The sequence below is a fragment of the Loxodonta africana genome, chromosome 3 (assembly GCF_030014295.1).
Source record: "Loxodonta africana isolate mLoxAfr1 chromosome 3, mLoxAfr1.hap2, whole genome shotgun sequence".
Classification (NCBI taxonomy): Eukaryota; Metazoa; Chordata; class Mammalia; order Proboscidea; family Elephantidae; genus Loxodonta; species Loxodonta africana.
In genome coordinates this window covers 189,171,630-189,287,788 of record NC_087344.1, presented here as the reverse complement: position 1 = coordinate 189,287,788, position 116,159 = coordinate 189,171,630, and the positions used below count along the sequence as shown (strand labels likewise).

The 116,159-nt window shown below is 51.2% G+C and overlaps 5 protein-coding genes across 7 annotated transcripts in view; 3 read left to right on the top strand and 2 right to left on the bottom strand.

Moving 5' to 3' along the window:
* Positions 1-16,113: 16,113 nt before the first annotated feature.
* CRABP2 (cellular retinoic acid binding protein 2) lies at positions 16,114-21,631 on the top strand. The gene is made up of 4 exons (XM_003415159.3): positions 16,114-16,318; positions 19,990-20,168; positions 20,383-20,499; positions 21,246-21,631. The coding sequence occupies exons 1-4, from the start codon at positions 16,249-16,251 to the stop codon at positions 21,294-21,296; spliced, it is 417 nt and encodes a 138-aa protein (XP_003415207.1). The 5' UTR covers positions 16,114-16,248; the 3' UTR covers positions 21,297-21,631.
* Positions 21,632-41,613: 19,982 nt separating this feature from the next.
* NES (nestin) lies at positions 41,614-49,628 on the top strand. The gene is made up of 4 exons (XM_003415158.4): positions 41,614-42,544; positions 43,567-43,691; positions 45,416-45,489; positions 45,748-49,628. Exons 1-4 carry the CDS (start codon positions 41,753-41,755, stop codon positions 49,626-49,628), a joined length of 4,872 nt encoding a protein of 1,623 aa, XP_003415206.3. The 5' UTR covers positions 41,614-41,752.
* Positions 49,629-50,157: 529 nt separating this feature from the next.
* Positions 50,158-72,558, bottom strand: BCAN (brevican). The gene is made up of 13 exons (XM_003415157.4): positions 71,682-72,558; positions 70,679-71,050; positions 70,013-70,187; positions 69,575-69,702; positions 68,776-69,069; positions 66,529-66,750; positions 65,347-65,997; positions 61,849-61,956; positions 61,114-61,272; positions 60,452-60,534; positions 59,956-60,100; positions 59,533-59,723; positions 50,158-59,197 (listed from the first exon to the last, which is right to left on the bottom strand). The coding sequence occupies exons 1-13, from the start codon at positions 71,842-71,844 to the stop codon at positions 59,075-59,077; spliced, it is 2,814 nt and encodes a 937-aa protein (XP_003415205.3). The 5' UTR covers positions 71,845-72,558; the 3' UTR covers positions 50,158-59,074.
* Positions 72,559-87,097: 14,539 nt separating this feature from the next.
* On the bottom strand, positions 87,098-89,859 carry HAPLN2 (hyaluronan and proteoglycan link protein 2). The gene is made up of 5 exons (XM_023554089.2): positions 89,072-89,859; positions 88,482-88,835; positions 88,201-88,317; positions 87,880-88,062; positions 87,098-87,493 (listed from the first exon to the last, which is right to left on the bottom strand). Exons 1-5 carry the CDS (start codon positions 89,157-89,159, stop codon positions 87,210-87,212), a joined length of 1,026 nt encoding a protein of 341 aa, XP_023409857.1. The 5' UTR covers positions 89,160-89,859; the 3' UTR covers positions 87,098-87,209.
* A 21,444-nt stretch (positions 89,860-111,303) lies between these two features.
* LOC100671580 (G patch domain-containing protein 4) overlaps positions 111,304-116,159 on the top strand; it is a 7,982-nt gene continuing 3,126 nt past the window's right edge. The window contains exons 1-6 of one of the 3 annotated variants that reach the window (XM_064282723.1): positions 111,307-111,629; positions 112,658-112,713; positions 114,590-114,721; positions 115,199-115,272; positions 115,365-115,457; positions 115,558-115,644. In XM_064282723.1, coding sequence (XP_064138793.1) covers positions 114,643-114,721; positions 115,199-115,272; positions 115,365-115,457; positions 115,558-115,644 — 333 coding nt within the window. In that variant the 5' untranslated portion in view covers positions 111,307-111,629; positions 112,658-112,713; positions 114,590-114,642. Of the gene's footprint in view, positions 111,630-112,657; positions 112,714-114,589; positions 114,722-115,198; positions 115,273-115,364; positions 115,458-115,557; positions 115,645-116,159 lie in introns of all 3 variants that reach the window. The other 2 variants (XM_064282724.1, XM_064282722.1) reach the window with 2 other exon arrangements.

Genomic DNA, 116,159 nt, shown 5'->3' with positions numbered 1-116,159 from the left:
AGAGCTTCGAAGACCAAGGGAACCTTGCGGAGGTATCCTTTCCCCTTATCGCACTTTCTGGTCAGAGCCCAGCACACTTTGCAAGGGTGCCTGAAAGTCCCCTGTACTTGAGTCTCCTTCCTTTTCCGTCCCCAGGGTCCTGGCTTCCTCCAGATGCTTTCCGAAAAGCACTATCCATGGTATATTCCTGCCTGAATCTGAACCAAGTCTTGTTTTGTCTTAAATCTAAGGTCCTTCTGATTGGAACATGTATGTGACAAAACAAAATTTCTTGCTGATAATATTATTGTCATAGCATAATGATGTTTTCTAATGCTGATAGACTCCCTGCTGCAGGTTAGAATGGGAAGACACAAAGGGTGTGAGAACCACCGTAGCCTCCCAAACTTGTGGTAGCCTAAAACTTCATTTAACATAGTCCATTGCTATCATTTCTGTGAGTCAATTCTGACTCATGGGGACCCTATAGGACAGAGTACAACTGCCCCGTAGGATTTCTAAGGTGAATTTGAACTGCAAACCTTCTGGTTAGCCGCCAAGCTCTGTGCCACCACAGCTCCATAAAGGGTCGCAAAAGGGGAGACGGGCATGTGATTTGAAATTTCAGGTGGTAGTGCTGCCACTCCCTCCACCCTTAAGAATCACCGATCCAGCGAAGGCTTCACTAAGGTATCATTTGATTCTTAGTTCTAACACATGAGCACAGCTGACGATAGGAAAGCTCAACCGTACGGTAATTGCAAACCTGCCCCCCAGAGCATATTAGTCCGTGTTTAGAGAGGCAAACACTCATGTATGCAGTAGGCCAGGTGCATCTGTGACCTCCTACATCTATCTACAGCCTGGGTGTTGTGGTTCACAAAGCACTTTGACTTTATTCTGTAGAGCAACTCCACTGAACAGCTGACAGCTTAACAGCAAGTTACATTGTACTGGTCCTGGTTTCCAAGTTTGATTTTTGCCACTGACTAAATTTGTGAGTAGGAGCAAGTCACTTTGCCTCCTGGAGCTTCAGTAGTTGTAGCATCAGCATCCTGGGATTCTTTCTAATCTTGACGTTTAACTGCTGGTTGTTATAATTAATAATAGCAACCACTTACTGAGTGCTCCTCTGTGCTAGGAGTCCCTGCGTGGTGCAAATGGTTAAGCGCTTGGCTGCAGGTTGAATCCACCCAGAGGTTCCTTAGAAGAAAGGCCTGGCAATCTACTTCCAAAAACTCAGCTGTTGAAAACCCAGTGGAGCACAGTTCTATTCTGACACACGTGAGGTCACCATGAGTTGGGATCAACTTGGTGGCAACTGGTTTGGTGGTTCTGTTTTCTCTGTGTTAACCCCTTTATGTGCATTTTCTCATTCTGTATAAGGTAGGTGGTATCCTAATTTTACAGTTGCGGAAGTTGAGGCTAACTAGCTGGAAGTTGGCAGTGCTGGCATTCAAACCTGCCAGGTCTGCCTGTCTTAACCACTGCCCTACTCTGCTGTTAACACATCCGAGTGCCATCTGGAGAAACTTGGAATCCTTCCAATCAAATATTTATCGAGCACCTTCTCTGTGCCAGGCATTGTGCTAGGCATTAGAGAAACAGACCGTTGTCTCTGTACCCTAGTTGCTTACAGCAACCTGAAGAAGAGAAACCAGTAAGATAGTCTCAGCGTGCTATGGCAAGTGCTGTCCAGAGTCACTGAACGATTTAAAGCAGGAGAGTGATGTGATCAGATTTGTGTTGTAGGAAGATGAAGCTGGCAGCCACATGGAAGCTGGATTGGAGAAGACCCAGGAGATGAGTTAGTCTGCTGGAATAAATGGGAGGAGCTGTGAGGGAGGCCTGCTCAGTGAAGTGGGAGGATGCATATGAACATAATGGAGAGGTAGAATCAACAGGACCTAGAGCAAGAGGCATAAAAGGTTGATTTGATGTTTCTGCATCAGGGTGAATAGGCAGTAGTAGTACCAGTTGCCAAAATGGTAAAGGGGAGGGGGGTGAAAAGGACCTGGATTTTGATCAGGCTGACTTTGAGCTGCCTGCAGACTCCCAAAGGGAGACAGCCAGTCAGCAGCTGGGTAAACCAGAATGGAGCTTAGCGCAGCAAAGAGATCTGGGCGTGGAAACAGGCTTGGGGTCAGCAGCGTAGTAATGGGATGGAAGCCTTGGATTGGGATGGGGTCTTCCAGGGAGGGTAGATAGAGAAGGTCAAGGTCAGAATCTTGAGAAATACCAGCACTTACAAGCTGCTGGAGGAAAAAAAGCCACTCTCTGACCTCTAACTTCATGAAGGGGAGAGAATCAGCATCAGCCCAAAGCTGATTCCTATGAGGCAGAGGTCAGACATGCGTCCACCCTCCAACCTTTTCACCAATTCTGATGCCATCTGTCCCTCCTACTACACTATCTACTGCTGGGTTTGATAATTCATTGCAGTGGCCACACAGAACTCACAGACCATACTCAACGATTGTAGGATTTATTAGGGAAGTACAGGTTACAGTTCAGGTTCAGGAACACTCCAGATACAGTTCTTCCATCAGGACAGCCTCTTCTCAGCTATGTCCACAGGTAGGCCTTTCTCTGTGTTTTGGCCCCTAGGTCCAGCCTCTGCCCTGATGGGGCACGTGTTACAAAGCTCTTTAGCTCTGCCACAAAGTGTCAGGGGGTACCCCACTCCACCAGTAAGCCTTGACCCAAAGGCGCTCAGCTCTCTTTGTCGGTGAACTGGTAAGCCTAGCTCTGCCAAGAAGTGCCCAGAGGCACCCCATTCCGACAGCACCCTCCTGCCTGAAGGTACTCAGTTCTCTTGCTGTGTGGGCCAGGGAGCTCACTGGTTCTCCTGCTGCCATTTCTTTGCTGTGGCTTCTCACCATCTCTGGTATTATAAATCTCTCTCTCTGTCCCCTGGATCTAGGAAATTTGCAGTGCAGGGCTTCCGGGTCTAAAGGACACGCTCCACTCCTAGCTCTTCTTGGTGGTAGTATAAGTCCTCCTCTGCTCTGGGACTGGCTCTCTTTTAAACCTGGCAGGATAGGAAAACTGAACAATCCCTTCATTAGGGTTCCATACACCTTATTGGTGTGGTCTCACCCCCACAAGGGTGCCATGCACCTTATGTACATTATTAGCAAGCTATCTAATCCCCTGGGTGGCCACAAGCACCTCATTTACATAGTCTCACCCCATTATTTGGTGGAAGTTACAAAGACTATGGCTAGAACGGCCATATTAAGTAATTCACTCCATCTCAAAGCCTAAGAGAGGGCTACCAGACAGGTAAGGGGAAAACTAAGGAAACTCCAGGAGGGAGAGGAGCAAGTAACACCAAGGAGAGACCTATTTGTTGTAGCAATTTGGTGCCCCTCATCTGTGTGTGGTGGTGGAGTGGGGGAGTGTCACAGAAGAAACAGGTTGAAGAATAAATTGGAGGTGAGGAATCAGAGAAGGTGGGCATGGATGGCTCTTGGCTCTGAAGGGAAGCAGATGAGCGAAGCAACAAGGGTGAGAGGTCTAAAGATGCTGAGTGTAAAAATGGCACGGGGGAGGTGTCTGACCTCCATCCCCTTGGGAGAACCAAGATCAACAGCCCAAGGCTGATTCCTATGGTGTGAAGGTCAGGCATGCCTCCTCTTTCTGCCATCTTTACCAATTCTGACACGAACTGTCCCTCCCACAGCACTGTCTACTTCTCTGCTGGGTTTGATAATTCACAGACCATACTCATGATTGTAGGGTTTATGAGGGAAGTAACAGTTAAGATTCAGGCTCAAGAACACTCAGGATACAGTTTTTCCATCAGGACAGCCTCTTCCCATCTGTGCTTGAAGGCACGCCTCTCCCTGGCTCTAGGCTTCTCCCCCAAGGCACTCAGCTTTCTCTCCCTGTGGGCCAGGAAGCCCACCACGCCGTCTCCTGCTGCAGAGTATCTCCTGCCACCGCTTCTCACTGTCTTCAGGGTTGTAGCTTGTTCTCTCTCTCAATCTCCTGCTTCCAGTAGCTTCTCAGCACAGGGATCCTGGGTCCAAAGGACTCACTCTCTATTCCTGGCCATTCTTCCTTGTTGGTAGTAGGACCCTCTTCTCTGGAATTGGCTCACTTTTAAGGCAAAACTGACCAATCCCCTTGGTGGGCCACAATTACCCTATCACACAGTCCTGCCCGGTCCCCTGCGTGGGAGTTAAAAGACCATGGCTAGAAAGGCCACAAACAAAAGTAATGAATCATACCGCACTGAGGGATGGCGTCAGTAGAGGACAAGGTGGCCGGGGAAGGGCAGGTGAATGCTATAGTGAATCCCAAAAGAGTAGGGGAGATGGGATCCCCAGCTTAGCTTTGGTCAGCAATAGGGATGCGTTGACTTCTAAGACAGAAAGGAAAGAGAAAAGAGGGAGGGTAGATGGATATGTTCCGGAATGGTGGTGGAATAAAGTGATTATCACCTGGTGACCCTGATTGCTCATTAAGTTAGAGGCAATGTGGTCTGCTGAGTATAAGGAAGAATTCAGTGGGTCAGAAACTTGGAAAGAATAAAGATGGTTTGGAGAAGCCACTGGGAAGAATGGAAGAGTGAGCTGGCCAAGAACCCAAGGCAGGGCTGCTGAGCAATATTGAAGTTCCCAGTTGAAGATCCCAATCCCATTTGGGATCAGAAACTGAATTTGCAGGGGGTGCTGCAAGCTGGTTGTGAGGTTTCTTTCCCTACTATAATTCCGCAGCACAAATACAGAAGTAGTTTAGATGGTCGGGGCTGTGCAGACTGTAATGGGGGATATGGTGTGGTCTGAAACGCAAAGAGATGAAGTTATTGGAGTCCAGGGAGTCAGGAACTGAGAGGTGAAGCTGCTGAGTAAGCAATGGAGACCCCCAGGTTGCTGCAGGACGAGAAGCAGAGAAGACTGGAAGCCTGAGCTAGGTCTACAGTGGCAGGTAGATGCAGCAGATGAGGAGGAGAAGGTGGACTAGGTATATGGCATGACCCTCAAAATGGGGCGAGGAGTTGTATGAAAGGGTGGTGGAGGCACAGGACGCAGCAAGGAGGAGCATGGAGCTCAGAGCATGTCCCGCAAGTGTCTGTGGCCTCGGCCGCAGCTGTGTCACTCTAGTTTTCAGACCTGGTTTTTTCAAAGCACCTCTTTCATGCAAGAAAGCTCCTAACAAGGACAATGAAATAAATGATTAAATCAAGAACAAATGAAAAAATTATGGTATATTCACACAATGGAATACTACGCATCGATAAAAAACAGTGAGGAATCTGTGAAACATTTCATAACATGGAGGAACCTGGAAGGCATTATGCTGAGTGAAATTAGTTGCAAAAGGACAAATATTGTATAAGACCACTATTATAAGAGCTTGAGAAATAGTTTAAACTGAGAAGAAAACATTCTTTCATGGTTGTGGAGGGGGGGAGGGAGGGAGGGGGGGAGGGGGCATTCACTAATTAGATAGTAGATAAGAACTAGTTTTGGTGAAGGGAAAGACAGCACACAGTACAGGGGAGGTCAGCACAATTGGACTAAACCAAAAGCAAAGAAGTTTCCTGAATAAACTGCTTCGAAGGCCAGTGAAGCAGGGGCAGGGGTCTTGGGGCCATGGTTTCAGGGGACATCTAAGTCAATTGGCATAATAAAATCTATTAAGAAAACATTCTGCATCCCACTTTGAAGAGGGGCCTCTGGGGTCTTAAATGCTAGCAAGGGGCCATCTAAGATGCATCAATTGGTCTCAACCCACCTGGATCAAAGGAGAATGAAGAACACCAAGGACACAAGGTGATTACGAGCCCAAGAGACAGAAAGGGCCACATGAACCAGCGACTACATCATCCTGAGACCTGAAGAACTAGATGGTGCCTGGCTACAGCTGATGACTGCCCTGACAGGGAACACAACAGAGAACCCCTGAGGGAGCAGGAGAGCAGTGGGATGCAGACCCCAAATTCTCATAAGACCAGACTTAATGGTCTGACTGAGACTAGAAGGACCGCAGTGGTCATGGCCCCCAGACCTTCTGTTGGCCCAGGATAGGCACCATTCCTGAAGCCAGCTCTCCACACAGGGATTGGACTGGACAGTGGGTTGGAGAGGGATGCTGGTGAGGTGGACACTTGAGACTATGTTGGCATCTCCTGCCTAGAGGGGAGATGAGAGGGTGGAGGATGTTAGAAGCTGGCAAAATGGACACAAAAAGAGAGAGTGGAGGGAGAGAGCAGACTGTCTCGTTAGGGGGAGAGTAATTGGGAGTGTGTAGCGGGGCGTATATGGGTTTTTGTGTAAGAGACTGACTTGATTTGCAAACTTTCACTTAAAGCACAATAAAAATTATTTTAAAAAATACATAAAAAAAAGGACAAATGAAAGGCAGAATCAAAATTACCTCTGAGTGATTGCTAACATTGGGTGATGGCTGAACTTCTGCCAAAAATTTATTCGCTTACATTTCATCCATTTGTTCAACAAATACTTATTGAGCCCCAACCACGTGCCACATACTGTTGCAGGCAAGTGAAGCCTATCTGTGGACTTACTCTCTAGTCAGGGAGTGATAAGTGATAGGGAGAAATGTAAAAAGATAGAACAGGTATATACATACTTAAGATTTTAGATGGACTGTTTCGGGAAGACCTGAGGAGGTGACACTTTAGAGACCTGAAAGAAGTGAGGAGGCCCGGCATGTAGATATCTGGGGGAAGAACATTTCAGACAAACGAAGTGGTAGGCACAGAGGCCCCGAGGCAGGAGTGTGCTAGGTGTATTTAAGGAACAGCAAGGAGACCGACTAGGCTGGAGCATGGTAAGAGGGAGAGAGAAGTAGATGAGGTCAGAGAGGAGCGGGGTAATGAAGAACCTTATAAACCATTGTAAGGGCTTAGACTTTTCCTCTGCCTGAAACAGGGAGCCATTGCAGGGTTTTGAGCAGGAGAATGGCATAAACAGACATAGTTTAAAGGGCTCCTTTGGCTGGTGCGAGGCGAGAGATCAGGAAGAGAGAACTAGCGTGGAGGCTCTTGCTGTAATCTAGACAGGAGATGATGGGACCAGTGGAGGTGGGGAGAAGTGGGCTGAGCTGGGACAGATTACATACACATGGATGATCTTCGGTGTGGTTGAAGCTGAGCAGAGGTTGAACTCAAGGCCCACATCCTTGGGGCTATAGTCCTGGCCCACCAAAGAATGCTCAGGGAGTGTGCGTGCCCTCAGAAGTGGCAGACCCAAGAAGGCCAGGGAGGAAGACGAGCTGCAGACACACTGGGCACACCAGCAGGGCACAGCATCTCATTTAGGCAGTGGGTAAATGGGTAAGTGATATCTAATCATGCCACTGAAGATAGGGGCCATGGTGAGCCAGGCCTCCATTCCTAACCCCCTCACCACCCCAGCCCCTGGCCTTTGTGAACTGCTGCAAAGGTCTTCGTTCCACCTGCCTTTGCACTCCCGTCACTTAGCTGTGATGACTTGCTGGTTTTGCTTCATTTCTTTTTTTAAAAAAAATACATATGGCTCTTGCCTTCTTAAGGACAATAAACACTTCAGAATGGAATTTGGCTGAGCCTGGAAGAGGATTATGGTGCTTGTCTTTCCATGCTAGATTCTTACAGATCCCTTCCCTCTCTCTCTCTCTCTCCCAAAATCCTGTGTTTTACCTACAGTATACCCTTTCAAAGAGTGCATAGGGTTGAAGGTGGTTAAAAGCATAGCTTTGGAAACAGACAGACCCAGGACAGGACATGTAAAGCTCCTGCACAGTGGAAGGCCCAGAGTCAGTGCCATCCTCTCCCAGAGGAGGCCAGGGGCCACACCCATGACCCTGACGCCTCTGACAAAGTGGAGAGCAGCACCAGAAATGTACTTTGTCTGGCACCCCTGGGCCAGGGGCAGCTTCCCCAAAGGTTGGACACTTCACTCTGTGGAATCCTGCTCAGTCGCTTCTTTGGAAAGATTCCATGAGAGGGATCCAGACCCAGAGGAGGAAGCAGTCAGGCTGCCCCTGTGCTGGGTTGGGGGGGGGGGTAGGTGGGCGGGGAGGGCGATGGAGCCCACACCCAGGAGGCAGAGGCAGCTAATCCAGCCTGGCAGCTCACAACCTAAGGGCTAGGGTTGGGTCCAGGACTGGCTGAGTGGATAGATCTCCGGAGGTTTTCTGAAGGAGGGAAGGGTGGAGCTAGGGTGGGAGCAAAGGGGCCAGGACTGGGGAAACCCAGAGTGTTCCCGTAGCTTCCTGCTAGGATAGAGCTGTCCCCCCACCTTGCTCCACTCCAAGGCAGGGCTGTCTCCTCTTAGTCTTGGAATCAATTCCCTAGGGCACCTAGAGCTGGGAGCTTATAAGAGGAGTCTTGGCCCAAAGAAAGGAGCCCTGGTGGCACAGTGGTTAAGCTCTAGGCTGCTAAGCAAAAAAGGTTGGTGGTTCAAACCCACCAGCCATTCCGCAGGAGGAAGATGCAACAGTCTGCTTCCATAAAGATTACAGCCTTGGGAACCCGATAGGGCAGTCTTACTCTGCCCTGTAGCGTCACTATGAGTCAGAATCGACTTGACAGCCATGGATTTGGCTTTTTGGTTTTGTCCCAAAGAGACCACAAGTGCCACAAACAGCCTGAATGGAGCGTAGGGTGAGTGGCCTGGACTCAGGGTTGCTCTCTAGGCCAGTTGCCATGGGCTCGTGGGAATACTGACTAGCCCAAAGTCCAGATCATCCGGAAACCTGACTGTCCCAGAGCTCAGGAATTTAGGAGGCGTGAGACCGTGGCAGGGAGGTTGGCAGCTGTGAAATCTGGGAGCTGATGGTTCCTTTGCTCCCCGCCACCCCCCTGCCCCCCGCCCCCGCCAGACATGTCCCTGCGGATCCCCAAGCTCCACAGCCCAGCCCAGACACCCTGCCCCCCGGCTGGTAGAAGTCACAGCCAGGGGCTGTTGGGGACTTCGTCAGGGCAGGGTGCGTCCCCAGCCTGGCTAACTCTGAAATTCACAGGAGTAGCTCAGTGCCCTCTGGGAAACGGAATCGGGCAGGCTAGGGGGCCCCAGTGGGTGGGGTGGTGCAGGGATGCTGGGGTGAGGGGACTGTTCAGTCTCTTTCTTTGACAGCTGACATTTTCCAGAGCTGGCGCCCGTAGGGGAAAGGAAATCAGAGCTTCCCACCTCACACATCTTTTTCCCATTTTGTTCTTGCTGCCCAGAGAAAGCCATTAGGGCTAGGTCAGTTTGGGGCCTCCCCCGCCTACCCATCTCTCTAGCTGGCTATCAGGAGGGGTGGGGGTGGGGGGGTCATTGGAAGGACAAGGCCCCAGCCTAAGGGGCCAGACTCTGAACTTCTGCATCCCGTCTTAATTCCCTGCCTGCTCCGGATGAGAGGCTGGGGGCAGGGACCAGGAATCTGGGCTCCAGGGGCCCTCCCTTACCCTGCTCAAATCCCCTTGCACCTCTGACTGTCTCCAAAGAGTCTGGCCCGTTGGCCCCAAGGGCCTTCAGGGGCACCTGGACCTGAGTCTGATCTGCAGCAGGAAGCACCCTGGGGTAGGGGGAAAAAAAAAGAAAAAGGGGGAAGCTGGTCCTTATTATCTAATTCCTGGAGCTTTAGCCTCACTGGAGCCCCTAGGGCAGCTGGTTATAGACCCCTGGGAGCCAGGCTGCTGGCTAGATTACTGGGTCCCATTGTCTGGAGGGAGTAACTGTACCGGGGGCTAGAGAGGGAGGAAACGGGAGCCTTAGCAGCCTCAGAGAGGAGGTCTAGCCAAGCCTCCTCCCTGAGGTTGTCCCATCAGCCCCTCTTACCTGTCCCCCAGAGACAGAGTCCAGTACCCTCTTCTGTTTCCACCCAGAACCTCAAAGCCCCTCACCTCCTCTTCTCTGGGATGTTGCCCTTCTCCCCTCTCTCCTGCCTCTTTTAGATCCCAGAATCTGGTTTTCTGGCTCAGCGCCTACCCTCTGCAGTCGAGACTGGGGCTGGGGGTGGGGGGAGACACACACATAGCATCCCTACAGTCTGCAGCGCGGTCCCCCATTTCTTCTCCCTCCCTCCAGAAACTCCCCATCATCTTAAAGTAGGAGCTGGAAGGAGTCCTTCCAACCCCTGGCTCTCCAGGAGGCATCTGGGAAATGGCTTGGGTTCCCCAGCACCCTGAGCAGCCGTGGAAGGGGTGGAGGCTAGACTGCAGGCTGTTTATCTTTTCCCAGGTGCCTCGCAAACCCAGGTGTTCAGTCTGCTGAACTTGCCACAGCTACACCCTTCTGCCTGCTACTCTGGGCTGCCAGGGGTTAAGGTACAGGGCAGGGGGTGGGAGTAGGAGAGGGGTCTGGCCCTAGTAACTGGATCATAAAAGCCAAGAGGGGTTTAACTGCAGGTCATGGTGCTGAATGAATTCTCCATCTGGCACTGCTGCCCTGGGGGCATTCCTTTAGGAGGGGAAGAAAAGGACTGCAGCTGGCCAGGCTCAGGCCCAGGCTGGTCAACCTTTAGATGTTGGCAGCTTCCACCAACAGACCGGGCCACGTCCCCTCAACCTGAGGTTCTTCATGAAGCAGGGTGGGTCCAGAGGAAGGGGCATCTAACCTTGGTCTCTCATATAAGGAGAAAAAACTCCCTATATGAGAAAGAGATTGGCCCTTGTCATGGATTGAACTATGCCCCCCACCCCCCCCTCAAATATGTGTCAACTTGGCTAGGCCATGATTCCTAGTATTGTGTGATTGTCCACCATTTCATTATCTGGTGTGATTTTCCTATTTATTGTAAATCCTGCCTCTGTGATGTTAATGAGGCAGGATTAGAGGCAGTTATGTTAATGAGGCAGGACTCAATCTACAAGATAAGGTTGTATCTTGAGTCAATTTCTTCTGAGATATAAAAGAGAGACAGAGGGACTTCCTACCACCAAGAATGAGAAGCCGGAATGGGGGCACGTCCTTTGGACCTGGGGTCCCAGTGCTAAGAGGCTCCTAGAGCAGAGGAGGATTGATGACAAGAACCTTCTCTCAGAGCTGATAGAGAAAGAAAGCCTTCCCCTGGAGCTGGCACCCTGAATTCGGACTTCTAAACTGTGAGAGAATAAATTTCTTTGTTAAAGCCATCCACATGCAGCATTTCTGTTATAGTCCCAAACTCAGTGCCCTCGAATCGATTCCGACTCATAGCGACCCTACAGGACGGAGTAGAACTGCCCCATAGAGTTTTCAAGGAGCGCCTGGCGGATTTAAACTGCCGACCCTTTGGTTAGCAGCCGTAGCACTTAACCACTACGTCACCAGGGTTTCCTCTGTTATACTAGCACTAGGTAATTAAGTGGAAACCCTGGTGGTGTAGTGGTTAAGTGCTAGGGCTGCTAACCAAAAGGTCGGCAGTTCAAATCCACCAGGCACTCCTTGGAAGCTCTATGGGGCAATTCTACTCTGTCCTGTAGGGTCGCTATGAGTCAGAATCAACCCGACGGCAATGGGTTTGGTTTTTTTTTTTTTTTAGGTAACTAAGTCAGCCCCTATGTCACGTTGTCAAGAAGCACCAGTCTGGGTGACTAAGCCAGGGCAGAAGGACAAGAGGCAAAGACCCCAGGGTCCAAGGACAAGACCAGTGAAGGCAGCTGCCTGCCCCCTCTGCAGGGTCTTCAGGCTCTTCAATGGCTGCCTACACCTCTGTGACATCCTCTGAGAAGGCCAAGCACAGCCAAGGACCTCTCCTGGAGACCAAGACACAATCCAAGTAAATCCTCAATCCGTGCATCCTCACCTCTTCCGTCTCTTCTCCCTCAGCGCAACCCAGCCCAGCCCTGAGGAGAGCGTTGGCAGCTGAAGCCGGGAACAAGGTGTAGAGCCAAGAACAACAGAGGTGCCGCCTGGATGCCTCGGCGCTGGGCAGGTCCACTCCCGGTCTAACTGCAATCCCTCCTATTAGTCAGCCCCCTCCTCCTACCCTGCAGTCTGAACCTATCAGGCCACACCTGCTTCCCTTTGCCAGACCTGGTGCTGGCTCCGGAGGTCACTGTCATCCCCTGCCTTTGGTCCGGGTCATTCAGGATTCTCTGCCCAGTCTCTCCCTAGTTCCTAGGGTCTCTGCTCTAAACACAAATGTTTCTGGGGAAAGAGTTGCCTTCTTTCTAGATCTCAGACCCTGTCTCCCAGCTAACACTTCAGTTTTCTGGAAACTCTTTGGCCTAACTCCCACCATCCTGCTACAATGGAAATTTCATCTGGGCAGAGTCAGATCCTGACCCTACCAGGTTTGAAAAGGACTGGATCCCTGAACCCAGGGAGACAGACAAGAATAGATCACTTCCATCTGTACTGAGGATAAGATAGACTGAAAGGCAGGGTGTTTGGGCCTCCACTCTGTGCTGAGTGGAATACTGTGGGGCTCAAAGAGGGCAGAGGGCACAATTGCCCTGCCGCAGCCACCACCAACCCCTCTCTTCTAGCTCAGAGTTTCCCACCTTCTGGAGAAGCCCTGCCTGCTTCCCTGCCTCTGTACTGGGCAGCAGAGACCCAGGTGTCCAGTCCCACCTGGGTTTAATTTCTACATGACTCCCAGCCAACAAACCCTCTGACCCAGCAGATGCAGTAACAACGCTCAGGGTGAGGCTCTTCTACAAGTGCTGAATTTGGCCAGAGAATCTCCTCGCTCACCGTTGGTGGTAAGGTTGAGGGATTCATGACTCTCCCACTCTCTTCATCCCGTCAGCCCTTCCCTCCCCAGGGAGTGGCTGGGCCAGGCATTCTCGCCTCCCCACTCAGCCTGGGCGTGATAAAGAAGGGTGGGGGTGTCTCCTCTTCCCAAGCCCCCGGACCTCTCGATTGTACATAAATTCACACTCACACATCCCTCCACCTTTTAGAAACCCATCTCCATTCCTTCTGGTGCAAAACTACTTTCCTCTTAGCCAGGCTGCAGTGGGAACAAAGCCCCAGAATGTTCCTTTCCTCAAACTCTCAAGCCTCACTCAGTTTCCACCCCACCCCACCCCCAATCCTGCCTCAGCTCCCCCAGCTTCTCTCAACAACTTTGCACCCTGCCCCCACCTGAGTTTCCAAATTCCCGGGAGAGCCCCAGAGAGGTGTGACCAAGGCTCCTAGGGAGGGGGCAGGGGTCACCCTGGGCAGATCTGCCCCACATTTGGTCATAATTAAAAGGCCAGCGACACTGGGAAATTCCTTCTCCTTATTGATCCCAGCGGGAAATTAAAGCCAGTTGTTGTTTGAGACTGAGTGGCTGGGGCTGGCTGAAACTCCTCCCCATCACCTGGTTTCAGGGCCCCAGCCCTTGCCCCTTGCCCCTAGGCTCCCCCATCCTCCTCAGCTCCCCTTCCCTCCTCCACCCCCCCAGCCCTCTCATCTTTCAGCCCCCAGTTTTGTACCCCAACTCCCTTTCCAAGCCTTCCCCCCATGCCTGCCTGCTCCCATGGGTTAACAGGGCTGCTGGAGACTGAGCCGTCCTGCCCCAGCTGTTCAGCACCCTGCTCAGGGCTCTATCCACCTCCCTCAGCTGGCGTTGGAGTGCCGGGCCGGCTCAAGCTGAGGCTCAGAGCTGCCAAACCACAAACACTCGTATCTGGAAAGAATTTGCCTCCCAGCCTGACTTCCCTTTGTCTTACTTCTGTCTCTCTGGAAATCCTGGCCTGCTGGCCAGCGGGAAATATGGGGAACTGAAGGGAGGGTAGTGGACCCAGTCCTCCCTGTCCCCACCCCAGGAAACCCACCCCTCCCTCGCTCCAGCCTCCCCAGTGAGTGTCCTCAGATCCATCCAGTTCCGCCTCCCCCTGTTCTAGTGTCGAGGGGTCTCCACATCCCTCCTACAGGCTTCTGGAGGTTTAGCTGCCTCATCCTGGTGACCATCTTTTGGGTGAGGTTTTAATATCTTCAGTCACAAGGCTGTCAGGGAGCCTGCCTGCAGGGACCCTTTTCTTTTGCAATAAGAGGGATGCCTATTGAGTAGGATACTGGACTTTTTTGGCTGGAGGCTCAAGAAGGCTGCAGTGAAGTGGAGATGGACATAATGCCCTGGGTGGGAGTAGTCGGAGGCAGTGAGCGGGAAAGGGGGGCAGCAGGAGTCTGGTTTCCGCCACATTCCCTTCCCCAGCCTCTCCTCATCCCCTTGGCTAGGAGCCTGACTTCACTGTCAAAACCTAATCCCCCTCCCTTTACCTACAGCATTGCAGAGCTGGCAGGGTGGGTGGGGGAGGAGACCGGCAATGCTTGCAACCCCAGGCCCTAAGCACCCCCCAGGGGCCTCCCTTCCTTCCCCCACTTCTGCCTTTGTCTGTCCTTCCTCAAAGAGCTCCTCGACCTGCAGCCCTCTTACCTCCAGGAGCCCAGGCTGTCCACACGCCCAGATAACTGGACCCCCAAATCTGGCTGAAGCATTCAACTCCCTTCTTCAAACTTGACAGTTTATTGGCTATTCTAGGGTGGGGCCCTATCAAGAAGTTCTTTCTACAGTCTAACCCTCCATCCCTTCTGCTGCAGTCAGCCTAGCTGCTTTATTTTTTTCTGCACACTCCCTTATTCAGAGACTTCCCCCTTTACAGCCCAAAGGCATGACTGACGACCTCTCCAGACTTCAGTTCTCAACACTGAGGTCAGATCCTCCATCCCCTCTACTTTGGCTTCTTTCCTCCGGGCTCCTCCTCAACTCCTGCCAAGGTCCCCAACCCTAGACTGTTGCCAGGCTCTAAAGGTAAGGACTCGGAGATTTCGGAGAGCCTGTCTTCTGCTCCACCCCTGGCCACGCTGGCAGGGAGGCGCCAGGGCGGAGACCCAAGGCTAGGACCAGATGTGCTTTCTGTCCCCACTGCGGAAGGAGCTGGGAAGGGGAACCCAGGGTGGTGTTTTGTAAAGTGGTGCCACGTGAACCCATTCGTCGAGGCCAACGGGGCGGCGACGACCCTCAGAGCTGGACAGGCCAGGGAGGCTGTACCCGCTCGGGGCACCGCATCCCTCCCGGTCTTCTGTTCCTTTGCAGTTCAATTCTTGAGTGTCCCGGCCTGTCTCCAAGGCTCCCGCCTAACCTTCATTTCTGTTTCTGTCTCCGGGTCCTCGCCACCGGGGTCTCTCCCGCTCCCACCTGGGGCTCCGCGAGGAGCCGTACCCTCCCCCCTCCTTTGATCTCCCACTTCAAAGCCGCTCCCAGAGCTGCTTATTCCGCCCATTTTACGGCTCAGGACACCTGAGACCCTGCCCCGCCCCCTCTCTGGGCACTAGGTGGTAGCGCGGCGCGCCGGGCTCCTCGCCTTTGTCTCCACCTCCAGTCGCCGTCGCCTACCGCGACTCCCTCGGGGGTCTGGCAAGCGAAGCCACGCGGAAAGCGCCTTAATAAAGAGCTCGTGTCAAGTGATTGGCTGTGACCTCTGCCCTCCTCAGCCTTGCGCCCCGGGCTCCTGCTTAACCCTTCGATGTCCGGTCAGCGCGTTAAGAGGAATGAGTCACCCTGCTTGGATTTCCAGAGTCCGCAGGCGCAACCCCAGGCCGAAACCGTGTGCGGTTAGGGGAGGAAAGGGGTGAGAGAAAGCGTGCAGCCCCCTCGCAGCCCTTCGAGCCGTTCCAGCAGGGGGCGCCGTTGCCTCACCGGGTGCCTAACCCCGGAGCCCCAACGCTCCCCAGTCGGTCTCCGAATTAGGAGCTGACCCTTCGGACCCAGTTCAGGCTTCGGTGGAGCCGAAGTTCGACTGCTCATTCCCTTCCCCAGAGCCGGCATGAGGACCAGGGTTTTGCCCGCTCCCCGGCTGGTGGGGTCACTGGGTGCTCGGCGCCAACAAGTCGAGTGCACCGAGTCAGATTGGGGAAGGGTAGGGAACAGGCAAGACATGTCCCTGTGGCCTGGGCTGCTGGACTTGGGACCCGGGAGCAAATGCCCCGATCCCGGCGCCTCCTCCACTCGGGCAATCGAAGTGCTCCCCCTGCCTCCACTTCCCTCCCTATTCACCCATTAGCGATGGAGCAAGCTATCTCGGCCCTTAGCGTGCCCTGGGTCCATCCAGGGGGCTAGATCCAGAAGGCAGGAGACTGATGGTAATGCAGGGCCCGGGCTGAGGGCCCCCCAGGGGGGGTGGGGTCGGGATGGGAGGCGGGGCCACCTCATTCCTGGGCAGGGGCGGGCCCCGTGCGGGGTATAAAAGCTGCCCGCGCGGGCGCCCGGGTCGGCTTTGGAGTTGTCCTGGGTCGTATCCAACTTGAGAGTCTCGCCATCCTGCGAAGGCGGCAACATCTATCTCTACTAGAGGACTGAGCATTCAGGGCTCCAGCCGAAGGACCTCGAGGGACCACCATTCGCCCCACCACCATGCCCAACTTCTCCGGCAACTGGAAGATCATTCGGTCGGAAAATTTCGAGGATTTACTCAAAGCGCTGGGTAAGGTTTCCGAACGCCGGGGAGGAGCAAGAGAGGCTCCAGAGTCCTCAGAGGTGGGATGAGAAAGAAAGAGGGATCAGATCAGGAGAGAGTGGGAGGCTGGGCGCCTGCATCCCCAAGAAAAGGGGCTGGACTCCTGGGTTCGGGGACACTGGGCCCCGATGCCTAAATCCTGCTTTTACCGGCGGGGAGTCCACCCGTGCCAGCTCCTGCGGTGACTCAGAGCTTGTGAATCAAGCAGAAACCAGAAGCACGAAGTCGGTTTCCCTGTAAGGTGAGGGGGCTAGCCTCTGGCGCCTTGGCCGGGCTGACCAGGAACACCTGGCTCTCAGAAGTTCAGAAGCTGCCACTGGGAGAGCCGCAAACCCTGCATCCAGGCTGAGAGCCTGGGTCTCTACCTACCTGAGCCCCTCAGAGACATTCTAGCCTGCTTCCCGGCATCCCGCTCCCCTCCTCCTACCCCAGTCCCAGCCAGGCACAGGTTCATTACCTCTCTGCACCCACCAAGTGATCCTGGCCCTAGCCCTAGATCCCCCTACATCCTTCCGCTCTTTCCACTTTGCCTACTCTCCCCACCTCCCACCCCCTACTCTGTGAGACAAATATTTTCTTGCAGGAGCAACCCCAGAGTCCCGAAGTCTCTCTGGATAATTATCACTTTCTTGGGTTTCAGCAAATGGCTTCGTGTAAAACCCCAACCCCCCGATTTCTGAAAATCCCAGTTTCCTCCTTTCTTTATCCCCAGAAACTAAGCTCCTGCCCAGCTGGGTACATTAGTCTGAGGGTAATAGAAGCTGAACCAGGGCTTCGAACCAGTTCCTTCTGGTTCAACTCCCTGCTGAGAATTTGAATTTCTACCCAGAGATTCTGATTCAGCACATCTGTGTGGGAAATTGAGCTGAACCATCCTAGACTGCCCTTCCAGCCTTCCAGACTTCTGGGGGTGGCAGGCTGGCTGAAGGATCTGGGGAGAGGGAGAAAGAACCAGGGTTCCATGACTGGAGAGATTGGTCTGGGAGGAGATGAAGGTTGAACTATATTCAAGACACCCAGCAACTGGGAGGAGGGCCTGGGAGCCCTGGAACCTAAGGGTCACCCAGGGACCTTCCCATGGCTTTAATTTCTGGACTGGACAGAGAGACCCTGGTTGGGCCGGAGGGGCACCCTACGTGGGGCAGGGAGCTGGAGAAGCTTGTCTGGATGGAGGAAGGGTCTGGAAATGCTGTGGGTAGAGCTGTGATTTCCATTGTTCCTTGACACTGAGTTCTCCCTGCCATCAAACCATAATACATATTGCAGTCACGTCAGCCCTTGCTCTGCCTATTCTGAAATTAAAGACAAAAGGATAGAAATTTTCCCTTCAGAAAACCTAGATGCCACTCCCTCGTCCCCCATCTTCTCTGGATTCTGGCCCCTGTCCGCAGTGAATGAGGGTGTGGCCTGGCACACCCCCAGACCCCAGCTGGAGAGTAAGATTCAAAGCCTAACCCTGTTGTCTGTCTTCAGTCTGTTCGCCTCCCTGCAGGGTCCCTCGGAGCCACGTGCCCTCCTCAGGCCCTGCTCAGGGAGCAGATTGAAAACAGCCCTGTTAGACAAACACAGTCCTGAGTCACCCAAGGCCAGCCGAGCCAGCCCCCCCGCCCCCCCGCCACTCTACAGGCACCAGGGGCTGGCTGGAGGGATGTCCCCTCTGACTGCAGCCTCGCCTTCACAGGAATCTCAGTCTCCTCATTCCCATTTGTCCCATTGGAGGACCCCTCTCCTGACGAGGGATGCTCAGATATTTGGGGGATACCTGTCTCATCCAGTGTGGTGCTCATGGCACACACTGCTACTATAATAGGGAAGATGGATGTTAGATAGGAGGATGGACTTCACAGGCAGCAGAGAGTGAAGCAGTTCCTTTGCCCAAGAAGATGGAGTGGGGTATGTCTCCTTTACCAAGTCAGTGGGGCCTGGGCACCTGAGCAAGTTCTCCCTGGCCCCAAGAGATCAGTAGCCAAGAAGTGGAGTTCCTAGGTCTCCTGAGAGTCGGGGCTCCCCGTCCCTCTCCCTTGTGTCTGAAATATTTTTCACCCTGGGAGGACCAGGTGGGGGCCTAGCCAGGGCCAGGGGATCTCAGCCAGATCAGGAGCAGAGGAACCCCACTTGCCTGGCCCAGCCCAGCTTGGCCCTTTTCTCCCCACCTGTTGCTTCCCTGGAGGGTTCTGCTCTAGTTCAGGGCAGGAGGCCAGGCAAGGCGGGGGTGTGGAGCTTGGGCCTGGGCCTGGGCCAGAAGTGCTTCCCTACCTTCTGGTCTTCCAGCCACAGGGGCTGTCTCCTGTCTCCCACACCCATCCTAATAACTAGGGAACAGAGAAAAGGGGTCCAATCTGGGGGAGGGCATAGGGGGCACAGGGGCTCGGAGCCCACAGAGGCTGAATGAGAAGGCCTGGCCCACCTGAGGTGTAAGGTGGGAGGCAGTGTCCCTTTCTGTCCTTTCTTTGGGGCAGGAGGGGGTTCCCTTAAGAAGAGAAAGGCATGGGAGCCCTCCAGGAGCGCAGGTGAGCAGGAGTCTGATGCAGGGAGCTTTGAGCCCTAGCTTTGGCTTTCTCTTTGCCTTCCGTTTTGTCAGTAAAAATGATAGCAACAATAACAAGAAAGAGCCACTGTTCCTCAAGATCCTAAAGGTGTGCCTGGCACATATGTGCTAGGTCCTAAACACACACCATCTCATTTGATAGGCATTTGAAAAAGGCTATTGTTTCATTTTTCAGTTGAAGAAACTAAGGCTCAGAGAGGTTAAACCATTTGCCCAGGGAGACCCAGCTGGTAAGGGGGCTGAGCCAGGAGGAAATCACAGTATAATGGCTCTGACTCCAGAGCGTCTGGCTTCCCAGGCTGCTGGCCAGTCTATAGAGGCAAACAACTGCTCCATATCTTCACGTGTTGAGAATTTCTGCTCAACTACTAATCTAAAGATTGGCGGTTTGAATCCACCCAGTGATGCTGTAGAAGAAAGAAAGCTCTGGCAATCTGCTTCCATAAAGATTACAGCCAAGAAAACTAAGGAGCAGTTCTGCTCTGTGACACATGCGGTCACCATGAGTTGGGATTGACTCTGTGGCAACGGGTTTGGTTTTAGTTTTTTCTCATTTTTAGGAGGGGCAGAGATTGAGCAAATAAAGGCCTTCCTAGCCCCAGACGGGGGTGGGTAGAACAGAGGGAAGTGGCCCCTACCTTCCGGGACATGATCAGTTGGGGACTCACTGGGGAGGGTCCGCCCTGGACTTGGGCAGGGGTAAAGACACAGTGATCCAGATATGCCCACCCCGGGAGAGGGTCTCAAGTCAGGGTGGACAAAGGGCTGAAAGTGAGGTAAACAGCAAAGGTGAGGCCCGCAGCAGGTTGCTTGCTGGGTGAGGGGCACAGAGAACTGTGGGTACAGAGCTGAGACTTGGGGAGCCCCATCCAGGCCAGCTGACTTAACAAGGTGGGGCCACAGCAGGAGTAGGACCCCCGAAGGCAGGGCCCTGGGATGCACCACCTGCTGTCTCTGCCCAGGTACCTTCCAGGACACCCAGACAGACTCCCTCCACCAGCTACTCACAGCACAGCCAGTCCCCATAGGGGAGGTTAGGTAGGGGCAGATGCCTGAAGCACCCCGAAAAGTGAACCTTTGCCCTCTGCAGGGGTGAACATGATGCTGAGGAAGATCGCTGTGGCCGCAGCCTCTAAGCCAGCGGTGGAGATCAAACAGGAGGGGGACACTTTCTACATCAAAACCTCTACTACTGTTCGTACCACCGAGATTAACTTCAAGGTCGGGGAGGAGTTTGAGGAGCAGACTGTGGACGGGAGACCCTGTAAGGTGAATGCCAGGAAGGGGCCCTTGGGATCACGGCATGCATTGTCGTCCTCAACTCGCCAGTTCCCAGTCTTTCCTTGAGTCTTTTTTCCACTCCTAGTGGAGGAAATCCCTAGGTGTTGGTGGAGTCTGGGGAAGGTAGGGGGCCCTGCTTCTATTTCTCCCACTGCGTTTCCTTGCTGCGGAGGCAGCTTACTTGGCCACCTCTTCCTTGCAGAGCCTGGTGAAATGGGAGAGTGAGAACAAACTAGTCTGTGAGCAGAAGCTTCTGAAGGGAGAGGGCCCCAAGACCTCCTGGACCAGAGAACTGACCAATGACGGAGAGCTGATCCTGGTGAGCCGGTCCTCCTCCTGGCTAAGAGCAAACCCAGTCTTAACCTTGAGTGATTATCTGGGAGACTCCGGGGCGCAGGATGTTCAAGGACAACCATGGTTGGTCTCCTTACCCTCCTGTTGGGGCCGCTGGAACTGGATTAAGTTGTCCCTATCCCCTATAGCGGAAACCCTGGCACATAGTGGTTAAGTGCTATAGCTGCTAACCAAAAGGTTGGCAGTTCAAAACCACAAGGCACTCCTTGGAAACTCTATGGGGCAATTCTACTCTGTCCTATAGGGTCACTATGAGTCAGAATCGACTCGACAGCAATGATTTTGTTTTCTTGGTTTATCCCCTATGGTGCCCTGTGGGAATTAGAAATGGTGCCCCTTCTGTGTGGAGCAAAGGCTCCCAACATATAAGATGGCACCCTATTGTCAGAGAATCAGGATTTGAGAATGGAGTGCTCTGTGCCTCCCATCCTGAACAGGGGTCTGCCTCACATGTCAGCAGGGACAAGCACTGAGGGGCCCCAGCAGTTCTCCGGGGAATCTACCAGGCTTGGGGAGGAGGAGGTGCGGAGGGGTCCCTGGGACTCTATTGCTATCATCCCTCTAATGATGCCGGGGCATTCTGAGACCAGCTCCTGCCTATTGGTCCTAAGCCAAGAAGCAGGTTTTCACCTGGAGACCATTCAACTCTCCTTTTGCAATGCCATAGAACCCCAGGGGCCTCCCAGCTAACAGTTACTTCTGTCTTTCCAGACCATGACAGCAGACGACGTTGTGTGCACCAGGGTCTACGTCCAAGAGTGAGTGGCCATGGGTCCGAGCTGCCTGGGTCCACCACCAGCCCATGCTCACCACCCTGCTCTCATTCCCTCCCACTCCCTCCTTCTAGGCTAGCTCTCCCCTCACCCTGCTCACTTCTGGGAGTCACTGGGTCTCTGCTTTCTTTTTGATCCCTTCTCCCATCCCCATTCCACCAAAGAGGGATGGATTGCAAGAGCCCAGATCACCCACTCCCCCTCCCCAAGTCAGCATCCCAGCCCCAAACCGGCCCAAAGCAGGGTCTCTCTGTGAGGGGACCTAAGGGCCAGAGTGGCCAAGACTGGCCCTCTGGCTTCTGTTCTTTGTCCCTGTAGCCTATACAGTTTAGAATATTTATTTTGTTAATTTTATTAAAATGTTAAAAAAAAAAAAAAAACTGGTTTCTGGTTCAGTGGGAAAGGGGTGGATAAGTTGCCTGAGGTCAGCTTTGCCTTTAAAATACAGTGTGGGGAAGAGGGGATGTTTCAGCAAGATGGATTTGAGTTATATAACGGGGAGAAAGCAATCCTTCCCTTCCTCCATTTCCTCTCCTCCAACCTCCGTGGTCCCCTACTCTGGCTTCCAAGGTCACCAGGGCCTCCTCCTCCCGACCTCCTGCACTTACCTGCAGGCACACGGCCATCTCCTCCCATGCTTTCCCTGAGAGCGACACAGCTTTCTCCTCCATTTGTTCCTTCTCTCTCCTCCAACCCCAGTCTTTGGGCAGCCCCAGGCCTGGCCTCAGTCTCCCACATGGTTCCTCAGATGAGCTCATACACACCCATGAGCTGGCCCTCGCTTCTGCCCAGGTCTCTTGGCAAGAGGTCTCATCCTGCCTGTTTGCCCTCTGTGTCTGAGATGGGCCATCCCTGCTACTGTCCTTCCTCTGTGCCTTCAAATCTCCCATACACTCCTGCCCTGGCTCCTGGATCCTCCAGGCCCTCAGCCTCCTGACGAAAGTTCTGATGATCTATTTCCACACCCACATCTTCTCAAATTCCTTCATGATCTCTCGCAAACACTTCGTCCTCTCCCTCCCAGGCCACTGTCCTAGATCAGGACCTTCTCATTGCTCACCTGGTTTTATACAGCAGTGGCTTCTAACTGGTTTGCCTGTCTTGCATGAATGACAGAGTAAAACGGGCACAGGTGCTGGAATTAAAAAGAGAAGTTCAAATCTTGCTTCTGCCATTTACTAGTTGTGTGACTTTGGGCAAGTTACTTCGTTTCTGTGAGCCTCAGTTTTGGGCTTTTTTTTTTTTAAACAAAATAATGTAATTGAATGGCTTATGTACTGGGAAGTTCCAGATGGGTCTAACTTCAGGTTTGGCTAGATCCAGGGTCTCAGACAAGGTCATCGACTTGTCTCTCTTTATTCATCCTGTTCATTTCTGTTTCTTTTGTGCTTTGACCACATTCAAACTTGTCACAGTTTCCTCCAAGTCATGGAAAATCGACTTCTGACATTTTAAGCTTACACAGTTATAGCTGGAGATCCAAAAAAGAGGAAGTCTCTCCCAGGATCATATCTTCAACCTTTGGTCCTGCTTGGATCACACAGCCATCCCTTAGACTAATTGGCAGGGAAAGGGACCAATGATTGGCCAGGCCCGGGCCTCATGCCACACCTATGGCCAAAGAACAGGTGGAACGCTGTGATTGACGGTCCCACCATAGTTCCATGGGATGGGAAGGAGCAGTTTTCCAATGAAAAGGGGCACTACGAGTCATAATTTTCTAATCTATATAGAATGACTCTTAGCTGCCATTGAGTCAGCCCCTGACTCAATGAACAAAACACTGCCCAGTCCAGCACCATCCTCATGACCCGTTGCTATCAGACCATTGTGATCCACAGGGTTTTCATTTGGTGATTTTCAGAAGTAGGTTGCCAGGCTTAATCTGGAAGCTCTGCTGATACCTCTTCAGCACCATAGCTACATGCAAGCCTCCTCTGAAAGACGGGTGGTAGCTGTGCCCGAGGTGCATTGGCCAGGAGTCAAACCTGGTCTCCTGCATGGAAGGTGAGAATTCTACACTGAACCACCAATGTCTTCTTGAGCACAGTAAGCTCTCAAATAATGACAGTCTCCACAATGCTGCCAGAACAGTCCTTCTAAAACATAAATGTTACTGTGTCATTGCTGTTTAAAAAACCAAACAAAAGCTCACCTTACCAGCATCCCCTCTTTTTGTCTGGAATAAAGTCTGAACTGGTATCAGAGGCCTTTCAAGACATGGCTCCCAGCCATCCCTCACTGTGCACCCTCCTCCAGGCAGGCCTCTGCCCAAACCCCTCCTGGATGGCTTGCCGCCCTCGCCACCCACTGGCACCAGCTCTTCTCAAAGCCTAGCTCCTCACAGCCCAAGGCAGACTCTCCCTCCATCAGGGCTGACAGCCAGTGGTCACACTTCACAGCCTCCTCTCCCTGCAAGACCAGGTGCCCCGGGGCCAGGCTTCGGCCTCGCTCCTGCCCCATGGAAGGCCATGGGCTGCATCCAGTATTAGTGTAGGGCGTATTTTAATCTCCTTTGAGATATAACACAAGCAAGTGAGCAAGCAGAGATGGGGAGAGAGATGCCAACCCATATTAAGATGGCCCAGGAGCAGAAGCTCAGAGACAAGGACCTTCTTCCAGAGCCGACAGAAAGAGTCTGTAATTTTGTTGTTGTTGTTGAAAATATGCACAGCAGAACACACCAATTCAACAGTTTCTGCAGGTACAATTCAGTGACACTGATTACATTTGAGTTGTGCAACCATTCTCACCCTCCTTTTCTGAGTTGTTCTTCCTCCATTAACATAAACTCACTACCCCCTAAGGTTCCTATCTAATCTTTAAACTTGCTATTGTCAATTTGATCCCATGCAGGTAGTTCTTAAAAGAGCATAATGCTCAAGGCAGATATTTTTTTTCTAGCTAAACTATTGTTTGGTTTTAAGAAAACTTTAGGGGATATTTTTGGTTTCAGGTTTAAAGACTATCTCAGGGGATAGCTTCAAGGTTCATCCAGCCTCCATGGCTCCAGAAAGTCTGCAGTCCATGAGAATTTGAAATTCTGTTCTGAATTTTCCCCCTTTTGATCAAGATTCTTCTACAGAATCTTTAATCAAAACATTCACTAATGGTAGCTGGGCACCATCCAGTTCTTCTGGTCTCATGGCAAAGGAGGCAGTTGGTCTTGGAGGCAACTATCCACACATTCTATGTCCTCCTTCTATTCCTGACTCTCCTTCTTCCACTGTTGCTCCAGGTGAATAGAGACCATTGCGGTGCCTTGGATGGCTCCTTGCAAGCTTTAAGACCCCAGGCACCATGCAGTGAACTAAAGAAGTGTTAAACATACTAGACCAATTAACTGGGATGTCCCATGAAAACAGGACCTTAAACCTCTGAAAAAAGGAACCAAATTCCATGAGGTGTTTCGTTGTACATAAGCAGCCTCAGCAGCTACTCTTTTTTTTTCCTGTTGTTGTAATTATGACTGTCTTAGTCATCTAGTGCTGCTATAACAGAAATACCACAAGTGGATGGCTTAACAAAGAGAAATTTATTTCTTCACGGTAAAGTAGGTTAAAAGTTCAAATTCAGGGCGTTGGCTCCAGGGGAAGTTTTTCTCTCTCTGTTGGCTCTGGAGGAAGGTCCTTGTCCTCAATCTTCTCCTGGTCCGGAAGCTTCTCAGGCACGGGGATCCTGGGTCCAAAGGACACGCTCTGCTCTTGGTGCTGCTTTCTTGGTGGTACGAGGTCCCCCATCTCTCTGCTCACTTCTCTCTTTTATATCTCAAGAGATTGCCTCAAGACACATTCCAATCTTGTAGATTGAGTCCTGCCTCACTAACACAACTGTTGCGGAGCCTCCCTCATTAACATCATAGAGACAGGATTTACAACATGCAGGAAAATCACGCAATACTGGGAATCATGGCCCAGCCAAATTGATACACACATTTTTGGGGGGACAAATTCAATCCATGACAATGACTATCACACAACTTTTGCCCATTCAACTTTTTAACAGTTGTACAACTTATTGACAGCACTTAACGATAATCAGCTGTCAACCCTACCCTTAATCAATTACATTTTTCTATCACTGTAAACGGAAAACCTAAACCGGTGCACCATCAGGGCTCCTTAGAACTACCATATAACCCAGCCATCCCAATCCTATGTATATACCTAGAAGAAGTGAAGACAAGGAGGCAACAGAAACCCGCACACCAGTGTTCACTGCAGCACAATGAATGGATAAACAAAACGTGGCCTATACACACAATGGAGTACTACTCAGCCATAAAGAGAAATGAAGTCCTGGTACGTGCCCTCACATGGACGAGCCTTGAAAAAATCACGCATAGCGAAATAAGTGAGTCACAAAAGGACCAATACTGTATGATCTCACTTACATGAAACAAGCATATATATAGAAACCGAAGATGATTAGTGGTTACTAGTGGTAGAGGAGCCCTGGTTGCACAGTGGTTAAGAGCTCGGGTGCTAACCAAAAGGTCAGCAGTTTGAATCCACCAGCCGCTCCTTGGAAACCCTATGGGGCAGTTCTACTCTTTCGTATAGGGTCGCTGTGAGTCGGAATCAACTCAATGCAACGGGTTGGTAGTGGTAGAAGGGAGGGGGGAAGGAGGGTGCCTTAGTTATCTAGTGCTGCTATAACAGAAATACGACAAATAGGTGACTTTACCAAACAAAAATTTATTTTCTCACAGGGAGGCAGCTAGAAGTCCAAATTCAGGGTGCTGGCTCTAGGTGATGGCTTTCTCTGTTGGCAATGGAAGAAGGTCCTTGTCTCTTTTGAGCTTCTGCTCCTGGGCAATCTTCATGTGGCTTGGGATGTCTCTTCCGTCTCTGGTCTCTGCTTGCTCACTTGCTTGTGTGATACCTCAAAGGAGATTAAAACATGCCCTACACTAATACTGCTATTAACACTACAAAGAAAACCCATTTCCAAATGGGATTACAACCACAGGTATAGAGTTAGGATTTACAACACATGGTTTTGGAGGACACAATTCAACCCACCACAGGGAGTTTATGCTTGTTGTTTCTTGTTAGGTGCCATCAAGTCGATTTCAACTCATTGTGACCCCATGTGATGGAGTAGAACTGCCCCATAGGGTTTTCTTGGCTGTAATCTTTATGGAAGTAGATCACCAAGTCTTTCTCTCTTGGACCCGCTGAGTTGCTGGGTAAGTTGGAACCGCCAACCTTTCACTTAGCAGCTGAGCACTTAATCATTGCACACCAGGGCTTGGGGGCATTAAGTTTACGTTAATGGTGACGGAATGATTTGGAAAAGGATAGCGAGAATGGTAGCACAACTTGAAGAATGTAATCAATGTCACTGAATTGTACATGTAGAAAATTATTGAGACGGTCTATGTTTTTTTAATGCATTTTTTCACCACAATTGAAAAAAAAAACAGTGGCCCTCAGCTTCTGGCTTCAGTCACTGGGCTGGCTACCCAAGAGGGTCTTTCTGGATGTCTGTTTTGTTTTTTGTTTGTTTGCTTGCTTTAATCCAGGAGGACTCTAACTCCTTAGCCCTGTCTCTTCTCCTTTCTGTATCACTTCCTCCCATCTCACCCCATCCTTGACTCCCAGCTCTATCTGGTCCCCATCCAGGTTGTCCGGCTGGCTCCCCAGTCCACCTCTTCCCATCTTAACTTGACTCCCCACTCTCACTCCTGGAGAAACCTTTTTCCAAGCCCTCCCTGACCCTTTCCCAGGCCCTGGTGGCTAGAACTCTGTCAGTCTGTCCAGAGCTTCTGCTCTTGTTTCTCTGACTAATTTCAGTCTTTTTCTGGAACAAAGTTTCCAAGAAGGGGAGAGAGGGGAGGCCTATTCTTTTTTCTCAGAGAATCTCTGAGGGCAGGGTATGGGTCTCCCACATCAGATTGTGGGCTCCCTAAAGGCAGTGGTCATGTCTCCCCCTCAGACTGGGGCTTCCCAAAGGGCAAGGGCTGGGCCCTTTCCTCTGCTCTGCTTCTCCAGGACTTTCCTGCCTGCCAGCGAGAGATGACAGGGAAGTTATAGTCATGGACAAGAGATTGGATTAGGGAGGGGCCCTCACCTTGTTGGCCCAGCCTGGCCCAGCCTGTCCCAGCCCGTGAGAAAATTCCTCCAGCTTCCCTTCCCGTTCTGAGGGCCCTTCTGGGCTCCTCTTCCGTTACCTGGGCCTTCACCACTTGACAATGCATTATCATTTGGGAGGAAATTCACAGAAGCTCCCAACCACCTCCTGCACCTAGAAAATTCTGTGACATCTCTTTGGGCAGAGTCTTCTCTGAAGTCCAAGCTTCTCAGGGCTCCACCAAAGAGCCCAAAACATCTTGGGCAGCAAAAGTGTCTGGGCCACAGAGCCACAGTCCTTCAGGGGGCAAAACAAGGAGGGCTGGAGGTCTTAGAAGGACAAAATGCATGAACAGAATGACTCTTCCCTGGGGCTAGGGGGCTGACAGACACACACGGCACTGGGAGAGTCTGCACCTGTGTCTTAGGGAAACTGAGGTGGAGATAAACCCAGGAGTGTGGAGCCGAGAGAAAAGCTCAGTGATGTCCAAACCCATAGATTCAGAGCATGGCTGAGGTCAAAGAGGATAAAGTCCAGGGGGAGACTCTGGGACCCCCAGCAGTGGGGGCCACTCCATGCATATGTGTGGTAGAAAGCCAAGTTACAGGAATCCAGAAGGGAGGGACTAGCGAAAGTGGAACCAGAGTTGGAAGGCCCCCAAAGGCAGAGAGAGCACGGGATAGAGAAGGGCAAGGGGAGACTGGAGGAGGAGGCTTAGGAGAAAGGGGGCGATCCTGACAGGATGGGGCTGAAAGACCCCAGGGGGCGGGGAGAAAAGGGAAGAAAGGGCCTGAGGGGTGAAGTCAGAGGAGAGGGTGCATGCCCTCTGACCCCAGTTTCCTGACAAAGGTTTGCCAATGGACCGCCACTGGCTACAAGATGGATGGACTTGGGGCCGCTGGGCCCTTTGTGGCGGCGGATGAAAGGGAGAGGGCTCTAAAGAGAGTCCCTAGAGTCCCCACCTCTTACTGGCTTCTCTGCCCCTCCCCGCCCGGCCCCCAGTGACTGATCTCAGGAGCTTTCAAGTGTTGGGGGGGGGGACAGGGGTAGAGGAAGAAGGTGGGGGGGGGGGGGTGCTGAGCCCAACCAGGTGTTTCTCCTGCCTGGGCCAGTCCTACCTGTGAAAGAAGGGGACAGGGTAAAGTGGGGTGGGGGGTGGGGGGACGGGGGTGTCCTTCAGTCTATATGAAAAGTGAAGCAACCATGCAAACAAGATGCAAACACAATGCCAATAGAGGCCCCAGCGGAGGTGAGCTGAGACTGTTGTTCTAGTGAGGGTCCACTGGGGTCTCCAGGTTGAGTCCTCCACCTCTCCCTTGGGCCTGGCACTTGCCCTCCTGACCTCTCGGCGGCTTCTTCCTGTCCCTCTCCCCCTTGGCTCTGCCAGTCGAGAAACCAGTTCTGTTCCTGCCCTGGATAAGGATCTCTGGGCTGGGCTCTTCCCAGGCAGCGGCAGAAACCTGGCAGACAAACAGCAACCCCACCCCCAGCCAGGCCCGCCAAGGTCTCCCCCTCCAGACATGGCCCCTCCCTCACCATCTCCCACTAGAGAAGCCTGGCTCCGTGGTCCAAGATCTCTTCCTTCAGCCACTAGGAGACCTCCTCCCTGTCTGCTCTTAGTCTCCCTGCTTCAGGGTAAGCGATTTTGCTCTTCTAGAAAGAGGGTACCTAGAGAAGCCCTTTCTCTTGTTTGAGTGCCAGCCCCTAGAAAGTGGCTCTCATGTCTAATCTTCTCTTCCAATGACATTTGGACCTGTAAGGTCCAAGGAGCTGTACTGAGGCCCTGCCTTGCCCATCCCCATTTCCACTCACAGAAGGTCCTCCTCAGAAGACCCTTGCATGTGGCAGGTCCCCCCTTGACTCTTTCTTTGGAGGTCTCAGAGGTCGGGTCCCTCTTCTCCCACCCCCTCTCTCATTTCCCATCAGTGTTTGCCTGAACCACCCCTGCCACCTACCCCCCAGACTCCCCACAGCTGCTGTGATCAATCGAGTCCCCACAGCAGGGTCAGCCCCTTGCCGAGTCACTGGCACTGAAGGGGGTGGGTTGAGATTGGGTTGACCCCACTTAACCCTAGCCCATGGACCATCATTCATGCCTCATGACATTCTGGTCCCTTTCTCATCCCTTGAAGCTGCAGCCCTCCACTCCCCAACTGGAAAGGACTTTAAAAGGTCATCACCTCCATTCTTCTACCCCCTCAACACATGTCTGTCTGGCCTCTGCCCCTGGCCAGCACCCCAGAAACCTCAGACCTCTCCTTGTTCCTGTCCCAGCCCATCACAGTTGGACCAGCCTCTCCGAACTTCCACCAGGGATGGACGCTCAGAGAGAAGAGCAATTCTGGAAGCCATCAGGGGAGATCTGGGGGCTGCTGGGGGAGTCTGGCCTCTGGCCTCAGCTCCCACCCCTGCACCTTGAGGTGAGCAGGTGTGTCAGGCTGGGCTGGGACTCACGGTGGTGAGTCAACCTGGGGCATCCCAACAGCTGCGCAGTCTTTGGCAACGAGCCTTCTATTCTGGCAGCCTGAAGCGGAATCTTAAACCAAAAAAAAAAAACCAAACCCAGCACTGACAAGTTGATTCCGACTCATAGCAACCCTACAGGACAGAGTAGAACTGCCCCACAGAGTTTCCAAGGAGCACCTGGCGGATTTGAACTGCCGACCCTTTGGTTAGCAGCCGTAGCACTTAACCACTACACCACCAGGGTTTCCAAGGCAGGATCTTAGAAGCTGGGAATTCTAAAGTCAGAGAACAGAGTCCCAGAAGGAAGGGACCTCGGGGATCATCCCTCTCCTTTGTACAGGAGGAAACTGAGGACCAGAAGGGGTGTGGCCAGTAAGTTGGGGGTCATTCAGGTGTCAGGGAAATCATTGGTCATACACATACACGAGAGGCCGCTCGGGTTCAGTATGAACAAGCTCGGTCCCAACGGGCGTCAGTTAGACCCCTGCACACGCTCTTTCTGTCCAGCAAGGGGAGTGGGCTCTACAGTGTGGAGAGGAAGGTTAGGCTTTCCATAGTATAACTCCCAACCCCCACCTTGGAGTGAGGGAAAGCTCCTGCCCCTGCCCTGGGCCTCCCCTTCTCTTCTTCTTGGCTGCAGATTATGAGGCCAGGACAGGTGTGAGGCCCTTCAAGCTCAGGTGGGGGGTTATGGGCTAAAGTTTCAGCAGGAGCCTGAGGGCAGGTGAGTCCTGGGCTCAGTCCAGAGCTGCCTGGGAAGGAAGGGCCTCCCTCCCCTGAGCCAGCCTAGAGGAGGGGTACAGGAGCTCCTCAGAGGCCCAGTTCAACCTCCAACACCCCCAGGGAGGTGGCTGAGTATAAGGAGACCCAAGAGGAACCAGATTGTTTCACACTTGGGTCACACATGGGCACAGGTATCATTACTGTTTTCAGGACTCTCGTGTTCATTTGGGGTGCCTACAAAGACAGGGCCCCCACGCAGGCCCAGCCTTGGCAGATGGCAGCATTCATTCTCTCAGCATTTAGCATTTACTAAGCATTAACTGTGTGCCAGACACTGGTGAGCCACGCCTGTGCAACCCCTGACTCAAGAGCTTGCATCTGCCCTTCCATCCACCTCTCAGGAAACATTTACTGAGCTCCTACCCTGTACCAAGCTCATCAGCTCCAGAGCCGACTCGGGAGACCACCACAGCAAGCTCTGTGGGATAGGATGTCAAGGAGGGCTCTCTCTAGCCACCACCGGCCATCCCCTCCTCTGCCATCCTCAGGCAGCCTGGGCCTCAGCTCCAGCCCCCTTCCTCACAGCTGCAAGTAGGGGCTAAATGTTTCAACCAAACTTTCCTGTAATTGTCCTTCTGTCATCACAGCCCCAACTCAGAAATCAACCAGTGAACTGTGGGAATACCAAGTCAGAAAGGTGAGGTCACCCCATCCAGGGCAGAACATGTTCTACAGCCCAGCTGAGTCCCAGGACCTACTAATCCTCTCTGGATCACCCTTTCCCAAGGTTTGACTGCATTCCTCCAGGGAAGTACCTCCTGAAGACTATCCTAGGTGTTTTCTGCTATAGCTTCAGCTCCTCATGGGAATGGAACCCAGGGGACAGGTTCCTTTCCTCAGGAGGCTATGGGGACTTGAAGGGGAATAGTGTGGGCACCCAGGTGGAAAACCTCTCTCCATCTTTCTGTCTTGCTTTTCTCTTTCTCTCCTCCTCCCCTCAATTCTCTCCCCTTCCCTCCTCTCTCCTTAGTCCTCCACACTCTAGCTCCTGGCTGAAGGCCAGCATTGTTCCTGTCTGGCCCCCCTCTTCCCTCCTCCTTCCTTCCCTGCCTCCTTCCAGACAGCCCATGGGGCACCAGCCTGCCCAGTCCCTGGCATACAGCGGCCCCAGGCTGGGGGGCGGGGTAAGATAGGGGATTTCTCTTGCCCATCTACTCTTTCCCCATCACTGTGTGTCTCCACTCCCTACTGGCGGCCCCTACCCCGGCATAAAAGGCTGGGGATCTTGGGTTACTGAGGGCCCCTGGTTATTTTTAATGTCATCAGCTCAGCAGATAAATATACCTCCCCCTTCCCCCAGTCGTGGGGACAGACTCCCTCCTCCTACCTCTCACCCAGTCTCCTCAGACCTGACTAACCCCTAATGCCTTCTCCTCACATTCTCTCCTAGGGGGCCCCTCTCTGTACTCGCAGCAAGAGGACAACTTGACCCTCAAATCCCATAAATGGGGCGGGAGGGAGACCCTTAGGTGTTCTGGCTCCACCTAGTGGTATATTAGGACATCACACCCAGCAAATGGCTCGGGTGAGAGCTTCACCCTCTGTGATCGCACAGGGGTGGGTAGGACTTCGGAATGCCCTAGGAAGTATTGGACAGAAGCCACTCCTGTGGGTTGGTCTGCCTACTCGACCCCAGCTTGAGCTCTGGGTCACCTTTCCTACTTGGCCAGGACAGGAGTTGCTGGTCCCCTGCCTCTTCCTCCTTCCTATCCCGCTTACCTCTGTTTGCTTCCACAGTGAAGAGAAGTTCCTCCTGGAACTAACTTTCAGGCCTCTTGGTATGACTCGAAGAACTCTCTGGGAATAGTTCAGGGCAGAGATTGAGGCTCTCCGGGGAGGCCAGAAGAGGATCAAGATAGATTGTTGTTTATTCCTAGATTGTTGGAGTCCCTGGGATTGAAGAAGCCACCAAGATTGTCTAGGACAGATCTCAAAATGAATCACCAGTATTTACCTGATTGGTCCTTGAACACCGCCAATAACATGCGCTCAATCCCTCTGGTGTCAGCCTGCTCCAATACAGAAACAAGTATGGTCACGGTCTTTAGTCTGGGCTGAAATCCAGTCCCTATAACTTCCACCCATCAGACCTGGTTCTGCCTGCTGGAACCCCATAGGAAAAAGTTTGAGCTCTTTTCCCTAAGAGCTCTCATTTCAGATGAACTCTGAAACTCCAAACAAGTTGCTGTTGTTGACTCCTACTATCGACGATCCCATGTATGTCAGAGGAGAACTCTGCTCCATAGGATTTTCAGGGGATGACTTTTCAGAATTAGATTGCCAGATCGTTCTTCTGCGGTGCCTCTGGGTGGACCTTGACCTCCAAACTTTTGGTTACCAGTTGAGCATGTTAACCATTTGCACCACCCAAAGAGTCCAAGATGACCCCACCCTATGTATTTATTTATTTTGAAATATTTCATATGGTGGTGAAATGAGTTCCTTTATGTGGTCTTTTGCCTTGATTCTTTGGAAAAACATCTTGAAAAATTGTACCCCTAAGCCCTGAGGAGTTACCTTTGCCCTTGTTTTCTACCCCAGAGGGTTTGTTACTTTTGTTCTGGTTGATTGACATTGCCTGGGTAAGCTATAAACAACTTGGTTTGATACTTTTTGTTTGGTCCTGGGCTGCAGCCTGCCCTGTGATTGGCATGCACCTTCCAGGGATTGGTCAATAGACTATCCAAATGAGGTGAGCTGTAGCCTACTATGCAAATGAAGTGTCTGTGGCCTAACTGAGAGGGAATTGGTCAGTTTGTGCCCCCCTTCTGCTGGGAGGGGCCGTGCCTTGAAATTTACAAGGAGTTATGTATATAGAGGACAACCCCACAGAGATTTTGCGGTCAGAAAGAAGAGAAACGAGGCAGAGAGAGAGAGAGAGCAGAGGCAAGGAACCTCCTAAAAGAGGTGTAACAGTTAAGGGCTGTAACATTGAAGACAGTGAAAGGCCTGGAAAAGGCCCAGCTGTAGAGCTGTTGCTGACAGACAGTAGGGCCAAGAGAAGCCTGTCCTCAGGGGAGACCTGCAAGGTCGAGAGGAGCTGGGAGAGCTGTCCTGCATTGAAGAAGGGAGACTTTGCTTACATGCTTCTTGATCCTGAGTTGTAGCCTCTTGGTCCTGATCCCGAGTTGTACCCTGTTCCTTAATAAACAACTTAACTGTAAGTATGGTTTGTGAGTTCTGTGTGGCCACTGCAATGGATCATCAAACCCGGAAGAGAAGTAGAGAGTGCCGTGGGAGGAAGGGCTGGTGTCAGAATTGGTAAAAAAAAAGGTCGGAGAATGGAGGTGATGCCTGAGCTCTGCCTTATGGGAATCAGCTTTGGGCTGATCCTGGTCATTATTCCTCCTGCGGTTAGATAGGCTCTGACGACACTATTATTACTGCCTCCTCAACCGTTTTACACATATAAACTAATTAATAAAGAATTATATTCCAGAGAGTGGTGTACCGCTCAATCCCCTTAGGGTTCCTGAGCATTTTCCCCACTAGTACCCTCTTTCTCCTCCCCAGGGGGAACCACTATCTTCACCTTTATTTTTATTATTATTCTGTGTTTTAAAAACGTTACTGCAGGTGCAAGTATCTCTAAACTGTATTGTTCAGTGTTGCGGTGTTTTGAACTTTTATATGAATGGCATCCTGCTGTGTGTATATGACTGCAGCTTGCCTTTCTGCTCAGCATGAGGTTTGTGAGGTTCATCCCCATTGACATGTTGTCAGTGCTGTATAGTATCTTACTGAATGAACATACCTCCCTGTTATCAAAAATTAAAAAGCCAGCGTACCAAGTGTTGGAGACCATGTGGAGCCACGTGGGACAGCAGACTGGTATTGCTACTTTAAAAAACAATGTGGCATTAGCCAGTGATGTTGAAGGTGTGCATTCTCTGTGACCTGCAATCCCACTCCCAGATTGCACCCAAGAGGACCACAGGCACACGCCCACCCCCCAGGAGACACAGGCAAGTGGTCACAGCAGCATGCTTGGTAACAACCCAAACGCCCCCACCTTATTCACTCGCTTATTCATTCCACCAGCGTACATTGAGCACCTGTTGAGGGCCAGGGATTGGAAATCTGAACAAGACAGACCAAACCCTTGTGCTCAGATGAGGTGGGTATTATTGTCCCCATTTTACAGATAAGGAAGCTGAGACTCAAAGGTTACCTGTCTCACCAGGACTCAAACTCAGGTCTGCTTCCAGAGCCTGTGCTCTTAACAGCCTGGCCATACTGCCTCTAGGGAGTGCATCCTTCACTCATGGGCACACTGTGGTGTGTTGGTGCTTGTGCCCTCTGTCAGTGGGGCACTCAGAGCCAAACTCAGTCTCGGGGTTGGACATTCAGTCAGCAAACACCTAACGAGAGCTAAGTGTGGACAGGATCCAGGTAATGCCCAACACAGACCTCATCTTCTACCTCTTCCATGGTATCCCAGTCCAGCATAGACTCAGCGCAGCCTCAGCTCAGCCTTCAGCCCAGCCCACCTTCAGCCCAGTCCCGCTTCATCCCAGCTCAGTCCATCTTAGCCCAGCCTCAGCCCATACTCCAGCCTCAGCCCAGCCTCAGCCTCAGCCTCAGCCTCAGCCCACACTCCAGCCTCAGCCTCAGCCCAGCCTCTCCCCATACTCCAGCCTCAGCCCAGCCTCAGCCTCAGCCCACATTCCAGCTTTAGCCTCAGCCCAGCCTCTCCCCGTACTCCAGCATCAGCCCAGCCTCAGCGCAGCCTCTCCCCATACTCCAGCCTCAGCCCAGCCTCAGCCTCAGCCCACATTCCAGCTTCAGCCTCAGCCCAGCCTCTCCCCGTACTCCAGCATCAGCCCAGCCTCAGCCTCAGCCTCAGCCCACACTCCAGCCTCAGCCCCAGCCCAGCCTTTCCCCATACTCCAGCTTCAGCCCAGCCTCAGCCTCAGCCTCAGCCCACACTCCAGCCTCAGCCTCTGCCTCAGCGCAGCCTCTCCCCATACTCCAGCCTCAGCCCAGCCTCAGCCTCAGCCCAGGCCAGCCCAGCCTCCAGCCTCAGCCCAGCCTCAGCCTCAGCCCAGCCCAGCCCAGCCTCCAGCTTCAGCCCAGCCTCAGCCTCAGCCCAGCCCAGCCTCCAGCCTCAGCCCAGCCTAAGCTCATACTCCAGACGCAGCCCGGCCTCAGCCTCAGCCCAGCCCAGCCCAGCCTCCAGCCTCAGCCCAGCCTCAGCCATACTTCAGCCTCAGCCCAGCCTCAGCCACAGCTTTCAGCCCAGCCCAGCCCAACCCCCCTAATCCCAGTTCCAGCTCAACCCAAACTCAACCCTAGCCCCCTAATTCCAGTTCCAGGACAGCTCCAGCTGGCTTGCAGTTCTCTTTCCATTTCTCCCCAAAATTGGGGAGGTGGATGTGGATGTGGGCAGGAGGAATACACTAGATTTGAACCAGGGAAAAGTGTTCTGAGTCCAGAGTTGGTCATCTTCTGGTTCCATGTGGCCTAAGGTGGCCCTGAGTGAGATGGTAGGAGAAGCACGAGGGCTGGTGAAGAGATTAAAGACTTTCCTACCAGTTCATCTCTGTCTGATCTTCTGACCCCAACCATTACCTTCTTTCCCCAGGTCAGGGACGGACAGGCTGAGTCAGAACTCCGACTTAAAGTTTTAGCTGTGGCCTTGGATAGATTACTTAACCTCTCTGAATTATTTCCTCAGGTAGAAAACCACGCTGATAATGACAATAGTATTACTTGCCTCACTGTGTAAATTTTATGGTTTTTAGAACATCAATTTCCCTGGCAGTGTAGATTTTCTTGCAGCAATAACGGCCCCTAGTGGCTGTGTGCTTTGTACTTTCTGTAGGTTGGAGACCCAAGCTGAGTGAAGGGGGGGCAGGTTGCTTCTCCGCAAGCTGTTCATCAAAAACATACTCTGAGGAGCAGAGCTAGAAGAAAAGCTCAACATGCTGTGTCCTTACCGTCTCTCCCTGAACGACCATGTTCATAGGTCCCGCCTCACCCATCCCACCCATGCACTACCTGGATAAACCTGAATTCCAGCCCTGAGCCCCAGACCTGCTTTGCACCTCCCCGTGGGGGAGCCTAGGTGCCCAACATATCAACATGGCCACCACTGGGCTTGTTACTCCACTCTAGTAGCTCATCTCAGGACAGCAGTGTCACCATCCCTCCCCCTCCCCAAGGCACCCAAGTCACTTCCATGGAAGTCTTCCCTGTCCCCTCCCTCCATCCCCACATCTAACCAGTTGGTCATCCTGGAACTGATACATCCTAAACACGTTCACGTCTCTTCCCTTCTCTCCACTCCTGGGTTCAGGTCTCATCGCCTCCAACCTTTATGGCAGCAACTACCTCCTGACTGGCTTCCTGCCTGTGTCCCCTATCCCAGCCCAGTTCTCCACCGCTATCTTTCTAAGAGGCAAATCTGACCAGGCTGCTCCTTTATTGAGGGTTAAAGCCCTTTGATGGATCCTCACTACCTTAAAGACAAAGGCCCAATCTCCTTCCTTAGCCTTACGGGCTGCCTCCTTTGTCCCCCCTCCCCCTTGTTGGTGCTTCTATAACACGGATCACACTCTGTGTTTCCCACGTCTGTCATCCCACAAGCCCATAGGCTGCTTGGGGACAGGACTCTTTTTGTCACCTTTGATTCCTTTGCAACATTAATTAGGTGCTACTGTGCAACTGGCTTTCAATAGGTGCTCAAAAAATATTATTTGAATAAATTAATGAGGAAACCAAGACCCAGGGAGATGAACTGAGTTGTCCAAGGTCTCATAGTCAGACAGGGCTCCTCGTACAATGCTTTTTCCATCCCACTGCACCATCCTTCAGCCCCTACTCCCAGGATGGAAAACAGGGGAGGGAATCTTTCCTGCTGTGGACATGAGGGAGAAGAGAAGGCAAGAAAGCTAGTCTCACTGTCCCTTCCGTTAGGAGAGGAGAAAAGTGGAGAGAGAAGGAGCATTTCTGCCTCCCAGAGCCAGCCCCAGATCCAGCGTCTTCCCTCATGTGGCTGGGGAAGAGCAGGAGGCAAAGGCAGGGTCCAGCCAGTTCCCAAAGCTCTCAGGCCAAACCAGACTTCCCAGGAGGGGTCTCTGAACCCTCTCTCTGCTCAGCCCATTGCTTCCTCAGCTCCAGCTTTCTCCCTCCCTACTACCCAGATCACTACCCAGATCACTTGGTCCAGACCTCCTCAAAGGTACCACCTTCCTACCATCTGATCTTCATCCACTCTCTTCCTTCATTCCCATCTCTTGTTGTTTAAAGACAAGGAGTCATTACTGACCTTACCCCTGGACATACGCATCTGGTAGGACCCATCTGGCTAGGAAGTGGAGGAGAAGGGAGAACAGGGGAGAGGAGAGGGACAGGGAGATAAAAAGAGGAACAAAGGTAGGGATGGGGGCAATAGTGACTTCCTGGCTCCTGCCCTAGTCCTTGAATTGTGGGGAAGCAAAGAAGGGGCGTAGAGAGGGGAGGTAACAAAAATGAAATGGTTTTAGATTTCTCTAACTACTGCCTGTGATAATGTTCCATTGTATCTCCCTCTTCTGATCCTTAACAGCATTTTGGCAGACTCCAGGGCTTTCTGGGCACTTCAGGGTTATAAAAAAGCCCTATATAATTCAATTCACTAAAACATAATAAGGGGAGTCCTTGGGCGGTGCTATGAGTTGGAATCAACGCAACGGCACTGGGTTTGGTTTGGTTTTGGGTGGCGTAGATGGTTTTAAGTGCTGGCTGGGCTACTGACTGTAAGGTTGGCAGTTCGAACCCAACCAGAGGTGCCTCATAAGAAAGGCCTGGCAACCTGCTTCCAAAAAATCACAGCCTTGAAAACTCTATGGAGCAGTTCTACTCTGCACACACTGCATCGCCATAAGTTAGAGCTGACTTGATGGCAACTGGTTATAGTTCAACTTCATCAGTTTAAAACTTCAATCTTCAATCCCATTAAAAAGCTCTTCCTTACTCCCTACCCATGGCTTGGTCCCAGGTCCAAAGATGGGCAGTGGGTATAGAAGTGTTCTGCTCTTCATGCACCCTCCCCCTCACCTCTCTTCTCTGATGGTCTAAGGCATTCACAGGGAGTGAGTGCCATTAGCCGGTGTTAAAGGTAGCCTCCCCTAGATGTGGACCTCCCTTGGGGGTGGTGATGCTTAAAGCTGGCTGCCCCAGGGGGACTCCCCTCATGAAGTCCTCTTGACCCTCAGAACCTCATGGGTCCCTCACTGTGGTCCTCTCTGTTCCCGGGCCATCTCTCCAGGGTCTGTGCCCCTTGCTCAGTGAGGTCCAGATGGTAGATGAGCAAGCTCTCTGCCCTAAAAGATAGCTGCCCAGGGGTGGGATTCCAATGAGTCCTTGAGGCAGACCCCCAACCTTGAGAAGTCATCCCCTTGGAAGTCCTCACTGACTCCACTTGGAGGGGTATCACACTTCGCCTCCGAGGACAGGAGGAGAAGCCACAGTCTGCCCTCCCGGGCTGTACACTCTCCACTCCAGCGATGCTGCGCAATGCCTCTTCACACCCCGCTTACCTTCTCTCATTGAGCCTGGGGCAGGGGCTAGGCCTTCAGGGTATGTATGGTAACTTTAAGAGTGTGTAGTACTCAGAGCCTATTATTATTAGTTTGGAAGCTTAGCTTCAATCCTGAGACATGAGTTTATTCAGAAAGTCCCTGTCAAATGTGATTCCAAGATGCCTTACCATCTAGTCATCTTCCTCTGGGATGAACTTCAACCTCTCAAGGTCCGTCATAAAATAGTGTCCAGAACAATACCCCAGGTGTGGAGGGCAATAGGAATGTCCTCAGTCCTGATCTGGACATGTTTTATCTATCACTTATACTTTTAATTTGTTTTTAGATAGTCACCTTACAGTGTTGGCTCATACCAAGCTTGTGGTCTGCTAAAACCCCCAGGTCTTCTTCACTAGACATGCTCTTCAGCTGGTCTTCCACTCTCCTGTTCTTATGCAGTTGATTTTTTAAAACCATTTTTAAAAATGGTTTTAAAAAATTTTTTTAAAATGCAGAATTTTACATTTGTTCCTACTGAATATTATCTGGCTCATTTTTTCCCATTCTGTTAAAATCTAACTCTCAGTTCTTGCATAATCTGTAGATTTGATAAGCATGGCCTCTATGTTTTCATGCAAGTCTTTAGCAGAAACTTCTAGTAGTCAGGACCAATGACAGAAACCCGTGGGCAGCCCACAGCGCCTTCCTTGGGTTGTTCATGGACATCTCTGGGGATGACAGCTGAACTGACTTTGTGTCCACCCACTGTGGTATTATGCACCTAAATCGCCCTCCTGGCACCAGGGACATGATAAAAGGTGCTGACAAGGCCTCACAGAAATGCTGGTAACCCTCCTTGGGGCAAGAAAGGAGCCCACCTCATCCACTTTAGCCCACTGAGTGCCTGGTGGCTCCCAGGGAGGCCTTTTTTTTTTTTTTTTTTTTTAAATAATTGCTTCAAATCACCTGTCATCTGTTTAGAATCTGCTAAACATTGATCTCAGCTCCGTCAGGCTGTTGTTGCTGGAATCCACCCTCTCCTACCTTCAGAAAATCAACACCACACTCTTTCCCAGCATTCTAGACCATCTCTGCTCCCCACACTCCCCAAGCTCACTGAGAGTGGTTCATGGGGAAGGCTCTCTCCAGCTTAATGGCTTTCATAGTGATGGTTCTCAAAAAGGCTTTGTACCAAACCTCCCTCTACGTTGTCTCCTTTGATCCTCTGAACAAACAGAAGGGAATAACTAAATATTAATCCCCTTCCAATTAGGTGGGAGCCCTGATGGCACAGTGGTTAAAGCGATTGGCTGCTAACCGAAGATCACTGGTTCAAACCCACTAGCTGCTCCAAGGGAGAGGGATGTGGTAGTCTGCTTCCATAAAGATTACAGCCTTGGAAACCATATGGGCCAGTTCCACTCTGTCCTACAGGGTCTCTATGAGTTGGAATTGACTCAATGGAGACAGGTACCAAATAGGTAAACTGAGGCTTTCCACCTAAAAGCCTTCCCAGCTACTCTCCATTTCCTGAACTGTAGAACTCCCAAAGGGCTGTTCTGAGGATTGAGTTAGATAATGTAAGGAAAGTGTTAGCACAGGATTTGGCAGATCATAAAGGCTCGCTAAGCTTGGGCTAGTTGTGATGAGTAAGAGAGCTCCTTCTTTCTACTTCCTCCGCTTGACCTGATCTGGAAGCCACCAGGGGGCACCCTCTGCTCCCAATAATTCCCCTAACATGAGGGACAGGACGAGGGGCCCTTCCCTGAGAACTGGGGGAGGCCTACCACTGCCTAAAATGAGCACGTATGTGAACCTCGGGTTATATGGAAGGGCGGTAGGAAGAATGGAGGTGAATAGCGGGGATGACGCTCTTAATTAAGCCCATGACACCCTGTGCCTGGTCTCTGTTTTCTGATGGAAACGTTGAGGCAATAGGATGTGCGTGTGTGTCTTCCAATATCAGCTTTTGTTCTTATTTTACAGGCAGTGTCTCCCAACCTCTCTCTGCAACACTGTTCAGCTCAGTATCTCACAAGGATGCTATTTACAAGAAAAGTGGCCACGTCCATCCTTTCGGCAGTCTTGAGGTTTCCCTTATCGCTCCCATTTTAAGCACGAGGAAACTGAGTCTTAGAGGAATGAAGTGATACCACCCTTGACTGTGCTGAGTAACTGAGGCACGTACTACCTCCCAGGTCTGAATCTCCTGATACGCCCTCCGCAGGCTCAGCTCTGCTCATTGTCTGCGGTTATCACGGGTTACGCCCCCTCCTCACGGCCTCCTCCATCAGAGGGCCACCCCCATCCGACCGGATTCTGCAGGCCATGGCTCCTTCTTTGGTCCCACTCCTCAGCAACCCGGCGACAGAGGGACAGAGGCTGCCTCCGTTTCTCTGAACTCTAAGGGGTTAAGGCCTGGGTCCCGCCCCTTTTCCCGCCCGGCCGGCGGGAGTATGAATAGCCCAGCTCAGATCCCGGCTCTCAGTCGCTGCTACCCGCGCCCCGCCCTGCTTCGTCCTTGCTACGGTCGGTCTCTCCTCCCTGTGGCCCTAAGAGCTCTGAGAACTGCTCCCGTCTCCTAGTGCCCCGCATCTCTCTACCCTCTGTGGGTCGGATGAGCAGGATGGAGGGCTGCCTGGGGGAGGAGTCTTTTCAGATGTGGGAGCTCAACCGGCGCCTGGAGATCTACCTGTCCCGGGTCAAGGCGCTAGAGGAGCAGAATGAACTGCTGAGCGCAGAGCTCGGGGGTCTTCGGGCACAATCTGCAGACGCCTCTTGGCGGGCCCGCGCCAATGATGAGCTGGCGGCCTTGCGGGCCCTCGTGGACCAGCGCTGGCGGGAGAAGCACGCGGCCGAAGTGGCGCGCGACAACCTGGCAGAAGAGTTGGAGGCGGTGGCGGGCCGGTGCCAGCAGCAGCGTCTGGCCCGTGAGCAGGCGGCGGACGAAGCAGCCCGCAGTCGGCGGGCGGTCGAGGCCGAGAAATGCGCCCAGACCTGGCTGAGCACCCAGGCGGCTGATCTGGAGCGCGAGGTGGAGGCCCTACGCGCGGCGCACGAGGAGGAGCGCGCCTGCCTGAACGCGCAGGCCGCCTGCTCCCCCCGCTGCCCCGCGCCGCCCCGCGGGCCCCCAGGGCCGGCCCCAGAGGTGGAGGAGCTGGCGCAGCGGCTGGGCGAGGCGTGGCGCGGGGCAGTGCGCGGCTACCAGGAGCGCGTGGCGCACATGGAGACGTCGCTAGGTCAGGCCCGCGAGCGCCTGGGCCGCGCAGTGCAGGGAGCCCGTGAGGGTCGCTTGGAGCTGCAGCAGCTTCAGGCGGAGCGTGGTGGCCTCCAGGAACGCAGGGCTGCTCTGGAGCAGAGGCTGGAGGGCCGCTGGCAGGAGCGGCTTCGTGCCACTGAGAAGTTTCAGGTGAGGAAGTCCTGGGCCTAGGCGAGTCCCTGTGGGGCTCAGAGACCTTCTGGGCAAGGGAATAGGAGTGAAGAGGCAGTGGCTGCTTATTCTGGGACCGCTTGTCAGAAAACCTATCCCTGGTGCCCCAGGCCTAGGCTTTCACAGCCCTGTCTAGAGTGGAGTGGGAACGATAGGGTTTCTTGAGTCTGGAAAGGCAGACAGGCTCTGGACTCCGTCGCAGCAGCCCCCCTCATCCTCTACACAACACTTGTGTGGCACTTTTCCTGCTCCGATGGCCTCCTGGGCCCTTCCCTCAGGTCTGCCATCACTCAGGATACCCAGCACCTTCCCCCTCAGCCATCAGTCTGGCTATTAGAATCTCCAAGTTCCTAACAACCCTCCTCCCTCTGACAGGACAGAGGGGGCCCTGGGTGAGTGGCCACCATCCCCTCTCCCATGTCACAACTCCTAAGCTCCTTGGAGTGCATTCCAGGGGCCTAGGACAGCTGCACCCCCCTCACACTGCACAGCTGTGACCAGCAGCTGAGAAAACAGTGTCCTGCCTGGGCCAGACAGAGGTCTCGCACTGGCGGGGCCTCCCGGCTCCTCCTTTCAGAGGAGAAAGATTCCAGAACTTGTGGGACGTGGGAGGGGGTGGGGGACTGATGAGGAGCAGGAGACAGTGATGGGACGGGGGCTGTTTGGCTTCCAGTCCTGCTGGCTCCAGTCCTCTTGATTAATCTTTTTTCCTTCTGCTTTCACTTTTTTCCCTCTCCCGGCCTCTGTAACCTATCCCTATCCCTTTCCTCCCTCGCCTGCCTCCCCCTTCCTGTGGGAGCTGAATTCTGAGCAGCATGTGCTACCATTTAATCAGCATCCTCCAAGGAAGAGCCAGGCCGTGGGAGAGGGCTGAGAGAGGCCTCTGTGCTCATCTCAGGGGCTCCAGAGGGGTTTTCTGGGCAGGAACTGGGGTAGGGGATACGGTTGCTTAGCAGGAAGGACCCTCCCCCTTCACTGACTGCCTCTGGCTTGCTCTGCAGCTGGCGGTGGAGGCCCTGGAGCAGGAGAAACAGGGTCTGCAGAACCAGATCGCCCAGGTCCTGGAAGGTCGGCAGCAGCTGGCACACCTCAAGATGTCCCTCAGCCTGGAGGTGGCCACATACAGGTGCAGGTTGACCCCAACCCACCCAGGCACACAGGCGTGCACACATATGCCAGGCAGAGACTCCTCAGCTGACAAAGGCCCAGAGCCAGGGGTGGTGGCTATGCCAGTGCCAGGTTCTGTGACCCTAGGCCAATCACTTCCACACCAGACACGTCCCGCCTGAGCCCGCCTGCTTTCTCCATGGATTAAGGACCAGAGAGGTGTCCTGTGCCCAGGGAGATGTGGCATTGCTGAGTGGAGCTGCCTCAGGAGAGGGGATTGGACACGTGTAGCACCTTTAGCACCTCTGCATCCAGAGCTTTCCCTGACCATCTCTGTGTGCTCACACTGAGGGGATGGAGGAGGGGAGGAGTTGCAGGTGCCGGTGGTCACACTGACTTGCCACCTGACTGAGCCTCAGTCTCCTTGTCTGGAGGAGGAGGAATGGGCTGGGTCACTTCCAGGGCCCCTTCTAGCCTGAACGCCATGGGGCCTGACCCCCTCAAGCCCTCCTGCTGTTCGCCCTGCCCAGCCCTTCCATTGCCCATATTCCCTGTTTCTTTGACCAAAGAGGGTGCTGCTTTTCACTGGCTGCGTGGCCTTGAGCAAACCCATAGTCTGTTCTAGGAAACTGGCCAGATTGGCTGTGGGGAGGGTCCAGTCATAGAGCTCAGGGAAGGGGCTTTGCAACTCAGAAAGGGCTGCACAAATCAAACACACAGGGAGGGGGCCGGGGCCAGATAATCCAGAATCCATTGCAAAAAGGCAGGGGCCCTGGGGACAGGCTCAGGAGGGGAGGGGAGACGTGGTCTAGGAAGGGAAGATCAGTGAGGATATAGGCGGGAAAAGGAAGAAGAGAATGGCTCCACCTCCACAGAGGACTGAGCTTCCGAGGGAATGACAGTGACGATGTTGCATTTGTGAAGGACAGAAGTGAGACCATAGGAAGGACGAACCAGATTCAGGAGAAGAGCAGCGGGTGTTTAGCTTAACTTGCTGATTTCCCCAGTCAGCCCCAGGGGTACCGAGGCAGGAGCCTGGACACAAAGACCTCCATTAGCTCTGGGGGGCCTGGAATCCCAAGATGAGGGCCTTGACCCCCAGTCTAGCCACTGAGGGGAAGGGTCTGGGCAGGCCCCAAGGAATTTAACCACTGGTTTTTGAGGCATGAAAAGGATTTGCAGAGAGGGGCCTGAATTCATTTGCTTTTGTCTGTGACCAGCTCTGGAAGCAGCGGGGAAGGAGGGGGGAGCCCATCCCATGGGAACGGCCTGAGAATTCCCACTTCCCCTGGGAAGCCCCCCTTCTCAGACCCTCCAGATGGCCATTTGGACAATGGCAGCAGCAATTAGCATAAGAATTGGTCCCCTACACTGAGGATGAGGTCATTGGCCTGTGGTGGGGAGGAGGAGACAAGTCTAAAGGGTGTGTGTGTGTGTGTGTGTGTGTGTGTGTGTGTGTGTGTAGGGGTGTGTGTGTGCATCTGTTTCTGTGACTGTGAGCCCAACTCTGTCCCAAATATGTGTGACTCTGTGTGACCAATTGTGTGATGTCTGTGGGTATGTAACTGATTTCATGTGCGCAGCCAAGTATACCACATGCATGGCTTTTGTGGGATAGTGGTGAAGTGAAGGGGAAGCCTGCAGTGCCAGGGTCGAGGAAGCTCTGCTGTGAGTTTTTCAGGCGGCTTTGCCTGCAGGCTTGTGGGCAGAGGGCTGACCTACGCTTTCCTCCTTCATCCCCAGGACCCTCCTGGAGGCTGAGAACACCCGGCTGCAGACATCAGGCAGTGGTCCCAAGACTTCTCTTGGCTTCCAGGGTAAGAGGAGGGGCTAGGTTCCCCCTGAAACTCTACCCCTCCTTGCTCTTCATACCCCAAATCTGTTCCTTTCCTGAGAGGCGCCAGTCCCAGTCTTGACGCCTTGGCCCTAACAGCATTGTGCATTCTCTCAGCCCAGCCAGTGGGGGTCAGGGGCAGGCCCCATGGACAGTCTTGGCAGAAATAGGGTGACTGCTCTGTGGCTCCCCTCTATGACAATACATTCTGACCCTGTTTCTTCCCCCTTTGCCTTTCCAGACCCAAAGCCAGAGCTGCATTTTCCTGGGACCCCAGAAGGCCGACGCCTGGGACATTTACTTCCGGTCCTTAGCCCAACCCCCCTCACCTCACCCTTGCCTGATACCCTTAGGACACCTATGCCAGCCCTTCCAAAGAGACAGGAATTCCTCCAGGCTTGTACCCCTACCTTGGCCAGCACCCCCATCTCGCCCACACCCCAGGCTCCCTGCCCTGCCACAGATACACAGATCAGAACCCGGGAGGCCCCTCTCACCCTTCTCCAGTCACAGGGTGGGAAGCAGCAGGCTCCAGAGCCCCTGTGGGCTGAAGCCAAGGTGGCCATCCCTGCCAGTATCCTTGCAGGACCAGAGGAGCCTGGGGGCAAGCAGCAAGAGGCCAGTCCAGGCCAGTCCCCTGAGGATGATGTCTCCTTGGCCCCACCCCCTAACCCTGATCACCCTAGTTTAGAGGCCAAAGATGGAGAGCCCAGTGGGTCTGGAAAGTCCAGCGTATCCCAGGAGGAAGGTAAAGGGCAAACGTGGGGACTGACAGAGGAAGAAGCAACCATAGAGGTGAAAGTAGGGAGCAGCTTACAGAAGGAAACGTGGCAAGAAGAGGGAGATGTGGACAGGGAGGAAATCCAGGAGCCCCAGAGTCTTTTGGAAAAAGAAACTCCGAAGTCTCTGGAAGAGGAGATTCAAGAACCACTAATGTCTCTGGAAAAACAGGGCCATGAGACACTGAGATCTCTAGAGAAGGAGAGTCAAGACTCTCTGGGGTCTTTGGAAGAAGAGAACTTAGAGACACCAAAAACTCTAGAAAAGGAGAATCAAGAGCTATTGAAAACTTTAGAAGAAAAAGGTCTGGAGGTAGTTAGAGCTGTAGAAAAAGAGACTCTAGAACTACTTACACCCGTAGAAAAAGAGGACCCACAGACATTGCAATCTCTAGAAAAGGAGAATCAAGAACGCCTGAGATCCCTTGATGATAACCTAGAGACATTTTTATTTCCAGGAAAGGAAAACCAAGAATTAGTGAGGTCTCTAGAAGAGGGGAACTTAGAGTCCTTGAGAGGTCTAGAAAAGGAGAGTCAAGAACCACTGAGATCTCAAGGAGTGGAGGATGAGGAGGCACTGAGACATCTAGCAAAAGAAAATCAAGAACCACTGAGATCTCAAGAAGTAGAGGACCAGGAGACATTGAGACCTCTAGAAAAAGAGAATGAGGAGCCCCTGAGGTCTCTAAAAAATGAGAACCAGGAGACACTGAAACCTCTAGAGAAAGAGAATCAAGAGTCACTAAAGTCTCTAGAAGATGAGAATCAGGAGGCCCTAGAAAATATGGATCAGGAGCAACTGGGGTCTCAAGAAGAAGAGAACCAGAAAACATTGAGCTCTCTTGAAAAAGAAACTCAAGAGCCATTGGGGTCTCTAGGGGAAGAGGACCAGAAGACATTGAAGCCTCTTGAAAAAGACAATCAAGAGCTACTGGGGTCTCTAAAAGAAGACAGTGTAGAGGCAGTGAAATCTTTAGAAATAGGGAATCTAGAATCACTGAAGTCTGCAGAAGAAAAAGTCTTGGGAATATTAAAACTTCCAGAAACTCAAGAGCCACTCAGGTCCCTAGAAGAAAAGAATCAGGAGACAACGAATGCTCTGGAAAAGGAAATTCAAGAACCACTGGGGTCTGTGGAAGAGACCCAGGAGATATTGAAACCCCTAGAAAAGGAGCATCAAGAACCCCTGAGATCTCTGGGAGAGTGGGACCTAGAAAATTTGAAATCTTCAGAAGAGGTGGATAAGGAAAGTCAAAGATATCTAGAAGAGGAGGGGAACCTAGAGAAGGGAGAGAATAAAGATTCGCTGAGGTCTCTGGAAGAGGAGGGACAGGAGCTGCCGCTGTCTGCAAATCAGCAGAGATGGGAAGAAGTGGTAGTGGGGGACCAAGAGCTGAACCAGGACCCCCAACCTGGGAAGGATGAAGTAGAAAATGAGAATGAAGCAGAGCTGGGCCTGAGGGAGCAAGATGGCCTCCATGGGAAGGAGGAGATTGAAGGGCAGGTGGAGCTACGGCTGAATGCTGCAGGGGAGACATGGAACACAGGCTCAGGGCACCCAGGGAGCCCTGAGCCTGAAGAGCAGAGGATCCCAGTTGAGGGAGCCGAGGGGGAAGGAGGTGCTGAGGGCCTCCAGGACCCTGAAGGGCAACCAGATCACATGGGGGCCCCAGGCCTCAGAGCTCCTCAGGGGATGCCAGAGGTTGTGGCACCCATGTTCAAAGATGAGGATGTGGCTCCAGGGGGTGATCCCGCCTCCTTACAGGTTACCTTGGGGTCAGAGACAGCCATGGGTGAGTCTGCTGTGGGAGCTGAGGAGAGACTGGAGCAGGAGGCGGTAAGGCTGGAGGACCCAGGCCCCCTGGCCAGAGAAGAAGTGACGAAGCCGCCCCTAGGGAAGGAAGATTTGGAGGCAAAGAAAGTACAAGGCTTGGAAGAGCCCAGGAGGGACCTAAAGGAGGCAGATGCTCTGGAATCAGAGGTCTCCAAACTGCCCAGAGAGAGCACAGACCCCCAGAAGCCCGAAGAATCTGAGGGCTGGGAGGAGTCTGAGTCTGAAGCAGCCTGGGGGACAGAGGAGGGGCTCCCTGCTGATATCCTGTGCCTTAATGGAATCAATGCCTCTCAGCCTAGGCCAGAGGAGGATACAAAACCAGTACTGGGGCCCGCCAGTCCAAGGCCCACTGAGCCCTGGGTGCCTACCTCACTCCCTGAAGATGCCCCTGGGCCCCAGACTGAGGGGAACCAGGAGGCTAGTTGGGGGCTGGAAGGTAGTGCTGAGGGCCAAGGAAAGCTGGAGGGTGAGCAGGAGATGGGTTCTGGGGGGATCCCTGAGGGCCTCCAGGAGGAGGGGGAAGAGAGCGGAGAAGAGAGTGAGGCCGATGAGCTAGGGGAGACCCTTCCCGACTCTACTCCCCTGGTCCTCTTCCCTGGGTCCTCAGCCTCCTCCAAGTGGGGCCCAGCTGAAGAGGAGAGGCCCTTCCCTCAGGGGGAGGCCAGACAGGAAAGCTGGGATCCCACCCTCCAGTCCTCTGAGGGTCTTGAGGCCCAGCCCTCTGAAGAGGACAATCGAGATGAAGAGGAGGGGCACAGCCATGATTCTGACCTATCTGAGGAGTTTGAGGACCTGGGAACAGAGGCCTCTCTTCTTCCTGGGGTCCCCGGGGAGGTGGCAGAACCCCTGAGACAGGTGCCCCAGGTGCTACTGGAGCCTGCAGCCTGGGATCGAGATGAGGAGTCTGACGGTTTTGCGGATGAGGAAGAGAGTGGGGAGGAGGAAGACGAGGAAGAGGAGGGGAGGGGGCCAGGGGCTGGGCAGTGGGGAGCAGGGTCCTCTATGGGCAGTCTGCAGACTCTAGGTGGCCTGCAGAGAGGGGATCTCGTGGAATCTGAGACTACGAGCGTCAGTGCTCCCATGACTGCCCTGGAGACTAAGTCCCAGGACAGCGCTGAGCCTTCCTGCTCAGAGGAGGAGTCTGACTTGGTTCCCTTGGAGAGGGAGGACAAAGTCTCTGGCCCCTTGGAGACCCCCAGTGAGGTAGAGGACACAGGCCACCAGGGTGCAGGGGAAACCTTTGGTGTCAATGGACAAGGTCCCAGCTGGGAGGAGGAGTCAGAGCACTTGAATGGGGGGCTGGTGACTAGGCTGGAACAGCCTGAGGGAGGAGGGCAGGGGAAGCCGGGGGCCCCTGAGGGGGACCAAGGGAGCCCCTTAGAGGTGGAAGAGGGGGGTTCCCTGAAGGCCCCTTGGCCAGGGGTTCCTCTTCGCCTGGGCCAGGGCCAGTTTCTGCAGTTCACCCAGAAGGAAGGTGATGGAGATTCCTGGTCCTCGGGGGAAGACTAGAGAAAGGCCTCCTCCCGCACTGAGGGCCCTGGGGGAGCGTTGTCCCCAAGCCCCCTCCTACTCAGGGGCAGCACCCTTAACTTATGATCTCTTGACCTGTGGCTTCCACCCTAGAGGCTTGGCCACAGGCCAAGGTGAAATGGGGTGTGGCAAAGGGGTCTTTACAAGAATGGAGGCTCCAGGAATAAAAACCTGCCCCTCAGACCCTGCAAAATGGGATATCTTGCCTGCACTGTCCTGTGAGGCTTAAGCCAGCTGAGGCCCTATAGCACTAGGCCCCCTTTTCTGTCCCCCTTTCCCTCCCATCCTATCACCTGGAGGAGGCAAGAGGCCGCGTGGTTTCTCTGAGGGGAGGGGGCTGTGTTGGTCTCACCAGCCCTGCACCCTCCTTGTTGCAGCAGCCCTTTTCTCACAGGCTGTCTGGCCTGTGGCTGATAGGGGTGAGGGGGTGCTCCCACGTCTTAACCCCCCTCATGCCTGCCATATGCGGCCCTGTGTGGCTCATCTCTGCCTGAATAAAGCAATGCCTCCTCCTGCAGTGTCTGGACTCTTCCTTCCCTGAGTTGGTGGTGGTGGTCGGAGCAGACAGGGTTGTTCTCAGGGCCAGCACAGGAGCAGAAGGAACAGCAGCGGGACTGTGGGGGAGGAAATGGGAGATGCCAGGGTTGGGAAGGGGCTGCCTCCTGAGGAAAGGAGGACCTGGGAGGCCTCATGGGGAACATGGAGGTGACAGACTGAGGCTCTAGACAGCAGTGCTGGGATCCTGGGGAAGGCTGGGGGTGCTGCTTGGCTGGGGAGGCCTGTCCAGGTGACCTCAGGGCCTGGCCAAGCCCATCATCATCTCTGCCCACAGCACGGGTGATTACAGGGATCAGGCCTTGGGGCCACCTCCATGCCTGCACACCCTCCCCACTGGCCCCTCAGTGCCGCCAGCATAATAAGCCCCCTAGACCCCGAATCCAAACAGTTGTCTGGCCTGTGATGTCTGCTGGACTGGCGGGGTCAGAGAAGGGTGAGGGGAGAGCGAAGCTCTGCCTCAGGCTGGCTGTGTGGCCTCAGGTCTGCCTGTTAGCTTCTGAACCTCAGACTCTGCCACCCGATGAGGGGGGCTGGGCCAGGTGACTTGGGGGATTCCAGGGATGGAGAGAGCAGGAGGAAGGCTAGGGGAAGCCAGAGGGCTTCAGTTTAGGTCTCCAGTGGGACTTCGGGCACATACTGAAGCAGGAAAAGGAAGAAGGACAAGCAGGAGTGGGAGGGCGATGGACCACTGTTATGGGGGTACGCTGACAACTGGGGTTACACCCAAGTCCACCCAACCACAGATTCTTCCCATGCCCAGCCCCCTGCTTCCTGGTAGTTCCCTGGGTCCCTGGATTAGGCAGAGTCTGAAGACCTTGAAGTCAGGATACTCAAATAGAAACTACTCAGCTCAGTTCAGCAGGGGAGGAAGATCTGGCGACACCTCTAAATATCCTGGGCGGGGATGTGACGGGAGCTGCCAAACAAATGTGGAACATTTGGACATAACCCCAAATCCAGGAGCCAACTCTCCCTCCTCTTGGATCCAAGGCGGAGGTCTGGGGAAAGTTGTGAGACAGAAATCCCAGCCTCTCAGGTCCTCACTTGCATCCTCAAACCAAGGACAGGTGGACAGGAGCCTCCCTGAATGTATCTCACTGTCTGCTTTTCTCTATCTCCATCTGGGAGTCTTTGTCTTGGGCACCCAGACTCCATTTCACCCCCTCTAGACACATCCCCTGCCTCAGGGTCCAGGATCCTGTCTCTGCCCACCCCACCCTCCTGGCAGCCCAGGCCTCTGCTCTTTCCTTCCTGCACCCACTGCTAACAAGGCCCTGTCTGATCCCACCAGGCTGCCATCCAGGCAAGTAGGGTCCCCTCCCTGCCCCTCCCCAGGGACAGAGACACCCTGTGCTTGGTCTCCCAAGCCGTTGGGCACCCCTGCGTGGGTGAGAGCCAAGGACGAAGGTTGAGCCAAGCAGTCGTTCCCTGTGCCTGGCTGCCCATCCTGCCCCACACCAAGGTCCCCTCTACAGAACTACCCAGTCAGTTGCCATTGAGTCAATTACAACTCGTGGTGACCCCATTTGTGTCAGAGTAGGACTGTACTCCGTAGGCTTTCAGTGGCTATGACCTTCCAGAAGCAGACCCCCAGACCTTCCTTCAAGGTGCCTCTGGGTGGACTTGAACTGCCAACCTTATGATTAGCAGCTGAGTGCTTGATCATTTGTGCCACCCACCAAAACCCACTGCTGTCGGGTTGATTCCAATTCATAGCGACCCGATAGGACAGAATAGAAGTGCCCCATAGATTTTCCAAGGAGTACCTCGTGGGTTCAAACTGCTGACTTATTGGTTAGCAGCTGTAGCACTTAACCACTATGCCACCAGGGTTTCCTTGTGCCACCCAGGGACACCCAAATAGAGCTCTGTCAATAAGCCCAAACAGGGCGGAGGATGTAAGTTAGACAAAAGTGAGAACTTTCCGAAAGGGAGCTCTTAGTGGCAGTGATGGCCTGACAGCAGAGCAAGAGAAACGGGGTGAGATAGTAACAGGAATATTCCTGGTGGTAGGTACAGGGGTGATTGTCATTTTCCAACAAATGTTTACTGAGCATCTACTATGTGCCATGCACCGGACAGGCACTGGGAATCCAGCAACAGCTAAAAAAAAAAAACATGCTTCCTAGCTCAGAGGGCTTTACCTTCTAATTGAACAAAGGCTTCTGAGTGGTAGTCATACTTGGAAACAGAGGAGCAGGAGGTTATGGGAACACAGAGCAGGGGCCCTCATCTGTTCTTGCTGGAGGGACATGGGAGGGGGTGGTCAGGGAAGGCCACCCTGAGACCATGAAGGATGAGCAGGAGCTGACTGGTGATGGAGGGAGGGTAGAGAAAAAGGATTCCAGTCAGAGGGAACAGCGTGGGCAAAGCCCCGAAGCAAGAGAGAGCTGGGGCCTTTGAGGGACAGAAGGAAGGCATGAGTGGCTGGAAAGAGCAGAATGAGGGAAGAAGGTTCACAATGAGAATGGAGAGGGAGTCAGGAGTCAGGGGGCAGAGGTCTCACCCGGCTGCCAGGGAATATAGATTTCTTTCTCAGGGAAATGGGGAGCCTCTGAAGGGTTTTAAATCGAGACATGACAGGACCAGGTGTGCGTTTTAAATAAAACTTTCAGGCTGGTGTGTAAGAATGGATTGGGGCAGGCAGGAGTGAATCAGGGAGGAGACCGCAGGGGTTCAGGCAGGGGAGGATGGCAGCCTTGGGCAGGGAGAGGAGGGGATGGATTAGAGATAGGTAAGGGAAGCTGAATCTCAGGACTTGGTGATCCAGTGTGGGAGACAAGGTGGGATAAGACAGCGGAGGTGGGCTGGTGGTACCTGGGCAGCTGGGGGATGGCGGTACCATTTTCTGAGATGGAGCATCCAGGAGGAAATCGTGACCTCCAAAATGCTGGCAATTCCAATCCACCAGGCGCTCCTTGGAAACCATGTAGAACAGTTCTGCTCTGTCCTGTAGGGCAGATATGAGTCAGAAAAGACTCCACGGCAATGGGTTTGGTTTTTTTTTTGGTTGAGGGAGGGTGGATATGTGGGCCTGGAGCTCAGGCGAGAAGGCCAGGTTGGAGACAAGAATTAGGCTGTCATTGACCTAGAGATCACTCAGTGAGAGTTTTATAGGAGAGGGGAGGAGAATCCAGGACAAAGGAGCCAAAGGGAGAGTAGAAGGGAAGCCAGGGGGGTGTGGCAACTCAAAAAACCCTGTTATTTTAGAAATCTCTGGGAAAGCAAAGGAAATCTGTGTTTATCACCCAGAGCCTAGCACAGTGCCTGGGGCACAGTGGGTCCTCAGGAAATAGGTACTGAATAAGTGAATGAAGGAATGACTAAGATGAGGTCAGACAACAGGAAGCTTTTCTGAGGGAGGAGTTCCCCCGGGAGGGAGTGAGGAGGGGCAGCACCCCCAGCCCAGCACGAGGACAGAGGACAAGTGGGAGGTTATTCTGGGGCCTCCTCTGGGTAAATATAGCCTTGGGACGGCACAGGGGGCAGGGTGGGGGGCCGGAGGTGGCTTCCTCAGTTTGTTTGAGGCACTTCCTTATAAGGCTGTGCAGGCTGAGGCACCACAGAGGGTGAGGTCAGAGGCTGAGCTCCCTATTCAGCCCAGGCTGCTGCTGTCCCTGCTACTGCTGCCACCACCGGCCACTGCCAGAGACTGAGAGGAAATCAAAGGCCTGGGCTCTGGGCTCTGGCCAAGCACAAGATGGCTTGAAGCGTGATCTCTTAAAGGGCCCTCTCAGCCTTCGTGTCTGCTGTGGGGAGGGGGCATCCTTCCAGGGTCCTCTCAGAGGTCATGGTGCTGGACTATTCCCTGCTGACGGGGCCTAGGTTTTCCCACGTTACCTTACCATTTGGACTTGATCATTCCCTGAGGTACCATATAGCTGTGCTACCCTGTGGGCTAACCTTTATCCCTCCCACTGCAGGGTCTGGCCCTCTTGCTCTGGCCTCTTGAGATCAAAGAATATGAGCACATTCGCTGGCTCCAGAGGCCCTGGTCTCTGGACTCCCCTCAGCTCCCCCTTCTCAGCCCCATCTTGGGGAACCGGCTGCTGCCACTTGACCCTGTAGCGGCACAGCTGCTGTCATCGATGCCATCCTTGTCAGACAGAGAAGGAGGAATGTAATTTAATTTCAGCTGGAATGTGCCCCCTGTTGCTGCCCATTGATGGGGGAGGGAATGGAAACCAAGCCTATCCAAGGCCAGGAAACCCAAGAAGGCTCAGGCTTGGGGACAGGCCCCTGGGCCTCAACTGGGCCCCCACCCCCAACTCACAGAGGGAGGCTGAGCAATGGGGTGGATGGAAGTTTGAGGTGAGGGTCTTCCTGGGAAGTGAGAGAGGGGAAGTCTTCCCCTGGAGAAAGAAAGAAGCTAGACGTCTTGTTTCTGAGTTCTCAGGCCCACTGAGAAAGAGAAACGAGAATCTCAAGCAGCCAAACCCAGGAAGGGACTCAGAGGCAGAGGGAGGGGCAGAATGGCCTCAGGTGCGGTGCAGGTCCACGGAGTCTGTGACTGGGAGCAGAGGAAACCATGGTCCTCTCTGGTTTCCTCTCGCAGGGTTCTGAGATCCCCCATCTATGCCCCCTGCTTCCCTCCACTCTTGTAGGGCCCTTTTCTCTTTCTCCTCTCTAAGACAGCACCCACTTCCCCACCCCCAGATCAGGCTACTTCAGAAAAAGAAGGCTTTACCTCCTGCTCCCCAACCCTTCCACATTATTCCAGGACTCCAATGTGGAAGTCCCTCCCATAATCTAACTCCTGTTCTTATTGCTGTAACATCAGCCCCTCTTGCCCCAAAGGGATAGATCCTAGTGATCACCCCCCACACCCTAGAATCCAAGGTTCTAGACCCCTTTCTTCCCCCTTCAGCTTTTTTCTTTCATAGCCACAAACTCCAGTCCTATTCAACAGCCCCCCCCTTCCCCAGTGACTCAGCTGTGGCTCCAGAAATAGACCAAGGCAGGTGCCAGGAGGCCTCTGTCGAGGAACCCCCTCCCAGCAACTGTGGGCTCAGCTGCTTATAAGCTGGTGCCCCAGAGGCCCAGGAAGGGTGGCTGGGAGACCTGGTGGGTTGGGGCAATGCCCAGCTGCCTCCGGGCCTCTTCTGGATGCTCCTGGACTCCAACCTCCCCCTAAGGAGAGACCCCTCATGCTGTCAGTCTCACTCATGGACCCAGCTCTCCTTTGCTATTTGCCCATTCTCACCTCTCCTCTGTCTTCCATCTACTTTCATCTTTCCTCCTAGGCCCCTGCCCAACTCCTCAGTCTCTTGGGCTTTCCTATATTCCTCCCTTTTCCATTCATCTCATTTGCCAGAAAGCTGTACAATGTCAGAGAGCCTCAGCTCACCTCAGTGGGGAAACTGAAGCACCTTGTCAATGATCCTAGGAGCCCCTAGACACCACTTGGGGTCTATAGGTAGAACACGAGCCAGGGGCTGTGAGATTCTCTCCTTAAATACTGCAGGCCAAAGTGGTCAATGACCTTCCCTCTGTTAACCAACCGTCTAAATACTAAAAAAGAGCCACCAGGAAATAAACACAGAAGCCAGGAGAACCAGAACCACCCACTCAGATGGATCAGCTGGTCTCCCACATCCGGCAGGGGGTGAATTTCCTCACATCCTCCTTCTTTCTCTCTTTTCTTTACTCTTCTTTTCAATCCTTTTCTCATGCTTTGCCCACTGGAATCTTTCCCTTGCAGCAAGTAGGGTGGAAGTTAGCTCTCAGGAAGTACTTCTAGTCTAGGGGTGGAGGAACTCTTGCATAGCTATGAGGATGGGCATCTGGGTCCTCACTCCAGGCAGGGGCCTGACTACAGCCCCTGGGCATGGGGTTCAAAGCTTAGAGAGTCCACCCACCCGCAGGGGTCCAAGTGACTGAGCGCTTTTGGAAGTCTTTGGGAGTTCTGTCACAGCAGGCAGTCTGAACAATGGGATCCATTCTTTCTCTATGCAGGAGACAGGCCCACAGACAGGGCCTCAGGGATCAGACAAAGGCCCCAGTGAGGTCAGGGCAGGGCTGTGGGAGTTCGGGGGTGGAGGGTGGGGACTGGGGGCTGGCAATGGAGGGTGGCTTTTGGATCAGAACAGTCTGGGGGGTAGCTGGGGACTCTGGCAGGTGGGTGATCTCTGGAAGGCCCATCTCTCAGGAATTTCAGGCCCTGCACAATGCTCCATTCCCCAACCTTTACTCAGGCTGGGCCTTCCTCCCTCTGTACACACCCATAGGTACACTCTCTGACCTTTCTCACCCCGAGGGAATGGGAAACTCTGTGGGGGGACCCCATTTTAGAGATGCAGCAAAGAGACAGAGAGCTTAACCACACATCTAGGGCCTTAGCAGGGGGATATATGGTCAGATCTGTGCTGTGCCCCCGCTTCCAGAGGCAGAAGCAGAGATAGGCGTGGCCCCTGCTCCATCTCCCCCCAAAACATGGGGCTGACACTCCATGAAAGGCAAATCCCCCTCCCCAGGCCAGGACAGCATGCCTCACACAGACACCTACACTGGGCCAGGGGTTGGATTCTAGGCAGCATGCTGAGTCATCCAGACCAGCTCACCCTTCCCCAGGAAGCCTAACAAAGCCAGGAGAAGCTTCCGTTTCCGGCCCAGCTCAGGCAGCCCAGCAGGTGTCAGAAGTAGGGGAAAGATTCTAGTTCTAGTCCCGTATCTCCCTCTGGAACTCTCCTCATCCACACATCAGAGAAGCTGGTGGATCCCTGCCTACCACTGTGGGGGGAATTCAGTGAGAGAGTGTTGAAGAGAGGGCTGAGAAACCAAGGCCCCTTCCAGCTCACCACCAGGGCCTCTTTGGGAAATCCAACTTGTTACTGAAACTCTATCTCTGTTAGGATGTGTTTTTCGGAGAAACTCCCTCAAGAATCCAAGGACAAACATCCCCTTCTCCAGTCTTCTCCTCTTCAGGGACTACCTTCAAAGGCCCACCTTGGTCTTCCTCTACTCATGATTCCAGCTAAGTGCCCTCACATCCCTAAAAATGTACTGAGTTAGCAATGGCAAAATAATACAGGATAAAGTCGGGGTCCACTCTAGTCCCGGGATCAACCTCTTCTCTGTAGCCCCAAGAAACAGTCCCCACTCCCTGGCCAAGCTGGGCTGGGTTGTGTGGAGAGCACAGAAGGTAGGCAGGTGGGCCCCTAGGGTGAGGAGAGGAATGTGGAGGTGGGTGGGGGAGGGGGGCAGCTGAGGTCTGGGATTTCAGTGCTGGTATCTCAGAGACCAACTGGTTGAGGTTTAGTTACAGGGTGGTGGAAGGCCGAGGAGCAGGGTAGGGATGATCTGTGAGAGCCCCCAGCTCCCCTCCACGTGCACCTGTCTCTCTCTGCCAATCTTGCCTCACCATCTTTGCATGTCTCATATTTCTCTCAGATTTTTGCTCCTCTGGATATGCCTCCCTGTCTCTTGGTTGTATCAGGTTTCATTGACTTTTAGGAAAAGGAGTAAGAATTACCCATGTGGGTGAATGTGGTGTAACTGAGTGGGCACAAGCAGGAGTGATACATATGACAGCATGCCCGTGTGTGCATATCCGTGACAGAGTGTGGTTAAGTGTGAGGATATGGGGCAATATGTTTCACCTTCTTCACAAAGACATACCAATCCTGACACATACGTTACCATAAGGTAACACACACACACACACGTGCGCACACACACCACACACACACACACACACCATCGGTCTGTCACTCTCTCCAGTTCTCAGAGTGACCTCACCACCTCAATCTCCGCTGACTCACACCCTTCAGGGCCAGCTCAGCCTGGCCGGAAGTGCTACCCTGCCTCCCAGCCAAATACCCCCCTTCCCCCCTCCGGGAGCCAGAGAAAGAAAGACCGAGGCGCCCCCTGGCGGTATTCTAGGACTCTCCACACTCCTCTCAGGCGTGTACACACACACGCGCACACAGCACTCTCAGGGCGACGTGCCTACGTCCGCATCGCCCTCTGCTGGTCACAGCCTGAAAGACCCACAGGTTATTCCCCAGAGCCCAGCCCCACAGCAGGGCTGGGGACCGCTGCCGGATTCCTGCATCTTGCCTTCTCTGCTGGCGGCAAGACTTCTTGCATTCTAGACCCCAATCTTTTGGCTTCAGTGCCTGTCTAGCTTTCCCTTTATTCTTACATCCCCTAAGAGAATCAGCCTCAGAGCTCTGAAATTAGGACACCAAAGCACCCACCGCTCTGCTTTTCTCTTGGCTAGATCTGCTTGATCTTGAGCACTCCAGGGATTTCATCTCCTTCCAAACGTCCTGATGCTGCACTCCTCCAGCTGTCCCCCAATGCCTGTGGGTTCCTTCATGCCACAGATATTTACTGGGTATCTATTCTGTGCCAGGTACCGTGCTAGCCACTGACTTCTCGGGGACTTCTCTTACCTTCAGAAGTTAATAAACCCAGAGGCCCTATCTATCCTATGAGGCCCTGCCCAACGCCACTTCTCTCTCTCTCTCACACACACAAGGGCATCCAACTTGCTTAGGCTCAAACGCAGTTTTATTTCCTGCTGGTTTTACAGGCACTCCATCCAACAATCCCATTCTCTTGGAAACCAAGAATGAGTGGGCACAGTGCCCCCTAGGGGAATGGAGAGGACAGGATAGCTGGCAGAGAGAGCAGTTGAGGCACTTAGGGACTTACCCTTTGCCCTGAGGGAAAAACCTGATGCCCAGGGTGGGAGGAGAGAGGGCCTGGGCTGGCAGAGCAAACCAGGGGTTTCCCAGAAGGCCCTTCAGACATTGTCACCTGACCCCAGCTCCAGCCTTCTCATCTTGTCACTGCCTGTGGTGGGAAGAACACAGGGAGCAAGGGAGGGTTGGGTGAGAGGCCAGTGCTGGGGGCAGCAGTGTTCAAGGCCTTGCTCCCGATGGACCTGAAGTGGGGCTGGAAGGGGGAGTCAACAGTGCCTTCCAGCGCCCAGGCAGCCGCTCCTGGTGTCCTCCAGGGGCCTTTGCTGGATGCAGGGCTTGGGCCTGGAGAAGACAAGCACACTCACCCTCCATCCTGGGCTCCTCCTCCTTTTCTCTCAGAGCCTGCCCCCTGGTGCTCTTGCACCCTGGTCTCTGATCTTATCAAAACACTAGCCCTGGCTCAGCCCTAAGAGCCCAGAGTAAGGTAGCATGTTTTCAGATATCAGCACTGAAGGGGGTCCCAGAGCATTGAGCCCCCTAACTGCCCCCCCTGCCCCCACTTTGCAGAGGAGGATCCAAGCGGAGAGCGGGGCAGTGATTACTCTAAGGTCACAGAGCCAACTGGGATGGGAGCCCACGGCTATTATTGGCTAGTGTCCCCCCTCCTGGGCACTCACAGGCCTTCGGGGCACACAGGAGATCTGGGGAGGCTCCCAGTGACCATTCTCCTGGCAGCGGATCAGTGGCAGGTTGCGCTGGGCAAGCCCCTCCTGGCACTGGTATCGAAGCACGGTGTCCACCTCATAGCGCAGTCGTGGGCGGCCAAACACTTGAGCCAGGGGTAGCTCCGGTGGGGGCCCACAGGACACTACAGGGGGGCACAGTCGATGGAGAGGAGAGGAAAGGAGTGAGCCACAACCTGACACAAAAAACAGCAGGGATTCCGAGTGGTCTCACATAATTTGTTATCCCTCCCAGGGTCTGGGACACACTTCTGACTGTGCAGCTTCACACCCTCTTCTATACATATTTTGGTCCCCTGGATCCCCTAGGCCCCATCCCACCCTTCCCTTGCCTGACCCTCCCGCGCCCGCCCTCACCCAGCCCCATCTTGCAGGTGTAGGACAGGTGGTAGTTGCAGGGCACATCGCTCCACTGTCCCTGGTCATGCCACACCATGACCACGCAGTTCTCTCCAGACAGGAAGTAGCTGTCAGGCTGTCCAGGGTTCCAGTTCTCATAGAGCTGGGTGGGGGGAGTACAGAGGAAGTGGTGGGCAGCTCTGGAACACCAGGAGCACTGGGGGAAGGGGGTCTAGAGTATCTAGGGAGAAGGAAGGGTGGAGGCACCAGGAGAGGGAAGGTGAAGGGCGGAAGGGGGCACGGGGAGAGGATGGAAGCTGGAGGAGAAGAAAAAGGAATACAGGGAAGGGACAGTCACAGGGAAGGGAGGGGGGACCAGGGTGAAGAGGGAGAGAGCAGGGGAAAAGGAAGGGGCCCAACTCCAGAAGGAGGGGAGGGGTCATTGTGGGATGGAGGGCAAAAGTGCTTCAGGGATGTGAACTAGAAGACATGAGGGGCGGCTGGGGCCTCTTACCAGGGGGACACCATCCGACCACAGGAAGTCGCCTTCAATGGTCCTGTCATTGAGCCCGATCCACTGGTACTCCCGGTATCGATCTGGGAAATGACCGCAGAGGAAACGAAGGAGTGCAGTGAGCATCTTGGCCAGCAGATGGCGCTCATTCCCCGTTATCTGGCAGTCTGTAGGTGACCGCCCTGGGAAGTCCTTCCCGCGTCCCAGGCCCGCACTTCCCAGTTTTCACTCCTCCCTCCAGCCTTTGCGTACGGGCCAGATGGAAGGCAGGGGTGGGGATGGAAGTGGGAGAAATACCAAGCAGTGCTAGAAAGGGGAAAACTCTAGGAAAAGAGTAAAAACTTTCAGTAAGGTCAGAGTCGGGAAAGCAGGTGGAGATGGGTGAGCCCCGGGGAGGGTGATAGGGACTGCAGGCGGGCTCCTTGAGCCATGGCCAGGCTCCTACCTGTGTAACCTCACGCGCGAAACCCCGGCCCTCCCCTGCCTGAAGCCCCACTACCCAAGCGTGGAGTGGGAAGGAGGAAGAGAGGACGAAAAAGTGAACGAATGAAGTGAGCCAAATCATGAGCGAGTGAATTAATGAATAAGGGGCGAATTAATGAATGAGTGAATGAGTGAGTGAGCGGATGGCGGGGCCCCCGGCAGCCCCGTCCTCGGCCCACTGTTAATGAAGTCCTGCTCCTCGGGCGTGCTGACGCTGGCCAGGTGCGCGCCGTACATCCGGCACTGGGTCTCTGCCTCCTCCCAGCTCCTCCGAGTGGAAAAGTGCTTGTAGCAGGCGCCCTGGAAGGCGTCCCAGCCGGGGCTGCAGAGCTGAAGGCCTGGGGCACATAAGACTGGCAGCTTAGGCAGGAGAACCCTGGAACCCGAAGGGGCGAGGTCCCCCTGGAAAGGACTGGGCTCCTCCCACCACTGCGGAGCGAAAGGATGGGCCTAAGAGGCAGGAGGCGGTGCTAAGGAGCTCTTAGAACGTGAGGGGGCGGGGCGGGAGCCCGAATGGGGGGGGCCCTGGGCGGGGGTCTTTGATGCCTTCTCTGCCTGGGAGGAGCAGGGCAAGGGATGCAATCTCAGCCTGGGTCTCTGCCTTCTTTCATCTCAAAAAAGAATGGTACCCTCCTCTCTTCCTGGGAGAATGGAAAGTGGCATGAATGGAGTGCCTACCAAATGCCAGGAGTGTGCTAAGTGCTCCTCTCCCATGGACCCCTGAGAGAGGCGTTTTGGTTCCATTTAACAGGTGAGAAAGTTGAGCACAGGGCTCAGAACGACTATGCGCCTTGCCTAATACGGGGACCTGTTAGTGACAGAGCCAAAGCCACTGCCCTTCCTCTATGATCTAGTACGTGTGGCAGAATCCAGGCTCTAGATCTCCTCCCCCCCATGCCCCCCAACACACTTACCAACATCGCACAGGTCCCCCCCATAGCCAGGCAAGCACAGGCAGCGGACCCCTTCCTCTTCCTCCAAGCAAGTCCCACCATTGTGGCAGGGGCTGGGGACACAGTCACCTGAGAGGTGGAAAGAGTGAGGTGGGGGTGGGGTGGGGGAGCACAACTCTGCAGCCAGAGCCCCTCTGGAGAGGGTCTAGAGAGTCCCTCAGCCCTGACCTCCCTGTCCTGGTAGCTATCACAACAACCTTAGAATTCACCTTGGAGCCCGCCTCTGCTCAAAGACCAGCCCTGAGTTCTGGGTTTCTTCCCGGTCCCTTCCCCCCTTCAGCATTGGCTCAGCTCCTGTGGGCCATCCTCATCCCTGCCAGTGTGGGCCCAGCCCAACAGGGGCTGAAGAGAAGTACCCACGAAGGCTCTCGGGAGCCAACCACACTAAGGGAAGAGATACCCGGCCATGGGTCATGAGATCTGGACTCTTATCTGGCTCCTAGTTCTGCTGCATGCCCTTGGGCAGGTCAATGCCCTTCTCTAGACCTGGAGTTTAGTGCTTCCCCTCTTTCTTTGTGCCAGGTCGCAGCACAGGTCTGTATGGTCTACAAGAGTAGCTATAGCAACAGTGGGGTGTGGCCTGACCTTTACTGCCTCTGGGACCTGGTATTGGGGTGGCCCAGGTGGAGGCTAACCATTCCTCCTGCTGTCCACTGGGCAGGGTCAGCCAGCCCCAGAAGCCGTCAGTGGAGATCCATGGCTCTTTCCTCAGTGCCTTGCCTCCTCTCCCACAGCTCGGGAAAGAAGTTGCAGTGGCTCCCACTGTCTCGCAGTGCCAGCCCCACACACTCAGCTTTCTCTCGGCATCACCCAACCTCTTCTCTTTGCCTCTACTTCTTATCTCTCAGGACTCTTCCCCCTTACAAGACTCCCCTCCCTCTTCCACCTCAGGACCTTTTCAAGTTCCCAACCTAGAAAACTGCCACTCCATCTCACTTCCTCCTCTGGCTCCCTCACCTCCAGGCAGTCTTCTTAGGTTGACACTACTCTGAAAGCCTGGAATCTGCTGTCTGGATCCAGCTGTGTCTGGCTAGGCCATCTGCCTTCTCCCCTAGACTACCTCTCTCTCTGGATCCTGGGGTGAGGGCTGTCTGCCCTTAAGCTGGGTCATGGGAGCTAGAGGGGTTGTCAGTTGACCCATTTGTGGTCCAGATGACCCAGGGCAAGATGGTACTACAGTGCAGGTTAGGGCCCTCAGCCTAGGAGTTAATGTCTTGCATGGGTGGGACCCTTCAGACTGTACCACCCACCCCTAGTGGTACAGGCCAAGACCCACAGTGCTTCACTCTGGCCCCAGATCCCATTGCCTGGTGGGGATCAGAGCAGGGGTGGGGAGAGGAGAATCTGGAGTTGATTCAAAGAATTTTGCTGGGATGACCTAGCTGTTTTGGTTAAAATGAATCAGCTATTCTGGCACCACTCTCACTGCCACCTCCTCTCCTGCCAATAGTTTCTCCCAAGCTGGGAGTTCTGTTCCCCTGGGCAAAGGGGGAGGCATTTTACTTAACTCATTAAGCACCAGGCCCCACACAGCTTAGGCATCCTGCACACCTCTCCCCCCTCCCCCACTTTACTGCCCCTCCTGCTGTCCTCTTCGCTCCTTCCTGCCCAACCCAACAAACCTCCAACTCTGGTCCAACTTGGTCCCCCACCCAGGTCACAGGTCCCTTCCCTGGCTGTGGGCTGCAGAACCTGGGCCCAGGACCCACAGAGTGGGGGATGAAGGAGCTCTTCTTGAGACTTTTTTTTGTCCTCCTTCCTCCTTTACTTGGATCTAACACCATTTCCTCCTGCTGCAATAGCAGACCAGGTGACCTCTCACTCATCCTCCAGTCTGGTCACATGGTGAGTTTCAGGTAACTAAGACAGAACGGACACCTCCAGAGGTGCTTCTTCCCCCACCAAGACCACCTTCCCGGTGCTGAACTAACTCCAAGGCCAACTGGTCAGGGAGCCAACAGTTGGAAATGGTGAGCCTGGGTGAGATGCAGGGCACCTAACCCACCCTGGGCCATCTAGAAGGGGGGCTCCAGGGGCAGAGAGGCTCCTAGCCTTCTCTAGGGGCCTCCATTGGGAAGCTCAACTTCTTTCAGACCCCAGAACCTAACTACCCCCTCTGCTCCCCTCCACATTCTCGATCTCTGATTTGTGTCTTCTCCAGCACTAGAGACCTTGAGGTCCTTTGGGTTTGGGAAGGTGAAATCATTCTCTGTGGGGTGTGAGGGTGGTCATTAGTGCAGGGATTAGTGGAGGAGGAGGAAGCTATGGGCAGTGGGATGAGAGTTAGATGCCATTTCCCTTGCTGAGATGCAGAGGGTGGAGGGCTGGGCCACCTGTGTTCCAGGCAAGGGCTTCTACACCAAGGACTATCTCAGTCGCTTCTGTGTATATGGGAGCAACCAGGATGAGTCAGAAATAGATATAAATGCACACACAGACACACCCCAGGCTGTGTAGGCCTCTCCCCATCATGAGTGAGGGACTAGAAGTCCCAGCACCCTCCCAGGCTGATGATGACTTCTCTGGGGTAATGTGTACAGTCATATTTAGAATCTCAGCAGTCAGGAAGGAAAGTGTCGACAGGCCTGAAGAGATGAGAGAGCAGCAAGAAACTGTTAGACTGTCAGGCCAAGAAAGAGCCCAGGCTGAAGATGAAAAAGGAGGAGAGGCAAAGAGAGACAGAGGCAGAGACACAAAGAGACAGAAGGAGAGAGAAAGAGAGGGAGAGACATGATGCCGTAGAGAAGCATCAAAGAGCTTTGTAGGACACAGATCCATGGAATGAAAAGATCAGACAGCTGAAGATGGAAACAGAGGGTGCCAGCGTTTTGGTTATAAAGCGGTTTAATAGAGATTTATTTCCGAGGATTGTTTTCCATGAAACAGTCAAAAAAATACTTCACAGAAGTAGTCACTTAAGGCTCCGTGGGGACAAGGGATCTCCTGGGCTCTAAAGGTTGTGAGAGGAAAGATGGAATCCCAGGCTTCCCTGATATCACTGGGAGGCAGCTGAAGGGGGCGGCACACAGGAGGGGGGAAGGGGACAGTGGAAGATGGACTTGGGCCCTGAAGAGTGTGACAGGTGAGGGGGGCACCCTGAGGAGGGCATGAGGGTACTCTGTGGGTTGGATGAGATGAAAATCACAGGGTGGAGAGCCCAAGGGTAGCCCAGGTGGTCAGTGGTGGGGCTGAGGGTCACAGGGTAAGGGTTTCAAGAATAGTGAGAGGATCACAGGGTGGGGATCATGGAGCTGGAGGTCACAGGGTGAGGAGTTAGAGAGTTGGGATGGAAGTCTCAAGGTGGGGTGTCCAGGTACAGGTGGGTAACAGAATGAAGGTAAAGGACAGGAGGGTCTGGGACAATGGTGGATTAAAGGACTACAGGTCAAGTGACCCAGTGCAGCACAGGGAGAAAAAGGAGGAGGAAAAAGACGAAGGTGGAGCCTTGGGCAGCGTTACCTGATGAGGGGACCACGGCCACTCCACCATGGCTGGTGCTGTCAGTGGGCAGCACAGGCTGGGCTCTCACTGAGCTCCCTGCTGGGGCAGTTCTTCCAGAGTTTTCTTCAGAGGGGGCCTCCAGCTCCCTGGTGCCCTCAGGGACCCGTGTAGCTGGAAGCAGGGAAAGGGCATCCTCGGAGCTCCCTGTCTCTTCACTTTCTCCTCGGGAGACCCCAGACAGCTCAGGACCCCCAGTCTCCTCCCCCATCTCTCTCACCCCAAATGGTATGGAAGGCGGTGGGGATGCCAGTTTCTCCTCCCTGGGAGTGGACAGGGTCTCAGTGGGTGGCCCACGGACGCTTGGAGGCCTGGGAGCCTCTGACTCTCTACCAGGATGCGGTGATGCACCAGGTAGCAGGACCACCCTTGCTGTTGGGGATGCCTGGGACAGCGACTCCTCCAGGGCAGGCTCCGTGGGAAAAGGTGCTTCTGGGTCCAGGCTGCCAAGCTCGCTTGGCCAGGCCCACAGGGCCTCGTCCTCCACATCCGCCTCTTCTTCCTCCCCCTCTTCTTTCTCTTCTTCATCCTTGTATTTCTGTTCTTCCTCTAACAACTTGCCTTCCTCTTCTGAGGACCCCGTGGGAGGTATAATGGATTGGGTTTCGAATTCTGGGCAAAAGCACAGAGAGTTCAGCACCAAGGACAGCGTCTCAGCAGGAAAGGGAAGGGGAGAAAGGCAGGGCTGGGGAGGGTGAGGCTCTGGGTATTCTTTGCTCCACACTGTAAGCAGAACTTCAGCCTGAGCTTCAGCATTGAGAGGATACTTGAGAAGTCCTTGTAATCTCTTCATCAGCCTAAGAGGACATGTTCGTTGGATCTCCCTTTCCTTGCCTGTCAATATTCTGTTTAGGGGAGGCAAGAAAGGAGACTCCTCTTTCCTGGGGGAAGCTCCTTAGTCCAAGCATTTCCAGCTCACTGATTCTGCTCTGGGTACTGACATCCCAGAGACTTGGGGGTGGGATGTACTGGAAAGGAAAAGGTTGGGAGAGGGACAGGGGAGATGCCATGCATCACTGAGCTGCTGAGAAAAGATGGGGCAGAGTCATTCCAGTCATGACCTTAGCAACTACCTGGGCTTGCCCTTTCTGGCCCAAATTTCTCTCAGGTGGAGACATCCCCAGGATAAGGGATTCTAGTTACCTAGGAGGGTTCTAGGGGCCTCCGCAGGGTCTTCAGGAGTAGAGGTGCCACCTCCTGCATCCTCCATGATGGGAATGGAGTAGATGGCTCCACGAGACTCACTCTCCACAGCTTCCCGAGGCAGCTGCAGCTCCTCCAGGGTCTCCGTTACTGTGACGATGGCCTCCAGTCCATCAGAGGCAGGGTTGGAGGTCTCAGGGATGGCAGAGGGCTGGGCAGAGTCTGTGGCAGGAGGAAAGGGCCAAAATGAGGTTGAACAGGTACCTTTCAGGTCATGGCCTACAGTGTTAGAGCTCAGGGTTAGGCTGTCAGAGACTATGGGATCCTCTCACACCTTCCCTGTGAAGCTCCCATGGGGCCCAGGAAGCATCCCAGGGCTTTGTCACTCATTCCTCAAACATTAATCAAGTGTCTACCATTTATCAAGCCAAGTACACTTCCGGGCACCTAGGATACAGTGAAGGACAAAACAGCAAACTTCCTGCTGTCTAGAGAATTTATATTCCAGATACAGAAAATAAATGAATAAATATATAATGTTACAATGTAAAGAGCAGTTAAGCGGAAAAGGAGATAGAATGATGGGAAGTACTTTAGGTAGAGTGATCAGGAGAGGCTCAGACGGGAGATATTCCCTTGAGTGAGGGGATGGAGGCAAAAGGGTGGGCAGAGTGCCTCAGCACCTTGGGACCCTGGGCTGGGTGGCAAGGTTATGAAGGATCCCATTCATTCAGCCTCACATCCCAAGAATCTTGAAATGGAAGGGAGCAGGCTGCCATCATCACAGGAGAGATGAAGGGCAGAGTTCAGAAAGAACATTTGACAGTCACCACCTGAAGATCTCAGAATTGGGACAAGAGGGCAAAGAAAGGGCCACGCCCTTCTTCTGGGGTCTGCGCCTCTCAAGTAACTAGAGGTTTGGAATGAACCACTTTGTCATTTGGGGGAGGGAACAGAAAGGAGAAAACCAATGAAGCGAAGATGGAATTGGGCTAAGAAAAGCCCTGAGGGCTGTCTACTCAGCCGAGCAAGACAGGACAGGACGTCCCTGCCCTCATCACCTGCTCCAGTAAGCCTTGCTCCATGCCAGAAAAGCAAACCCGTGCCCTCGCTTGCCTGTCTTCCACCTGCTCCCAACAATAGCTGTCCTCTCCCCTCCTCCTGATGCAGCTCCTCCTTTCATTTCTTCCCAGAACACTGCTTGGCACATCGTGCATAGAAAAGTTAGCTACCATTATCATAGTCATTATTGTTGTTGTTAACCCTGTTCCAGGAAACCTCCCCAGATGGACCCATCATCTTTCAAACTTCATCTCCGGCTCATGCCCAGCCCCAAGCCAAAGATGTCTGGAGATCTGTCCAATGGAAATCATGCTTTTCTCTCAGTCTCTTCTCATCCTGGGAGTGAGGCATCCTGTCTTTGTTCAGATTGGGGGCTCCCACGGCAAAAGCTGTGTCCTCCCCCTCAGACTAGGGGCTCCCTGAGGGCAATGGCTGTGTCTCCCCCTCCTTTTTCTGCCCCCAGACCTTGGACCAGGACTGCAGGCTCACAACTGGGGCAGGGACTTAGAGGACGCATGGTAACATTTCCCTGATTGTTAGCCACCCTTGGCCTGGATGCCGCACCTCTGGGGGTCACAGGCAGTGCCTTCCCTCCACCTCCCAATATAAGATGTGGGCAGGGAACCATCTCTACACCCAACTGCTCTTGAGACTCTGCTCCCTATGGGGGGAATTCTGTCTGCCCATCAGTGTTTAGTAGTTAAAGGTTTGACACCTTCAAGCTTCAGGTTCTGGAAACTCTGCCTCTTCCCCCCACACCCACCCCCAGGGGCTCTTGAAGGCATTTAGTTGACTGGGAGAATTTGAGGAGCAGATATGACCACTCCTTGGCTTCAGAGAATGTCAGTCATCTCTGCTCTGTCAATGAGCTGACAGCAAATGCGAACACAATCAGCAGCCCAATATGGAGAAGTAATTTTGAAACTGGAAGAGAAAGGCATGTGGGAGGCAAGTGAAGAGATGCATGGAGGTGATCGCTCCATGGGGCCACACAGCTGAGTGAGACCAAGCCAGGAGGCATGCCCAGAATTACAGCCCTAGATGATAAAGTCATGTATCACCCAAGGGTCCTTCAGGCAAATGGCAGAGACCTAAGAGAACTCTATCAGAGTTGGGGTAGGACTTCTAGGGCTTGACCCTGTCCCTGTGAAATTGGTCTCAGCCTCTGTGGATTGAGAGGCTCACCTCGGAAGCAGTAGACATTGAAGCGGCTGTGCTTGTTGGGGAAGCCGGTCTGGTTGGGGAAGAGGAAGAGGGTCTTGACACCAGGCAGGCCCCCACCACAACGCTGGCTGGGTGTGACGATGGGGTAGCGCACACTGCCGTCGGCCAGCCAGCCTGGGCTGCAGCGATCCAGGCCACCATCCCAGGCTGCATACAGTTGACCCGTAGTGGCAATCTTTGCACCCCGCTCCCGGCAGTATGCCCTTGCCTCCTCCAAAGTCAGCTTTTCTGGGGGGGCACCCAGGAACAGCTCTCCTGTGTGAGGAAAAGGGGGCTGGATTACTAGGTGGTTTGTAGCTCCTTCAACCCTGGGATCCCATAGGGACCTTGGGCAAGCTTCTCCGGGTCTCAATCTCCTCATCTGTGACATGGGGTCAACTACTCTACTCCATAGAGTCAGAGTCTGGATAGACGCTCAGGATGGATATTGGAGCTGAAAGCGACCTGAACCAGCCTGTGCACCCTCATTCTGCAAAGAAGGAAACTGAGGCCCAGATATGCTAAGAAGCAGAGAGCAATGCACAGCAGGTAGCAGCAGGGTCAGAACTCAAATTCAGTCTCCTGCCACCCGAGGCTTTGGCCTCTTCAACAACGTTTGGAAGGAGAGATTATCTCCTTGCCCTTGACTTCCCCCTTAGACACATGAGGGACGCTGAGGTCCAGATGGGTAAGGTCTTCCCCTAGCAGAGGCTTCAGGAAGACCTACGGTCAATGCTGGAGAATGGGCTCCATCTTCCGGGAACCCCTCACCCCCAATCACCATTTAGGTCTTCAGCATAACAGTAGACATCATAGAGGTCATCCGGGTCCACCACTCCGTAGTTCCGAACCCCAGGGAAGCCATCCATGTCCCCATAACAGGCCTCTCGTGGGGTCTGGATGGGATACCTGGGGAGGGAGAGCAGAGGCTCAGCACAGGCACCTTCACCAGGGAGCCATCCCATATTGATCCTACCAAATCACAATGCCCTCTCAATGCAGCCAGTTGTTGATGGTCTGGCTGCCCTCCCAGCTCTGCAGGGACACCTCCACCCCCTGTCCCCCAGTGGAGGGTTCTCATCACCTTCTTCAGACCAATCTCATTCCCTGAGGCAGAGAGCCCTGTATGCCCAACCCGATGCAGCCCTTGGCAGAGCCACAGGCCACAGCCACCTCACAAACGTAACTGGAAGCTACCAGTCCACAGCCCCTAGCCCACCTCACGGTCTGGTCGGACAGCCAGCCAGCATCACACTGCTCATAGCCCCCGAGGTAGGCGGCGTAGAGCTGCTCTGGGGTGGCGATGCGGGCCCCGATGCGGGCACAGGCCTCCTGGGCCCCAGCGAAGGAGAAGGCATACCGGGCAGAGCCCTCCCGGTAGAGAAAGACGACCCCTGAGGGGTGGAGAGGATTCCTGAGCCCCGTAATCACCCAGCCAACACACTGACCTTCCCTCACCTTCCTTGTGATTCCTCTGTATGCAAACAATGAAGTTCAGATTGCTCCCACTCTACAGCACGCGAGCTTGAGTTAGTGTATCTGAAGTGAGAACCACCCCCCCCCCCAAAAAAAAAAAAACCTTCGCTGCTCAGTCAATTCCGACTCATAGGACTCATAGGACCAACTAGAACTGCCCCATGGAGTTTCCAAGGCGCAGCTGGTGGATTCAAACTGCAGACCTTTTGGTTAGCAGCCAAACGCTTAATCACTGCACCACCAGGGCTCCAAGAGAAAGGTGACAAAAGCCAGTACCTCCTTACCCCTTTTCCAACTCAGTGTGTGCCTTCTGGGTGTGTTTGCTTCCCCTCTCAGGCTATGGGTTCCCTGAGTGCAAGAATGCTCCCTTCCCTTCCTCAGGAACCTCTCCCCAGCCCCGCCCCCTCACCTTTGACCTTGACCTCCACAGCGTCGCTGCTGTCATCTATGCCATGCTGGACCTCGCAGCGGTAGATGCCAGAGTCGTTGGGCCGCAGCTCGCTCAGCGCCAGGGAGACATCGGTGAGCGACGCAGGGTAGGCAGGCAGCGCCACGCGGAACCGGTAGGCCTCGCTCACCTTGATGCGCAGCCCCCGCGCCACCAGCACCTCAGCCTCTCCGCCCCGGGACAGGAAGGTCCACTTGACGCGCGGAGAGCCCAGCCCCGCCCGGCGGCTCGGCGGCCGCAGGTAGTGGACGTGGCACGGGATGGTGAGGGCGCCGCCGAGAACGCCATGCAGCGGCGCGTCGCCGGCAATGCGCACGCGGAAAGCCCGGTCCTCTGTGGGCAGGCCAAGCTGGCTGGAACTAAATGCTGTGGACTGGCCGGGTCCCGCCCAGGGTCTCCAAGCCCTGCCCTGTGCCCCTCCCCTGCCTCGCCCTTCGGTTTCCTAACCCCGCCCCCAGGACCCCAGCCCTGCTCCCAGGGTCCTGCTACTTCCCCTTCTAGGGCCCCCAACCCACCCCTACAGTCCTCCAGACCCATCCCAAAGTTTCCCAGTCAACCTCACCCCCAGGATTCCCTGGAAACCTCCAGGGTCCTCTAACTTCGCCCCTGTGTCCTTCAGCCCTGTCCCCAAAATCTCCCAGTCTGCTCTCTTCAGAGCCATCTCCAAGTTTTCTACCAACTTCATACCTGTTTTGCCTCCCAACCCCATTCGTCCTTCTCCTGAGGTCTCCTATCCTAGACTCTAGGGTCCTGGAGCCACGTACCTAGGGCCCCACCCAAGTCCTACTCCCAGGTTTCCCCCACCCCACCCAGGGTCCCCACAACTCATACCTTCTTTCCAAGTGCCCCAGCCCAGACCCTTCCCCACCCCAAGGCAGGAGGTGCTTGGTTTGGGCTGGAAAAGAGGCCAACTCCTACCAGAGGGGAGATGCAGAAGACAGAGACAAGGAGTGGAATTGCTTACCTGAGCTGTCCCTTTCCAGGGTGTCAGCTAAGGCCACAGGGACCTGAGCCAGGGCTGCCAGCAGGGGCAGGAGCAGTGGCGCCATGATGCAGGCTGGTGGAGGGACCTGAGGAGGAAAGATGGAGTTAGACCTTAAGATAGACTTCCTCTGGCCCCCTACCATATCCACTTGGGTTCGCACATATCCTGGCCTCTGAAGCCCATTGCCCCCACCTTACCATTAACTCACTGTGACTGTCTGATCCCTGTCTCCAGCCAAGGATTCTTCCTCAGAGCTAAGACCTGGGTCTTAGTCAACTTGCTGTGTGACCTTAGTCAAGTTCATTACCCGCTCTGAGACTTTGTTTCCTTACTTGTGAAAAAGCACCGTTACTACCACTTCACAGGTTGTGACAAGGTTATGATGCTTTGAGAGTGCTTTATAGCACCAGGCACACAGTAGGAGCTCAATAAGTGCTTGTAGCATAAACTGTGGGTGTTATTATACTTAGGACTCCCTCTGCTCCTCCCAGTGCCAGAGTCCTTCCTTGAACCCAGAGCTTCTTCCTCCCATAGTACCCCTCTGACCTTCCCTTCCTACCTTTCCCTTCCTAGGCACCGTACCCACCTGGCCTCCTCCAAGATGGCCCCCTAGACTGAACCCAGGCAATGCCCAACCTTTCCTCTGCCCAACTCCTTCTCTCCCCCTCCCCGTTACTTATAAGGAAGCTCCTCTCTACTCCCCAGAATCCTCCACCCCCTTTCCCTGGCTGCCTCCTCACTTCCTCCCCCCAGCCTTTCCTTTATGCCTGGCACGGGCTTTCCCACCGGTTCTCCTGGCTCAGAAGCTAGCTGGGACAAAGCCCCTGTCTCTGCCAGCCTGGCTCCCATCCAGCCTCTCCCTTCCCCCGCCCCACCTTTTGTGAAAACCCTGAGCTGGGAGGGTGGGCTAAGGGGAGTGAGAATAAATGGGAGGGGCCATCCCCCTCCTACCCCTGACTATCAGAAGCTCTAAAACCTCAGAATATTCCTCTGAAGATCTCAGCACTTATACTGTCATAATGGGAGGGTGGGGATGTGACACTGAGAATGGAAGCTGAGACCCAGAGAGGGATAGGGTTGACACTAGGTCCCCAGCAAAGCAAGTTAGGTACCAGGTCATGTGCCCTCAGGAGAGAAGGCTGCACAGCCGGTGTCCAAGGTTACCTGTAAGGGTCAGGCTAGACATAGAAGAGCATGTGGACCCATGTCTGCTATGGAGTAGGTCAATGATGCAGCAGAAGGGATGAAGATTAGACTGCAGGCAAGACTTTCAGGCTTATTCTCACTGGCAACTCACTCCCACTCCAGGCCCATTGTTCAACCACCATCTCCTCTGCCCTCTCAGGCTCTGCCTTTCCTGAACCTGCACTGATGGGAAATTTCACCCTTTCCACAGATCCTCCCAGGGTTAGCTCTCCTGCTTCCTCACCATTGTAACCCACTGTGGCTGGGTGTCATTTCCTCAGAGTCAGAGTTGGGGGAGGAGTGACAGGGGCCAGATGCCCAGGGCCTCTCACTGACCTTTGATAGGGAGGAGATTCTTGGAGGGGGCCAGATCAGAGGGTGCTGAAACCAGCACTAGGCATGGGCACTTGGGAGGGCTTTGTGCTGGAGCTGGAGAGGGCACTACCAGGCATGGGGAGCCAGTGCCTGTCAGGTGCTTAGGAGACCATTGACCATGCATTTGAGCTGTGCCAGGGCCTAGGCCAAGCTCTCTCCTGGTGCCCTCCCTCCCCTCTCTGGGCTGGAGCTGGAACAGCTCACAGACCTGGCACCCAGCTCCCAGACAGGCAGCCCAGAAACCCATATAGCCGGAGCCACTCTGAGGCTAACACCCTGGACTACCCCTTCCACTCCTGTTCTGAAGCTGGGGAAATAGAGGAGGGTCTGCTGTCCTGGAACATGGAGGGCACCCCACTCCCAACTCTAGGACTGGGAGCCACTGACCAGAGGGGCCAAGAGGGTGGCCCTGGTTGTGCAGGTTCTCAGGGAGCTCAAGCTTGGACCTCAGCTGCTTCCTCATCCATCCAGGAGTCCTGAGGAAATGCAGGCATCCCCTCATCCAGCACCTGGCTCATAACCCAGGGATCTAGGCCTTGGCCTTCTCTGTCCTACACACACCATCCACTTCCACTCTGTCTTCCTCCAGAGAAGGACACTGAGCTCCATCTCTAATCTACAGAGCTCCTTTGGCAGTCATCCTGTCCCTTCCCCTGCCTCCACTCCATCTCCTCCCTGCCTCTTCAACTTTCTCTTTCCTGCCCCAGCCTCTGGATTTCTGCCTTTGTTCTGAGTTTCCTCGAGCTGTTCAGGAAACTTCCTTCTTGTTAGAGCACCATTCCTGTCTGACCTAGGACCTGTACTTCTCTCACAGGCTTACAGAGCCAGTGCACACATGCACACACGCACACACACACCTGACATCCACCACCTCCATGCTGAATGCTCGCTAGCTGGCAGTTCAAGGCATGCCCCCTAGGAACTGAGCTCCAGCTCCTGCACAGGCAGCAGGAGGCCAGAGCTTTGGTCACAGCAGGATAGCTCTCAGCTGTCCCCTTAGTGGCTGCCTAGAGAGCAACATGAACTTGTGTCTCAGCGAGCTTTAGCAGGGCCGGCAGGGGTAATTGCAGTAATCATATAAATCGTCCTGTTTATTGGCAGTACGACTAGTAGTATTATTAGCAACACCATTAACCCAGCTATTGCAGCTCGTTTTAGTATAAAATCTGAAATGTGGATGGTGCTGTTACCAATGGCCAAGTTAGCCATGATGGCACAGGCAGTGGTAATACGGTGGGTCTATCAGTAAAAGTATTCCCTGATCTTTCTGGTGTTACCTGGACTCTAAGGAATGCAGGTGATGGCAGTGCTAACAAAACCCACGGCAAAACTCTTGGCCCTGTTAGAATCACGTGAGAAGAGCTGTTCTGCTAGGAAGGGATTAGGGAGTTCGGGGGGAAAGGGTTCCGAGCCCACTGGCCACGCTAGGAATGGAAAGCAGGAGTGATAACCGGCATTCCGGTTACCTGTTACTCTTCCCGAACATCTACATAAACCAGGCCTCCTACTTGCTTCCTGTGGATAAAGCCTCAACTGTGAGGAAAACACTATGTTTACGTTTTCGTCATTACACCGATGAGGAACCCAAAGTTCAGGGAGATAATTAACTTGCCCAAGGTCACACAGCAAGTGGCAGAGGGGATTCCAGTATCGGAGTCCGCGCCACTACCACTCGCCACAGCGCCTCCTATCGGCTGTCCGCGGACTACAGCGAAGTGTCCCCAGAAGAAGGGCTCTTCGCTGCTGCTCCTCCCGCGGTGGGGCTCGCACCTCCCGCACCGAGGCAGGGCTGACACCGACCGCGGTCTCCCTGCCCAGGACAAGGTCGAGCATCTCGGCGGCGGCCCCGGAACTGGAGCGCGCCGCAGGGAGGACGCAAGGACCAGAAGTGGCGTTCCCATTAGCCGCGGACCAGAGGGGGCTGCCGGTCAGGCTGCAAGCAGTAATGGGGGTGCCAGCTGCAAAGCCGGGCGTTTGTAGATCGCAGATGGCAGCAGGAGCAGTAGGCGCTCCGCCGTGGCCAGCAGCGGACCTCGCCCAGGTGTCCGGGCTCGGCGAGTCGGGCGCACCAGAGCCTCGGAGGCAGGGGCTGCGGGACCAGGGATGCGGACCACAGGGCGGCCGGTGGGCGCGCCTTCTCTCTCTCCCTCCCGGGGCCGGGCGGCTGGGCTGCGGTCGCACTCACCTGCCAGCAGGCGGCCTAGGGCCGGGGTGGGTGTGCGGCACCGCGAAGTTTGCCGCCTCCTCCGGGGGCTCCTCCGGGTCCACGGCTCGGTCCTGCAGCTGCAGGCGAGACTGCGGCGGGGACTGCGCGGGCGCGTGGAGAGGCCGGGCCCGCAGGACGCTCGGAAGAGGGCGCCGGGCTGCCGGGCGCTGCACAAAACCCCCTTTCTTCCCCCCGCCCCTGCCCCGCCTTTTCCCGGGCCGCTCCCGCCCCCCTCCCCCAGCAGGGAACCCTGAGGGGCTCCGGTAGATCACGGGACCGACTACCTCCTCTGCGTCTGTTTCCGGCGGCAGCGACGAGAGCAAGGACGAGCGAAGTAGGACATGGTTCTGGGGACGAGAAGCCGAGGACTTGTAGTAGGGAGGGAGGGCAGAAGGGGCGGGGAGGGAGCGCTAGCCGAGCAAGAGGACGATGTTGCAGCTGGAGGGATGGAAGTTAGACAGCCAGAGGGACTTCCCATTAGTCAAGGGAGGAAGAGGAGGGACTCAGAGATTCAGACTTAGGCAACGGGGGAGAGGGGGGAAGATGAAAGGAAAATGAGAGACTTTGTTTCTGGAAAGAGAGATGATCCCTCCCCTCATAGTTTGGGTTGAGAGAGAAAAATGGAGGAAGAAATATCTTTTTCGGAGGCAGAGATGAAGTGCAAATGACCGTAGAGGAAGCTCTGATTGAGTTTTGTCTTTGTGCGGCTCCCACTCCCTGAACAGAGGAGTAGCTGACTTTGCAGCTGGAGGGATGGAGGTTAGACAGCAGTATCACGGGTTAAGTAAAGCAAGTCAGGAAATCTCTAGACACGAGGCGGGCGGGGGGAAGGGGGGAGGCGGGCTAAAGGGGTGGCACTGTGGATGGACATTACTGGGCATGCAAGCCAATGTGCAAAACCCAGGCGTTGCTGGGAGCCCAGAGGGCCACAGGCCAGGGCTGCTGCTGTTGAATGTGCAGCCTGGTGCCAGGGGGCGGGCCCTGAGCGTTGCCCAGCAGGAAGGGGGAATGACTCCTCATCACCCAGAATACCAACAACAACCACCCCACACCCTCCACAGCCCCAGGGCCTGGGCTTCCCTCGACTTTCCCAGGCTCCCTTTCCTCCTCCCTCCTCCCTTTTTCCTCCTCCTTCCTGGAACTCCAGGCAAAGCCCCTGGCACAGACTATAGGCACAGTTGACGCCTGGATTCTCTGCCCTGGATGGCAACAGTGGCACCAAGGGTAGCTTGGAGGAGACTTTGATCCCCATATTATCCGTCAGAATCCTGAAACATCCCAAATACAGTGGGGTGCCTGCAATGCCAATGCCACCTCAGGGCAGGTCCTCTAGCCAGCTCAGGGCTCTTCCCATCTGGTCTGCACCCTAAGTCCCTCTTGGTGAGAATTCCGGACTGCCTCCCACGCCCCCAACTGCCTGCTGCTTCCACTCCCGGTGCTGTGGACTCTGTAGACTTTGGGAAGCTCACAGAAAACTCTTCCCCTAAATCCTTGAGGATCTGAAGGGAGGATTCTTGCTCCTCCCCAGAGACCCATGGACTGTGGGGGCAGGGCAGGAAGGTCAGGGGGTGGTGAGTGGTAACGTACCTCAGCAAGACAAATGCCCCAAACAGGAATACAGGTCAAAAGGGAAGACAGCAAGGTACCTCGGAGAGTCTGGGGAGAAAGAGACCTCAGTTTATTCATTTTGTTGAACAAATATTAATTGAATGCCAGTTATGTGCCAGGCACTATTTTAGGTCTTGGAGATGCAGCCTAGTGGAAAGGGGGATCTGAGAAGGCATTTAGGGACAAATCTGGGCACCCTGGGTGGCTGGAGGACTTCTTTTTGCTTCCCTCAGACCTTGCATCCCAGAGCTGAAAGAGAACCCCTGCCCCTGGGACAGTCTCAGTGTGGGTGCGTGTGTCTGGCCTATCCCCACACAGGCTCTGCAGCCCGAGCCCAGCCCTGCTGAGGCAGGCAACCAAGAGGCTGAAATTCAACCCCAGTGGTGGCTCAGATATAACCACAGTTCTTGCCTGGGGAAAACCTGGCTGTGACCCGGCAGGCAGAGAAAGTGACTTTCGCTGCCTCCTCCCCTCATGACCTAAAATGTAGGCATACATTTTGGTGCCCTGGGGGGATCCAACCCTGACGGAGGCCAGCCGCACCTTGTCTGGACAACAAGCCTGGTACCAGGCAGTCTGTTTCAAGAGGCAAACCCCTGGTGAGAAGCCAGACAGGGCGAGAGGGCAGACAGCTGCTGCTGTGAAGACCTGGAAGAGCAAGGACTCTGGAGTCCACTGAGGTCAAACTCTTATTTTGTCATTTGCAGTGTCAAAACCTTGGGAAGGTCTTAGTTTCTCTGAAACTGCTTCTTCTTCCGTACAATAAATGGGCTGAGTAATATCTACTGTAGTGGGTTGTATTTCTGCACCTGGGTAAGTGAAACGCCCATGGTTTAGGCTCAGCAAAATCTAGCCTTTTTTCCCTTGCCAGTCACACGCGCACACACACACACGCACGTATGCACGCATGCACAACCGCATACCCCTAACCTGCATCAGATCTCCTGGCGGGGAGGTCAGTAGGCCACTTCCCTGTGGATGGGATGGAGGGCTCATTATTTGGGAGAGGGGTCCTTTCCTGAGGGCTTCCTGTGGAGGAAATGAGCACCTCCTGAGGCTTTTCCACCTCCAGCCGGGAAAGTTCATATTGAAGTCTAACCTGGACTTCGAACTGGCCATTGCTGATGAGCGATTTTCTTTACAGAGCTTTGCGTCTTGACCCACGGCCATGTGACTCTCCCCCATTTCTCTTTGCTTTCTGAGAAGAAGCAAGAACCAAGGCCTCCCCTGGTCCAGCCCTTCCACGTTGCAGAAAGGGATCTTCAGGGACTGGCTGAAAGTAAACAGGGTCAATGGAAGCAGGAAGAATGAAAGTCTGATTTCAGGTAGAACTTCCTGCCCCAGTAATGGGAAAAGAACGTCTCAGGTAACCTTAGGTATCTTCTGGACAAGAAAAATGAAACCCAAAGAGGCAAAGTGACTGTCCAGGGTCACACAGCATATAATTGGCTGAACTGTGACCAAAACCCAAGTCTTTGATTCCCAGGCCAGCTGCCTGTCTCAGGGGAGAGAATAGAGGTGGGAGTAGGAAGAAAGAAAGAGAGAAGGAGAGAGAGTGTGGGCAGTGCTCTTCCCTGTTCCACGTGTAGCCAAGCTGGCTTGACTCCCAGCCTCTCAGGCCCTGGGGAGTTTTCCAGACTCTCTTGATGAGAACAATCAATCTCCCGCCTCCACACACCCCCTACCTCCCCAATCCAGGCCAAAGCTGAGGCCGTGACCCAAGTTGAGGAAACAGAATCTCCCCTCCAAGTTCCTGCATCCCGAGCTTCCCCCTTCTCCAGTGTTAGCCCCGAGACTTCCTCACTGCATTCTCAATTGCACTAGCCACTGGCCTCCCAGCCCTGTGAACATCTGCTCCCATTCACCCAGACATGGGGGTGGGTGCCCAGGCAGCTGAGTTCCTCTCTGAGGGGCTGCACGTAGCACAGGCACCTGTGTTCTATGCCATGGGGATATGGGAGTGGGCCTGGGAGGGGGGATGGATGCATGCTGAATGCTAGCACAGCTGTGGTTGGAGAATAGGGGCTTTGATAGCTGCTGAAAGGGGCCAGGAAGCGCGGGACCCCAGCTCAGGCAAGGGAGGGGCCAGAGATGTCCAAGTGTAGCTCTTAGGCCTTCTGCAGCCAAATGGGGAGAAGTAGGATGGTGGGGAAACAGCGGTGGGACCCTCAGGCTGATCCCGTGCTGCATGAGCAGGAGCCCAAGTGTCTCCTGAGTGGATCAGAACCCCCACTTTGTGGGGTGCAAACTCACATGTTCAGAGACCATCAGCCTCTTCCACAAAGAACAGCTGAAGTTACTGGAGGGCTTGACTCAGTACATCCATAGCTACTTCTTGAGAAAAACACACAGGCTCCCTGCAGCCCCCCACCCTGTCTCCTGATAGGAAAAGACCACTCATTTCTCTCTGAGTCTCAGTTTCTTCACCTGCCAGGTGGTAGTAACACCTTGTTTATGGTTTTGATGTTGGAACCATGTACATTTTTTATATAATTAGAACACAATATTAGACTTAAAAAAATTAAAAAGAAAAAAGTAAAGCAGTCTCTAAAAATATAAAACCCATAAAACTCGTTGCTGTCGAGTCAATTCCAATTCATAGTGACCCTACAGAACAAAGTAGAACTACCTCATAGGGTTTCCAAGGAGCAGCTGGTGGATTTGAACTGCTGACCTTTTGGTTAGCAGCTGAATGCTTAACCAGTGCGCCACCAAAACAAATGAAAATAAGTGCACCTAATTGTATATGAAATTGGAGGTAAAACCACACATAGAAAAATTTTCATTCAAGTGGTTTTAAAACTCAGCATTTTGACTATACATCCTTAGCCCTATAAGAACAAAAGAAACCATGGAGAAATCTAAATGTTGATATGTGATTTTGAAAAACACTGTTGAGATAAAGCAAATAAGTAATTACATTAATGGTATTAGGAACCAAGATTTTCAGTATAAGAGGAGGAAAGTAAAGAGGGGGAAAGAAAACCTCCTAATTTTTAACATGAATTGGAAATATCAGCATGAACTCATGATGTGTGTGTGTAGATATATCTCCTGTCTACTGAAAAGACAGGAGCAGTGACAACCCAGTAGCAATGAACACCTCTAATGTCCAGATTGTGGTCTCTAAATAACACTTCTCACTAAAAGGAACAAGGACTCTTTGAAGAAATTCCAGGCGTGGGCAGGATAGCTTGTCATGCTTGAAAATTAGGAAGTTATCAGACTAAGGGTCATGGCAAAAGCAGATAACACAGCCTTTGTCCTCCGCCCTCCCTGTGTTTGCACAATGGGCTCATGAATGGAATAGCTATGGCTATAGATATGGAGACTAGGCAAGGGCCCACCAGCATGGGCTCCCTCTCACCAAGGCTGATCTAGCTACTGCCACTGCTAAATCTTTGGCCTGTCAGTAGCAGGGACAGATGCTGAACCCTCAACCTGGTACTGTCCTTCAAGGAGATCAGCCAACCACTTAGTATCTTGTTGATTACAAAAGACTTCTTACAATCTGGAGGGGGCAACAATATGTCCTCACTGGGATAAATGCATATTCTGGAGGTAGATTTATTTTACCTGCTCAAGTGCCTTAGTCTGCACCGATATCCAAGGGCTCAAAGTAAATGAGTTCCCAAGTAGTATCACCTTTAACCAAGGGAAATCCACTTTATGGCGAAGGAAGTATGACAACGGGCACATGATTATAGGATCCATTGGTCTTACAATGTACCACATCACCTAGAAACTACCAAACTTAAAGGGTATGGTCTCTTTAAGGCACATCTAAATACCAGCTTAGGGATAACACCTTCTGGGATTGGGCTGCTATCCTTCAAACTGCTGTATATATTTTGAACCAATGACCATTGTATGCTACTGTGTCCAAGATAACCAGAAATTATGGGTACAGGAATCAAGATGTGGAAGTAGGACTACCTCTCTGTGACGGTTCAGATTGTGTGTGAACTTGGCTGGGCCGTGATTCTCAGTGTTTATATGTGATCACTTCCAAGATGGAATCTGCTGTAAGTAGCCAATCGGTTGAAGGGAAGTTTCTTTGGGGGTGTGGCCTGCTTCCAAATATAAGCAGAGGTTCTGGCTTTTCGCTGGCTCTGGATCCTGTGGCTGCCTCCTGTTTGTCTGACCTCAGGTTCTTGGGGCTTGAGCTATCAGTTTATCTGCCGATCTTGGGATTTGTCAATCTTTACAGTCTTGTGAGTGGGAGCCCTGCCCTCCGACCTGCTGACCTTGGGTTCACCAGCCCCTGAAGTTATGTGAATCAGGAGAAGCCTTGAGACCTTGCCTGACAATCTTGGGACTTGTGGATCTTCACAGCCTGTGAACAAGAGCCATGCTCTCCAACCTGCTGATCTTGGGTTCGCCAACTCCTGCGAATATGTGAATCGAGAGAAGCCTCTATTGTGATCCATGGACCTGGGATGTTCCAGCCTCTACAATCGCATGAGCTGTTTCCTTGGTATAAATCTCTCTATATATTTATATGCTTTACTGGTTTTGCTTCTCTAGAGAACCAAGCCTAAGACACCCTCTCCCCATCATTCCCAGTGACCCATTTGGGGAATTTGTACTTTCTGTCCCTATAAATTTAGGCTTTTCAGGGCTAGAGGCTTGGTTCTTGGGGTAGAGGATGTGTTTACCAGGGATCACAGTAAGGATACCACTAATCTTAAGGCTATAGCAGCCACTGGGTCACTTTGGACACCTCATGCCAATTGACCAACAAAGAAAGGAATTATACTGGCAGATAAAACTGATCTTGATTATTCATCTTGATAACTCATGTCCAGTGGTAACCATGAACAGGTAATTGCACCAATAGTAGCCTGTCAAGGGTATGGTAACAAAAGTCTGGTGCTGTCAAAGAAGAAGGTCTGGGTTTATCCATTGAGAAAGCCACTTAGACCAACAGAATGGGTTGTAGAGGAGGGAGGTATTGAATACTGGTTGCAGCTTTGGAACCAACTGCAGCAATGGTCACTGTAGTTTGTCCCACCAACTCTCCTACTGTAAGACTTAAAAAAAAAATTAGAAATTGTAGCAGTCACCACCTTGAAGAATGAATAGCAGGACAAAGTAAACTAAACATGGGGCACAAATAGATCTGGGCAGTGAAAAGGGTGGATTGTAGCTGCCACCTACATCCTTCAGCACTCACCCCTATAAGGAGGCTCCTTTTTGTAAACATCTGTGGCTCTGCCTGAGGGTTTTTGTCTGGCTTTGGGAGCAGTTTGTGCTCGGGGCAAACTAGGAATGCTAGAAAGTTAATAAGCTCAGAAATAGCCCTCAACCAAAAACAGAGTTGATGAAAAATACCCTAGTTTCTCCTCCCCTCAGGTAGGATTCTCTGAGGAAGGTTCTATATCGTCTCCCAGAGATCCCCAACAGGATTGAGTCCCAGTTTTCCCAGCTTCCCACCTGCTCTATTGTCCTGTTGTCAGTTCTGACTCAGAGCGACCCTGTGTCCAACAGAACAAAACATTGCCGGGTCCGGCGCCTTCCTCACAATCCTGCTATGTTTGAGCCCATTGTTGCAGCCACTGTGTCAGTCTATCTCCTTGAAGTTCTTCCAGATAGACCACTTATATTCAGATCCTTGACTTAAGGTCTGCTTTGGAGGAACCCTCACTTGTCCATCAGTTTGTCTTACTGTGGTGGCTTGCATGTTGCTATGACGCTGGAAGCTATGCCACCAGTATTTCAAATGTCAACAGGGTCGCCCATGGTGGATGGGTTTCAGCAGAGCTTCCAGACCAAGATAGACTAGGAAGAGGGGTCTGGAGATCTGCTTCCCAAAATTAGCCAATGAAAACCTTTTGGATCATGACAGAACATTGTCTGACTTGCTTTGGACACTTCATCAGGAAGGATCAATCGCTGGAGGGGGATATCATGTTTTGTGAAGTAGAGGGCCAGCGACGGTGAGGGGGACCCTCCTTGAGATGAAATGACACAATAACTGCAACAATAGACTCCTAACACGCTGGCTATCATGAGGATGATACAGTACCAAGCAATGCTTTGTTCTGTTGCATCTAAGGTCCATATGAATCGTACTCGGCTCAATGGCAGCTATCTCTCTCACTCTCTATATCTATCTACTAATGATGTGGAGCATCTTTTAATGTGCTTATTGGCCATTTGTATATCTTCTTTGATGACATATCTATTCAAGTACTTTGCCCATTTTTTAATTGGGTTGTTTGTCTTTTTGCTGTTGAGTTGTAGGAATTCTTTGTATATTCTGGATACTAAACTCTTATCAGATATATGGTTCCCACATACTTTGCCCCATTCTGTAGATTTTCTCTTCACTTTGCTGATAAAGTCCTTTGATGCACAAAACTTTTAAATTTTGATGAAGCCCAATTTATCTATTTCGTATGTTGGTGCTTGTGTTTTTGGTGTCATATTTAAGAACCCATTTTTGAAAACTAGGTCCCAAAGCATTACTCCTCTCTTTTGTTCTAAGAGTTTTATGGTTTTGTTTCTTAAATTTAGGTATTTCATCCATTTTGAGTTAATTTTTGTATATCGTGTGAGGCATGAGTGCAACTTCATTCTTTGCATAGGAACATCCAGTTGTATCAGCACCATTTATTGAAAAGGCTGTTCTTTCCACATTGAATGGACTTCATACCCTTGTCAGAAATCAACTGGCCATAGATGTATGGGTTTATTTCTGGACCGTCAATTCTATTCCATTGGGTCTATGTGTCTACTATTAAACCAGTACCAGATTGTTTTGATTACTGTAGCTTTATAGTACGTTTTGAAATCAGAAAGTGTGAGTCCTCCTACTTTGTTCTGCTTTAGCTACTCAGGGCCCCTTGCAATTCCATATAAATTTGAGGATTGACTTTTCTATTTCTGCAAAGAAAGCTGTTGGAATTTTGCTGGGGATTGCATTAAATCTATAGATCACTTTGGGTGGTATTAACATCTTAACAACATTAAGTTTCCAATCCATGAACACAGTATGTCTTTCCATTTATTTATGTCTTCTTTAATTTCTTTCGGCTATGCTTTATAGTTTTAATATACAGTACAAGTCTTTCACGTCCCTGGTTAAACTTATTCCCAGATATTTTATTCTTCTAGATGCTATTATAAATGGAATTGTTTTCTTAATTTTCTTTTCCGATTGCTCCTGCTGATACGGTTATTTTTAAAATTCATTATCTGTTAGAAGTACATATTGAGTATTTATAGGTGAAATGATAGAATGTTTAGGATTTGGTTTAAAATACTCCAGCAAAAACAAACACATGAAACAAAGAAGGGCAGAATTTTGATAATAGTCAAGCTGGGTGATGGGGACACGGTAGTTCATTATTCGATTCTCTTTACTTTTGTGCATGTTTGAAAGTTTCCATAATAATAATTTTTAAAAGTAATGGTAGTAGCAATATTCAGAGTCACCCGCCCATTGCCGTTGAGTCAATTGTGGCTCATGGCAACCCCATGAGTTAGAGTAGAACTGCTCCATAAGGTTTTCTTGGCTGTAATCTTTACAGAAGCAGATTGCCAGGCCTTTCTTCTGTGGTGCAGCCGGGTGGGTTTGAACCGTCAACCTTTAGGTTAATAGTTGAGCACAAACCATTTGTGCAACCCAGGGGACCTAATATGCAGCGTACTTGTAAGAATTATGGGTCATGTGTTTTTATGAGTGAAGAACCAGAACTTTACAGCAAAAGGCAAGTTTCTCTCATGGCTGTATCTTGTACGTCTGTTGACAGAGGCTTTACTCTGAAGGAAAGCCAAATTTCTGCCACCGTAGCTGTTGAGGCTCTGACTTTCAAATAGGCCAGAACTCAGAAAATCCAGAAGAGACGCAGAAGGGTGAGTGATTAGCAATATGTCCCAGAGTTTAGATTGGTGAACTCTGTTGATGCTGTTCATCAAATACTTGTAGTTCTATTTCTAGGCCAAAGTCACACTTTCCTGCCTCCTTGTGGTTTGGGTGGGGTCATGTGATTTGTACCCTGGGATGAGCCGCAAACAGAAGGGACAGGTGTGACTTCTTGGCTGGAGCAATAAATTGCCAGTATAAGGCCCTCCAAAGCTCTTTTATTTTTTCCTTTTGGTGTGGTGATTGATGGCATTTGAGGTGGTGGCTGTCCTATCAGCCTTGGTCCCTGAGTCACTGAAAAAAAACAGCCTGCTTGTTGACAATGATGCCCATGTAGCTTGAGTGAGAAATAAACTTTTGTTGTTCTAAGACATTGACATTTGGGGTTGTTTGTTATCACAGCATAATCTAGCTTATTCTGACTAATACAGTGCCATACAGAAACCCAGTCCTACAAACTGCCTGGTAAGAACCTAAATAATAATAATTAGTAGTAAAGTATTACAATTATTATGTTGTTATTGTTAGCTGCCGTTGAGTTTGCCCCTGAGTCATGGCAAACCCATGCACAATGGAACCAAATACTGCCTAGTCCTGCGCCATCTCCGTGACTGGTTGTGGATGGGACTGTTGCGATCCACAGTGTTTTCACTGGCTGAATTTCAGAAGTAGATCACCAGGTCTTTGTTCCTAGTCCATCTTAGTCTAGGAGCTCCTCTGAAACCTGTTCAGCATCATAGCAACAAGCAAGCCACCACTGACAGATGGGTGGAGGCAGTGTATGAGGTACACTGGCCAGAAATCAAACCTGGGTCTCCCACATGGAAGGCAAGAATTGTACCACCGAACCACCAATGTCTCCCAATTATTGTTATTGGTAGCACTTACCAAGAGCCTCCTATCTGTCAGGCACTGTACTACTTACTACCTAGTACATGCATTGTCTCAACGAATCCTCATAACTAACACAGGGGGCAGATGTTACTATCCCATGACCCAGATGAGAAAACCAAGGCTTAGGAACTGGCAGAGATATTTTATTTGCCGTATGTTGGCTATTGAAGATGCTGTGCATTCTGTCCTTTGCTGTCCCTTATATAAAATCTCATGGAATGAATTCTCTCTAGCAATTATAAGAAGAACCCTTTTAGGAAGCAATTTTACATTTATGGAGCACCATTAAAATGTTCATACCCTTTGCCTCCTTCATGACTCTTCTCTAGTCCAGGTTTTTTGTAATTAGTTGGATTTCTTCAACAATTTTTTTGAAAAAAAGGTAAGGAAAAATGAATTAACATTAGAGTTTGTCTCTTGAGTTATTAGTTATGGTTCCTTTAGCCAGATGTTAAGAATGTTACTGGTACAGTTCTCGGCTTTTCGCCTTGGCGGCGTAGGTGGCGAAGTTTAAACCAAGTGCACGATCAAGGTGAATTATCAGCCTCGTGGGGACGGTGTTTGTGTTTAATTTCCTGTATCAACTGTATGACTTCCCTGTCTTTAATAGTAGTCCCTGGAAACGTTTCTGCAATGCGTTTCTGGCAGGATACAAACACATTTTGAAATATTTTTAGGTCCATCTTATATTCTTTCCGTGGGGCCCAGTGCGTAGGCCTCAGGGTATGTAAGAAGCGCTCCTGGTAGAGCCGAACCAGAGCAATCGGTGATTGTGCGGCGCCCCCTCGTGGCGCCTGGAGCTACAACATCCTAAATTCTCCAGCGTCCATCCTCCGCCAGGCGATGCACTGTCTCCAACTCTGTCTCCTTCGGCCTCTTGGTCCCCTCTCCTAGCACCTCCCCGTCTCCTGTTGGTTCACCTCGTAGCGGCAGAGGCCTCTGCTCTTACCCTGTCCTCTTAGGCGCACAGTTGGCACGCTGGGTCCAGAGTAGGGCACCTTACCCCCCACGTTTCGCAGGTCTTACATCTCCACCCAATACATAAAGTCCCCAAGTTATTTTATTGCTGTACACAGAGATCAGTTAATGCCCTTGGGCGCCCCACCGGCCCCCCTTGAGGCGGCTCCGTCCTCGCCGGCAGTCCTCGATCCGTGGGTCCAAGGATCATATGCGGACCCTACTGCAGGAGGCGCCACCACCTCGCCTCCCCGACGGCCGGCCAGCCGGGGTCCGTGGCCTGCACCCTGGGTCCGGGAAAGCGGGTCAGGAGGGCCGCTCCGTCTGGCGGGAGCGGAGGCTTACGGGAAAGGGGCGGCGAGGGACCCCGCCACGACCCCCAGGCTTTGTCGCACGGCCGTGAGGTGGGTCCCTAGTTCTCGGAGTAGCAGTAGGTCCCGTAGGCCGGCTGTTGGGGGCTGGGGAAGCCGAAGCTGCGCACCCCGGGATCCGGGAGGCCCCCACAGCGCGGCCGCGGCGTGGTGATAGGGAAGCGCACGCTGCCGTCCGACAGCCAGCCGCCGTCGCATTGGTCCAGGCCCGAGAATTTCCAGGCGGCGTAGAGGTGCCCGACCTTGGCCACCACGGCCCCGCGCCGCCTGCACGCCGCGTGGGCTTCGGACAGCGTCAGCCGCCCGGGAACGAAGAACACGTCGCCTGGAGACGGGAGCCAGTCAACCACCAGCCGAGAGCAGGGCGCGGCGGGGAGCGGCGGGATTCAGACTCGCAGGGAGCGGAGTCCGGGGGGCAGGCGGTGGAGAAGCGGGGCCGAGCTCGGAGCGGGGGGACGCAGGCGTAGGGAGCAGAGCCCGCGGCGCTGGGCCGGTTAGCGCCAGGGGGCGGGGCCTTGAAACAGGGCGGCCCGCCCCTGGTCTCCATCTTTCCGCGCTCTACTTCTCCCCGCCCATGCCACGCCCCCAACCCTCCACACCCCGCCCAAGTCCCTGCCCCAGCTGGCCCCGCCCCGCCCCACCGTACGCGTTAACCCCGCCCACAGTCGGCTCGGGCCCGCCCCCCGCCCCGCCCCTTGCCCCGGCCCTCACCCGCCAGCGCCGAGGAGAAGCAGAAGGCGTCGTAGCGGTCGCGCTTCCAGTCGCGCGGTCCGTAGCTGCGGATCCCGGGCCGGCCCCGGCCGCCGCATGGAGCGCGCGCCGTGAGCACGGGGTAGCGCACGGAGCCGTCGAGCAGCCAGCCGGCGTTACACCAGTCCAGACCCTCGGTCCACGCTGGCGGGAGATGGCAGCGGGCGGGGCAATTAGAGGCGCCACTGGCAAGAGCCAGACCCCAAGCTCGCCGCATCCCCTCGTTGGGGCCCCTGTGACAGCCGGGAGGGGCCTGGGCCGTGCTGGGGTTCAGCCACTCACCCTGGTACAGCTGCGCGTAGGTGGCCAGGCGGCCGTCCTGCTCCTCGCACGCCTGCTTGGCCTCGTAGTAATTGAACTGGTAGCGGCCCCGGCTGGGCTGGTACGGAAACACCACACCTGGGGGGTGGCGGAGAGCCTGGCGAGGGGACAGCCTACGAGAGGGGCCCGGGACCCGTGGGAGGGGGTTGGGGAGTGCTGGGAAAGGAGCCCTGGGCGGCCCGAGGCGAGGCGGCCGGACCCTCCTCGCACGGGAGGAGCTGGCGGGAGCGCAAGAGCCTCACCTTCCAGGCGCAGCGTCAGCGCCACGCTCTCGTCCTCCATGCCGTTGATGAGCTCGCAGCGGTACCTGCCCTCGTCCTCCAGGCGCACGCCAGCGATGACAAGGGAGGCGTCTAGCCGATGCCCCCTCCGCATCCTCGCACGTCCCCCCAGGGGCCCGTAGCCCCGGGCGTGGAGCCCGTTGGTGATGAGAATCGGCATTTCCCGGAGCTCCCCCAGCTCCACTTTGCTCCAGCGCACCTTGTAGCTGGGAGGCGGGGCGCCCAGGACGCAGGGTAGCGTGGCCGTGGCCCCACGACGAGAGTGAATCACCTCGTGGATGGGGGGCAGGAGGTAGTGGGGGCCGGGGTGGGGCGCTGAGCAGAGGGGGCCACAGTGGCAGGAACCCCCTGATCCCCACTGCCCCTAGTGCCCATTCCAGACCCTGCCCCCCAAACGCAGTTCCCCGGACTCCCGCAATCCTCTTCTCCATTGCCGGGCAGCGACTGCTCTCACTCCCTGGGTACTCTCAGCAGCTGCCCTTTTCACTTTTCCCAGCCCCAGAGCCTCCCCCACAATGTTCCCCAGATTCTAGGCTGGGCTGGGTGCTTACCTGTGTCCCCCAGGGCTGTATGGAAGATGGTGAAGGTCCAAGGGAGGAGGAAACTGCAGAGTGCCGGGAGGGCGAGCCACCCTAGCATGATGGCGACTCAGCCCAGCACTGTCTGTGTGACATGAAGAGTGGTGTTCCTTAGGACTGAGGGAAAGGGGGAGTATTGGGGATGAACTCCCATGAGGGATTCCTCAGAGGGGACTGTCCAGCTAGAAGCCATGGGGGCAGAAAAAGAGGCTGATGTTGCCAGCAAAAGGAACATAAATAACCAAACCTTCCACCAGGCCTCCTGGGCCCATTTCTCTTCTCTCAGAAGTAGTCAGTAGGTCCTGATTTACATTTTTTTCTTATCTAGGCCTTTCTCATTACAACTGCTAATTCCCACATCTTGGCATCTGGATTGCCATCTCCAGTCTCTACCCTCTCCCAGCACCCATTTTCCACCCTGAAGTCAGCATACATGTGATCATGTCACTCTCGTGCTTCAAAAAGTGGCACCCCATTGTCCATCTCCCAACCATGGCTTCCAAGGCTCTCTGTGATGCAGCGTCTCTGCCCCTCCAGCCTTGCTCCCCCACACTCCTGCCCCGCAGCACCTGCGGCCTCTACACCACACTCCGGTCACACTAGACTTGCAGGAGTTCCCCAAACAGTCCGCGTTTGCCCTCACCCCGATTTCTCAGGCATCAGGTTGGGCCTCACTTATTCCGGTAAACCTTTCCTCAGCCCCCAGTTGGCCACACTGTATGCATTGTGATCCACTTGTCTAGTTTCCCTACTGCACTGGACTGGGGCCTTTTTTCCCCTTAGAATTACTTTTATTAGCAGTTAAATTTACAGTGTGCATTTGAAAGTAATGCATATGTATTGCTTATTAAAAAAAAAAAAACTAATCCCATTGCCATTGATTCCGACTCCTAGCGACCCTATAGGGCAGAGTAGAACTGACCTATAGGGTTTCCAAGGAGTGCCTGGTGGATTTGAACTGCTGACCCTTTCCTTCTCTTTAAAGTGTAATTTATACTTTTCTTAATTCAGACTGGTTTTTTCAAGGATAAAATATATCAATGAAATTTTCCAGTTATTAGAAAACACTATTTTAAATGCAATTGTCTATTTTGGTAATTAATTTTTCCCCTTGTTTATGGTATCTATATTTTATCACCTTGTCCCTCCTTCTTTAAAATTGGACTGGGGATCTCTTGACCTAGTTTTTTTTTCATTTTCCAAATCTGGCTCCTCCACTTCCTAATTGCATGGCTTTGAACAAATTGCTTCTCTCTGCCTCAGTGTCTTCATTAGTAAAATGTGGGCAATAATAGTGTACCTGCCTCACTGGGTGGTTGTGAAGATTAGATGTGTTAATAGATGTAAAATGCTTAAAATAACACTTGATACATAGTAAGTGTGATGTATGTGTTAGCTCCCAGCATAGCTTCTGGAATACCCAGGAAGTCAAGTCGAATGGACTCAGTGACCCTATAGGATGGAGTAAAGCTGCCACATAGGGTTTCCAAGGCTGTAATCTTTATGGAAGCAGACTGCCACACCTTTCTCCCAAGGAGCAGCTGGTGGCTTTGAACTGCTGACTTTTGGTTAGTATCCAACGCTTTAATCATCGTGCCACCAACACCAAACCAAAACACACCCCCTGCTGCTGAGTGGATTCTGACTCATAGCGACCCTATAGGACAGAGTATAACTGTCCCATAGAGTTTTCAGGGAGTGCTTGGTGGATTCAAACTGCCGACCTCTTGGTTAGCAGCCGTAGCACTTAACCATTATGCCACCAGGGTTTCCTCTGGAACACGGTAGGGGCTAAATAAATGTGTGTGTTTTAGTGAATGAGCTCACATTGAGGACTTGTGAGAAGGAGAGCTGGGACATAGGGAGTGGGAGGAAAGGAGTGAGAAAGCTAAGGACCTGAGTTCTGTCCTCCTGCAAATGAAAGCCAAAGACGAGTTTGCAGTAGGAGAAATGGAGGTTAGGCACTGAAAGAACTTCCTAATGGTTAAAAGTGAAAGTGTCTGGAACAGGGACATGGGCAAGAAAACCACTTCTCCTTTACAGTACGACCTGGTAAATAAGAGTGATCATGGGGACTAGAAAATCAATTCGGAGACCAAAAATAATGCTAGCAGCGTTAACAGGTGTTTAAAGTTTAATGTGCCTGACACTGCTGTAAGCGCTTTACGTTTACATCTATCTATCTACATACACACACACGTATCTACATATATAAGTTTATATACTCCTCCCAGAAATCCTATGAGATAGGAACTATGATGAAAACCATTTTATAAAAGGAGCGTAAATTTTAAGAAACTTGAGTGGGGTCATACACTAATAAGAAGAAAGAGTTTGCTGGGATTTGAACCCAGATCTGACAGGAGTCTCAAGCTTTTAATCGATCTTCAGTGTTTCTGTATTTCAAAGCAGGAGCACACACCTCAAAAGTTAAACCTAGAGCTACCATGTGACCCAGCAATTCTACTCCTAGGTATATGCCCAAACGGCTTGAAAGCAAGGACTCAGATTCTCGTACAGCAATATTCATTGCCGCGTTATCTGCAGTAGCCAAAAGGTGGAGACAATCCAAGTGTCTACTAACAGATGAGTGGATAAACAAAATGTGGTATGTAATACAAAGGAATATTATTAAGTCATAAAGAGAAATGAAGTTCTGATATATGCTACAACATGGATGAACCTTGAAAACATTATGCTGGGTGGAATAAGTCAGACCCAAAAAGACAAATGCTGTATCAACCCACTTACATAAAATATCTAGAATAAGCAAATGAATAGAGACATAAGTTTATTAGTGGTTACCAGGGGCTGGGGGAGGGGGGTAGTTATTGTTTAAGGAGTACTTAGTTTCTTTTTGGATGATGAGAAACCTTTGGAAATAGAAAATGGCAATGATTGCCCAACATGGTGAATATGATTAGTGTCACTGAATTGTATGGTTAAAATGGCAAATCTTTTGTTATGTGTATGTTACCACAAAAAAAAAAAAAAAAAAAAAAGCAGGTGCACACATATCATCTTCATACCCCTTAAAGAAAACGAGTGCCGACAGCTTCATTGCCTACCTGGTAGAAGTTAGTCTTTTCACAGAGACGAGAGAGCAATGATTAGCAGCTTTTGGTCTTGCTTGAGGAAGAGGTTCCGAATGAAGGTGCTGCCTGGGCTCCTGGGAAGTCCAAGCACCTTAAAGTCCCAGGACTTGAAGACCTAATGAACGTGGTCTCTCCTTTTGCACCTTTGAGGAAAGGCTTCTGCCATGAGCTCAAAAAGAATCCAAGGAGCCAAGAACTAGCCATTCCCCTTCCCCATCACTCTACTAAGCCAGGCTAAGTGACTGGCGTCCAGCTCTATGGCCGTGCACTGCATCTATGGAGCTCACTGTCACAGGATCAGGAGAAGGTGCTGGGCTCGGGATAGTGGGTGGGCTGGAAAGGGATGAAGTGATAACCTGGAAGAGTGCGGAAGGTCGGTGCCTCGTTGCTTCTGAGATGTTCTTGGGTTGGAGAAGGGGTGGATTGACTGGTGGGCAGGAGGGTATTGGACAGATGGGGATGGGAATGAACTATGAATGAGGCTCAAAGATCTTTATGTCAAGTTTCAGTTGCTTCGACACTTCTGTATGGGCCTCATCCAAGTAGTACCCTGTACCCCTACCCCCTGCCACCCACCCCCGACAAAGTCCTCACCTCTGCCCTCCGGTGCCTGAGTGCACATTGCCTATGGGAGGAGGCTTTCAAGGTGGGAACCAGATTTCCAGGACCTCCAGCTGCTTCAAGAAACTTGATCCCTTCTGCCCAGTCCCTTGTCTGTCCGTCTGTCTGTTCTTTACTTCTCTGTCCCCACCCCATGGAAAGCACAATTTCCCATTGTCTCCGTCTTTCCCCCTATTGTTGAATAACAGGGCTCCTTTCTTTATCCCATGGGTAGTGGCAACGAAATGTCAACAGCTGGGGATGTGGGATGCAGGACCGGCTGGCACACAGCACCGGAAAAAGGGCCTGGGTGGGGGCGGGCTCAGAACAGGAATTGAGATCCCCAAGAAGAAAAGAAGGAGGTGAGGGGGAGAGAATGGATGGTGAGACGGTTGGAATGGGGTCTCCCAGCACTCCAACTTACAAGGCTCTCATTTTGTCTGAGGCCAGGGGAGGGGCTGGGCTCTGCAGAGGGCAGAATGAATGGCTGGCACTACAATGCGAGAGATGGAAATTAGACAGCAAGGAGGATTTTTCTGTCCCTGGGAAAGGGACCTGGGAATTTCTGGGATGGAGGGGCTTTGGAAAGCTCTCTTTGGTCCAGGTGAATAATCTTGTTGGCTTAAAATTCTCAAAAGAAGGGAGATTCTTAACCTCCCTGGGTTGAAATTCAGTCCCTCTAATGTTCCTCTTGTTAAGAAGTTCCTTCTGAAGTATGAGCTGCTGCTGGAGTTTAAACCTTTTTATTGAAGAGCCCTGGTGGCACAGTGGTTAAGAGATTGGCTGCTAACCAAAAGGTCGGCAATTTGAATCCACCAGCTACTCCTTGGAATCCCTATGGGGCAGTCCTACTCTAGACCTATAGGATGGCAGTGGGTTTGTTTATTTGGTATTGAGGTATAACTGACACACAGTAAAGTGCACAGATCTGAAGTGTACAACTTGTTGAGTTTTTACATGTGTACACACCACGTAACTACCACCAGATGAAGACACAAAACACTTCCAACAACCCAGAATAAGCCCATACCTTTCTGTTTTCTATCGATGCAGAGGGAGAAATCTCCTGTAATTTGTCATTTAGAAACCTCTAGACCTTCAGATCGCCTCTCACCCTTCTTTTCCCTCTGCGGAACAGCCCCATATCCATAGCTTCATGGGATTGGAATCACACTATTAGAACCGAAGAGGACCTCAGACACTTTGCTTCTTCATTTACCAAATGAAGAAGAGCAGATAGAGAGGAAGGGGGCTTGCCTGAGATCACAGAGAGTCCAATTGTTGATCTTAGAACTTCTTGCTTTCTACACAAATTCTTCTTTTGCTCCTCTGTCCCTCTCTGAGTCAGAGGAACCCAGGATCTTCACTTGGCCTATACGTAGTAATAGGGAGTCCATCCCAACTCCACTCTAGTGATCTAATTCACTATCTTCTCCCTGTCCACTCCACCCATGTTTCTAGGCCCTTCCCTCCACCCCCTGGACTGTCTCATAAGAGAAGACAAATAGCCCCCTGTCTCCTCTGACGGTACACCCTGATCCAGTGCATCTGATTGGCTTCAACCCAACCAAAACAAACAGCCTCCCAACAGAGCAAGGGGGAGAATGTAAATGGCTCCAAAGCCTGGGTAACTGCCTCCAAGGCCAGTCTCACTCATTACCTCTCCTTTCTCCCTAAATCACTTCTGAATTGTGCCTTAGAAGTCTCTGGTATTTAAATCCCAGAGAGACTGAGTTTTGCAGGGAGGAACGCCTAGAACTATTTGATAGATGCACAAAGAACCCTTTGAATGAGAAAGGAAAAGACAGGAATAAATATACAGTGAATAGACAAACTGCTTAGTTCACTCAAGGTCAATTTCACTCTGCCCCATGACACGGCAAAACAAGAATGAGGTAAGACTGCTCAGGCTTGAGTTGGCATCTTTGCACTGAACTAGTATCTTTTGAGGAGAGACCTTTGCCACTCTTGCTACCTACTGATCAGGGTGAGGGGGAGTTATGTAGGCATACGGAGTTCTGACATCCCTTTCTCAGACTCAGCTTCCATCCTTCAGCTAGGTTCAGCTGACCAATTTCCTTGACCTCTGGTATACTGGGATGAATAGTGTCCACCAAAATTCGTGATCACCTGGAACCTCAAAATATGACCTTATTGGAAACAGGATCTTTGCAGATGTAATCAAGTGAAGATGAAGTCATACTGGGTTGGGGTTGGCCTAATCCAATGACGAATGTCCTGACAAAAAGAGGGAAATTTGGACACCCAGGCACACAGGGAAGAAGGCCGTGTGAAGACAGAGGCAGAGATTGGAGCAATGCGTCTACAAGCCAAGGAATGGCGAGGATTGCCAGCAACCACCAGAAGCTAGAAGTGGCAAGGAAGGATTCCTCCCCTAGAGCCTTCAATGAGAGCGTGACCTTGCCAACACTTCGATTTAGGACTTTTGGCCTCTAGACCTGTGAGAGAATAAAATTGTTTTCTGTTGTTTTAAGCCACCCAGTTTGTGGTGCTTTGCTATGGCAGCCCCAGGCAACTAATTCACCTATGGTAAACATGGTACCAATTTTACCACTGGGGCTGTTGCATGAACAAGTGGAAGAGCTGGCAAGATGGCATCTTAGGGGGAATTTCAGGCAGGGGCTGTGTGTATTTGCTAGGACTTCCCCCTCCTTCCGAATAAAATTCACGTTTATACACAGTTACTTCATTACCTCCATTGCCTGCCACAGTGAAGTTCTCTGCAGATGCTGGATTGGAGCTTTCCTCGCCTCCTTCTTTTGATTCCCACCTTTCGTCTCCTTCTTGGGAACCCCCAAGTCATTTCTTTCTGGCCTCTCCTGGAACTGGATCCTGGTTTCACTACAGATGATATGAGGAGTGAGTCTGAGAGGTTCAGTCTTGAGGAAAGCCTTATTTTCCACTCAGGAGGCCTCGCTGCACCCTGAACAGCCCTTGTGCTGGGCATATAGTCAAGGGTGGGAAGGAAGTGAGAGGTGGGGTCCATGCTCGTGAGGCAGGGGCAGGGGGAAGATTGCCAGTCTGAAAGGAGCATGAGGCCACAGGAGCAAATGGGAGAAACACTGGTCCATGAATCAGGAATCCTGTTCCAGCCAGATGCTAACTTCATGAGACTCTATACCTACTTCCTGGAGCTTCAGTCTCTAATTATCAAACAGGCAGCATGGTATCTGCTCATCTGTACAGGTTGGTGAGAGGGTAAAGAAAGAGCATTCTACAAAGTGCAAAGCACACTATGAGTTAGGTTTATTGTTATATGGTTCAAACAGGAAAAGGGTCAGAGAAGGGGAGAACAAGATGGGAAGAAGAGACCCACTCATCTTCTCACTAGTCACACCCTCTAAGTGAACGGGCAGGGCCTGTTGTGGGGCTGGGGTCTCCTTTACCACAACAGTCACCCGTGGAGTACCCCAGTTTCCTTATTTCCTGAAAATATGAAACAGGAGAAGAGGAGAAAAGGAAGGGAGGGAGGGAAAGGGGAGGAAAGAGGGAGAGAGGAAGGGGAAGTAAAAAATAATAGATAGCCAGAGACCTCTCTATTATTCTATATTTTCATCTGTATGGAGTCCCTGGGTGGTGTAAATGGTTAAACCTTTGACTACTAGCTGAAAGGTTGGCAGTTCAAACCCACCAAGAGATGTCTCGAAAAAAAGGCCTGGTGATCTTCTTCCAAAAGGTTACAGTCTTAAAAACCCTATGGAGCAGTTCTACACTGCACACATAACATCGCCATGAGCTGGAATCGACTCGACTGCAACTAACAGCAACAGCAACAACATGGAGAGTGTAGGGATGCCACCATCATATCTCAGGTGCCACTTGGAGCCCTGACAGGAGACTGTGCTTCCTCTTGGGCTACCCTACCAGTCAGGAAATCCTGGTGAGAACTCAGTTTCCTGTTCTTCACTCCAGCCTTTACCTGGGACTCCTGAGAAGTAGATCTCATGGTGCCACTAGTGTTAATCAGAACCTGAAAGCTAGAACTGAAGATGTCCAGAGGGAGAAGCTGCCTAGCTCCAGAAGCAGCTTTGTCCTGGCTCTGAAAGGCCTTGAAAGAATGGATGGAGGTATCATGTTGTCCTCATCTCAACCTGGCAAATGTTCAAGTTCATTAATTATCTCTATGCTGAGGACACGGGGGTGAAGAGGCAGGGTGCTGCTCCTTCTCCTGGGGTAGCCTGCTCCTGAAGCCAGTGCTGTCAGAGAAAAAGTATTAGGAAGGCATGGCTCTCCTTGGTCTTTCTTTAGGGCCAAAAGGCAGCAACATTGAACTTAGCATTCTGCTTTATTTGGGTCACCAACATAGACAAAAGTATGAATAAATCTGTCTTGGAAGAAGTACAGCCAGAATGCTCCTTATAAGCAAGGATGGCAAGACTTCGTCTCAGGTACTTTAGACATGTTATCGGTAGGAATCAGTCCCTGGAGAAGGACATCATGCTTGGTAAAGTACAGGGTGAGCAAAAAAGAGGAAGACCCTCAACGAGATGGATTGACATAGTGGCTGCAGTAATGGGCTCAGGCATAACAATGACTGGGAGGATGGCATAGGACCAGACAGTGTTTCGTTCTATTGTGCATAGGGTTGCTATGAGTTGGAACCAACTCCATGGCACATAACAACAACCACCTAGGCTTTACTCCTGGCTACAGATGTACCCACCATCTAGACAGAAATCCACCCTGGGCATGCAAGGCATAGCTCTGCAGTACAAACATTTGCAGTACTAGGCATGAGACATATAGTAGAGGGCAGGCAGGAGACCTGGGTTCTAATTACAGGTCTTCCACTAATTGTGTCACCCTGGACAAGATCTCGTCAGTGCGCTTGTTTCCTCACCTGCACCATGGGAACTCAGTTCAATTTAAATTATTTTCTGAAGGCCCTCACTGAGTGAGAAACAGAAATAAATGCAGTTCATGACCTTGTGAAGCTCTCAGTCTAATGGGATGATACCTATTCCACCTATCTTGGAGGTAGGCAAGGGTAAAATCAAATGATGGGAAGTGCAGAGAAAAGTCAAAGACAAATGTCTGGAAGAGGTTTTCACAGTTACTAAGACTTAACAATTTTGCTTTACTTATTAATATCCATGTCAGAAGAAAGGTTTGGCAATCTACTTGCAAAAACCAGCCAGTGAAAACCGTATAGATCTGCAACTGATAGTAGGAATGGCACAGGACCAGGTGCATGGGGTCACCATGGGCGTGGGCTGACTCAACAGCACCCAATGACAAAATACCCATGTCATCTATCATTCTATTTATAATAATCAATCCACTGCTGTGGTCAGGTGGACCATTGAACTGCATTTTTGTTCTACTACTCCAGCAAAGGAGCCCTGATATCACAGTGGTTAAGAGCTCTGTTATAACCAAAAGGTTGGCAGTTTGAACCCACCAGCTGCTCCTTGGAAACCCTATGGGGGCAGTTCTACTGCTCTCTAAAATTGACAGCAAAGAATTAATTTTTTTGGTTTTTGACCCCTGCAAATACCTTGAGGTCCTGTCTTCATTTTATTATGTCCATCTCATGGCTCCAGGCATCAAGGCTTCTCTCTCCAAGTTCTGCTTCTGTTCTCCTTCTAGCCAGTCCAGGCTGGGTCTGACTTCAGTTTGTACAAACTCTCACTCCCAGGCTCACATTGATCAAACGTATCCCAGAAGCAAGAAGATTTGCAAGTATTAATCAACCCTTCTCAGACCAGAATTTGAATAATTTAAAAAAAGCGAGTTCTATTCTTGCACTTGGGAGAAAGAAATATTAGCACAGTCTCATTATTCCCATTTTATAAACAAGGAAACTGATGTCCAGAGAGAGTAGTAACTTGCCAAGGTCTTATGTTGTTGTTGTGTGCCGTCGAGTCAATTTCGACTCATAGCAACCCTACAGAACACACAGTTACGAAGTAAACCAGGTAGTTTATCTTCAAACTTGGAAAAAGGTAAATGAGGATTGCTTGATTAATTTTTACATTTATTTAATTTTTGGTAGCATGCTAGAGCATCTTCTAATAAACCTGTTTGACCCTCATCTGATTCATCTGAGGAATGTGACTTTGTCATCAGAGTATAATTGAGGAATAATCCACAATTGACAAAGGTGTAGATATTTACAGCCTGTACAGTTCAAAGTTGTCTCAGGCTGGGTTCTCTAGAGAAGCAAAACCAGTAAAGCATATAAATATATATATAGAGAGAGAGAGAGAGAGAGAGAGATTTATATCAAGGAAACAGGCCACGCGATTGTAGAGGCTGAAACCTCCCAAGTCGGTGTATCAGGATAGAGGCTTCTCTCAATTCACAAAGCCACAGGGGCTGGAGAACCCAAGACTGGCAGGTCAGAGAGCAGGGCTCTCGCTCCCAGGCTGCGAAGATCAATGAATTCCAAGATCTGCAGATGAGCTGATAGCTCAAGTCCCAAGAGCCAGAGGTCAGATGAACAGGAGGCAGTGCAGGATCCAGAATGAGTGAAGAAGCCAGGACATCTGCTTATATTTGGATGCAGGCCACACCCCGAAGGAAACTCCCTTTCGACTGATTGGCTACTCACAGCAGATTCAGTCATGGGAGTGATCACATATTAACACTGAGAATCATGGCCCAGCACACGCAATCAATACAGTGAATCTTAGCCATCTTAACCATCACAGAAGTCAACCTGCAAAACATGATAAAAGCATAGTTTTATTGTCCAGTAGAGAAGTGAACTACAAGGGCTGTGGGTTTTATTGTCCTAGAAAGTTAACCGGTCCTATGTCTAAATTGGAGCCCTGGGTGGTACAAATGGTTAACAGGTTCAGTTGCTAACAGAAAGGTGGGGAGTTTGAGACACCTCTGAAGGAAGACTTAGTGATCTACTTCCAAAAAAGCAGCCATTGAAAATCCTCTGGAGCAGCCTACTCTGACATGTATGTGGTTGTCACCAGTCAACTTGGTGGCACCAGTTTATATCTAAAGGAACAATCTATTGAGGTGTTCCTTTCCTCAGCAACTATATAAATCCCTGTTTCTCAAATGCATTTTAAACAATGTAGCTCTTTTGTCTTCTTGCCGGTTCCTTCATTAATGAGTTCAATAAAACTTGGACGTGAGTTAACAAAAGACTTTGAGTATCATCTTTTTACACTTCTCAATTTCACTACATGAAAGGCAGCACACTAGCACTCTGCTTCCCTCTGCGCCACCAGGGCTTCTTTGCAGGGCTAGCAGAGCAAACACCCAGCTCCACGGCCCACCTGGACACGGCAGCGGGTGGACCGTCATAAACAGAATGATAGGTGACACGGTATTTTGTTGTTGCCTACTGTTGAGTCAGCCCCCACGCAGTTCTGCTGGTGGAACTAGAGCAGGGATTCCCAGGAAGACTGAAACTCCTTGAGGGCAGGCCCCTTTTGTATCTCCAGCTCCTGGTCAGCACCTGGCTTGGACCAGCAGTGGACACTCAGAGGAAATGGCCATTCTCAGCAAGAGTCCTCTGCAGTGCCTTCTGGTACTTAAGAACACCCTTCACAGGCTGCTGCCCCAGTGGGCCACCCCTTGTTACAGCTCCTCTGTCCAATAGCAATATCAAAGAAACTTTATTATGCACCTGTTTGTGTTCCTTCAGGAAGCCTTCTTTAACCAAAGCAAGAAGGGATTTCACAGCTTTCTCACCTGGCGTACACTACTAGTTACCAGCTCTCATCAGTTGATTCTGACTCATGGTGACCCCCATGTTTATCAGAGTACAACTGTGTTCCATAGGGTTTTCAGTGGCTGATTTTTCTAAAGTAGATTGCCAGGCCTTTCTTCTAAGGCACCTCTCAGTGGACTTGAACCACAGATCTTTTGGCTGCAGCTGTGCATGTTAACTGTTTCTACCACCCAGGGCCTCCTGGCACACACTAGGCATTAAGAAAATGTTTCCTGAATAAATAAATAAAATTGAAATTTTCTTCCAACATCTGCAATCTTAAGAAAAAGGCAGTATTGAGTAGTAGTTAAATTCTACAGGCTCTGGAACTTGAGTGTCCGGAGACAAAACTCAGCCCTGTTACCTACTAACTGGATAACACCAGGCAGCTTACCCTCTCTGTGCTTCAGTGTCTTCATCTGAAAATGAAGATAACAACCACCACCACAACAGCTACAATAATCAGAGCGAATTAGATTAGAATTAATTTTGCCTAGCTCATAGAAAGCACTCAGTACATTTCAGCCATTATTATTGGTGAAAGAAAAACGTGTCCAAGGGAACAGAACTAATCAAAACAGAGATAAAGATTGATTTTAAGGGGTCGTCTGATTTTTACAAGGACATCTAAACCACACACATACACACGTAAACGTTAAAGCCACCTACTTAATTATTTTTATTTATTTCTTTAAAACAAAAGTGATACATGCATGTAACGCAAAGAATTAAACCATGATGAAAAGGATAAAACGAAAAGTAAAATTCTCCCTTCCTTCCTTCTTCTCACCTCCCCCTGGAACAATGAAGCCGTTGTTAAGCTGCTTCTGTACCTGTCCAGAAAGTTTTTAAGAATCTACAAACATGTAAGTCGATAGAAACATACATCATACATATATTCTTTTTATGAACTGAATTGAGATCATGTTATACACAGCGTTGCCTGCCTCACTTTTTTTACCTAGTAATATGTCGCCAGCACCTCCCCTATCAGTCCCTGACAAAGCTTGCTTATCCTTTTTCCATGTCTGTATGGTATTCCGGTAGATGGCTGCAGCATAATGTAGGCTGCTAGAGGCTGGAACAACCGGTTACTTCTGTGTGTGCTGGGGACGGGGGTGAGTTGAATCCATACTCATTCCTTCTGCTAAGATAAATCCCAGAAAGCTCAAAAGTTTAAATGCAAAAACGAAACCATCAAAGTACCAGAATAAATATTAGAACAATAATTTTTTACAACTGGAAGAGAACTTTTATTGCCATTTTTTCTGATTACCCAGTGATACACCGTTTACTCAATGATAAACATTGTCTACAATTTTTTCGGGGGGGGACAATGTTAATTGTAGACAGTTTAACAAACATAAAACAGTAATAAAATGAAAATCCCCCTTGGTGCCACCACATAGAGGAAATAACTTTTAACTTTTTATTGTCTATCCTTCCAAACTTTCAAGGCATTTGTATGCGTACAAAGTATGTGTTTTTTTAAAAGCATGATTTAAACGGTAACATGCAATACAGCATAAGGCCAGCAGGTGGGGCAAGAAGGCCGCTTTATTAGCCCTGACCGTATGCTACTGAGTTCTTGGCGCTGCACCCAGCCCTGAGCACTATTGCAGGGATCATCGGGTGTCCCACGCTGAGGGTGCTCAGAGATGAAGATGCTTGAGTAGAGCCTTCACAGTTACGGGGTGTCCTTCAGACTCAGCAAGCCCTTCAGATTTGCTTTTTTCTGTGCTTAGCTAAGCTCTATTTCAGAGGGAGGGAGTCCCAATTTCTCCAAGCATTGTTCTTCGTATTTGTGGCAGCAAAGCCAAGAGGAAGCCTGAAGCTGAGATTCCTTGCCGTTTTTCTTTCTAGCCTGGTCCTCTTTCCCACCTCTACACCGGTTGGTTTTTGGTGTCTTTTATACTGCCCCTTTCAGAAAATTTCCCACAGCGTTTTCATGGAATTTTCTAGAAACATTTCATTTTTTAAAACATTTAAAAAGCAACCCACATGAGCGCGTGCTTCCTTGAAACCTGCATTCCTCTAGGGCAACCCTAGAAGTGGCAGTAAGAACTGTTAGCCCCACCTCCCTCCATGCCACCTGCCCAGCCACCCCATAACCAGCTCCTACACACACTGGGGTTTTCAAGTCCTTCCAAAGAGAAGACGCTGAGGCCAGGGAACGGCAGAGACAGGAACTAGAGGGACAGTGATGCAGGGCTTAGAGAATGACGGTAACAACGGGCAGATGGCAGTGGCATCAAAGAGAAATAAATGTTTCTCAAACTGAAGCAGCACTAGATTGCATGGGTGGGGGGGGAGTAGTCATAGTGCTGAGACCATGGTCTTCTCATTCCATTTCCTTTCTCTCTGCTCTGCCTGGCCTTCAGGTTACTTACCTATAACCAGTAACCAGTTGTTGAGGCCTCTACTCTGACTCATGACAACCGCATGTGGGTCAGAGTAAAACTGTGCTCCGTGGGGTTTTCAATGGCTGATTTTTCTGAAGCAGATCGTCAGGGCCTTCTTTCGAGGCACCTCTGAGTGAATGCAAACCTCAAGCTTTTGGGTTAGCAGTTAAGCTCGTTAACTGTACCACCCAAGGGCTCCTTACTTATCTATCAAAAACAAAACAAAACAAAACACCAGTTGTTGATTCCAACTCATGGCAATTCCAAGAGATAAGGATCATGGTGAGGACCAAATATGATAATGTTTGTGGAAATGATTTTTAAATAGTAAACTACTGTGCACAATGGATTGTAATTTTTTTTTTTCTTTTTAATCATGGACTCAAAAAAATCAGAACCTGCCTGGGCTGAGGATTAGGAAAACAATACCAGCCTGAGAAAAACCCTGTGAGATACAAGCACACCTTTTTTTTTTTTTTTTCCTCAACAAAAAGAAAAGTAAATAACGTTCTACTAGGTAAACATTGCCAATATTTGTTACACAGGCATTTTAAAATCCCACATTGTAATTGCAACCACAAGCTGTTTTCTCCTCCCTCTGCCTCAGATTTCACTGACAGAAAAAATAACAGCCGTTCCTTCTTCACAGAGGTGGAGGAAGAGAAGTGAGATTACTTTGTGAGCCACAGAGATTTGCTGGCGTAATATAGTTTTTATAACACTGTGGGAGGATTTAAACCCAGAAGGGGAAGAAATAGAACCCTAACTCATTACCTTAATGCTGCTGCAAAAAAAATTTGGAAGGAATCCAAGAGCTGGTCATCCCAGAGGCCACATTTACTTCCTCCTAAAGGTCCTCCCCTGTTGCTGCCCATATTTCTCCTCACCTCTGTGCCAGGCCCCTCAGCACTGAGGAACTCTGATTTGTATCCATTTGCTATTTCTAAATTATTTTTTTCGGATAAAATATTTTAATTGTAGAAAATTTGAAATGAAGGGAGAATGTATAAAGAAGGTGAAACACTTATCGATAATCCCATCACCTAGGGATGACAGTTCATAACATGTTATTTTAGTATGCCTGTGGGTTTTTTTTTTTTTTAGATATAATTTATATGCCATAAAAGTCACCCTTTTAAAGTATAGAAGCCAGGGGTTTTTACTGACTTCACAAGACTATGTAGCCATTACCTCTACCTGATTCCAGGACGTTTTCATCATCCCCGAAAGAAACCCTGTACCCGTTAGCAGTCTCTCTCTGTTCTCCCCTCCCCATAGCCCCTGACAACCACCGATCTGCTTCCTGTCATTATGGGTTTGCCTATTCTGGACATTACACACAAATGGAAGACCGAAGAGGAATTGATGCCCTTGAATTGTGGTGTTGGCAAAGAATATTGAATATACCATGGACTGCCATGAACAAACCTGTCTTGGAAGAAGTACAACCAGAATGAATGAACAAACAAACCTGTCTTGGAAGAAGTACAACCAGAATGCTCCTTAGAAGCAAGGATGGAGAGGCTACTTCTTACATACTTTGGACATGTTGTCAGGAAGGATCAGTCCCTGGAGAAAGACATCATGTTTCGTAAAGCAGAGGGTCAGCAAAAAAGAGGAAGACCCTCAACGAGATGGACCGACACAGTGGCCACAACAATGGGCTTAAGCATAGCAATGATTATGAGGATGGCACAGGACCAGGCAGTGTTTTGTTCTGTTGTGCATAGGGTCACTATAAGTCAGAACTGACTCCACGGCATCTAACAACAACAACAACATACAAATGGAATCCTAAAATATGTGCGCTTTTGGGTCTGGCTTCTTTCACTTAGCTAATGTTTTCAAGGTTGGTCCATGTGGTAGCATGTATCAGTCCTTCATTCCCTGCTTTTTTTTTTTTTTTCCTACTGCGCTTTAGGTGAAAGTTTACTAAGCACATTAGTTTCTCGTTCAAAAGCGTATACACAAATTGCTTCACGACACTGGTTGCAATGCCTGCAATGTGTCAGCCCTCTCCCCTTCTCCACCAGGGTTTCCCTATTTCCAATTGTCCAGTTTTCCTGTCCCTTCCTGCCTTCTTGTCTTTGCTTTTGGGCAGGTGTTGTCCATTTGTTCTTGTACACTTGACTGATCTAAGATGCACATTCTTTATGTGTGTTATTGTTTGTTTTACAGGCCTATTTAATCTTTGGCCGAAAGGTGAACTTTGGGAGTGGCTTCAGTTCTGAGTTAGCAGGGTGTCTGAGGGCCATAATCTCAGGGTTCCTCCAGTCTCTGTCAGACCAGTAAGTCTGTTTGTGTGTGTGTGAATTTGAATTTTGTTCTAAACTTTTCTCCTGCTCTCTCTGAGATCTTCTATTGTGATCCCTCAGAGCGGTCAGTGGTGGTAGCTGGGCACCGCCTAGCTCTTCTGGGCTCAGCCTGGTGGAGGCTGTGGTTCACGTGGTCCATTGGTCCTTTGGACTAATATTTTCCTTGTGTCGTTGGCTTTGTTCATTCTTTTTTGCTCTGGATGGAATGGGACCAACAGATATATCTTAGATGGTCGATCGTGGGCTTTTAAGACCCTAGACGCTGCTCACCAAAGTAGGATGTTGAATATTTTCTTTATGAACTATGTTATGCCAATTGACCTAGATGTCCCCTGAGACCATGGTCCCCTGGCCTCAGCCCCACTAACTCAGTCCCTCAAGGTGTTTGGATGTGTCTAGGAAGTTTCTATGACTGTGCCCCCTTTGTGCTCTATTATATATTTGAATATACATGCTGTACATACAAACTTGTATGTAAAAATATCCACAGTCTATGTATGTATATACATATACTGCTATGTGCCCTCCTCCCTTATCCTGTCTGCCTGTGTCTGTTTGTAAGTTGTTTTTACTGTTACTGTAGGGTTGTACGTACTGTCATATTTACTGTGATTGCCTCTTTTTTTTTCCCCTTGTGTTCCTCTAAGTGACTTCTTTTGCCTCAAGTTGTGATGACTTCTTTTTATATTGTGTATTGTCTTTCCCTTCACTCAAAGTTGACACGTCTACTATCTGGTTAGTGATTTCCTCTCCCTACCTGTACCCTCCTTCAAAGGTTGTTCCACATCAAAGATTGTTCTAATCATCAAAGATTGTTTCTTCCCTTGTGTAAACCTTTTCTTGAGTTTTTATAATAGTAGTCTCATACAATATTCGTCCTTTGTGATTGACTTATTCACTCAACATAATGCCCTCCTGATTCATCTATGTTGTGAGATATTTCACGGATTCATTGTTCTTTATCGTTGTGTAGTATTCTATTGTGTGTATGTACCATAATTTGTTTATCCATTTATCTGTTGATGGGCACGTAGGTTGTTTCCATCTTTTTGCTATTGTGAATAATGCTGCGATGAACATGGGTGTGCAAATGTCTATTTATGTGACGGCTCTTATTTCTCTAGGATATATTCCTAGGAGTGGCATTGGTGGATCATAAGGTATTTCTATTTCTCGATTTTGAAGGAAGCACCGTATCATTTTCCATAGTGGTTGTACCATTTTGCATTCCCACCAGCAGTGTATGAGAGTCCCAATCTCCCCTACAACCTTGTCAGCATTTATTGTTTTCTGAATTTTTGATCAATGCCATTCTTGCAGGGGGAAAATGTTATTTCATAGTGGTTTTGATTTGCATTTCTAATGGCTAATGATGGTGAGCATCTTTTCATGTATTTGTTGGCCACCTAAATATCCTCTTTGGTGTGTATCTGTCATGTCCTTTGTCCATTTTGTGATTGGGTTGCTTTTTATTGTTGAGTTGTTGAAGTTTTCTGAATATTTTGGAGATTAATCCTTTTTCAGATATGTTGTTTCCAAAGATTTTTTCCCAGTCTTTAGGCTCTCTTTTTACTCTCTTGGAAAAGTCTTTTTGTGTGTGTGTGTGCTTTAAGTGAAACTTTACAGCTCAAGTTAGTTTCTCATACAAAAATTTATACACACCTTGTTATGGAAAATTCTTCTGATCAACATAAATATTGAATTTTTAAGAAGTTCCAGTTATCAAGTTTATTTTCTGGAGTTTGTGCATTTTTAATTATGCTTAATATTCTATTTATGCCATAAATTAGAGCCCCTAGTGTTGTCCCTATATTTTCCTTCATGAACTTTATAGTTCTAGGTTTTACATTTAGGTCTTTGACCTATTTCAAGTTACTTTTTATGTATGGGGAGATGTATGGCTCCTGTTTCATTTTTCTGCAAATGGATATCGAGTTTTCCAGCACCATTTGTTGAAGAGACAGTCTCTTCCCCCATTTAATGAATTTCTACCCTTTGTTGAAGATCAGGTGTCCATAGGTGGATGAATTTATTTCTGGATTCTCAATTCTGTTCCATTGGTCTATGTGTCTGTTGTTGTACCAGTACCAGGCTGTTTTGACTACTGTAGCTGTATAGTAGATTCTGAGATCGGGTAGTGTGAAGCCTCTTATTTCGTTCTTCTTTTTCAGTAATGTTTTACTTATCTGGGGGCTCTTTCCCTTCCATATAAAGTTGATGATTAGTTTTTCCATCTCGTTAAAGAATGTTGTTGGGATTTGGATCAGGATTTCATTGTATATATAGATCGCTTTTGTGGTATTGACATTTTCACAATGTTAGGTCTTCCTATCCATGAGCATGGTATGTTTTTCCATTCATGAATGTCTCTTTTGGTTTCTTGCAGTGGTGTTTTGTAGTTAGTTTTCTTTGTATAAGTGTTTTATGTCACCAAAGTGGGATGTTGGATATTTTCTTTATGAACTATGTTATGCCAGTTGGGGGACTATTGTAAATAGTATTCTTTTCCCGATTTCCTTTTTGGAGTTCTCTTTGTTAGTGTAGAGGAATCCAGCTGATTTTTGTATGTTGATCTAGTACTGTGTCACTTTACTGGATCCTTCTATCAGTTCCAGTAGCTTTGTTGTGGATTCTCTGAGATTTTCTATGTATAGGATCATATCATCTGTGAATAGGGATAGTTTTACTTCTTCCTTACCAATACGGGTGCCTTTTATTTCCCTTTCTTGTTTTATTGCTCCAGCTAGGACTTCCAGTACAATGTTGAATAAGAGTAGTGATAAAGGGAATCCTCGTATGGTTCCCATTCTCAGGGAGAATGCTTTCAATCTCTGTCCATTGAGAATAATGTTGGCTGTTGGTTTTGTTGTATATGCCCTTAATGATGTTGAGGGATTTCCCTTCTATCGCTATTTTGTTAAGAGTTTTTATCAGGAATGGGTGTTGGACTTTTATCAAATGCCTTTTCTGCATCAGTTGAGATGATCATGTGATTCTTTTCCTTTGTTTCATTTATGTGGATTACGCTGATTGATTTTCTGATTTTGAACCACCCTTGTGTACCTGGTATGAATACCACTTGGTCATGTTTTTGGTTTTTTTTATGCTCATGGATTCTATTGGCTAGAATTTTGTTTAAGATTTTTTTCATCAATGTTCATGAGGGATATTGGCCTATAATTTTCTTTTTTAGTGGTGCCTTTGCCTAAAAAAAAAAAAAAAAAAAAAATTTTTTTTTTTTTTTTGCCTGGCTTTGATATCAGGGTTATGCTGGCTTCATAGAACAAACTCAGGAGTATTCCTTCTTTTTCTATGTTCTGGAATAGTTTGAGTAGTATTGGTATCAACTCTTCTCTGAATGTCTAGTAAAACTCTCCAGTGAAACTGTCTGGGCCAGGGTTTTTTCTTTTTTTTTTTTTTTTATGACCTCTTCAATGTCTTCTTTTGTTATGGGTCTGTTCAGATTTTGTACCTCAGTGTTAGTTTAGGTAGGTAGTGTGTTTCTAGGGATTTGCCCATTTCCTCTAGTTTTCAAATTTTTAGAGCATAATTTTTTGTAGTATTCTGTTATGATCCTTTTTATTTCAGTTGATTCTGTTGTGATGTTGCCCATCTCATTTCTTATTGGGGTTATTTATATTTCTCTTTGTCAATTTGGCCAGTGGTTTGTCAATTTTATTGATCCTTTCAAAGAACCATCTTGTAGTTTTGTTGATTGTTTCAATTGTTGTTTCACTTATTTCTGCTCTAGTCTTTATTATTTCCTTTCTTCGGCTGGCTGTGGGCTTTTTTTGCCGCTCTTTTCCTATTTGTTCAAGTTGTATAGCTAAGGTATTGATTTTGGCCCTTCTTTTTTGATGTGTGCATTTATTGCTATAAATTGGCCTCTGAGCAGCTTTTGCTCTTTCCCAAAAGTTTAGATATGTTGTATTTTCATTTGATTCTAGGAATTTTTAGATTTCATTTTTAACTTCTATTATCCAGTGGTTTTTAAGAGTGGCATTGTTCAGTTTCCAAGTATTTGATTTTTTCCTGTTATTGATTTCTAATTTTACAGCGTTTTGATCTGAGAAGATGCTTTGCCTTATTTTCATATTTTTTAATTTATTGAGGCTTGCTTCGCGGTCTAAGATACAGTCTTTTCTAGAGAATGATCCATGTATGCTGGAGAAGAATGTGGTATTTCATTCCCTTTGATGGCTGAATAATATTACATTGTATATCTATACAATATTTTGTTTATCCATTCATCAGTTGATGGACATTTGGGCTTCCACTTTCTGGTTATTATGAATAATGTTGCTATGAGCATTCATATGCAGGCTTTTGTGTGGACAAGATTATTAGCCCCAAAAGGACAAGGGCTGAATACTTTTAGATCTTTAATCACTGGTCTATGGAGCCCTGGTGGCGAAGTGGTTAAGAGTTCAGCTGCTAACCAAAATGTCAGCAGTTCAAATCCACCAGCCACTCCTTGGAAACTCTCTGGAGCAGTTCTACTTTGTCCTTTGGGATCAACTCAACAGCAACGGGTTTTGGTCTGGTTTTAATCCCTGGTCTATAAAACAAAAACCCACTGCCGTCGAGTCGATTCCGACTCACAGTGACCCCGTAGGACAGAGTAGAACTGACCCATACAGTTTCCAAGGAGCGCCTGGAGGATTCAAACTGCCAACCTCTTGGTTAGAAGCTGTAGCACTTAACCACTATGCCACCAGGGTTTCCCCCTGGTCAATAAAAAAAAAAAAAAATAGGAGACCCTTAATAAACGTTTGTTGAATGAATGGGTCAGGCAAAGCAGAGAGCTGAAGGTCCTAGGCCAGACTAGGAGTCTTAAATTAAAGGTTTACAGCCACCTAATTTTCAGAGTGGCCTGCAAAGTATGCCACACAGGAATTGTGGGCTGGAAAGGGCTCTCGAGGTTACCTCACTTAGGAGTTTTCAAAGTATTCAATGTTTGTATACATTACATTTCATACAAACATATTATAAATTATACACATGCACATTAAAATATAAAAGACAAGTGGTAGAAGACATGGGAGTGGTGGAAGAGATGGAGGAGGGGTGATGAAAACTTAAGTCCTGTGTATGTAATTTTCTCAGTGGCTCCTCAGACACTGAAATAAAACTAAGTTTGCAAAATTATCGAACTAGTCCAATACCCTAATTTTACAAATCAGGGAAGGGGTGCTCTTGGGCTACGAGAAGTGACTTGTTCAAGGTCACACAATTAGTGGTAGAGTGGGAAAGGGACTCAGCTCACAGAATGTTCCTCTAGTGAATTTAGGAGTCCCTTGAAACATCCCACAACCCTTCTGCAAGCATCTAAAATTTCAGTAACCAAGATCCATTGTTTAAAGTATTGTCCCCATGTAACATATTTTAAAAGTAAAATTAATTTTATGGAAAAATTCTTACGGAGACAAGGGGATATGACATACTGAGCAGTTGTAATAGGAACTCTTCACTGTGAAATGGCGATTTTTCTCTTCGGAAGTTCCTAGGGGGCGCTAAGTGAAGGAAAGTATTGACATGGGGCGGGAGGATAAGAGAGATTTTAAACAGGTTTTAGTTCCTGGGCACTGTTCGGAAAGGGTGGCTGAGTGAAGCCTAAGGATAGCTTGTGGGGGGGGGAGGGGCAGGTGCAACCCCTTTTGCTGGTTTCTTTGTAAAATCTTTTCCCCTCCCCTGCTCAGTAGATCCTCATTACCTACAAGGCAAGTCCAAAACTGCTCAGCCTGTCATTCATTCCGGGATCCTGCATCTCTCTCTCTCCGTGCCCTAAACCCCATCTCCTCCAGTTCCACCGAAGGTCCCAACTTCCGTGGTTAGCATGGTGTTCCCCGCAATCAGGGCTCCTGTCTTAGGCATCTTTGTATCCCCAATACCAAAGGCACAGGTCCTGGGACATCGTAATGAGTCAAAAAAGTGTTTGATGAACCTACTAAAATCTCTAGCCTTTAGGCTTTTATAAATAACTTCCTATAGGCTGAGTATTCGTCCCCGCAAAATCACCGCAGAAATGCTACCTCCTTCTCTGCCATCTCTCAGGTAACTCGGTGCTTCCCCTTGTTTTCCATCTTGTGCCCAGGACTAACTGAAGGTGGGACCCGAAGCTGTTCTCAGCTTCTTGGGAAAGCCATCGTCCCTTGGCCGCTCAGAACCTGCAGAGAGGAAGCAAGCCGAACCCCTCCAGAACCTCCGGAAACGGGTACGCTCCAGGGCCCAATTCCTATGGTGAGCACACAGGTAAGCTGCCCTCCATCACAGAGTTTCTCCTGGGAGGACCCGGACATTGGTTTCCTCGGGCGTCTCTATGGTTTCGACAGCCTAGAAGTACCAAGGCAGCACTTCCGGGAAGATGGCTGCACGCATGTCATTTCTGGCACATGTTTCTACGGAGGGGATAGCGCAATGACGGTAAGGGGCTCCCATCCCTCTGAATGTTAGCAGGAGGAGCCCGGGCTCAGGAGCAAATGTGAGATGGAGAGTGTAGTCTTACCCAAGTGCGACTGCGGCGGGAGGGCTGGAATTTTGACCTCAAGAGGAAGGAGGCCGAGGGAAAGGGCAGCCGGCTGGGTCCTTCCTTCAGAAAACTCAGGTTGACCGGAGAGAAGAGTGTCTCTAAGTGTGCTCGCAGCCTTTGCAAAGACTGCGGCTCACAGCCTGGGTGGGACCTTGTCGCGTCTGTCCACAGTTACCCATTAGAAGAGTTCCTACCTATGTGTCATTCAATTCAACGAATACGACTGAACACATTATCGGTTCCTGGCGCTTCGTTAAGTGCTCTGGGGTTGGGAAATAAAGCCAAAAGCCAGCCTCTAACTTCCAGGGGGTGTAGTTTTTAATTAACTGCGACAAGGGGTAGGGTGTGGGCAGCCTTATGGCAGCAAGCACAAGGAGCTGTAAGAGACTGAAGACTGTAATAATTAAGAACGGCAGTTCTGAAATGCCTGAGTATTAGTGCTGTATCCACTGTTTGCTAGCTAAAGTGAAACCTGTGAGAGCCGGAACTCGACAGAAACTGCCTTGTGTTTCCAGGTCTCTCAAGTTTTACGCCTTTGACAGGGTGCACTCTTAATTAACACTTTTCTGTTGCTCGGCTTAGTGGAAAATAGATGAGTTTTCCTTCTCTGATATGGGTTCCGGCTTTTGCAGGTTTTACTGTATTTGACTTGAGCAAGTAACTAACCCTTTCAGTGCCTGGTTCCTCATATGTAAATTACACCTAATAACACCTGATAGGGTTGTCGGGAGAGTTAAATGAGATAGTCCACGTAAAGCTATTAGTAACAGGCTGGCCGGCATTGAGTAAATGGGCAACAAGTTTTAGAGGTGGTTTTCACTATTGCAGTCTAGGGTTTGAGAGGTCAAAGATGTCTTCTGGCAGAAGGCGGAGTTTTGAGACTGCCTTAAAAGCTTCCATGTTTGAATTTTACTTCTTATAGTATCAAGAAGCAAGATAAGGCCACTTCTTCGCGCAACACTTCTGTTGGGACTCAAGGTATCAGTTAGGTCTTCAAGTAATTGACCTTCACGATAGAAATGTGAACAGTGCTCTGAGTCATCTGAAATGTGTGTAGAATTTGGCCCAAAGAGATTGGTCACCATTCTTATCCCTAACTGGAACCCTGGTGGCACAGTGGTTAAGCATTTGGCGGCTAACCAAAAGGTCGGCAGTTCAAATCCACCAGCCGCTCTTTGGAAACCCTTTGGTGCAGTTCTACTCTGTCCTGTAGAGTAGCTGTAAGTCAGAATTGACTCAACGGCAGTGGGCTCTTGGTTAGGAGGGTTGACTATAATGCAACCGATTTTTCTAAACATACTATGAGACTGTCTTTAAACTCAAATGAAAGTTTTATTACCCTTTAGAGTTGTCACTTTGGGAGGCTAAGAATTATTCCAGTGGTGCCCATTAATTAGCTTTAAACATTGTCTACAATGCCTGTAATAAGTGAACAATCTACAGATCTTAGTACGAGTTGACTGTAGTAAGTCAACATTAGTAGTCTTAGTTTTGAATGTCTTGTGCCATCTTAACCACTTTGGAGAAATTCCGTATGTAAGTTGGATAATGCCATTGTGGGTCCAGAAGGAGAAACACTGCATGTAAAGAAATGCAGCTTAGTTATTCAGTAGAAAGAGGACTAACTTTGGAGTCAGGCAATCTGGGCTCATATTTTAGCTCTATCTCTCACTAGCTGTGTAACGTCAGACAGGAAACCCAGGCCTTGTTTTCCTTATTTGTAAAATAAGGGCAACCTATCTTGCAGAGCTGTCAGGACATGTGTAATCTACTTGTTAGGCGTTACAAAAAAAAAAAAAAAACTCTTGCCGTCAAGTCGATTTCGACTCATAGTGATTCTGTAGGCATCACCAGTTGCCATGAATTCTGACTCATGGTGACACCATGCGTATCAGAGTAGAACTGTGCTCCATAGGGTTTTCAATGACTGATCTTTTGGAAATAGATTACCAGGCCTTTCTTTTCAGGTGCCTCTGGGTGGACTCAAACCACCAACTTTTCAGTTAGCAGCATAGCCCTTGATCTGTTTGTGCCACCCGGGGACTCCCTTTGTTACACATTAAGTGCTAAATAAAAATGCCTTAACTAAGCTGGACAGTTTCAAAAGGGGAGCTCCAAAAAGACTGAAAGACAGTGGCAGTGTGGGAATAGGTATGTAGCCCACACACTGGAAAGACAGTGTAAATGCTGGAGCATAGGTAGGGGCTATGGGTTCTTAGAGTAACTTAACAGGCACCTGATAGCTTTGTTTAACATAGTAGTATATTTTGGGAGATGTTACCAAGTAGTGGTGAAGAGTGTAGACTGCAGATAAGACTGCCTGTGTTTGAATTCTACACCCATTAGCTGTGTTACCTTGAGCAAATCACCTGAGCTCTTTAGGCCTTAGTACAATAGGGATAATAATACTTTCCTGATAGGCTGGGAAGATTACATGAGGTAACCCATGTAAAGCCTTAGCAGAGTCTAGCATGTGGTAAGCTCCCATATATTTAGTTATTAACATTGGAGCCCTGGTGGTGTAGTCGTTAAGAGAGCGGCTGCTAACCAAAAGGCCAGCAGTTCAAATCCACCAGTTGCTCTTTGGAAACTCTATGGAGCAGTTCTGTTCTGTCCTATAGGGTCACTATGAGTCGGAATTGGCTCAATGGCAACAGGGTTTTTTTTTTTTATTAACATTAATCCTCCTTGACTTGTGTTGATGTTGGCCTCACTGTGGTCAGACAGGGAACTCCCCGAAGACCAGGCTTCCTCCTTCCGCTGTCTCTCCCCAGGGCTCAGGAAAGAATTCTTGTAAAAGCAGTCAGGATGGAGTTGGTGGATGATTTGGATACTTTCTCCTCTCCTCCCAAAGGGGTAATAGTGACTTCTTCCCCGGTGAGGACCTAAGGACGGAGATTTCTCACCATGAGTGTCACCCCAGAGGTCAAGAGTCGTGGGATGAAGTTTGCTGAGGAGCAGCTGCTAAAGCATGGATGGACTCAAGGTGATCCTCATGGGGCCCCTCCACATCCCCCCAACTCTACCTACCCTCTGCCCAGGGGAGAGGCCAGACTCAAGCATCTTGGGATGACCCTCATCTAGACCATTCAGTAAGAGGAGTAAAAGCTAATTTAAAGAGAAGTTTGCAGAAGACATTTCCTGACTTTCCCGGAAAAGGGAAGAATGGAAGAAATTTGACAGTGGGTAGTGAGAAGGAAGAGGTTGGGAGGACTGGGGGAGGGAGGAAGAGACATGGCCTCTGTCCTGAAAGAGTTATGAATAGATAGTTCAGGCTTGGACAAAGGCAGGGGGACTCCATGGAGTGGTGCTAGAAAGAATGGAACTGGGAGGGCTTTTGGGAGGGATAGAGTATGGCCCAGTGCTGTGTGTGGAATGGCAAGGAGTGGCATGTGTGGGGGGTGCCTTGTGGGGGCTTGGGGCAGGCAGCAAGATGAGCCAAATCACTCACTGTCCTCTGTAGGCAAAGGCCTGGGCCGGAAGGAGAATGGCATCACCCAGGCCATCAGGGTGACGCTGAAACAGGATACTCATGGGGTAAGACTGGGTGGCAGAGGGAGGCTGGTATGGATGGGAAAAGGCAGCAGGGCAGCAGGGCAGGTGCTCAGAGCTCATACTTCCCCTGGCAGGTGGGACATGACCCTGCCAAGGAGTTCACAGACCACTGGTGGAATGAGCTCTTCAACAAGACTGCAGCCAGCTTGGTAGTGGAAACTGGGCAGGTATGAGCTCTAATAAATACGTACATGAAACATGTAGGCTGGGGGATGTGGGGGTGAGGAAGACATGGCATGTGACCCACTCACTGACACTTTCCCACAGGATGGAGTTCAGATAAAGCATGTTTCTAAGGAGACTACCCGACATGATCGTCCCAAGCCCAACCTGCTGTATCAGAAGTTTGTGAAGGTATTACAGGCTGGGGGTGAGAGGCCCATCCTTTTTTCCTTAGCTGGTCTCCCCTGGGGCCTGAACAGTTGCCTTGTGAGCCCCACCTGTTCTCAGAACTGCTGTAACACGGTAGGATCCTGTGACCACCTTGTTTTCGCTCACTTAGACTGCCTAGACCCTCAGCAAGAATTGAGATCTTCAAGTTCCACAGGTCCCCCACATTTGCTGAGGGGTAGCAATAGGGAACGGAGGGTGGGGTGTAGTCCCTCCAGACAGGAGCTGCCAGAGCAGGGTGGAAGGGGGGTCTTCAATTCAAAGGATTTATAAGCCAAAGGAAACCAGAGAGATTATCTCGTCCATCCTCCTTATTTTGCAGGTAAGTCCAGATGGGGAAAGACTTGCTGAAGAGCCCATAGCTGGTTAGTAATGGCAGACAGAACTAGAGCCCAGGTCTTCAGACTCCTGCTTTCTACTGTCCCCTGCTGGCACTGTATGATAAAAAACCAAACCTGTTGCTGTCGAGTCAACTCCGA

Bases quoted from the DNA above. Each gene is read 5' to 3' on its own strand.
- CRABP2 (XM_003415159.3), top strand. From the start codon at position 16,249: ATGCCCAACTTCTCCGGCAACTGGAAGATCATTCGGTCGGAAAATTTC. The intron at 16,319-19,989 runs GTAAGGTTTCCG...TGCCCTCTGCAG, and splicing joins GGATTTACTCAAAGCGCTGG to GGGTGAACATGATGCTGAGG. The intron at 20,169-20,382 runs GTGAATGCCAGG...TCTTCCTTGCAG, and splicing joins TGGACGGGAGACCCTGTAAG to AGCCTGGTGAAATGGGAGAG.
- NES (XM_003415158.4), top strand. From the start codon at position 41,753: ATGAGCAGGATGGAGGGCTGCCTGGGGGAGGAGTCTTTTCAGATGTGG. The intron at 43,692-45,415 runs GTGCAGGTTGAC...CTTCATCCCCAG, and splicing joins CTGGAGGTGGCCACATACAG to GACCCTCCTGGAGGCTGAGA. The intron at 45,490-45,747 runs GTAAGAGGAGGG...TTGCCTTTCCAG, and splicing joins GACTTCTCTTGGCTTCCAGG to ACCCAAAGCCAGAGCTGCAT.
- BCAN (XM_003415157.4), bottom strand. From the start codon at position 71,844: ATGGTAGGGGGCCAGAGGAAGTCTATCTTAAGGTCTAACTCCATCTTT. The intron at 69,703-70,012 runs GTGGGCTAGGGG...CTCCCTCCCCAG, and splicing joins CTGTCCGACCAGACCGTGAG to GTATCCCATCCAGACCCCAC. The intron at 60,535-61,113 runs GTGGGCCGAGGA...GTCATTTCCCAG, and splicing joins GGAGCAGGACTTCATTAACA to ATCGATACCGGGAGTACCAG.
- HAPLN2 (XM_023554089.2), bottom strand. From the start codon at position 89,159: ATGCTAGGGTGGCTCGCCCTCCCGGCACTCTGCAGTTTCCTCCTCCCT. The intron at 88,318-88,481 runs GTGAGGCTCTTG...GCCACCCCCCAG, and splicing joins GCTGACGCTGCGCCTGGAAG to GTGTGGTGTTTCCGTACCAG. The intron at 87,494-87,879 runs GTGAGGGCCGGG...TCCCGTCTCCAG, and splicing joins CTTCTCCTCGGCGCTGGCGG to GCGACGTGTTCTTCGTTCCC.